The 144179-nt window shown below is 46.7% G+C and overlaps 1 long non-coding RNA gene across 1 annotated transcript; it reads right to left on the reverse strand.

Moving 5' to 3' along the window:
• Window positions 1–16402: 16402 nt before the first annotated feature.
• On the reverse strand, window positions 16403–67170 carry LOC146788986 (uncharacterized). The gene is made up of 3 exons (XR_014969737.1): window positions 67027–67170; window positions 31140–31235; window positions 16403–16536 (listed from the first exon to the last, which is right to left on the reverse strand). It is a non-coding gene; the product is annotated as an uncharacterized LOC146788986 (long non-coding RNA).
• Between the last annotated feature and the right edge of the window lie 77009 nt (window positions 67171–144179).

Genomic DNA, 144179 nt, shown 5'->3' on the forward strand with positions numbered 1-144179 from the left:
CTTTGTTCACAGGTGGGAGTTGCGGACAGAATTTTGATTGGGTTTTCAATCCACTTTCTCCACCCTTCCATGTTGCAATGCCCTCATCCTGGCATAATTGTATGTCATCAGTTGTTTGACGAATCTTCACGAAATTTTCAAAACTAATGACCCGCTCAGGTCCGCTGCTGTCTTGAAAGTTTTGGGTTGATTCGTTAAGGGGGGGGCAAGAAAAAAAGGGGGGTCCAAAAACGTGTTTTCTCCATGTAAATTTCAATAGGAAACTTTAGACACGGCTACAGCCTGAACTGCTGAACGGAATTACACCAAATTTGGTAAAAAGGTAGCCTTTAGCCCAAAAAGCATGCTTTTCTTTTAATGGTTTAAATCCATTCAGTAATTTTTGAGATATTTAAAGATTTACAGATATCGATATTTGTGAATTGTGAGATCTGATTGGCTGTACCATCCTGATCACAAGCATGTTTTTGATTGACTGCCACCACTTCAAACCAGGAAGTGTTGGCAGCTATCTTATAATTCGGTACCTAGTCACAAGCAAAAAGGTAAGTAAAACATTAAAAAACAAGAAAAGGGGGCCGGGTAGAAACACCCTGACTCCCTAGGCCTTGTGAGGGGGCCCAAAAAATCATTTTTTGTGACATTTTCAGCCGGAGTCGCGCCGGGTGCGTGAATCTGGCTGAACTTTAAAAAAAAGAACGTATTGGTCTCCGCACTTCGTTTTTTTAAAGCCCCCAGGTGGGCCAGGTCCCGGCGGTATTGTTCTATTATGGTGCGGGGGCCCCAGCAGCCCCGGGGACCGCTACCTCCCCGGGGCTTCTTTGTAAAATGCGTGGGGGGCTCCTGCCCCCTCACACTGCCCCTTGGACTGCCACCTCTCTGGGGCATTCATGATTATGGGTGGGGGCCTCACGGGGACCCTCAAGCCCCAGGGACCGCCACCGCCAGAGGGCTTAAATTTAAATAAGAAATTGTGGGGGGCTCCTGCCCCTCCCCACACTGCCCTGGGGGCCACCACTGCCCGAGGCATTCAGTAAATTAAATATGGGGTTCCGTGGTGGACCCCCACCCCCGGAGACCACCACCTCCCCGGGGCTTTAAATCTGTTGGAGGGGGAGCCCCCTCCTGGAGCCCTCCTTGGCCCTGGGGACCGCCACCCCCCAGGGCCGGCTCCAGCAATGTCCCGGGGTACCCACACTGCAGTTTGCTATGGCAGGGCGGGAGCACAGCTCCCTCCCTGCCATAGCAAACACTGCTTCGCTTCGTGGAAGCGAGAGCAGGAAAACTCCATGAAGCAAAGCAGAATTGCTTTTGGGCAAAGGGAGCTGCATGTTTTAAAAATGCGGCCCGACCCCGGGGGATGGTGTCCCCGGGGCCGCAAGTTGCCTCCCGGATAAATTATTTAAAAAAACACAAGGCCTTGCCCCGGGGTGATGGGGTCTCCGGGGCCGAAATCAGCCTCGGGAAGGGGGCTGCACGGCCCCCTTCACATTTTTTTACATTTTAAAAAAAGAAAATGGGTCAGGCCCTGGGGGATGGGGTCCCCATCCCCCCTTCTAACAATGAAAAAAAGCAGAGACCGTCATCTCACCGGAGGCCTGCCCCCTCCCTCCCCTCCCTGCACCACAGTACAAACATACCTACTGGTGCGTTCTGGATTGGGGATTAAGTCCCCTAGAATCTTAAGGTTTCCTAGGGACCAACTAGCCAACTAGGTACCTCCAGTAAGCCCCACACTGTGGGATTGCTGAGAGGTGGACCGAGGCTACGCCCCTTTTTACACCACTCTGCAAATGCCCCTCCTTAGAGCATTGCAGGTGGGGCGATGAGGTCCTCTTGTGTCCTGAGGACCAAAGTGGACATCATCCCCCGAGCAGCAGTCACTCGTGTAGCGTGAAAGTGAACACGGATGGACGCTAGATATATTCCCAGGAGATGATAGAAAAGTAAGCCAGTTACCACGCTCCATTCGAAAATTTTAAACAAGGACAGGGGGCTCCGTTGCCATTTGAATAAGAATTGGCATTAGAGGGGTTGGACCCCCAGTACCCCACTCCTTTCAAGTATAATTGATTTACTGAGCGGATTTTTCGGCTTAAGATTGCTGCTGCTTTCCTTGTCCTGAAGAGGCCAAAAGGAATTGATTGGCTGAAACGCGACCGCGTAGACATTTTAGTTTCACAGAGGGCCCCTAAAAAATTGGAATATGTTGGGACTTAAGAACTTTGCATTGCTTTTGAATTTGTGGAGATAGTGTTTTCCTTATGCAATGTATATGCCCTCTGGGATGTCCACACTATTGAAAGGTGGATACATAATCGAAAATCTGTTTTTGGACAGTAGCGTATTTTCGTTTAATGTACATAGGTTGTGTTTTGTAAATATATGTCTGTTGTATACGCTCAGCAAAAAATGAAAAATGAGATGTGAATTTATATACACACGAAAGGATAATTAAAAGTGTCCTTTTTCAAAAAAATTTGTTTTATTTGTTCCTCCATACCATATTTTTTTCTACATTATGCAGTGCACCAGGAGGCGCGTTTGCAGAGAGGTGTAAAAAGGGGGCATGGCCTCGGACCAGTCTCAGTAATCCAGCTCTGTGGGGCTTACTAGAGATAACAGGAGGGCTAGTTGGCCCCAAGGGACCCTCAGGAGGCAGGGGGACTTCATCCCCCAACCAAGAGCACGCCAGCAGGCGCGCTTGCAGAGTGGTGGAGAAAGGGGGCGTGGCCTGTGCCCACATCTCAGCAATCCTACTATATGGGGCTTACTAGAGGTGTCAGGAAGTCTAGTCAGCCCCTAACGACCCCCAGCAGTGAGAGTGACTTTAATCCCCATCCAAGAGTGTGCCAGGGAGCGTGTTTGCAGACTATTGGGCAAAGGGGGCGTGGTTTGCTTTAAGAACTTAGCAATCCTGCTGTGTGGGACTTACTGGAGGTAATGGGAGGGGTAGTTGGCCCCCATGGATATCCTTGGGGTCAACTACCCCTCCTGTTACCTCCAGTAAGTCCTACACAGTTGGATTGCTAAGAGGTCTTCGGAGGCCTTGCTCACCTTTCTCCACCACTCTGAAAATGCTCCTCCTGGAACAGTACTGGTTGGAGGATGAAGTTCCCTTTACTCCTGAGGGACCTTGGGGGGCCAAGTAGCCCTCTTGGTGCCTCCTGTAAGTCCAATGCAGCGAATAACCGAGCGCTGGTCGGAGGCCCAGTCCCCTTTCTGCACCACCCTGCAAACACGACTACTATGTTATAGTTAGAGATTAGCATTTTTAAAACCTTAGAAATTCACTGAAAAAAACATAGGTTTCAGGGGGGTTATAGTTAGAAATTAGCATTAAAAAACCTTAGAAATTCACTGAAAAAAACATAGGTTTCAGAGACATTATAGTTAGAAATTAGCATTTAAAAAAAGCTTAGAAATTCACTGAAAAAAAACACAGGTTTTAGGGACGTTATATTTAGTTAGACATTTAGCTCAACTAACTATAACGGTCAAATTTCTCTGGTTTTGTACAAGTGAAATGTCCAACTAACTATAACATCTATGAAATCTGTGGGTTTTTCACTGAATTTCTAAGTAACCTTGACAAAAGAACATTGTGCCTAGACCTTTCCTTCTGCCCCACCGAACCACTGAACTATGTGAATACCCTCATAGACCTGTTTAAATTCTATTGAAAACTCAAGTTAAAGAAATGGCATAACCCTGTTCCAGCCAAAAGGATATCACTAATCATGAACTGAATATCAGTGACATTGACACGCTTATGACAGTACACGAACTGGAAAGTGGAGGGGTGAATGAATACAATAGCATGACCAGATACTTAGCGATCTTGACATTACCCACGATAGAGCAGCATCTAATAAATTCAAACCCGTCTACTTTTTTGCCAAATATGCCCGTGAATCCAACCAACTGTTGAAATTTAAACAAAAAGCTTGGTTCAAGAAGGCATGCCCTTTATCATACAATCTCACAGTTGCACAAAAAAATGCCATTACCAACTTAGCCACTGACAACTCCATTGTTATAAGGCCCTCAGACAAGGAGGGCAACGTGGTGATCATGAGCAGTGACATGTATATAGCAGAGGCTACACGCCAACAGAGTGACCCCATGTTTTATGCCTTAAGCAACAAGAGTGAATATACTGAGAGCATATTAGGGATTTGGAACAACTTAGCTGATTAGAGAGACAAGGGACTGCTAGAATGGGAAGAATACTGCTTTCTTAAAAAAGATTTCCCCAAACTCCCTATATCTTCTCCCAAAAATCGATAAAGATCTAGCCAATCCCCCTGGCCACCCCATAGTGTCCTCCAGAGGCAGTGTCTTAGAGAATGTGTCCAGATATGTGGATCATTTTCTGAAATATCAGGTAGCCACACTACCTTTATTTGTGAAGGACACCAAAGACTTTCTCACCAAAATTCAAGGGGTGGAGTGGTAAAGTGACTTCCTATTAATCACCATGGAAGTGAGCGCACTATATACGATCATTGAGCACAAATTGGGAATTTCTGCTAGCAAGAAATACCTGTCTAGAAGACCTGTGAAATACCTAGAACATACCAACATGATCACCGAAATGATCAGGTATTGCCTCAGCAATAACTTTTTTCTATTTGATGGCAAAATATACAAACAGAACCGTGGAACAGCCATGGGGACTTGCTTCGCCCCAAGCTTTGCGAACTTGTTCCTAGGGCCCTGGGAAGAGGAGATAAGGAAAGAAACTAAGTTCAGCCAAGAAGGTTGAAATCAAGATTAACTCCATTCACACTGGTCTGTTTAGGAAAACCACAGCAGGCAACAGTTTACTCCACGCCATGAGCAGTCATCCCGACAAGCTCAAGTGGAGCATCCCCTACGGGGAACTCCTGAGGGCTAATCGTAATTGCAGCTCTGAGGAGTCATTTTTGTCTGAACAGAACTCCATGCTCACTAGATTTGCGGAAAGAGGGTAACCCAAGTGGGTCCTTTGCAGGGCAGTTGAAAAAGCCAAAACTGTGAGCAGGACAACCATCCTGGAGACCAAAGAAGATGCAACATTTTCAGATGACACTGATGAAATCAAGGCCGCTTGACAGATGAAACGCATCACATTGTGATTTATGATGAAATAAATCAGTTGTTTTGACATCCATGTGTGGTCTCTGAGAGCGCGTACTATCTTCTCTTGCCTGGGTATACACATATATATATATATATATATATATATTCCAAAGATCGGTTGGCTGATCCCAAGCCACTTGTACGGCGGGCATACGGCAGGGGTAGCCACCCCCAAATATTCCACTCAATACCACTGCGTCTCACTTTCCCCTCACGGGACGAAAGAACACTGGAGCCGGGGCCACAATCAAAATGCGTGTTTATTCACACCAGGTCCGACGCGTTTCGGAGTTAAAAGTCACTTCTTTCTCACGGGCAACAGACTGTGTTATTTTTTACAATTAAAGCGCAAGTGCCGGTCACGTGCAATAGACATAAACAACATACTCGAATTCATCATCATTTTTCGTTTTTTTTTAATTCATTCAAAATCATGTGGCAATTGATGCAAACGATATTTCATCATAGGCAAAATGATTAAATACATGGAACTTAGAGCAGCTATAAACATTTGCATAAAGTAATTCAAAATTCGAAAAACTTTATCAAGGCGCAAGTGCGCACAGAGACATGTTAGGAGGCACGTACCCTCATTGGGCGTTATCATAGCACCAATATAAACAAAGTAAAGCCCCAATGGGCAAAAATTCAGTACAAAATCAAAAAACCAGATTGGGCACTGGCACGCCCCGGAATGTGTTCACTGTTTAACAAGGCTTCCTATTCACAATAGTAATATGTGGGTCACGCCGACAAATAAAACATGAAACTATCACAATTACTTCAGTAATGCCCGTTCGCAATATCCTGCCCAAGTGGGCTTACTTATCGCTCCCAGTGTTAGTCAAAATCGTGACCATCAGTACAACTCATTCATGAAAACCCCTTTCAGTGAGCAGTTTTCTCCAGTACAGTCGAAAGTTTTATGCAGTAATCCCAGTAACAATCACAGTTCCATAGGCCACCTGAAAGATGAATAAAACAATGTTGACACAACTAAAACAAGTGCACTGACCAAATAAACTTAACACAAAAAGTTAAAAACACATGGAGAACAATACCCGAACCCGCTGTTATTGACAGTTACAAGTGTACCGATAGCTCTTCGTCAAGATTAAGACCTTCTGGGGCCATGGTATTGTATTTTATGATGGTTTTGGACTCGAGTCTTCTAAGCTCTCTTGTCCTGTTACCACCTCTGCACCTCACCGGGATGTGGTCCAGGACAACAAACTTAAGAAGATTCGGATTTTGTCCATGAAATTCATGAAAGTGTCTTGCGATGGGATAAGTTTTATCATTTTTTGTGATGGCTCTACGATGTTCTAGTATTCTGACCTTGCATTTATGAATGGTACTGCCCACATAGAATTTGTTACAGGGGCATCTGAGTGCATACACTGCGTACTCTGTGTTACCGCTCAAATGTTTCTGTATTGTCATCGGTGCTTGATCTTTAGAGAGTTTGATAGATTTACAATTATTGCTGAATTTGCAAGCTTTGCATTTGTTGCAGGTAAAGAATCCTTTTATGTCACTCTTTTTGGTGTCAGTCAACATACTTTTACATAGTGTATCACCCAGTGATCTCGGTTTATTGAATGTGAGAGCTGGATATTCACCTACATGTTCACATAAATCTTCATCGTTACGCAGAATTTCCCAAAACTTTTTAATGCTTTTTCTCACTTCCCAGGCCTGATTGTTAAAAGTTGTAATAAACCTTATGGGTTCATTCAAATCATGATCATTAACATTATTAGCCGGGAATAATAGTTCTTGCCTGTTCAACTTGTCAACTTTCTCGGCTGCTTCATTGACTAGGGTAGCATCATAACCTCTAGCTAAAAACCTTTCGGTCATAATGGTTTTCTCAATGAGGTAATTGTCTTCCTCGCTACAATTCCTGCGAGCTCTTAAAAGTTCTCCATAGGGAATACTGCGTATGAGTTTTTTAGGGTGACAACTACCTGCGTGCAGTAAGCTATTACCTGATGTTGCCTTCCTAAAAAGCTTAGTGCATAGTTTGTTGTTTTTTATGGTGAGTTGTAAATCAAGGAATTCGAGTTCTCTGGCATCGATGGTACATGTAAAAGAAAGATTAAACTCATTCACATTCAAGGCCTTGACGAACTCCTTGGCCGCATCCTCAGTACCCTTCCAGATACAGAAGATGTCGTCAATGTATCTTAGCCAAAGGACGACGTGGTTTTTGAATAATCCGATTTTATTGATTACCTGCTCCTCCCACCAGCCGAGGTACAAGCCTGCAAAGCTGGGGGCGAAGCAGGTACCCATCGCCGTCCCTTGTATTTGTTTGTACATGTGATTGTCAAAAAGGAAGAAATTTTTACTCAGACAAAGCTGGATCATGTTCAGTAACATTTCAGTGTGGAAGAGGAAGGACAGTGATCTTTGTTTGAGAAAGGATCTGCACGCCTGAATCCCTAAAGCTTGAGGGATACAGGTGTACAGACTACTTACATCCAAACTCATCAAAAGGTAATCAGACTCCCAGACGATATCATTGATCAATCTTAGAAAGTCGCTGGTATCCTTAACATATGAAGGAAGTGATTGGACCAGGGGTTGTAGAAAGTAGTCTACATACTTGGACGTGTTTTCTAGAAGACTGTCACGTGAGGACACAATAGGTCTCCCTGGTGGACGTGTGGCATTTTTGTGTATTTTCGGGAGGAGATAAAGCACCGGAATTTTAGGGTTTTTGCAATGTAAAAATTTGTATTCTTCGTCACTGATCAATCTTTTCTCTCTCCATAATAACAATTTCTTTCCAACTTCCCTCACTGCTTCATCGTATTCAATTTTACTGGATTGGTTGTATCTCGTGCCATCTGATAATTGTAATCTGCCTTCCTCAAGGTACATGGTACGTGGCCAGATTACCACGTTACCTCCTTTATCGGATTTTTTTATGACAATATCAGCGTTTGCTTCAAGCTCCTGTATTGCCAATTTTTGTCTAGTAGTCAGATTGGTCTTATTGACTGATTTGCGTTTAGCTAGTTTTTTCAATTCGCAAATCATTCCTTTCTCAAAACAAGATATAGCTTCGCTCATGACTTGAGGTATAAATGTGGATTTTGCTTTAAAATTGGTTTGACCACCCCTATCAACATTGATATCAGTATTAGCCAGATTAATACACGGATCTTCTGAATAACCGGCAACCTCAGCTAGCTCATGCACTGTCTGTAAAGTTTCAATATCATCTATATTGAGGTTTAAAACCAACTCGGGTGGTGTACCTTTCTTTGTACTTTTGTTAACAGCAAACCATTTTTTCAGTTTCAATTTCCTGATGAAGAAAAACAAATCAATGCGTGCCTCAGTATAATTAAAAAAGGCCGTGGGACAGAAAGATAACCCCAGGGATAACACATCAACTTGATCTTGGGTCAAAATAAAATCAGAGAGATTTACCACTGTCATGTTATTCATTGTTTTTTGGCGAATCGTCCCCTTGTCCTTGTTCCCACTGGGCTGTCTGTTGGATTCATGAACTTTGGTCTGTTTCCTCCTCTGCCGCCTCGCCCACGATTTCCTCTTGGGCTGCCGCTGTGTGCCTGAACATTTGTTCTTTCCTTGGCCATCAGCGTGTACTCCTTTAAAAAGCGTGCTTTTGCTGACTCCGGTTCATGTCCTGCTGTGGTTTCTCTTACTTCTGTCTCAGTTTCGTCTGTGGTAGCTGTAGTCGGTATTTCAATATTCTCAGAGGTTGGTGTGACAACTGGCTTAGGGTATCTTGTTGCTGGAGCGGTATTCTCATTAGTATCATTCCATAGTTGTTCAAATTTTTTACCGAATGTTAATATCTGTCCTTTATTATAATCAATTTCATCTCTTTCGAATTTGCTTAATTTTTTCAATTTGATTTCTTCCTCTATTTTTTCCAATTTGGTCTCCATTTTTGCCATCTCAGAGTCGAACTCCTCAATTGTATACAACTCTTTAAGTTTAAGAATGATAGTTTCACTTTCAGTGGTGAGATCACGACTCTCCTTTTCTGCATATTTAATCAATATTCTTAGCATGTTCATTGAGCAGTTATGATTGTTTGCAGTCCATTCATCAATCATATCAGGATCAGGTTGTTGAAGAGTGGGAGTTATGAATATTCTTAACCCTCTCGGGATTCTATCGCAGTCAACATACTGCTGTAACGCTGTTGCTTCCCACCACTTCGATTGTTCTTTTTTTAGAACCTTCCATAACTTATCCCACAATTTTCTCTTTACGATCACAGTACTCGGGGTGGGCTGTTGTGCACTTGTATTGTCATGGGTTACAGGTACTTTGGTGAACAGCTTGGTAGCTGCGTCACGTCTCCTTGTGTCTCTGGTGTTGGACATATCTGCGTCGACAACTCAATTAAAGAAGCGACAGACAGCTGCCCCTCAGCTGTACTAAAACACGATATTCGCACTGTCACTGAACTTACTGAACACATGTAAATCCAGATATCCGTTTAGCTCCCCTTTACCACACGAAGTGTATGCACCCTCCACATAAACACCGGCTTACCTTGGTTAGAAGCTTGTCACGGATCAGAAGGCTCCGTCCTCCGACCGTCCCTTCTTCGGCCACTCTCGCTTACCGAAGGCAGTTCCAGGTTACAGGGGCAATAGTAAACAATCAAAGACTTCCTCGTGGTGCGGAGCGGGCAAGGGATTTTAGCGTTAATTCCAAAGATCGGTTGGCTGATCCCAAGCCACTTGTACGGCGGGCACATGGCAGGGGTAGCCACCCCCAAATATTCCACTCAATACCACTGCGTCTCACTTTCCCCTCACGGGACGAAAGAACACTGGAGCCGGGGCCACAATCAAAATGCGTGTTTATTCACACCAGGTCCGACGCGTTTCGGAGTTAAAAGTCACTCCTTTCTCACGGGCAACAGACTGTGTTATTTTTTACAATTAAAGCGCAAGTGCCGGTCACGTGCAATAGACATAAACAACATACTCGAATTCATCATCATTTTTCGTTTTTTTTTAATTCATTCAAAATCATGTGGCAATTGATGCAAGCGATATTTCATCACAGGCAAAATGATTAAATACATGGAACTTAGAGCAGCTATAAACATTTGCATAAAGTAATTCAAAATTCGAAAAACTTTATCAAGGCGCAAGTGTGCACAGAGACATGTTAGGATGCACGTACCCTCATTGGGCGTTATCATAGCACCAATATAAACAAAGTAAAGCCCCAGTGGGCAAAAATTCAGTACAAAATCACAAAACCAGATTGGGCACTGGCACGCCCCGGAATGTGTTCACTGTTTAACAATGCTTCCTATTCACAATAGTAATATGTGGGTCACGCCGACAAATAAAACATGAAACTATCACAATTACTTCAGTAATGCCCGTTCGCAAGATCCTGCCCAAGTGGGCTTACTTATCGCTCACAGTGTTTTTTTTTTTTTTTTTTTTTTTTTTTTTTTTAAAAAACCTTTATTCGGATATTTCAGAGACACAGCTATTCAGCCGACAACCCGGAGGTTCGGCAGCTCGTCAATCAACATATGTAGTCTTCTATAGCTGTCATGCAGGAGAGAAAAAAGGTTTCAATTTTTAAAGAAAAACATAACGAGCAAGGCAATATACATCATGTGTTCGCGTCAGATCCCACCGATGAGGCGGCCCCATATCCACCATCAGATCAGCCCTCAAGTGTGGAGGGGAGGGAGAGGCAGAGGCACTAACTTTCTATCAGATTTCATCCGCAAAACTCAAGTCGGAAGTGGGGCTAGGGGGAAAGGTGCTCCTCTGGTGGGTCAGTGGCAGGAGGCAGGCAGATGTACCCCCTATACTGGTTCCACCCCCCCCACACCTTGTGCCATTTCTTGGGCCTCCCCGTGCACAATACACTGTTTTCTCCTGAAACATGCACCAGTCCATGTTGTTCTTCCATGCATCCAGGGTGGGCGGGCTAGGGGATCCCCACAATCGTGCAATATCCCGCTTGGCCACCATATTACCAAGGGTCACCCATTGAGTCTGCGCAGCATCGTAGTCTGTAGGGCCCCACACGTTCAAGAGACAGCGCCGCGCCTCTGAGTGCAACACAATACCCGTGACCTCCTGCATCACAACATGAATCTGCTTCCACAATTCCGCAATCACACCACACTCCCATATAATGTGCAGAAAGGTGCCCACCATCCCGCAGCCCCTCTTACACAGCCCGTCCTCGGAGAAACCCATGTGGACCAACCGGGGGCCAGTGACATAGACTCTGTGGAGTATCTTAAGCTGGACCAGCCGCAGCCTGGCGGGGATGGCAACCTCTTTCGGGGAGGAGACAGCGCACTGCCAGTCCTCATCGTCCAGCTCAAGACCGTCTCTAGTCCACTGGTCCCGCACCCCCAGGAGGAGATCGGTACGGACGTTCACCAGCTTCTTGTAAATGAGAGAGATTGTGCTCTCCGGCACATGGCCGTCCAAGATCCGGTCCTCCAACGGAGAGGATTCGGGCACCTTCTCCCCCTCAACGAGGACCGACCGCAGCGCATGACGTACCTGCGCGTACCGGAAGTATTCCGTGCCCTCTAGCGCATATTCCGTCTGCAGCTCTGTAAACGACTTAATCCGCCCCTTGGCCAGCATGTCCCCCACCCTGGAAATACCAATCAGGTCCCATTTGTCGAAACCCTTAGAGTTCCAGAGTTTCCCCAGCATGTCCGAGTCAAACAGCGGAGTGGCCAGTGTGAGTCTATCCTTCCACCCCAGGGAGTTCGTGACTGCCTTCCACACGTGCACCGCCACCCCGGTCGGCCCCGTGAGGGATCCAGCCGGGGCCCTTGAATAAAGTGCTCTATAGTAGCCACCACCCCGCAACAACCACCGGTCCATAGCGAAGCCGGGGCTAAGCGCAGGACCGTAGACTCCGTGGTTGACTGCGCTCAGTTGGGAGGCCCAATAGTATCTCCGGATGTCGGGAAGCGCGATACCCCCGTCATACCAAGGGAGAGTTAGTTTTGCTATCGCTATACGCGGGCGGCCGTCCCACAGCAGCGAACGCTGTAGACTCTCTACCTCCCGAAAGTAACTGGCCGGGACCAGCTCCTGGGTGTTCTGCAGGGCATAGAGAAAGCGGGGAAGCGACATCATTTTAAAGAGCGCCGCACGACCGAGGAGGGAAAGCGGCAGCCGCCTCCAGCCTGCCACGTCCCGCCGCAGGCGCGCCAACGGAGGGAGCAGGTTTCGCTCATACCGTACCGTGGGGTCGGCTGAAATATAGATCCCAAGATACTGAAAGCCCTCCCGGGCGATCTGGATCGGGCAATTCCGCGGGGGAACCGGAGCGTCTCCACACAGGGCGTACAGATATGACTTACCCCAGTTGATGGTGAGCCCCGAGTTCCTCCCGAAGGAAGTCAAGATGTCGCAGACAACTATAAGGGACTTCCGGGGTGAGGTAAGATAGAGCAGAATGTCGTCGGCATAGAGGGAAATGCGGTCCTCGTGATCGGGGGACCAGCGAATCCCCCTCACGTCTGGGTGCCACCGTATCCATGCCGCTAGCGGCTCAAGGGCGAGAGCGAACAACAGCGGCGAGAGGGGACAACCCTGCCTGGTACCCCTTCCCAAGTCGAAGGGATTGGAGGCCCTCCCGTTAACCGCAACTTTGGCGAGAGGTCCTTCGTATAAGAGCCTCACCCAGCCCACAAATCCGGGCCCGAAGCCGAACTTCGCGAGCGCGGCCCACAAATATGCCCACTCAACCGTGTCGAACGCCATCGTTGCGTCGAGCGCCGCCACCACGGCCGGTTCCCGCATCGTCCCGACCCTTGCGATCACACCATGAATGCGCCTAAGATTCAACGCAGTATTCCGATGTGGGATGAATCCAGATTGGTCGGGGTGGATCAGGTCACCGATCACCCTGACTAGCCGGTTTGCGAGGATTTTAGCAAGGATCTTCGGCTCAGCGTTAAGGAGCGAGATCGGCCGGTATGAACTGCACCTGTCTCTAGGCTTGCCATCTTTATGGATGACCACGATCATTGCCAGGCGCTGGTCGAGCGGGAGGGAACCCGTCGCCCGCGCCTCCACAAACATGGCTCGTAGATGCGGAGCGATCTTGTCCGGCTGGAGTTTGTAGAGCTCAATGGGCAGACCATTCGGACCCGAGGCCTTGCCCGGACGCAAAGAACGGATCGCCCCCGCAATCTCATCGACCGTGATGTCGCCATCAAGGTCGTCCCTGTCCACGTCGGAGAGGCAAGGCAGGGCGAGATCGCGCAGGAGTGCACATGAGTCCTCCACAGGCCTGTCCGACACGGATGTATAGACCGTGCGGAAGTAATCCGCAAAGCACTGGACTATGTCCTCCGGCTCCGTGACCAGGACGCCAGCCTCCGTCACTAGGTCCGGCACCACTCGATTGACCCTCTCCTTCTTGTCCAGCCACGCGATCAATTTCCCGGCCTTGTCCCCGACGTCGTACAGACGGCCCCGCTGTTCCCTACTCAGAGCCTTGGCTGCGTCCGTCACGAGGGCCCTGTACTCCGATTGCTTAAGGCTCAATTCGTGCAGCGCCTCCTCCGTGACCTCACCCTCCAGGGCCAGCCCTAGGTCTGCGATCCCCGCCTCAAGCTGGGCGACCTCCGCGTCCCTCCGACGCTTGGCCGCTGTAATCAAGGAGAGGGCCTCACCCCGAATCACGGTTTTGAATGCTTCCCACAAGGACACCGCCGACGTGACCGAACCGAGGTTTTCTTGAAAATAACGGTCGATCGCCTTAAGTACCTCACTACGAGTCACAGGGTCTCTAAGATGCCACGGGTTAATTGGGGCCACCCTACCACCCACTCCTCTGGCAACATCCATACAGATCCACACCGGAGAATGGTCAGAAATACCTCGTGCCATGTGCCTGGCCTCAGAGACACTGGAAGCGTGTGCAGCCAGAGTAAGGACATAATCAATTCTGGAGAGACTGCCATGCGCACCTGAGTGGAAAGTGTACTGCCGTTGTGTGGGATGCAACATTCTCCAACAATCAACCAGCCCTAGGGTATCTATGAAATCAGGAAGCCACTTCTGAGCCCCCCCCGAAATCCTCTGCGGGTGCCTGTCAAGCAGGCCTGAGCCGACCGCATTAAAGTCACCACCCACCACCAACACGCCCTCTGGGAGATCCAGTAATGTCCTCTCTAAGTCCGCTAGGGTAGTGGGCTGCAATGCAGGGGGGACATAAACCGACACCAGGACCAGCGTCCTGCCCTCCCACCGTCCCGCTACTGCCGCGAAGCGCCCCCTATCGTCTACAGTAGTAGAGTCAACCTCAAATGGGAGAGAGGACCTGACTAGTATTCCCGCCCCTCTGGAACCCGAGGTGAACCCGGAATGCGCAACAAACTTATAGCCTTTACGATTGAGTGCATGGCACGTGTTGCCAATCAAGTGCGTCTCTTGCAAGAGGACAATATCAGGGGCACATCTCTTCAGAAATTGCAGTACAATCCCACGCTTAATACGATCCCCCAGGCCATTCACATTCCAACTGAGTATTTTGAGGCCCCTACCCCCCATCCCAGCATGTAAGGAGACCACCACCACCCACGTGGAACCCGACCCGAACCACAGGAGCTTGCATCATGACGCCTTGCAGAACCAAAAACAACAACAACCCCAACAACAAACCCCACCCACCCCCCACCCTGCACCCCTGCGTAAGCTCTAAAGTGCCCCCCAACTTGCAGTGTGCCTGTCGCCCCTTATAAAACTAGTCTACGGAAAGAACCCCAGAGGAGGAAAAGCTCCCCTACTGCCCCCGCCACCCCCCGGACTATCAACCTCCCGGAGGGATCGGAGTCGTGGTACTTAAGTCCCGGTTCAATGTTCGTCACCGGCACCATCTGCGCCACCAGAGCGTTCCATGCCAGGCCGCCCTTGGGGCAGAGTGTCCAACCAGTCTCCGACCATGTCGGGTGCCTCAAAAAAGAAAGTTCGCTCTTCGAACACCACCCGCAACCTTGCAGGAAAGAGCATGGCATATTTTAGTCCCATCTCACGCAGTCTTCTCTTGACCGCCATGAAGCCTTGCCGCTGCTTTTGCACCATCTGAGTGAAGTCCGGATAAAAGCTTAAAGTAGTGTTCTGGAATGGCAGCGGGCCGGCCATCCGCGATGCTTGTAGTATGGCATCTCGATCCCTGAAATTAAAGATCCGGGCGACAATCGGCCTTGGTGGGGCCCCCACCTTGGGCCTCCCGCCAGGAACTCTATGGGCCCGTTCGACGGTAAAGAACTTGCTAAGGCCTTTGGGCGCCAGATGGCTCACCACCAGGTCCTCCACGAACAGGTCCACCGACTGCTCCTCCGAATTTTCCGGGACCCCAATGATGCGGACGTTGTTGCGCCTAGCACGGCCTTCGAAGTCCTCCAACCGGCGGGCGAAGTGATCATTTGCTGCCCGGAGAGTACGGACTTCCTGCTGGAGGCCGGAGACATCGCCCAGGAGGCCGGCAGTCTTGAGGTCCAAGGACTGAACCCGCTCATTAGTTTTGCCGAGGTCGGCCCGAACCAGGTTGACATCTATCGATATGGCATCTACTTTTTGTGCCAGGGTCTCAAATTGCTGCCCAATCGAGGACTTCATCCCTTCGATGGCCCCCATGATGTCCTGCAGGGTTAATTCTGTGGAGGGGGACGCCGCGTCCTTCGAGGCTTCCGACGTCGGGCCCGATTCGCCCGGGGACCCCCTCTGATGGGCATAGCGGTCCATGGTATTAGTCTGGGTGGAGGTGCCCCGCCTGGTGTTCTTGGGCTTCTGCTTTTCGGCGTCCGACCTGGTCGACATCTCAATCTGCCGTGTAGACAATCTCCTGGCCAGTACAGGGTAAATGGGCATGCAACCAGTGGCTGGCGCCGCGCACGCCCCGTCACGGGCGCCCTGGAGACTGGAAGGCGAAATCGAAAGTGAAAGTGAAATCCCCTCCACCTCCGACGACTCCTCCCCGACCAGGCCGCTGTTGTTCAATTAGGGCACGGGCACTGTGCCAACGCAAGTCCCGGGCACTGTGCGGGGATTAGGCCCCAAACTTCCAGGCAGTATAACTTCGGTCTCCGGTGGGCGATTTCGACCCGGACAACGGTTCCCGCCTCAGCAGCAGATCCTCTCCAATAGCCCGGGCATCAAGTACAGGATAATAGACAGGATAGATGCCGGAGGGAGCGAGGGTCTCGGGAGCTCTAGGCTCACGCGGCCATCTTGATCACGCGCTAAGCTCCTCCTCCTCATCGCTCCCAGTGTTAGTCAAAATCGTGACCATCAGTACAACTCATTCATGAAAACCCCTTTCAGTGAGCAGTTTTCTCCAGTACAGTCGAAAGTTTTATGCAGTAATCCCAGTAACAATCACAGTTCCATAGGCCACCTGAAAGATGAATAAAACAATGTTGACACAACTAAAACAAGTGCACTGACCAAATAAACTTAACACAAAAAGTTAAAAACACATGGAGAACAATACCCGAACCCGCTGTTATTGACAGTTACAAGTGTACCGATAGCTCTTCGTCAAGATTAAGACCTTCCTTTTTGACAATCACATGTACAAACAAATACAAGGGACGGCGATGGGTACCTGCTTCGCCCCCAGCTTTTCAGGCTTGTACCTCGGCTGGTGGGAGGAGCAGGTAATCAATAAAATCGGATTATTCAAAAACCACGTCGTTCTTTGGCTAAGATACATTGACGACATCTTCTGTATCTGGAAGGGTACTGAGGATGCGGCCAAGGAGTTCGTCAAGGCCTTGAATGTGTATGAGTTTAATCTTTCTTTTACAAGTACCATCGATGCCAGAGAACTCGAATTCCTTGATTTACAACTCACCATCAAAAACAACAAACTATGCACTAAGCTTTTTAGGAAGGCAACATCAGGTAATAGCTTACTGCACGCAGGTAGTTGTCACCCTAAAAAACTCATACGAGTATTCCCTATGGAGAACTTTTAAGAGCTCGCAGGAATTGTAGCGAGGAAGACAATTACCTCATTGAGAAAACCATTATGACCGAAAGGTTTTTAGCTAGAGGTTATGATGCTACCCTAGTCAATGAAGCAGCCGAGAAAGTTGACAAGTTGAACAGGCAAGAACTATTATTCCCGGCTAATAATGTTAATGATCATGATTTGAATGAACCCATAAGGTTTATTACAACTTTTAACAATCAGGCCTGGGAAGTGAGAAAAAGCCTTAAAAAGTTTTGGGAAATTCTGCGTAACGATGAAGATTTATGTGAACATGTAGGTGAATATCCAGCTCTCACATTCAATAAACCGAGATCACTGGGTGATACACTATGTAAAAATATGTTGACTGACACCAAAAAGAGTGACATAAAAGGATTCTTTACCTGCAACAAATGCAAAGCTTGCAAATTCAGCAATAATTGTAAATCTATCAAACTCTCTAAAGATCAAGCACCGATGACAATACAGAAACATTTGAGCTGTAACACAGAGTACGCAGTGTATGCACTCAGATGCCCCTGTAACAAATTCTATGTGGGCAGTACCATTCATAAATGCAAGGTCAGAATACTAGAACATCGTAGAGCCATCACAAAAAATGATAAAACTTATCCCATCGCAAGACACTTCCATGAATTTCATGGACAAAATCCGAATCTTCTTAAGTTTGTTGTCCTGGACCACATCCCGGTGAGGTGCAGAGGTGGTAACAGGACAAGAGAGCTTAGAAGACTCGAGTCCAAAACCATCATAAAATACAATACCATGGCCCCAGAAGGTCTTAATCTTGACGAAGAGCTATCGGTACACTTGTAACTGTCAATAACAGCGGGTTCGGGTATTGTTCTCCATGTGTTTTTAACTTTTTGTGTTAAGTTTATTTGGTCAGTGCACTTGTTTTAGTTGTGTCAACATTGTTTTATTCATCTTTCAGGTGGCCTATGGAACTGTGATTGTTACTGGGATTACTGCATAAAACTTTCGACTGTACTGGAGAAAACTGCTCACTGAAAGGGGTTTTCATGAATGAGTTGTACTGATGGTCACGATTTTGACTAACACTGGGAGCGATAAGTAAGCCCACTTGGGCAGGATCTAGCGAACGGGCATTACTGAAGTAATTGTGATAGTTTCATGTTTTATTTGTCGGCGTGACCCACATATTACTATTGTGAATAGGAAGCCTTGTTAAACAGTGAACACATTCCGGGGCGTGCCAGTGCCCAATCTGTTTTTTTGATTTTGTACTGAATTTTTGCCCACTGGGGCTTTACTTTGTTTATATTGGTGCTATGATAACGCCCAATGAGGGTACGTGCATCCTAACATGTCTCTGTGCGCACTTGCGCCTTGATAAAGTTTTTTGAATTTTGAATTACTTTATGCAAATGTTTATAGCTGCTCTAAGTTCCATGTATTTAATCATTTTGCCTGTGATGAAATATCGCTTGCATCAATTGCCACATGATTTTGAATGAATTAAAAAAAAACGAAAAATGATGATGAATTCGAGTATGTTGTTTATGTCTATTGCAGGTGACCGGCACTTGCGCTTTAATTGTAAAAAATAACACAGTCTGTTGCCCGTGAGAAAGGAGAGACTTTTAACTCCGAAACGCGTCGGACCTGGTGTGAATAAACACGCATTTTGATTGTGGCCCCGGCTCCAGTGTTCTTTCGTCCCGTGAGGGGAAAGTGAGACGCAGTGGTATTGAGTGGAATATATATATATATATAGAGAGAGAGAGAGAGATAGAGTTATTTTCGGTCTGATTCACAAGCACTATTGTATTGTATGGTTGATTATATTTATAAAGTGCTTTCGTCTTCTGATGAGGCACCAAACCACTTTAACGATAAGTAGCACACTTTTGCATTGAGTGTTATTGGTTTGCAGCGTGGCCTATATGAGAGGTGTGGCAGTGTTATGTGTAATTACCAGAGTTGTGCTCTTACCACACTATATGTTATGACGCTATTCTAGGGTAGCTTTGGAAGCTTGTACCAGCTCTGCAGAGATCAATCAAGTAATACGTCCAAACCTTTTGAGGGTTCTGAAAACCTTCACCCTGGACTTTAAGCAGATGAGGTAGGCTTCTAAGGTCAGGCCATAATTCTAAGGCCAGACCATAAATCAAGGCTTATATCTGAGGCAACAGTAGGAATGCTGGTGTGGCGGCTAAGAACACTTTCAAAGCTTGAGTACAAGGGAAGCAGCATCTTCAGTCCTTTCCATGGCAAACATCTGACTTCAAGCAGGGATCCTCTCCTTGTTTTTCTTTTCTCTGTCAAGTGCAGGTATTTTATAAGTTGCTGGTGGTAGAAAGCTTTTCTTAGCGACATAACTAGCTTGTGATTAATGACTGCCCCTATGCCGGTGCTAAAAAAAACCTTCATAACGATCAGCATACTTTTGCAGCACTTCCTGGTACTTAGTTTTAGAACAACATTAAGAAGCCTTGCTCTGTGGTCTCTCAAAATGGCACAATCAGTGTGTGCACCCTCAATTCCCACTCTTCATTGGAGCAGGGTTAAGACTGATTTGCATATGGCTGAGTCCAAACTGAGGTTGCATGGTGTGCAAAATAACGTTGGATATGGAAGTGGCTTGAGTAATTACGAGTGACTGAGATTTAATGCAAGCATTCCATCCATTACTTTTTTGTATACTTTAGTCTGTCATGCTAAGTCGGTATGCCCAGATTTGAGTCCCATGCACACTGTGCCATTGGAACCAATCTCTACCTGTCTGATGAGCCCTAACTTCAGTGAAACCCGCCCTTGGTTGCATGTGTTCCAGCTTAGGGTTGACTCCGCTGGGCAGTTCAGCCTGGATTGTTCCTACTGGAGCAGGGTCAAGACTTATTTGTATATGGCTGGGTCCAAACTCAGGTGGCATGGTATGCAAAATAACAATTGACTAGAATGTGTTGCAAGTAGTTACCATTGACTAAGATTAATTCAAACATTCCATCCATCGCTTTTTTGTATACTTTAGTATGTCACCCTAAGTGGGATGGCTATGCCATGTCTTGTGCACACTGTGCCATTTGAGCCAAGCTATGCCTGGCTAATTAGCCCTAACCTGGGCAAAAACCGGTCCTGGATTGCTTGTGCTTTGGTGCAGGGAGGACATGGACTGTTCCCATTGGAGAAGGGTCAAGACTGATTTGCATACGGCTAGGTCCGAAGTAAAGTGGCATTGTGTGCAAAATACCATTGGACTGGGATGCGCCCCCTGAGTATTTACCAGTTTCTGAGATGAATTCAGGCATTCCATCCATCAAATTTTAGTATACTTTTGTCTGTAATTAAATCTTCCATGCCTTCTTGCCAACAGGCTGAGCCTTTGGTTCTTTCTCACACCTCATTAAAATAGCTAATTACTGCCACTAGTGTGAAGTGATGTAGTTATTGTCCTACAGTATGAGTGTTTTCTACGTAATGGGGATTTGAAAGGTGTTACCATCAGTGAACAGATTTTTGGATGTTGTTGATTTAATTGTTTTTGGTTACTTTCGCACACACTTTCTGCACTCTTCCTGGAGACTCCCTGGTTCTATTAAAATGAGATTCAATTTGAGGACTACCTACTGAATGTGATTGTAATTCTAGGAACAGTACAGTTAATTGTTCTTTATATTATTACATTGCAACCATTAAAAAGCTTAAAGGATGAAATGAACATTGTGTAATTTCCAATAGGAACATTAAATGGTGAAATAAGACTGGAGAACATTTATTACTTCTACATAGGGATTTTTGTAATGGTGTGCATTGAAGTATACTACTGTTTATCACTCTAGTTTTTCTTCTGTACGGTATGACATGCCATAATAATATATTTCTATTAATGGTAGACCTCTTGCATACAATAAGACAGTGAAAGTATTACTCGATATTCACATAAATTAATATTATGCGCCTACACATAGTAAGAGGTGACAAAATAATATATTCTTAATATTGGTAGATATTTTACATACAAAAACCAGTGACACCACACACACGCCTATGATATTGTCAAGGTCTGGACACTGAGAAGGTCTGTTGAGTCTCCTTTTTGATTGCCCAAAGCCAACTCCTTCCATTTTCCAGGGTGTCACCCGGAACAGAATAGTAGACGTGAAAGGTTTCGAGTGTGCCCATAAGAGGGTTCTAGTTAGGAGGAAAACCATAAGCGGTGAAAAAAAACTCTTGGAAGATCTTGTAGATCTTGACTTAAAATGAAGAAGAATACTAAAGTGACTAGCAAGGCATCTGTCATGCCCCGCGGTCCAAGCTCGTCGACGCTGCAGTATTTAAGGAACCCCGAGGCAAGTAGACGCGCTTAGTGTTCTTGCTTCGAGCTTCATTTCGGTCCCACGCTTAGTTGCCTGACTTCCGGTAGAGCATTTCCTGTTTCCGTCTTCGTTCTTGTGTGCGAAGGCGGCTTGCTGTATCGTTGCCGCTTTCTCCTCCATATGTGACGTTTCGTCCTGCGACCATCCCCACCATTGCTAGCAGGTCGGACATCGCCTCTCTCCCCTTAGTGCAGAGAGAGAGGTTCCTGCAGTATTCCTGGCTTTCTGTAGCACTCAGCATCTGTTATCTTTTCCAGTGTTCGTGGCTCACAGCAGTGCTGAATCCCAAGCGCTTTCTTTCCTTACAAGCCGGGCGGTTTCCATTGCACTCCACGTTTGCTAGTGAGTGTCTAAATCCGCATTTTCCGGCCCATACTGTATCAGTTGTCCCCCTCCTTATTTTCCCCCGTTATTTCCTGTTTGTGGCACTCAAACCAGTGGCGGACTCTGCTCTTTCTATCGGCCAGGCGTTATTCAGTATACGTTTAGCCTGGTAGTGTTCTTTTGGGTTGCACACACTAGTGTGGGTGTTTCCGCACCATTTCCTATTAACGAAGGTATCCAGTCGTTCCCTTGGGATATTTGCGTGGATCACTGTGCTGACTCTCCTTCCAACAGAATCACGGTAACAGCGCAATGCGCTGCTTTATTCTTCAATAAGTGTATGCTATATATGAGAAGGGGAACTCAGGGGGACTCTCTATTGTTTTGACAGGTTGTGATATATGTCTCAGTAGAACAACTACCCTACACAGTGGTCTCAAGGCAAAGTAGAATCCGGGGAGTCGGTAGTCCTTCAACAGAACTGCTGGGGGTAAGCTGCATGAAGGAATAGAGTAGGCTCTAGTGCTGGTTCCTACTCCCTTCTAACGTTGTGCTCTCATTTACGTAGGATGTTACATTTGACTCCTTGACGCCTTCACTCTACAAGATTAGAAGTCACCACACAGTGGTAGGTGAGGTCAAGTGTCGAGTTATACAAGAGGGTTGTTCTTATGTAATAGTACTTACACAGTCTTTATTTTTACAGGGTGTGTGCGAGGTGTGTGTCCCCTTTCTTCAGAACCAGACGCCAGTTACGCCATTGAAGTGCAAACCCGCCTTCCCTTGTTTCGTTTCCCTGTTTTCCCCTGGCAAGTCTTCCGAATCTCTAGAGCCTGATAGAGTCGGAAGACCGCTGGGGAAGACTGAGGTATTCTCATCAGGTTCCGGACGCTCCTGCAGAACTTTCTGGCAGCCCTTACAGCATCAAATTCCACCTGACATCAGGCAGGAGAAAAGTTAGCAAGCTATCCAAAGGTGAAGTCAAAAAGAGGTTCCAGGTATTAGAAGCAATAATCATAGACAAAAATAGTAACAGGGGAGTGAAGAACGTGACAAAACAATGAGCTGTGATGCATCCTTGAGATGGAAATGTCTCCTTTTATATAATTCAAATAGGATCTGGGATTGGGTACCTTGGAGAGCACCCTCTTGAGAGACTGCTGTTTTGTAAGGGGCACTTTATAAGGCTTGTTCATACTCCACTTTTGGAACTTATTGCATTAGATTGGCTCACAAGAAAAAAGGCCAAGAATTACATTCTTCACCAAGAGCAACATTCTGCAGTGTCTCCACCACCCTTCAATCAATCAATCAGGATTTATAAAGTATGACAAATCATCCGTGAGGGTCTCAAGGCCCTTCATGCCTGACACTTGAGGTAGCTTGGAGAACACTCCTCTGGGTGACCGTGACAGGGAAATCTAGGCAACAGGGACGCTCAGTCATAGTGTTGCCCAGCAGCATGAGACCGCTCCTTCCTCTTTTGAACACATGTAGACTCTGGTAAGCTCTTGGCACAGATCTTGATGCACATATAACAGATTTTTTTTTTTTTTTTTTTAAAGAGTTTTACATAAAGCTAGCCAGACTCGAAGGTATCGGAGCGCTTTACAGCATTATCAATCATAAGATACATTAATATCGTAATATGCACAACGGGCCCTTACGCATCGTGTAATATCTTTGCAACAAGCACAGGGTCACTTGTGAGATATGTTAACACCGTTGTATGTGCAATGTCTCAAGATGTTTCGAGTGGGTCGTTGTAGCAGGCACCATGTCTCTTGACAGGATTTGGTCAGGGAAGTGTGGTATGATATCCTCGTAAGCACTGAGTCGCTTGTAAGAGATGTTAACACAGTTGTGTGTACAGTGTCTCAGGTCGCTCCGAATGATCAAGTCGTAGATAGCACCCTGTCTCCTGCCGGGGTTTGATCTGAGATGTGGGGGATCACTGAGGTAGGTTTCTCTTCAAATAAAAACAAACCTAAAATAGGGAGGAACTAAATCGAACAAGCGGATAAGTGAGAGAGCAGTAACCATCACAATATTAGATGTATAATATTTAACATCTTGAAAGTTTTCCTAATACAGGTGAACATCGCTAAAGATCTGACTTGTCAGCTCCCACCCTATTGAACAAAATGTTGTGAGTTTATCTCTGCTGCAATCTGTTTTCAAATACTGGCTTAAAAATGGCAATGTCTCATTCCTGGCGAGGAAACCTTTTGCTAATGCTGGCGATCTTAAGACCTTCGGCCTGTGTCAGGCTTTCCTTTCCTCACAAATATCATTGAAAGTTGTTTAGTTTAATATATGAAAATGCTAAAAATTGTCATTTCCAAGTGTACTATTGCACAGGAGCAGACTGTCTCAGAAAAAGACGCGTGACTATAGTTCACTCCCTCATTCTGTCTAGACTTGATTACTGCTGCTTCCTATTAACAGGCCTTTCAAAGTGCACTGGGCAGGTTTGCACCTGGTCACTCACTTGGTCACTGGAAGCAAATCATTTGAACACATCACCACTTCTTAAATACCATCTAATGGTTTCCCATTGTGGCTATAAGATGGCATGTATCACTGGTAAAGTCTTACATAAAAGCACTCTCCTCTACTTGAACTGAATATTTGAAAACGTCTGGAGGACAATAGATGCTAAGCAGAACTGTTGGAATCAACAGCATCTATAGGTTTTATACTTTCTTCTTGATGAGTGGACCTTGACTCTATCAGTTCAGTTCAGTTCAGTTCATGAAGCTTTATTCGGTTCATACATGTAATGACCATAAAAGCACACGGCAAAAAGCAGAAATACAAACAAAATAAAAACACATTTAAAAAGTCATACTTCTCCTGTAATAAATAGATTTACAGATAAAACTTGCAGTATAAAAACATATATCTGGAGAATTCATATTAAAAAGCAACCTCATTGCATCTTCCATATTAGAAATACCATATTTTAAAAACAAGGGTTTTAAAAATGTAATCCTTACGTTCAAAAAGAGAGTGCAAATAAGCATAAAGTGCATGCTGCTTTGTTTTGAATGACCATCGCACGGGCAAGGGCCGACAGGGTACCTTTTTTGTTGGGGGAAGGCCACCAAGACATGTACCATTCCTAACCTTAATCCGGTTAAGACAAATCTGTGGGCTGGTCGGGTTACCATGTTCAAATACTGCTGGAAACCCTTGCTTACAATATATTTGTTATAAAGTTGAACAGTAGTGAGGGGACCAGTCCCAGCTAAACGTTTTTGGGTTCTAAACAACATAAAAGATTTTTTTATGTCTTGTTTGACAAGAACTCGGGGGGGACATAAATCTAGCAACAAGTTCAACCCAAAAATAGCCTGGTAGCTCTCAACAACATACTTGAGCCATGGGATTTTCATACAATTATCTAATTTGAGGCAATCTTTAATAACAAGTTGGTTGAACTCGGTCTCTTCCTTGTGCCAAATTGCTTGATAAAGCGGCAAAGGCCTAAATGAAGCAAGATCACTCAAATAGGCGACCCCAACCTCTTTATGAATAAACTCTGTTGGAGCAGAAGCAGGTAGACACATTAATTTCTTGAGGAAGATGTTTTCTTCCCTCTGTAAACAACCAACATTAGAGTAACCCCACAAACCTGCCCCATATAGGGCAATGGAGACACTTTTAGCCTTGAATATCTCCATCATGTCTCTGATTCGCCTATCCCCTATCTTTGCGGCGAATTTAAATATGCCATAAGAACTTTTGAAGATTTTGGTCCTAACACTTATTAAGTCCTGGGCCCAACTGCCATCACTCGAAAAAGTGACACCCAAATAGCAAAAATTATTTACTTGCTGCACTTTCACACCTTCTATAAAAAAAAGCATGATTCTTGTTAGTCTTGGCCCCGCAAATCATGGTGTGGGTTTTGCTTTTGTTTATCAGCAACTTGCTCTCCCCTATGAATTCAGAAAACCGGTCCATCAGGCGCTGCAAACCAATAGGTGTCTGGGATAGGAGCACAGCATCATCCGCGTAAAGCAGAACTGGCACACTAATCCCGGCGACCTGGGGGGCGTCGGCCTTAACTGTTTTCAGGACGGTTTTCACCCCATTAATAAATAAAGTAAACAACAAGGGGGCGAGGACACAGCCCTGTCTTATTCCGCGTTTCACACTGAAATTCGGGGTACACTCCCCATTGACCCCATATCGAACACACGCTTGCATCTTATTGTATAATCTAGCGAGGAAGAAAATGATTTCCTTGGGGGTGCCTAATTCTAACAAAACTGACCAAAGGAGCAAATGGTTAACTAGGTCAAAAGCGCTACTTAGATCGGCAAAGCAAAGATACAGATTACCATGCATAGCCTTAGTAAACTTGCCGATTAATAGTTCTAAATTCAAGCACTGATCTAGGGTCCCACGGCCCTTTCTAAAGCCATATTGGGAGTTGGCAAGAATCCCATTCTCCTCAGCCCACGTTTCCAATCTAGACAACAGCACCCTGCTCATAATTTTCACCGATGAGTCCAACAGACTAATCGGCCGATAGTTACAGGCTGATGCCTTGTCCCCCTTTTTGTAAATAGGGACAATAATTGAGTCTCCCCATGTGGGTGGAATCAAAGTGGTTACCGCTGCATTGAGGACCAAAGTAAGTATCGGTCCCCAAATCAGTGGTTGGGCCTTATAAACATCGATGGGGACTCCGTCGGGCCCCTGTGCCTTTCCCCCCTTGCTAGCTTTAATACTACATTCCACCTCACCTAAGGAGATGTCTAATGAAACAATGGGCCATTGCCTTTGCTCATTGTCAGTTGGGACACTATCTTGGAAAATGGCTGAGAAATGGGACACCCAGGCCTCACTCCCCACATTAGAAGAAAGTTGGGGGATTTTATCATTTTGTAGGAAGGGGGAATTAATGGTAGACCAGAATAAGCGGCTGCCCAAGGTTTCTGCCGCCTGTGTTAAATTATCCCAAGCTTCCTGCTGTAGTTCCTTCTTCCTTCTAATAAGTGCCGTTTTATAATCGTATCGCAAAAGTGCGACTTGATTCTTATCCCTGGGTATAAGGGCTAAAGCTTGTTTAAGTTGGGTAAGAAGGGCTGTGCAAGCATGGTCAAACCAACCCTTGCCCTTGCCTCTCGTACCCGGCTTGTTTCCAGTAAATATATTATTAATAGTCATATTGATATTAATAAAATTAGTCACAACAAAGGTAGGCAAACACCCTGGTGTTAAAATAGCGTTAATGTCTTCCAAGTTTTTAGATATGATTATGGGCACTACTACTGCAGATTTTTCCCCTTTCCACCTTAGCCTAGTCCCGTTTACTCTATGCGGCTCGATGTTAGCTAAAATTCTTGACGCGGCTGGTCTCTACACTTCCATGATTCGATTTGCATAGTAATACAGTTATGATCGCTCAAATTAGAGGCATCCCTTATCTTGATCAGACAAAGGGGCACTAAACTAGATGAGACCAGAATGTGGTCGATGCTAGAGCTAGCGTTCCTCCCAGTGAATGTGGGAATAGAAAAACCACTGGCCTCTACATTAGGCCTAGCCAGCTCTAAATCATAAGTTGCCATTACACTATTAATGGCCTCCCCATAGGTGTTATGTGGGAAATGGGGCGTGTTCACACCACTGTTATTTTGTACCCCACAAGCCCTAGAGGAGGACAAACCACAGATTGTAGAATTAAAATCACCTAACCAAATAAAAGTAAAAATACATTTTGCTTCTGCTACAAGCATCATGAGGGCACTATCAAGCTCATCTATTACTTTGTGCCGAGAATTATTAAAAAATATTGTTATAAAAGTTTATTAAAAGCACTTCTATGCCTTCTGGTAGTCGCACCCAAAGAATTTGGGAACGGGTTCCGACTGACAGATGTTTTACAACCGTCAGCTTTAGGTCTACTGATATAAGAAAAAGCAGTCCCCCCTTAGCTCTTCCATGTCTGGACTCTGAAGCTTCTAGGCTATAACATACATAGCCATTGAGACTTGGTTTGACAGTACACCAAGTTTCTTGGAGACATAGAATGTCATATGATCTAATCAAAGCCTCCCATCCCAGTTTGTTTCCCTTAGAGGCCCAACCAGCTATATTCCAGCTGGCGACGGAGATACCCCCAAAGGAACGACTATTAGGCTCATCTTGGGCAGTATTGGAGTTATCTCCGTCACCACGTACTTCAATCACAGTCACACCCGGACTCCCGTCTACATCATTAATCAATTCCTGGTTACTCTCAATGACATTTACTACCGTTGACCCACTATTAGTAGTTTCCAGATTGTCATTCACCTGAAGACCCACAATGGCTAACCTTGTCACACTGGATTGATTAGACAGGGCACTCAGGGTAGTGGCCAACTGGGGTCCAGAAGCCTTCTGATGTCAATCATTCTGATCTAGGGAACTCAGGGATTGATATCTGTTCTGGACAGGGATTTCGAAAACTGATCCATGATTGGGTAGAAATGATCTATCTCTAGTGGTAGCATGATTAGGAGGAAGGGCTCTATCTCTGTTAATAGCATGAGGCGTCTTGCTAAGATGATTGTAAAAGTATCCCAAAGGTCGTACAATTACATCAGTCTCGTTCTGTGTTAAGGAGGCTGCTCTTAACAAGATCGTCGCAACATGCTGGGGGTGTTGGAAGTTAACAATGACACAGTCACCCCTACAGGACTTTCTTGTATTACCGATCCAACTAACCCTTCTGGTTGATATAATTTGGTCAGAGAACTTAACCGGGAACCCACAGTGCCTGTTTAGCCAGAAAATCGTTTTATTTTTTAATGAGTCCTGCGACTCTAAAATGGTTCTGCTCTGGTTAAGATCTAGGGAGGGGACATTGGTTAGAACAACAACATAGGGTACACACTCAGGTGGAAGGTCTACGGATCGATTGTTGTTGGGTGCAGCTTCCCTTACTGGTCTTGCAGTCACTACAGGCACCTGCACGGTTCTACTTATCTTACATGTCGACGCTCCACTCAAAGTTGCTGGTACTACTTGGGCCTGCATCGCTCGTCTGCCTGCTTGTGAGCCTAATGTAGCTGCTTTCACAGAGCAGGCGCTTCCATTAACTAGCTTAGGGGCAGGTTCAACTCCTGGACCATCCCTCACTGGGGGCCTAGGATTAGCCATCTTAATCGTATGCCCGTCTAGAACACTCCCTAGTCTAGATACTTCAGCTGTTAATTGATCTATTTTAGTAATTAATGGTTTGACAATCAGCTCAAGTTTACTCTCTATAATACCAACTAGCATGTCAAATTGCTCGGTGTTAATAGTAACTGTATTGTCCTTAGTCAGGGTCCCCTTGTCACAGACGGAATTCTTAGGTGCAGGTTCTGCTTTTCTTCGGGTAATATTTCCTCCCCATTTAGTAGTCACTTTTCTGCATGCCCTCACTGAGCGTGGGACCGGCGGGCATTGCTGTGGAATATCCTCCGGGGCTACTAGTAGATCTTCAATCGGGGCACAGACATCTAAGACTACTGTGGATAAAACTTCAGAATTACAACCGGTAACCACAGACTCAGCAGTGTCAATAGTATCCTCTTTGGAAAGTCCCAGGGGCAGATCAGATAGATTATCTCGTCCTAAGGATTTTCTCCTGTCGCTGTTAATCTTGCTTACGACTTTAACTAGATAATTGTCCATGATTGACTTTTGTTTAGTCATCATGGGATTAACAGTTGCCACAGCTACTTATGGATGTACGGGCTGTAGGTCTCAGGGGGTACAGATCCAAGGTACTCAAAGTCCCAAATGCATGGGAAACCCACTAGCTCCCAAAGTCTTACAACACAATCACAGAACACTTACTGGAATCTGGGTGCGGCAACCAAGGGGTGTGGCCCAGCCTGGCCTCGATCGGCCCTCGGAGGGCCACAGAGGGCCCGCCCTTTGCCCGGGCTTAGCCCGGTGTCGCCCGCGCGCGTCCGCGACGCGGAGGTGGCAGCTGGTCTTTATGCGCCTCCGGGCGCGCTCAGGCGGGAAGTGGGCGGAGCAGGATGCCGCAATGCAGCTGGGAGCTGTAGTCTCCCCCCACGGCGGCCGTGCGAAGCAACAGGCAATGGCAGCGGGGGAGAACAAACAGCGTTAGGGCCCCAGCGGTGACGGTGTCAGCCCCAAAAGGTAAGTGCATCAATCCCCCGCTCCACCGAGGGGGCAGCTGGTATTTATGCACCTCCGGGCGCGCTCAGGCGGGAAGTGGGCGGAGCAGGATGCTGCAATGCAGCTGGGAGCTGTAGTCTCCCCCCACGGCGGCCGTGCGAAGCAACAGGCAACGGCAGCGGGGGAGAACAAACAGCGTTAGGGCCCCAGCGGTGACGGTGTCAGCCCCAAAAGGTAAGTGCATCAATCCCCCAACTGTCAAAGCGAGCTCTCCAAACCCAGATGGATTAAAAACACTCTATCATTTCTACTCTTGTGGACTTCAGGCTCACTTTTGGATGTTAATGGAATTTTGTACGGTCATAATACCATGGGCACTGTTGTCTCATTTGCTCTCAGATGTATCCTCTCTTTAAAATGACCCAACTTTTTGTCCTTTACCTCTTAGGCTGAAAGTGGTTTCCACCTGGTCATTTTATCTTCATTGGAAGCGAATAGTATTGTGTGGCTCTGTTACTTCTAAGATCTTTTTCCCAGAAGCAAAGGAGATCGCACTCCATCATAATTCGAGCTGGAGACTAACTAACTTCTCATCTCAACATCTTCGCCTACTCCCCACCCCACACAAGCCTTTCTCATTCGCCTCCCATCCCCCGTCGCTATTCTGAGTTCCATTTTCACGCACAGCCATGGATCCCACCTCACAGAGATTATTTGACACCAAGCTGAAGACATTGGACCACAATGCGGTTACTTGCTCAGTGCTTTCCTCAGTCCCATGCTGTAGCTTCCTACTCGCCTCCAATAGTTACTATCTTAGTGCCTTCCCTAGTTACTCCCCACCTCCCACAGTTGCTACCTTACTGCTTTCCTTAGTCCCATGCTGCATCTTTCTCCCCGCCTCCCATATTTAATGTCTTAGTGCCTTCCTTAGTCCCATGCTGCAGCTTCTCCCCGCCTCCCATAGTTACTTCCGTAGTGTTTTCCTTCATGACTTGCTGTAACTTCTTCCCTCTATATGGGCACCCTTGCTGTCTCATTTAGATTCATGCTGCCGCCTTGTTAAAGCATTCCTGTAGCTTTGACTTTCACTTGTAAGGCCCTTTAATCCACTCGCGTCATATATGTGCTGTTCAAAACCACAACATTAAATAAATAAACTGTTATTTGGGAACATTTCCTTCAGATGTGAGAGGGTACCTGGTGCAGCAGTCCTTCACCTTTCGGTTTCTGTGGACCCCACTGAGTCACTGCTGGAAGTGGAGGACCCACCCGAGCGATGTCTACGTTTTGAACCTTAAAACAATGCATAAAGATACTGAAACAAATGTACATCAAACACATGCACATATAATGACACATTTTATTTAATTCAAAAGTTAAAAAAAAAGAAAAATTTTAATAAGAAGGGTTGAGCTTTCCTAAATGTGGTTTTATTTCTAAAAGGCAAAATGATCTGCTGCGGGCTGGCATATCACTTTCTCTTTTTTGCTGCTAGTGCATGCTCTCTTTTTGGGGGCGATGCCAGTGTTTCAAGTGAGACCACTAGTCCACTATGCCAGATTCTGTTTGCTATGTCTGTGCTGCTCTGACAAATCAAGCTAATGATACAAACCGGGCCGGCTTTAGGGCAGTGTGACTGGTGCGGCCGCACTGGGCGCTGATCTGTGGAGGGGGCGCCAACCTCAGGGGAGGCTCTGTGTTTAGCAGTAGGTTATGATAGGAGAGATGAGTTGCTATTTTGCCTGGTGGTAGTGAGAGAATCCGAGGAGGCGGCCATGGGGCATGGGGGCGCCATAAATGACTGTCGCAGCGGGCGTCACTCGTGCTAAAGCCGGCCCTGAATTCAAACTTAATTTCTAGACGGTCCCTAGATAGATGCGGACAGTGCTACTGGGCAGGGCCGGACTGGGAACCAAAACCGGCCCTGGCAAAGTGCTCGGCCGGTCCCCCAGGGCTTGGGGGTGCCTCCGAGCTCTGTGCCAGGGCCGGTTTTCGGCCGATTTTGTTACAGGGCCGAAACCCCCAGGGGCCCAAAACCGGCCCCCACCCGTGCGGCGCACCGGGAGATTGTCCGGTGCCCGCTACTGCCAGTCCGGGCCTGCTACTGGGTCTTCTCCCAACACCTAAAAACAAGAAGTTGTGCTTCTGGGCTTAATATTAGCAAAGAGACGCATTGCCATTGAATGGCAAAAACCGACGCCCCTGAAGTGTGAAAGATGGTTGAAAGACATGTGTGACTGGGCAACTGCCGAGAGAGTAAGAAAGAAACAAGTTAGGAGAGACGACAAATAAAAAGACGACCTCCATGCATGGACGGTAATGATAACCGACCTGACTGGGACAGCCAACCCATAAAATCCATAAGGCACACAAACACAGGCTAGCTGAACAGACCATACATTATTCAGACAGCAAAAGGAATACAGATGCCTGTCAGGGGGGATGGGGGAGTTAAAGGGATGAGTTGGCATTAAAGCAAATAAGCAGGAAACACCGACATTAAAGGTATTTATCATAGAGTGGGAGAGAGAGACAGTCTAAAGGCCACAACATCAGTAAATCATGTCTTAACATGAAAGATGCATAAGTATGTATAATGACCAGCGGAGCACGAACCCGTTGGAAGAGTTACTGTACGATCTATGCCAGACAATGCTGTTGTATGTATTTTTGAAATGCCAATAAAGTTGTTAAAAAAAAAAAACCTTAATTTCAAGACTCAAATTTCAAATTCTTCATATTTACAGAGTGTTTTAAAAAGATTAATTTTACATTTTGTTTTCCTAGTGTGTATACTTTATTAATCTGCTAATATTATTTAATTTTCTAAACAGTTGCGACCTGCCAGTGGCACACGGATTTCAGGTTAAGAACTGCTAATCTAGTGGACACCCTAAGGCACATGAAATTCACCATATAAAACAAGTAAGATTCTGAGGACAAACAATGCAATTAAACAGGGAAGGAGCACTAGAGCTGTTCTGTAAGGTGAATATTTCATAATATTTAATGATGCACACTCTCACGGCTGAGTTAACACCCTCTGAGAAACCCAATTATGCAGCAGCCAATTGCAAAACAGGAGGTAATGGAACAGCAGCCAGAAGCTTTGCTAGCTAGAGTGGGCCAGGATGTTGAATGTATGCATTTTGATCTAGTGTTATTGCAAATGACAAGCTAGGGAACTTAATTAAACGGCATATGCTGATATGAAATAAGCGCATTAGATGGTACACGTAGGATTCAAACTTTACTTAGACATGGCGATATAGTGATAACATGTATACCTGGTGCATAGTCCAGATGCGTTTGCTCTGTTGGTGCAAAAAAACCTGAGGGACAGACATGTCACAAGCTGATGGGACAAAGATAAATAGAAAGGGATCAATAATAAAGCAAGGATGTTCAATATATACAGGTTTCAGCTGAAGGATACTGAAATCCTGGAGTTTTAGACGCGACAAAGGAGTTTAAAGTGTTTAGGAGCACAGAAAACAATAGCGGTGTCTGTATTTGGGAGCAATCACTGGAATATTAGGAAACGAAAGAAAACAGATGTGAGCAATTGCTTTTTATATTGCCTGACATAACCCACTGCAACAACAGGAACACAATCATGGAAATATTAGATATGGGGTAAGAGTAGTAATAACCAAATGGAATGCCCAGGACAAGATTGACTCGTGGTAAAGGTAGAACTTTACAAGTAGTGAGAGTCAGGGATAAGACGCGTATAATTGTGTTAGTGGGAATCTGTGAGTATCCTGAGTCCTTATGCAGTGTGGCCAATAGAAACACTCACAAGTTCTTGGCAGTCCAGAAGTTCTTGGCAGTCCAGTTCCAGTACCCCACATAGGTTAGGTATTCAAAGGTCCTTCAGAATGCCAGCCACCAAGTAATTGGGCTACACTAGAATAATTCATCAGGCTGAGTTGGTGCCCCTGGTTGAAGGAGTCTGGCCTGCTGGGTGCACCTCATCTGCAATGTTTGGGATATTTGAGTCGCAAAACTGAGCCCGGCCCCAGCATCCTCCATTAAAATGGCAAAGGTCTTACTGCCTCGGTGAGGGTCTGCAAGTCAGTTCTGGGATCCAGCCATCCTCCGCGCGCTGGCAGCGTACAGACATTCAGTGCATCTTTAAGAGGCAGCCCTTGGCCCCTGGCATTCAAGGCAGACTCAGCATCTCCTGTACACCATGGCTCACCAGCTCCTGAGTTCTAAAGCTGCTCTTCAGCGATCACCGTAGGCGGAATTAGAATGACGCAGGCGCATCTTATTTAAAGTCCTTAGCCTAGCGATTTGAAGTTAGGGACAGCACCTCGGGCCATGCTTCTCCAGTCGATTTCACCAGCTGGAGATCCCTAACAGTATGCGGTCACCATCCGTGTTCATCACTGGGTAAACGGGTATCTTGAATGGCTCAGGGTGGGATTACCTGGCTTGTGTACACGGCACACTGGAATATGCCCTGCTTCACTGTTGGAACGCCAGGCCTAGGGATTAAGGTGGCTTCACCATAAGGCCTGCCGATACAATCGACAAGATAATACTTTGCAAGGCGAGTAAAGTGCCAGATGATAAAGTAACCGCAAGGGTTCTTGATCATGGCATGATGTCCTTTGCGCTCAGCATTTTTCCAGTGGTATTTTAGGTCTTTTGCTTTTTGAAGAGTGCCCATTCTTGGGATCCACTTGACGACCCATTTTCACTGCTACTATTCGAGATAAACTGAGACATGTTGTCACACAAACATTTTTGGACTATGAATTGTACATCCAAGAACTGAGTCAAAACCCTCCTACTTTTCTCTATTTGTCAACCATCCCTTGAGAACATAACTCCCAAAAAATCGAAATTTGGGACACCTTTTAGAGGAGCATAGATGGTAAGCTTCCAACACCATGGATCTGCTATCAGGACTTTATTTTACTGGTACAATTCATTATGTTTATTAAACATATAGGGCCAGATGTGCGACCGTCCTTTCTGAAGCACACTGTATCTGAAGCCTATGGCCTGCAGCTGGCGAATCTCTGAACCCTGTGCCTGAAACCACCCACTTCTTCCCAAACCCTCCCAGAAGCCAGGCTGCACTCACAAAAATTACCTTTGACGTGAGTCACCCAGATTGATTGATTTTTATTTTAAAACATCTGTGCGCTTCCAAGGCCCAATCAGCAAGTCATCATGATGCATCGAAATCATTCCACGCAAACCAGTGGAAATGCAAAGAAGTAGAATTCCAAAGAGCTCGCCAAGCACTGGATCCGCTACAGGTACAAGGCATTTTATTTCTGTATCTTCATCACAAAAAAACACATTGATAGACGAAATGACCAGGGGGCTGGGCACCCTTCACATTTACTGCTCACAATAAAAGTATCCATGAGGGCCAAATCTAGGCTAAAGTTTAAGGGTAATAACTGACCATGTAATTTAGTTTAATTTAGATGCATCATATGTTAATTTTCCTTATGAGGCTATCCGGTAAAAACTGGCCCGGATCCAGCCGCCCTACACCTATGCTTTTTTACAAAATGGCTTTTGGGCGGCAGGGGAGGTGGAAGCTTGTCATATGTTCAAGAACCCACAGAAGAGGGGTGTTCACCTCTTTCCCTTGCTTTATGAAAAAATACTACATTGCTATATGTGTATCCAGGAAAGACTCCCCTCTTCTGGACAGTGTTTAACCGTGTTTAATTTTAAAAGAGGACTTTTAGTTCATTTGAAGTGGGTGGTCCCACCAAGCTCCAGTCAAATATGGGGTTTACAGTAAACACCTGCTATGTAGAGGCCCATTGCCTGTCAAAAGAGGCACCGCTCATGCCAAGGGTTTTGTATTATGTGTTAAGAGACCATCTTAGTGATATGTTAAGGAGCCATCGACAAAAGTTGCAGGCAGAGTCTGTCATTGAGCTTGACACCTCTGGTCCCAGTCTCCATTGCGCGTGTTCTGTGAGTTTAAGATACAGCACTGCCTGCAAGAATCTGGTCCCCTCACCTTCTGTAATACACCATGTGTGAGACTGAACTTTTTGCTTTGGATAATCTCCAATCCTTATAAAAAAAAGTGCATGTTGCTGGACACAGCCCTGGGCTGAACCAAAGGGTGTTATTTGATTTTGATTGTGAAATTTATATAGCGCTCGAATGGCCGAGGGCTTCTAGGTGCTGTGCGGAGGTGTCTGTCAAAATTTCAGTGGAAACGGTGAGCATTAGTTTGAAAATAGCCACGTTTTTAGTAGTTTTCTAAAGGAAAGTAACGTTAGGCAATTTTCAATATCTATCGGAAATGTGTTCCACAGTTTCACTGTGCTTAGGACAAAGCTACTTCCTCCCCAGCGAACGCTCTTAAATGTGGGTGTCTGGAGGAGTTTGCTCTGAGCTGAACGTAGGTTTCTGACAGGATGATACCAGGTGAAATGTTGTTCCAGGAACGCTGGTCCTGTTCCATGCATAGCTTTGTACGCTAGACATAAAGATTTAAATTCTATCCTCTTTTTCACAGGAAGCCAGTGGAGTTTTTTTAAGCCTTGGGAAATGGACTGGAATTTAGGGATATCCAACTGCATTCTGGCGGCTGCATTCTGCACCCGCTGGAGTCTGATCTTGTGCTGTTTTTGAAGGTCCAGATATAAGGCATTTCCGTAATCCAGTCTAGCCATGGCTAGAACCGTCACCAGTGTTTTTACTTCTTCAGGGGAATGAAGGCACTTTCCGGATTGACTTCTGTGTTAGAAAGACCAGAGAAGCAACCTTGTTGATCTAATGTTGGAAAGGCATTCTGTCATCAAATATGATGCCCAGATTCCTCACCTTATGGACTGGGGCTGGAAGATATTAACGTGTACCAGTTTACAAGACTCCTTTGGGATTATCACAAATGTGCATGTTGTTGGGCATGGTCCAGGGCTGACCCAGGAGGTGTTATTAAAGTGTCAATAGTTTCAGGACCCTTAGGGATTGTCACAAATGTGCATGTTGCTGGGCAGTATCTGGGGCTAGCCAAGAGGTGTTAACGTTTCTCAGTTTACAAGACCCCTTCGGGATTATCACAAATTAGCATATTCTGGGCAAGGTCCTATGCCGGGCCAGGGGATGATATACGATGGTCTCAGTTTAGAGAACCTCTCAGGAATGATCACAAATGTGCATTTTGTTGGGCATGGTCTTAGGCTGGCCTAGGAGGTTAATTAAGTGTTACCCTTTTCAGGACTTTTTAGGGATTGCCACAAATATGGATGATGCTGAGCAAGATATTGGGTTCACCCAGAGGGTATTATCTAAGTGTCACCATTTACAGAACCCCCTCTGGATTGTCATAAATGTGTATGTTGCTGGGCAGGATCGTGGGCTGACTAGGAGGTTTTATTAAAGTGTCACAGGTTACAGAACCCCTTTGGGATTATCACAAAAATGTATGATATTCACTGGGTTTGCCCAGGGGCTGCTGTTAAAGATTAACAATTTACAGCAAACCTTTTTTTTTTTTTTTTTTAAACTTTATTTATTGGATTTTGCATCAAGACAATACAATCACACAGTTATCATAATCAAACTTCGGTGGCATTTCAAGGTCTGAATCATTACATCAGTATATCCAATGCATGTCCGGGGGGGGCGGGAACAGCAAAATAGACATTATCATGAGTCTTAGCACAGGGACCCTGGGCAGGAAAAACCGGCAACAGAGCCACACACAAGAAAAGCGAACAGTGTAGTCCTGAGGGGTTCTTCAGCGGACCTTCCCCATACAGTATACCTCTCCCAGGGCATGACCGCAATCCTTAAGACACGTGTAACAGATATGCAACCCGATCATCCCAGCCTGGCAATCGTGGAAGAACTCCCGCCCCCACAGCACCGCAACAGCTCAACCGATCCCTTGCGTAGTTTGTGAATCATGAGCAGCAGAAGCAGCGCCATCAAGGGCCGGGGGAGGGGCATCCCCGGTCAGGGCCTCTGGGTATTGCAGTAGGTAACATTGTAGTGGGCCCCATATATCGGCGGGGCGGGATCGAGCCGGGAGCAGGTCGGAGTATGCCAGGATCTGTTCTTGGCAGTAGACAAGGTCTTTAAGCCATTCCTTAAATTTCGGAGCCCTCCCCCGCCCCCAACGGCACGCTACCCTCCGCTTCGCCAACAACAGCGCCGCCGTGACAAACCTGCGGCTTGCCCGCGGAATGTGTTTGGTATACCCCAATAGGGCCTGCACCGGGTCGGGCTCAAGGAGTAAGTCCACCATCTGTGAGACAGCGGAGAACACTTGGGTCCAGTAGGTCTGAATTGCGGGGCAACCCCAGGACAAGTGCAGGAAGTCCGCATGTGGGGCATGACATCTCTCGCAATTATCCGAGTTTTGCAGTTTGAATTTGTGTTTGGTGACCGGTGTGCAGTACAGACGATTTAGGAACTTAAAGTGTATGATCCGATGTCTGCTGCTTGCAGAGATTTGCTCTGTCTGTATGCAACAGTATGACCACCTGTCATCTCCCAGCTCTAGCCCCAACTCCCGCTCCCACTCCCCACGAGCCCGCGAGGCGTCAAGTGCAGTGTCAGATCGGATTGTGTGGTATAGTATGGAGACCAGGTGGGAGGGCGAGGACGCCTGTAAGACTCTGTGCAATGGGTCAGTGATTTCGGGTTCCTCCGGGAATTTCTGTAATATGGACCGCATGCCGTGCCTCAGTCTCATGTAGGTGAATAGCTCCAAGGGGGTAGGCGCGTACCCATCAAAGAAGTGCTCCCGATCTCGAAAGCGCCCAGCCGAGAATAGATCACCCCACCTTTGAATCCCCAGTTTGTGGATCAAGTCTTGAAACAGTCTTTCCTGTAGAAGAGGCAGCTGCGGGTGGTAGGCAATGGGGAGAAGGGGCGAGTACAAGAACGAGCTCGCAACTCGCTTAGATATCTCCAGCCATGCCCGTACCGTTCCCTGCAACGCATTATAGTCCGAGGTATTATAAGGGAGAGTACTATGCAGCAGACCGTGCAGAGGCAGGGGAGCCGCCAGCCAGTCCTCCGCAGCGAGTTGGGGCATAAATGCAATGGGGTGGAACCAGTAATATGCATAGTGTGCTTGAGCGCAATAGTAGTACAACTCCAGGTCCGGTATGTCCAAACCCCCCCGGGAGTAGGGGGAGGTCATCACCTCCCACTTCAGCCGAGGTCTCTTCCCGCCCCAAACTAGCCGAATCAGTTCCGAGCGCAGTCGATTGAAAAAGTGCCGACCCGGTGGGAAGGGAATGTTCATGAACAGATACAAAAGTCGGGGGAGCACCACCATCTTAATCAAGGCAGCACGTCCTGCCATCGAGAGGGGGAGCGCTATCCAGCGGTCTACGCAGGAGGAGACCTGTGTCAGTGCCGTACCATAGTTAGAGCGCATCAGTTCGTCCCTGTCGCGAGATATCCTGACGCCTAGATATTTTACGTCAGACTCACACCATTCTATGGGATAGTCAAGTGAGAACCTCCGACATCCATCCGTCAAATGGAGGATCTGAGACTTGGCCCAATTGATTCGCACGCCTGACATTTCCCCATACGTGATGAATTCCCTGAGTAGCGGGTTCAGGTTGTTTTGGGGGTCTCGCACATACAAAGTTATGTCATCTGCATAGAGCGACAGCAGGAGCTGCCTCTGCTCGCAGATCAGCGCCCTATGTCGATGACGCTGTCGCAACCACGAAGCAAGGGGCTCCACCGCCAGTGCGAACAAGAGAGGGGATAAGGGGCACCCCTGCCTGGTCCCTCGGGCGATTCCAAAGGGCTCCGACGTCCTACCGTTGATCAATACCCTGGCACGGGGGCCACCGTAAAGGATAGCTATCCAGCCCAGGAAAACTAGGGGGAAACCCATACTAGTCAGCACCGCCACAAGGTAATCCCACTCCAGGGAGTCGAACGCTTTCGTCGCGTCCAAAAAGACGGCCACCATCTGGAGGCTGGGGTCAACGTTCTGCAGAGTGGCGAATAGCGTGCGCAGGTTGTGCGACGTCGCCCTGCCCGGTATGAAACCCGACTGATCCGGGAGTACTAGCCCCTGCATAAGGAGCGACAGCCGGTTAGCCAGAGTTTTAGAGAGGATCTTTACGTCACAGTTAAGGAGGGACAGAGGCCGGTAGGAGTCAGGGGAGGCCGCCGGCTTACCCGGCTTCAAAAGGGAAGTAATCAATGCCTCTCTCATGGTAGGGGGGAGCTTTCCCAGCGTGTGGGCCTCCTCAAACACCTCTTTCAAGATCGGGGCAAGGATATCTATGTATGACTTATAAAACTCGATCGGGAGCCCGTCGAGGCCAGGGGCTTTCCCCGAGGCCATTTGCATGATGGCCTCACGAATTTCGTCAATCCCGAGCGGTGCCATGAGGAACATCCTCTGCTTATCAGATAGCCATCCCAATGTGGTCTCCCCTAAATAGGGAGCCAGCTCCGGCGGTGCCGTGTGAGCGGAGGAGTACAGGTCAGTATAATGAGTGACGAATGTTTGCATAATAGACCGGGTGTCTCTGTGGAGCTCCCCCGACCCATCCTGAATCTCGAGGATTTGGTTGTTAAAGCGGGGCGGTCGGATTGCCCAAGCGAGGTATTTACCCGGGCGCTCCCCCTCCCCGTATCTACGAGCTTGAAAGTGTTTCCCCCTGAATCGGACCTCTCTGTCCGCTGTGTCTTTATATTCTGTCAGCAGTTCCCGAAAGCGGGCTTGAGCCCCAGCATCAGTATGAAACGTGGGGGCACTCTCCAAGTCTTTCAAGTCAGTTTCAAGTTTACAAAGGGTGCTACGTAAAACCTTGAGGACCCCCACCCCCTTAGAGATGCATAGTCCTCTAATCGTGACTTTAAAGGCCTCCCACACCACGGCAACACTATCCACCGTGCCACCGTTGCGTTGGAAGAAGCTCTCAATTTCCTGCGCTATTTCTGATCTGAAGACGTCATCCAGCAGGGCAGTGGGCTGCAATCTCCACGCCATTGGAGACCCGGCGAGGTCAGTCATGACAAAGTTCAGCAGGACCGGGGCGTGATCGGAGTACGTGCGAGCGAGGTGTTTTACCCAGCCTATCGCAGGGGCAAGCCCCGGTGAAACCAGGATATAGTCCAGTCTCGCCCATGTGGAGTGCGCGGCAGTCCAGTGCGTGCCCTCCCTTGTCACCGGGTGCCTAGAGCGCCACGTGTCTAATAGATGACGCTCAGTAAGAAGGTCATGCACATATGCTTGCGAGCGGGAGTAGTGGTGTGGGTTCGGTTTCGACCTATCACTCCCGGGGTCAACAGCTATGTTAAAATCACCCCCCCACACTAGGTGGGTGGAACCGATACGCAGAATCTCTCCCCACAGCGCCTGAAGACAAGACGGATCATCAGTGTTAGGACCATAATAGCACGCTAAAGTGAGCGTATCCGTGCCCATGCGCCCCCAAACAATACAATACCTGCCCTCCCGGTCTATACGCTCGCCCATGTGCACAAACGGGGTATGTTTCCTAATGAGGATGGCCACCCCACGTGAGTAGGTGGAGTAGGAGGAGAAGGTACGGTGCACCGCCCAGCGCGAGGCAAATAGCACCGGCCTGGAGGGATCTAAGTGCGTCTCCTGAAGAAAGGCCACACCCACGTGATGCCTGTCCAGGTATGCTAGGACGTGCCTGCGTTTCCTGTGGTCCCCCAAGCCCCTCACATTCCAGGATAAAAAGTTAAGCTGCCCAGTAGAGACCCTATGTGTTTGCGGATCACTCATGGAAGATCAAAAGACTCACACCCAGCAATATAGTACAAACGCCACCCCCGACCCGTATGTAGAAGACCATGCCAACAGCGCCAAATCCCATACAAACTTAACAAACAGTACAAATCCCCAACACCCCCCCTCCCCCCTCCCACAGCAGCATCCCAAACATGCTATCTGGACGGCCCCCCTCCCCCCCCCCCCCTAACGAACTCCGTCCATAGCAAAGGCCACAGTGGAGCAACATGAAAACTTAAAGTCAATTGGGTAATACCCTTGGGAGGACAGTCTAGGTGAATACACAATAAACCCCTCGATCCAGGAGAGAGTTTCCCGCCCTTGGGCCGGGCTCACCCCATGATCAAAGAGGGTGCCCAGCGAGGCGATAATTTCCTGAGAGTCTAGTGCAAGAAAAAGAGTGTCTACACCCCGCTATCAGCCCCTCACAGTGAATAAAGCCGGGCCCATGGGTCACTATATCAAGTCCCTTGATAGCAGATATTCGCACCGCCTTACCAGCCGACAGGCCGCAGTCTCAAAATCGACAGGTCAACACTCCAGGCCCATCAGTCTGATGCCAGCGGTGAGGAGCAGTCCTGGTCACGTTTCTTGAGTCGTTTCAAAAACTCCTCCGCCTGTTGGGGTTTAGTGCAAAAGATTTGTTTCCCTTGATGCGTGATGCGCAGGCGGGCAGGGTAAAGAAGCGCATAGTCAACTTGTGCAGCGCGTAGTTTATGCTTGACCTGGACAAATTTCTTTCGCTCCTCCTGAACCACCGGGGTGAAGTCCGGAAAAATGGTGAAGGCGTTGCCGCCATAGGATAGGCTCTTCTTCTCCCTCGCCGTCCGAAGCGCGACATCTCGGTCACGGAAGTTCAACAGGCGTGCTATAATAGGGCGAGGGGGAGCCCCCGGCGGTGGCCTCAGGGCCAGAGATCTGTGCGCCCTTTCCACTATGAACTGGGGGGATAGGGAGTCCGTGCCCACCACCTCGCGCAGGAGACCCTCCACATAGTCCTCCATCTTGCCCGTGTGGGTCGATTCTGGTATGCCAATTATACGGATATTGTTCCTCCGACTACGCGCTTCCAAGTCTTCGTTTTTGGCTGCTATTACATGGAGGATTTTGTCCATGCGCGCCATAGCGGCGGACAGTTCCGTTGTGCGATCCTCGGTGCCTGAGATACGTCTCTCCGTTTCCGTGATGCGTTCGCCATGGCTGTCAACCTTATGTACGATCGAGTCCATGCGGGATTGCATGGAATCCATTTTGTCGACTATGGTCGCAAGACTTTGCCGCATGTCCAGCAAGATGGACTTGACATCATCCCCCGGCGGGGCCTCCACCGGCTCCGACCCCGCCGCAGTAGCCTCCGTCTGCGGCCTGGTCTGCTTTTTGGACTCAAAAGTAAGGCGAGGCTGTCGGCTGTCCGGCTTCCCCATGGCGGCGCCACCAGGCCACCCGCGGCGGGATCAGGGGGGACGCCCGGGTGGGCCCCGGGGGCAAGCGGCCAAGGAGGGGGGGAGCGGCAGCCCAGGGAAGAGGGAGATCGGCCAGATCGTGTAGCAGGTCACTGGCTCAACCACCAGCACCTCGTGCAACCCCCTCCACCTGCCACGCAGGATCTCGCTGGGGACCAGCCGCCCCCCCCGGGGCCAACCGCGACCCCACAAGCACACCGCTCACCTCCACGGCCAGTAGCGACTCTCCGTGAGTGAACGGGATGAGCTCCGCGCGGAGCGTCAGCAGAAGAGAGTCCGGTATATGGGGGCAAAGAGGATCCAAGTCGGGGCCCCACACGCCGGCCTCGCGATCGTGAGGCACACTCCGCCGTCTAGCCCCCTCTGTTCGATGGCTACCTCCTCTGTGTCGTCTCTCCCCAGCGTAGGCACCACCTCGAAGGCCCCAGCGCAGGAGGGTCAGCGGTCAGCGCAGCAGGTAACAGTCTCTCCGGGCCTCGCACCTCTTCCGATCTGTCCCTCCGGCGGACGTGTAATCGCCCCCAGTGGGCTAGCAGTAGGGCAGCAGCCGGGGGGGGGTCCGCGCAGGCCGGTACGAGCGGGACGGCACCGCGCCGCAGTAAGGATCCGGCGCGGGCAGGGAAGGCGGCGACCCCAGCCGGGGATTCAGCCGGGCGCGCCACTCACCAACGCCCGCGCCTGTTGTGCAGCACGCCGTAGTCCAGTCCGTCCTCCTGCCCCCGGCCGGGGGGATCTAACGCGGGTCCCAGCGAGCCCCCAGCTGACACGTCGCAGGGCCGCCGCCCGCAGCCGTGGATCCGGAGGTGGGGCCTGTCACCCACGTGAGACGCACCGGACTCGCGTCGCAGCAGCCTCCCGGACACAGCTCCAGCAAGACGTCCTCCACAGCCGGCACAACTTGTGGCGGCTTCGCAGTCCGATATCTCCGGGTCGCCAGGGATGAGACAGCGCTCCAACTGCGGTGGGGATGTTGGTCCACCCACACAGGCCCGCGTGGGCTATCAAATGCGACTTTCAGGAAGGATTATTAAGGATTTCTTCGCTGGGCTGCGGGAGCTTCACCCGAAGGCAGCCATTCCGCTGTGCGCCACCTAGCGCTCCCCCACAATTTACAGCAAACCTTAGGGGTTGTTACCAATGTACATGTTGCTGGTCAGGGTCCTGGCCTGGGTTCTCCCAGGGGGTGTTATTAAAGTATCACCATTTACAGGACTCCTTAGGGATTGTCACAAATGTGTTTGTTACTGAGCAGGGTCATATGCTGGCCCGGGAGGTTTTATTAAATTGTCGCCATTTATAGGATCCCTTTAAGGATTATCACAAAAGTGCAGGGTCATGGTCTTGCCCAGGGAATGCTATTACAAAAATCACCATTAACAAGACTCCTTAGAGATTGTCACAAATGCGCATGCTGCTGGCCAGGGTCCTACGCTGGCCCATGGTTTTTTTCAGGGGTGTAGCTCCATTGGTGCAGCTTCGGGGCCCAGAGGCTGGAGAAGAGGCCACTGTACCGCGATTATTGATATGCCTTTTCAAAGCTATTTGACTATGTCAATGAGCTTTGTGCAACACCGGCCCCACATATCTTCAAAAAAAGTTTAAATGGTATAATATTATGCCTGGTCAGAGTTAGCAGACTTGTGCCATGTGGAGCTCCGCAAAGTGACGAAAAAACTCCACTGCGCTATACGGAGTTCGGCGTGCGGTGGAGTCCAGTACATCGCGCTGATTTTTAGCACCTGGAGGTTCCCCAGTGCTATAAAATCAGCACGAACTGCATCACATGGAGCACCATAGGGTGCTGCTTTTTTCTGCTGCTCGAGTAGATTTGCTCTTGCCAATTTAATGTTGGCAAGCCAAGCGATAGAAAAAACTGCGCTCCGCATCACTTCGGGGATTTTTTCGGAACTCCGGGCTCTGTGCAGAGTGGGCAAACTCCAGCAGCGGAGCGAAATTCTTTACCCACTTCTATATAATATTATTAGCTGCAGCCAATATGGTCAACGTTGGTAATCCACAGCAACAGAGATTAGGGTGTTGAACATTCCGTCTCCTCACTGCTAAGGCCTGTACCAAGTTACCACCAGCCTTGCGTGTTCCCATACCCTACCTGAAATTAAGAAAGCTACTAAAACTAAACCTCTTCTATCTATACACATCTAGCTCTGGCGAGGTCTTGTCCTTTATATTCTGTCTGATGACTTTTCAGCTGGTAAACGGGGGGGGGGTGCAGTTCCTCAAGATAAAGAGAAAGAGAAATAGTAGTGTTATAGTTCAGGGAGTGTGCTCCAGTAGGAGCAAGTGCCCTCACACACCCAGAAAGTTGTCATGCTTCATCATTGGGCTAGCTCCGCAATGGGCTAGTGCTGCAATGACCGACAGGCATCCACTAGGGGGCTCTTTGCCGGAGATCTTTTTATAGGCATATGATGAGGTGGGGTTATGTGGGCTTTTGTAGTGTGTGTAGAGTGGTGTCAAAAGCGAGTTAAAATAGGTGTAGTGATGTTCAGTATCAGATTCTTTATTGATTGAGCTCACAAACCTAATTAAACAAGCATTTGCAATGCAATAGGTCTCGCATTAGGAAAGTTTGAGCTTTTTGTATTGTAAATTGACAAAATTTTTATTTATGAGTTGGTATTAAAAATATTGAAATTACTAACTTTCTCATGTACAATGTCAATAGTTTTAACTGTTGCAAATGTGACACCTATAGCATTTGTAATGCAATATGTGTTGTATTTACGTGACTTAGATGTATTGATATTACAAATAACAATGGCTTTTAATTTTTGCAAATAATTAATACTTAAATAAAAGTTAATGTAAATTATAATGGCAATCGTTTACACTTTTGTTAATAACTCTTGTGAAGATTATGTTTAGTGTATTTAATTGCGCCTAAAATCCAAGAACAGAAGTTAAATATTATCATTTTTTTTGTGCCATTTGTAAAAAAGCCTAAATATTGAGAGAACATATTAGAGTCAGTTGTTGTTGAATGGTTGTACAGATTGATACTGTGGGGGCGGTGAGTGATGTTGTGGTGGTGTCGAGTGATGCTGTTGCATTAATTGATGCTGTGGTAGCGCATAGTGATGTAGTGGTACCCTTGAGTGATGCTGTGGTGGTGCTAAGTGATGCTGTGGTGATGCGATAGATAGATAGAATGCAATAGTCCAATAGATAGATAGATAGATAGATAGATAGATAGATAGATAGATAGATAGATAGATAGATAGATAGATAGATAGATAGATAGATAGATAGATAGATAGATAGATAGATAGATAGATAGATAGATAGATAGATAGATAGATAGATAGATAGAGAGTGAGGGCGATAGATAGAGTGTAATTGTGTAGAATATAATTATGTGGCACCGAGTGGTTTTGTGTGGAGTGTATGTTGATTTTAGTGGCGTGTAATTATGTGGCATTGAGTGTTATTTTGAGTGTATCTTGCATTGTTTGCATTGTAATTAATTGGCACTGAGTGTTATTTGGAGTGCATGTGGCATTGAGTGTAGTGTAATTATGTGGTGTGTAATTATGTGGCGCTGAGTGGTATTTGAAGTGTATGTGGCATTGAGCGCTGTGTAATTATGTGGTGTGTAACTATGTGGCACTGATTGGTTTTTGGAGTGTCTGTTGTATTGAGTGCATTGTAGTTATGTGGCATGTAATTATGTGGCGAGACCTAAAAATGTTTTGGCTTATGCAAGACATAGATAGAATCTCAATTTTCACATCTTAGGTTTGTATTTGGTTACAAACAGCAATGTCAAAAGACAGCAATGCATGGCTGGAGAATGCAAACACTCCTCTTTCTGATTTGTTAACATAATAACTTGACCTTCATCAGAGACCTAGTTTTAGTAAGGGAATTCCCCGGTTCAACAGGTCTAATGTTAGAGAGCCATTGACTCCCCACTTAGACCTTAAATATGCATAGCCAGGTTCAACCTCATAATTCAACTATTGCGCTTATCAAATGAAATGTGCACACGGAGGATCAATTCACATTTTGTTATGCACTGAGTTGGAAGGTAGTAAATTTACCATTGACAGGCGCAATAACAATTATAGAGAATGCAATGGACAGGTGGATTTTCCGCAGTAGAAAATGTGAAGTAGGGTCCGAAAAATAGATATTCCAATGGAAGTATGATGGAGTTAGCCTGCACACTACAAAGTCATAACTTTGTGGGTACTAAAAAAAATGTGCTGTCCCTAGTCGACTACTCTAAAATACAACTATTTTCAATAGGTGTATGCAGTACAATATGTTTGGGAAAACACAAATATTTAAAATGTTTCTTTTCCAGGAGGTGTAATAAAGGTGTTAGCTCACATGACAATGTCGCCAGGTGGAGAAGAAATATGTGCAGTCTCACATTACCCCTAACTTGTCTCTTGTGGATTTTCCAATTTAAAATTATCTGTCTGACTGGAGGTTACGGTTGAGAGATGTACATCAAGGAAAACCAAGAAAAGTTAGCAATAAATTAAAAGTAAGCAGTACTGGTGGGTGGAAGAAGCATGCAATATAGCCAGGTAGCGAGCAGATGTATCAATGGAAAGAGCTCAAATATATAACTATATGGGGATCTGAACTGAAGGTCAGGCATCTCTAAAATGCAAGGCAAATTCTTTGGTTTATGCCATGAGAAGGTTGCGCAACAACGTCCATTCCCCTGATAGCAAACACATTTTATCACTCATTTTAGCTAAGCAGAAGCAGTTGCGGCCTATGGTTATGAAGCCTTGCAGTAAACTCTTGCTCTGGATGGACCCTGTAATGTGCAGATCAAACTCCAGTCAAGCTGCAAAGCACCAATTAGACTGGAAGTCAAATTCTTGAGATAATCATATAAACGAATGCCACAATTTTTTTAATGACCTGACTTAACTTTGGGATCGACAAATTAATATAAAATATTTATTGTAGTTGGAACTTCCGAGAACCACCGTGGCTTGTAATCCGTGGGCAAGCTGTAGGAAGGATTATTTAACGACATTAGATCTTGCAGACTACTCGAAGTCAGAAATGTCCCCGAAGCATGTAAGAAAGTTGCAAAACTGCAAGTTAAAAGTGGTTTCTTCTTTAAACGGAATGAATGAATTTAATACAAATAATTGGTGAGAGTACAATACAGAAGGCTCCTTTCAGAATGCTGTGACAGAATACCAGAGACAGGAATGGCGCCACTATTTTAGTACACGAAAAAAAAGATCAAAGTGCTTTATAATTAGTGCCATTGGTGAAGAAATCCTATTGTTGTGAATCAGCTGAACCCTCTTAATTGAATAACTGTGGAAGGGCACAATGCAGCTTTACGGGGTGGTTGGTACAAGAGATACTCCTGCCTTAGTCAGAAGTAATCCAGTTTCGCCAGGCTATCACTGTGAATTGTTTGAGGGAAGAGAGACTGCACCTGCTGTGCGTCTTTATGTGGTAATAACAGGTCGTGCCTTTAGTTTGCCTATCATATCATAGATGGAAATAAATCACTGCACGTGCAAAAAGCGTTTGACGGGGGGCGTGGCTTGCAGCCGAGCAAGATGGCCGCAGCCTAGTTGGGCTCCGAGGGTGAGATCGACTCCCCTGACATCCGTGTAGCATCCGTGCAGTGATCCGGCTCCAAGGTCCTAGTACTGACGGCGGAACAGAAGCGGCACCGAACGATCCGACCCCGAAGTTTCTCAGGCGCCCAGGGCGCGAACAGCGAGGTCCGGAGATCCGAGGCCTACACCAGCACTGAAAGCCGGGGCCTCGAGTGGCGGAGGTGCCCCGATCGGAGCACGGCTGTCTCGGGGGCGGAGGCGGCGTGCTTGCGGCCCCGGGCGGACCGTTGCCTGAGCGAATGTGCGAGGCCTGTGCGACATCGTAGAGGGTGACCCTGCGGAGGCGACACGATCGAGCACAGCGATCCTGATCGGCCCCTGCTGCGGGAGGGGCCGGCGGAGTAGAGCCGAGGCGCTGCCCATCCTGGCTGCCTGCTGCGCTGGTGGGGACTCGTGGCTGCCCTGCTGCCACAGGCGAAGACGACGCGGCGCCGCCTGATCCGATCCGGAGCTGCCCGGACGCCCGGAGCGTGCACAACGAGACCCGGTGAGCGGCGGCCTGCATCGGCGCTGAAAGCCGGGGCCTTGAGTGACGGAGATGCCCGCGACGGAGGGCGGCCGTCTCTGAGGCGGAGGCGGGGTGTCTGCAGCCTCTGACCAACCGTTGCCTGAGTGGAGGGGTGAGGACAGTGCTACACCGCAGCGAGGGGCCCTGCGGAGAAGTACTAATCGGGCCCGGTGATCCTAGTCCGCCCCCGGCTGCGGGGCTCAACGAGTGCAACGGAGAGGAGGTGCTGCTCGCCCTGGCTGGCTGAATAAGGGCTGTGCGACCGCCTGATGCCGGACTTCGCCGAGACCTGGGCGCTTCGCAGTGTTGCCTGAGTTGGACGCTACCCAGTCAAAGAGGTCCATTCCGCCGGCTCGTCAGTGGCGAGCGGGAGGGAGAGGGCCACCGGCTACGACCATGAGCGGGAAGGGGCTCAAAGGGAATTCGCAGGGCAAACTTGATAAATTCGCCTATACTAAGGACTCCTCCGCGACGCCTGACCGTGGCGGGCGCACCGAGAAGATGGCGACGGACAAAGAGACGCCTAAAGTAACGCTGGAAGACATCATGGCTGCCTTGACACAAGTACAGACGACGGTGGGGTCAATCTCCACGGATGTGTCTCTTCTCCGAGCGGACTTCCAAAAAATGTCCGCCAGCTTTGCGGATGTTGAGCAGGTGACGGAGACCCTAGCAAAAGACTCGAGTTATCTCCTACAAAAGGTGTCCCAGTTGGAGACGGACAACAAGCGCATGGCGGCCAGGCTGGACGATCAAGAGGGGCGCTCTCGCCGCAACAACGTGCGCATTACAGGGATCCCCGAAAGCGAAGGGCACCCAGCCATGGACCTCTACATTGAAGACTTGATCAAGTCCAAGTTGCAACCCAGAGGCCTGTCCGCCTTCTTCTCGGTGGAACGCGCCCACAGGGTGCCCGGCGGCCGACCACGAGTGGGTGCGCCCCCGCGGCCCGTCTTGGCCCGCCTGTTCAATTTCCGCGACAGGGATGCCATTCTTCAGGCGGCGCGGGTGGCGCCACCCATCCGTCTCCAGAACTCCACAGTGTCCTTCTTCCCGGACTATACGGCCGCGGTGGCGGCTCAGCGCCGAAGTTTCCTGGAGGTCAAAAAGAAGCTGAGGGCCCGGGAACTTCCCTATGCTATGCTCTTCCCGGCGCGACTCCGTGTAGTGGCGGATGGCAAAACTGTATTTTTCAACACACCGGAGGAGGCCCACGACTGGCTGGAGGGCTGGCGCCCGGCTGCGGGTGGTGGACGCTCGGCCCGAAAGCCGAGACGCATGGGGAGTGAGGAGGACTCTGGGAGCCGCGACCGGCGCGCAGAGGAGACTGAGGGGGAACCCAACGGCTGATGCTGAAGCGGCGGCGTGAAGCCGGAGACTAATATCTGGTGCCCACCGATGCTGGACTGACCTACGTCCTATTGCCAGAGGGTCTGAACGATGGGACCTGGGGACAGGGGATGTCATGGTCTTCCTCGGACCCCACGCTCCTTACAGCGCAAGTACTGGTTGGGGTTTTGGGAATGGAGCACTCTGCTGAGTTGGGGTGGCGGGCAGTTCTGAGTCCGTGTGGCAGGGAGGCAGGGAGGGGGGGGGAATGGGGAATGTTATGTAGTTTTGTTTGTCTGTTGAGGTTCTGTAGGACACGGGCCTTTGACCTAAACTCACCACACTTTCATTGCATGGCACATGCATCACGCCACGCTATCCGCACCATGCTCCGTCACTTTGCCCAACCACCGTAATGTCTGCGATGCAGCGTGACCCACCCCCTGCCAGCGCTCTGACTCCGGCGCCACCCCTCTCTTTACTCACATGGAACGTACGGGGCTTGGGAGATAAAATTAAGAGGGGCCTGGTCCTGCATAGTCTCAAAAGATGCTCCCCGACGGTGGCCTTGCTCCAGGAGACCCACCTAACTGGCTCCATCACTAAAGCGCTTGACAGATGGGGGTATAAGATGGTGGCGCACTCTGAATTCACCTCTGGGTCCCGGGGGGTTGGTATCCTGCTGCGGTGTCGGTCCCCCTTGCTCGTGCTGAGTGTACACACAGACGGGGCTGGGCGCTTCGCCGCAGCGCACGTACAATGGGAGGGCCGGCCCATCAACATAGTGTCTGTCTATATCCCGCCCGGACTGCATGCTTCGGCGCTCCCGGCACTCAGTGAATTCCTGCTCGCACTACCGGAGGGAGAGGTATTATTGGGTGGCGACTTCAATGCGGTAATGGACGACCTCACTGATCGGTCTCCACCTAGGGGAAAGATTGGGGGAGTGTCTCGCCTCGCGGGCTTCGCGACGGCGATCGGATTAACGGACATATGGAGGCTGCATAATCCGACGGCACAGCACTACACGTATCACTCCGGGGTACATGACAGTCTCACCCGCATTGATTACTTTCTAGGTTCCCCTGGTTGTCTCCAGAATGTTGACAGTATTAACATTCAACCCAGAGGCATATCTGATCACTCCCCGATCCTCTTGCAATACGCCAGTTATCACCTACTGCGCCGTCGCGTTTATCCGCTACGCCCTAGCTACATTCGCCTACCAAAGATCAGTAAATCCATAGTGCAAGCGACGAAATTCTACTTCCAGGAAAATGCGACTTCGGTCGCCTCCCCTGCGACTCTCTGGGAGGCGTACAAAACGGTGGTGCGGGGCCGGGCGATGGCCGCCGTATCGGAACACAAGCGCGAACAGGTAGCTGAACTGCAATCGCTTGAGATCGAGCTCAGGGCGGCGGAGGCCCGCCAGGCCGCGGCTCCCTCCCGTGCAACCTCGCATGACCTGTATGTGGCTCAGACGAAATACAAAGAGCACCTCACGGAACGAGTCCGGCAGCGCCTTGAGGCTTCGAGGCATACAGTTTATGATGTGGGGGACAAAACTGGTAGGTTACTGGCGTGGCTTGACAGGCGCGGTGACGGCGCCAGGGGAATTGCGCAGCTGAGCACTGATGAGGGATTGACAGTAACAGACCCGCGCGTAATAGTGCGCACTCTGGCGGAGCACTTCCGTGAAGTCTACTCCTCCAGCTCGACCATGACGGTGGAGATGGCACTGACTTACATCAAGGACCTGCAGATGCCCAAGCTCTCCCCTGAGGCTCGAGAGACGCTTGAGGCTGAGCTCACGGTGGAGGAGCTCCAGGCGGCTATCGGCGCGCTGCAGCCCGGTAAGGCGCTCGGACCGAACGGCATCCCAATCGAGCTTTACCAACGACTCTCCGAGACGTTAGCGCCGCACCTGCTGAATATGTTCACGCATTGCCTTGAGGTGGGGGAACTCCCTGAGGACCAGCGGACGGCCACCATTGTGGTAATTCCGAAGCCGGGTAGGCCGGTGGACCGATGCACCTCATACTGTCCCATTTCACTGATCAACGCGGAGGCAAAGATCCTCGCGAAGGTGTTGGCCGCCCGGCTCACACCTCACTTATCTGACATTGTACACCCGGATCAATCCGGTTTTATGCCTGGCAGGAGAACGTCTCACAATCTGAGGCGGCTGCATGGGGTGCTGGCCCGCGTGGAGCGGTTGCAGGAACCGGCTGTTATTCTTTCCCTTGACGCCCGAATGGCGTTCGACATGGTGGAGTGGCCCTTTCTTTTCGCGGTACTCCAGCATCTGGGGTTCGGACCGAAATTTTGTGCCTGGGTCCAGCTCCTCTATACTAAACCTCTAGCCCATGTCACGGCCAACGGACACATGTCGGAGGACTTCCCATTGACGCGTGGCACGAGACAGGGCTGCCCTCTGTCACCTCTGCTTTTCGCCCTAGTGCTTGAGCCGTTGGCGGCTTGGATCCGCTGGGAGCCCATGATGCGGGGCCTCCGGTGGTCCGCCGACTGGGAGGACCGCGTCTCCCTCTACGCGGATGACATACTGCTATATTTGTCCTCCCCGAGGAGTTCCATCTTGACGCTCTTGAACATCTGCGAGATTTTTGGCCGGGCGTCTGGGTAAACCATTAACTGGTCGAAGTCGGTCCTCCTGGTACTAAGGGGCCCACTCCCGCGGCTACCGTCGAGTTGCCCGCTCCGGGTGGCGGAGGAGTCTTTCAAATACCTGGGAATACATATCGCGCTGGATCAGACGGAATTCTTCAAGCGCAATCTAAGCCCTCAGATAGACCGCCTGAAGCGGGACGTGCAGTACTGGGGAGCGCTGCCCCTGACCCTGGTCGGAAGAGCGGCGCTCTTCAAGATGATGGCTCTGCCGCGGTTTCTCTATGTACTGGAGAATACCCCATTCCAGGTGCCTCCGGCCTACTTCCGTACGATAGCGGCACAGGTGTCCAGCCTGCTCTGGGGCAGCAAGCCGGCGCGCATAGCGCAGTCCAAGCTGGTTTGCGGGTGGTATGACGGGGGAATTGCACTCCCGGATATCCAGCTTTATTACTGGGCGGCGCAACTGAAGGTGATCAACCAGTGGCTCCACGCACCTCAATCTGACCTGGCATTCAAGGCGGATAGGGACGTACTGGGTGAGAGGGGTATGCTGTCCCCGCTGTATGACACCCGACTGATCTCGAGGATGATCGGCCCCCTGCGGCAGACTATATCCATCTGGCATGCTGCTCAGGCCAAGTTGGGATGGCGAGGAGTCTTGACTCAGCTAACACCTCTGTGGGATGCCAGGAAGCTGGGACGTCTGAGAGACAGCAAGGGCTTCGACGCGTGGGATACCATTGGAATATCGACGATCGGCGATGTGTGGCAAAAGGGGGAGGTTGTTCGGTTTGCGAGCCTGCAGCAGCAGTACGAGCTGGCCCCCTCGGAATGGTTCCGCTACCTCCAGATGAGGCATGCCTTAATGACACAGCTGGCTCCTGGAGCGAAGGTTCCGGAGGCGTCCCCGCTGGAGGACAGGTTGCTGACGGAATATATGCCAAAGAAGGCCACTTCCTTCACGTACCGCAAGCTGGTCAACAATCTACCGGACCCTATGGGGACCCTGCGGGAGCGGTGGGCTGACGAGCTGGGCGATCTTGATGACCCAGAGTGGCGTGAGGCACTGGCCTCGCCGCGCGAGGCGGGTATACCCTCAAGGCTGCGACTGGTGCAACTTCGTATATTGCATCGCTCCTACTACACCAGATGCTTACTACACAAGCTGGGCAGGGCGCCGCATCCCTTCTGCTTGCGGGGTTGTGGGGAGGAGGGAACCTTTTACCACACTATCTGGGACTGCCCAATCATTCAAGACTTTTGGAAAAGAGTGCTGCGTACAATGTCACAGGCGTGTGGGATATCGCTGTTGCCGGAACCCAGACGCTGCTTGATAAATGTGTGGGAGCCCAATGACCTTAATCGTCAGACGCAGGGTTGGGTGACGCTGGGCATCATAACGGCCAAAAGAAATATAGCCCAAAAATGGGGTGCAGAGGAGGTGCCGCTGCTCTCCACGTGGCGCAAGGAAATGGACGCAGCCATGTTTGCGGAGCGTTCTGTATTCATTAGACGGGGATGTCCCCGCAAGTGGGCCAAGGTCTGGGGGGCATGGAACAAGTACAGGGGAGAAATATGCGAGCCGCCGCCTCTTTCCGATGAGGAATCCTCTGACTCGGATGGCTAAGGGAACCTGTGGGGCGGTGGGGGGTGGGGAATCGGAGTCTTTCGAAATGCATTAGAACTTGGGTTGGTTGAGGGATTGTGCAATGGGGTGGTGCTCTTTCTGAGGATATGTATACGAGGTTCGTTTCTATGTCCTACTGTTTTCACTGTTTTACAAAACAATAAAATTCTTTTTAAAAAAAAAAAAAAAAAAGCGTTTGACAGGCTTAGTGAAAGTGTGCAACAAAAAGACATTTGTTTGGTGGCGTGAGATTGTGCGTGCAAACATACAGTCAAAAATTAAAACACGAATGCACGCAAACCGACACATGCACACATAAGCATTAGGATTGGGGGGTGGCGTAGACAGCGAGAGCCCCTCTGTGGGACCGACAATGCGATCACAGAGGTCTAAAATAAATATCAAGAGTGAAGAGATACATGCAGCCATGCTTCACACGCAGAAACACACTCATGAGCGAACAGAGGCACGCAATTAGATATAAGCCGACAGACTCTGATTTGCTTTGTAGTTGTGTGTTTGTTTGCACCAAACATACACACGTGGTAAGCGGCGAAAGTGAAAGTAATCGAGCAGAGCATCAAAGGGCTGGGACATCAAAGCTGCGAAAGTGAAAGTAATCGAGCAGAGCATCAAAGGGCTGGGTGAGAAGGGAGGGGGGAATGCAAGGAGAAGAGGAGCAGGTGTGCACGTGCATGCCATCGTGCACTCAAGCCCTAGGCCAGCAAACCATGTGGGTAGCACTTTTGAAAGCCCACTTACAAAATGTCTCAAAGAGACAGCTTTCGCTGTCTCAGCGAGACCTAAAAAGGGGTGCTCATCAAGGGTACAATGGTCCTAGTAAGTAGGGCAAGTGAGTAATTTTAAAATAAGGCCAACATGATTTTCACCTGTGTCTGTCCAGATGGGCCACATGGTGATTCTTCAGGACCTAACATAAATAACTTACATTACGTAATGACTAAATTCAGTAATGGGTGCGTTTTGCTAAAGTAATCAGTCATACATCAGGTCACAAAGTAAAATTGTACTTAGACCTGGGTAACAACACCCTCATTGATCCACACAAACGTGTGTACAGTGACTAGCATTAAAACCATTCAAATTAGGGAAATCTGCCATAAAACATACTGGACCAGGGTACAAACCCGCCAGAAAGGATATACAGTGTATGTCCTATCGAATGACCATACCACAACTGAACAGCAACCCAGGTATCTCAGTACTCATTGCTCCACAAGAAACCCAATGAATATGGCATCCATACACTTACTTCATACAGCAACATCACAAAATGTACACAACTCTCTACACTCATCACTTGGGAGACCATAAGCTCTCAACAGAAAAAGTTTTTACAAAGGAAGTACACAAAAACAATGCAGAAAACAGATTGTGAGTGCATCTTTAACCCCTTGCATGCCCGCCCCTTTCCCCGCCCAGTGCCGCGCCTTCCATTAGCGGGCGGAGTTCATGACGAGCTGGACTCGTCATGGGCACAGCGCCACCGCAGCCCATGACGAGTCCAGCTCGTCATGGGCACTGAAGGGGTTAACACCTTCTGCCGGCATAAATACCACAGTGGGAAGATGATATAACTCAAGATCACATCCTGACAAACGTCACGCCCAGTCAAGCAGAGAATGACATGAGGAAGGAGAAATAGGTAAGGCACTGAACAACATTATTAGGATGTCCATTGTGAGTCTGCAGATAATATTACACATTTTGGAGGGTCAGTAATGATTAAGCCTCAGAGTTTCATAAACAGGAAGCTGAAGATGGCGTATCAGGCAGTCCTTCACACCGCGAGGCTTAGGAGATCTGTGTTGGGGTGCAAACGAGTCACCTAGTGGTGATGATCATGATATGTTTCCTTACACCATGGGCTTCTAGAGATTAGGCAGCCATCATGCATCAGTGTGGCAGCATGTCACAGAAGACAAACATCCTTCATAGAAGTGAGGGCACCACAATATCAAGACCACCTGTGGCACAGTCCTGCATGCAGCCCTCTCTAGTAGCTTATGTCATCACATCATGGAAGAGGTGTGGCGCGGGTGCCTGACTCCGGACCACAGGGTTCACGGTTCGATCCCCGGCTCCGGTGGCAGGTTAGCCCAGCACCATGTGACTCTGGGCAATAACTTGCTTAATCTTCCCGACGGCCCCCAGCGCTGGGACACCTCCCCGGAGGTAGTTGTGCGCTTTACAAATGCTGGCATTTACATTTACATTATAAATGCAGCTACTAGAAACATTGTATCACACGTGAGGACGGGATAGAAATACTCCTGTTGGCAAATCTAGGGTGTGATTGGCAATGCCTCAAGACAATGGCTGGAAATGGGTGATCCAAGTAGGTCAATGGTTGAAGGGACTGACTCAAAGTCTACTCGATGTATAGTGCAAATAACAGGTCTTGCAGACAATTGCACTACCAATACAGATCTAAAAAGGACAACTTGAATTTGCCTGAAACCTAGCCCTTTCCTACACATTAAAAAAGTACAGCAAAATTATTAATTTGCTCTGTTTCTTATTTGCTTTACCAAGAATATGTTTCTTACTTGAATCCGTATTTCACAAATGGGAGCAAAATACATTTATTTATTTTTAGAATAAACTTTTTCAGTGGCCTAGTGAATCTATAGCATTTGACGTACTTTCAGGAATAGAACAAAGAACCCAATTTTAAAGCCCAGATATTGCGAACTAAAAATGTAACCCACACACTAAACCCTAGCCTTAATACTAAATCCTACATCTAACTGTAAAACACTAAAGGCAACTCTACAACTGAACCTAAACCCAAAAAGCATCACTCTTCTGTGCTTGACATTTTCTATGCTTTGCTATATGTGAATGTTGGTTGGATACATTTTCAATACTTTAAGCTTGATTCTTTCTTGCCCAGTATGTCCAATGTAAATCTTGTAAATTTTCCATCAGTATCTTCTTTGCTTGAAGAATGGGAGGTCCCACACAATCCCACAGACCGTTTCTGCTTTGCCTGGTGCTCCCTCACCTTGTTAGAAAGTAGTCTTTTTTTAAACATTAGTTATGTTTCTTGGACACAAAAGCATTAATCCTACAATCCTAAAACCAGGTCTCTCCTCATAAAAGGGTGATTTTTCTTAAAGCAAATGCAAGAAACACAAACAAGTCATCTAAGGATAAAAGCACAAGGTGGCAAGTTGATGGACTGTCTCCAAGACATGGACGTCCTGTTCTAGATGTTTCTTTATAGTGCTGGTTTAGCCCACTTCATTTTAGGAAAGAGCGGACCTGCGAAGCGTGTCCTGTTTACATGGAAGAGTCTTTGACAGCATCCAATGTTACAATAAGGACCTTGTCAAAAAACATAGAAGTGTATCAGTGTAGGGACTATGGGGTTGATTTTTACAATTGTATTTGCCAGTTTGATGGTGTTGGCACCTTGCACACACTGGTATTGCTACCTACGCCTAGGGAGGAGCAACTTCCAGAAACAATCCCATTAAAGAAATTCCAACATCTCTTTTTGACAGGATGGGATTCCCATCATCATATGTGGCTTTGGGAATAACCCTCTCCCATACCCGCAAAATGGGAGTTCATTGCCAGTACCCTCATTTAAATTGTTCCTGTCATGCTTGTATATTTTTTCTTGAACATGTCCCTATTTTCTGAAAGACCACCCGGAGACATTGCGGCAGGGGTGCAAGCAATAAAAATGAACTCTTATGCACACCGGTTAGGTAGTAAAAATCATATTTGTTCAATGGGCTCCTCAGGTCCGCGGACCCCGTTGCCACTGCACTTGTTGCATCATATATAGTGGCACATTTGAGACAACCATGGCTTGTTTGTAGGCTTTCAAGGCAGCACAACAAAAATGGGTGGAATGCTTTAATCTCAGCCACCAAATCAGTCTGAACATTTCGAGGCCTGACACCAGCAAACATGGCAGCAGACCAGCTAACTTACTTGGGCCCGGACGCATTTTTGGTGACATCACCACTGATGTATGAATGGCCCACTGGCAGAGCCACAGAGGCTTTGTTCTTGGGCATCCGCATCCCGCCGCTCTCAAAATCCTGTAGTGGGATGAGTGTCAGTGTAAATATTCATTCATTCATACCATTCCATTCAATGGCTGTAGCCAGGAAATTCCACTCTTTTTTGCTGAAGTCCAATTTCCGCCCTCCTGTATCAAGCCCTTAAAAAGCATGCAGTTTGCAGGTCCCGGTTTCTGCTTCTCTCGCGCGCCCACCCAGCTCCATACCACCCTTCTGTTGGTGGTGGTTGCAGGATCGACCCGCCTCTCCAAGCGCCTTCCACCTTCATTCAGTAGATCCCACGATCTAGTTTTTAGTTCGAGCCTATTTCGGCAGCACACATGCGCTGCTCGCTCTGCGAGGCATGCAGTAATGGAGTATGCAGTTGAAGCCCATGTTTTTAATTGGCTCGTGTCATTGTCTTTCATAAAGACTGCCTTCTGATTGATTATGAGGCTTCCGTATTATGGCCATGTCACCATTTGTACCCTCCCATGGCTACTGGCCCTTTACTTCTATTGTTACACGGTAGGGTACATGTTATTTCGACTGTGAGTATGACTTTGTCTGTGCCTTCTCGACCCTTCTCCCCCCACCCGCACTCCCGTTGTCCATGCTCCCCCCCTTTGTCCGTGATGCAATGCAATAGGTCTCGTGTAAATGCGAGTCCTATTGCATTGCAAATGCTTGTTTTTGGTAGGCAATGAAAGAAGGATATTAAGTGATTTGCCCAGAATCACAGGGTGCGGAGCTGATGCAAGACTCAAACCCGGTTTACCAGTGCCACGTGTTTTAAATGCCCACTTTCCGTTCTTCACATCACTATTGTCAGGGCTCGAGTCGGGGGTACACGCGGGTGGACTGTGTCCACCCACTCTTTTCACAGGGTGGACTCTGTCCACCCTGCCAAGAAGTTGAGCTCCACTCTAAAACATGCTGAATTTGTCCCGTGTAAGTTTGAGACAACGGGATTCATTCAGCAGCGCCAGCTCGTTATCTGCTTTCCTTCCGAGCAGCAACGTGCAGACGGGGAGGGGGGTTTTGTCATTTGAGACTCCAGCTGGGCCATAACAAAGGCCGAACTTAAGCCCATTTGGCCTTCTTTGTCCGAGTATCCAGGCTAGGGGCTGCCTGTAACTAAGCCTGGGCAAAGCACTACGCTACGCTCGCGTAGTTTTTGAAGTTTGCGCTACTTCGCACTACGCGAATTGCACGCAGCACAGTGCAAACATGCGTAGCGTAGCGTTGCGTAGTGCAGCGGTCATTTTTTGCTTGCTCGCGGTCCTCAACATCAAGTTGGCGACCGCGATCAAGCAAAATGACATCCTGGCGAGACTTTTTCCTTGTTCGCGATCAGCAACATCAAGTTGCCGATCGCAAGCGTGGAAAATAATCATCCCGGCGAGATTCTCAACGCGAGGAGGTCAGGTTTCTCATTGTGAGTGGTCGCATATGCTCGCGACCGCTCGCGATGAGAAACTACCAGTCCGCGTTGAGAAAGCTGCCGCTCGAGTAAAAATCTACTCGAGCGGCAGAAAACTACAGCTCGCACTGTGGAAGATGACGTTTTCAATGATTGTACAGTGCCGGATGCTTGTCCGCACTGTGCAATCATTGAAAACGGCATCTTGCACAGTGCGAACAGGGTACTACGCAGTTCGCGAAGTGCTACGCGAAGCTCGCGTAGTGCGAAGTGCAGTTTGCGTAGCTTCGCGTAGTGCTACTTCGCGAACTACGCCCTGGGTTACCTGTAACCTCACACCTAGATGTAAATGCAGAGGAAGGGAAACAAAAGCAGCAGCTTGTTAACTCTTCAAAGGCTCATAAGAGAGGCACGATTTTAACTTTGTCCAGACCCCCATATATATAATAGATATTCATGCACTGTAAGAATGTCAGATGCATTACTCTGTCCCAGTGCAAAATAACAATTTAAATACCAGTATTTTTTATTTGTTTTACAACTCTATTCATCCTAATGTAGGGTGCCAGATCACTTTACAACAAACATACATATTATATTGTCAATAAATAACTTATGTTTGTAAATCATTGTACAGAATGTGTTACAGAAGACAGTGAGGGTTACTGGGTGTAGGAGTCACATATCATCCTTCATAGCTCACTGTGCTATACCAGAAGGATCACAATGCAACGGCATGTAGCAAAAGGATCTCTGTGTTCAAAGCTGTAACCTACTCACCTAGCAACATAAAATCAAATCTGCCATCTGCATGTTACATGATGTGCTTTGCAGGAGGCGCATTAACCCTGTATGCTACTTTAAGTCAAAACAAAGATTAGACAAAAACAGATCTTTCCATCAAATGTGTTAACCACCAGGCAGCTAAAGCAATCACATCTTCATGGAAATCTGCTGCACATGGAATATCATGCCTGGTGCGGTAGACTGGCAGCAGAGTGAGTTTGTCAATCCTTGGGGAAAGGAACCTGTCACGTGCCATGATGTCACTTCCTGTGATGTCACTTCCTGCAATGCCACATGCCGTGATGTCACTTCCTGTGATACTACCTAACTTGGAGAGTCCCCCCACTTCTTTTTTAGGACTTGTGCCCTGACTTACGTCATCACTACTCGTATTAGGCCAGTTAGAGGCCATTACATGGCCAGAAAGCGATGGGCTCCTTTACAAGCATATGGCCCACAAGAAGAGGGCGCACCGCTTCATTCACATGGAGCAAGAGCAGTGTTTTGAAAGGGCAGGTACCGAGTACGTGAATTTCTGTTATGTGAAAGAAATGGCACTTCCACGTCCTTTCGCAAGAGATTTTCGATACTTTACACGGGAGAGTACCGGCACTTCACAGTCTGAAGCAGGCACTCTGATAGCGTGAGTACCCGCAGTGGGAGAGAGCTGCTCGCTTCACAGCGACATGACACAGAGAAAGGGCATGTTTTGATCCACCTGAGGATGCTACACCTGGGGTGGCTGAAGGCGGGGGGCGGGGTGTTCCCGCTTTCGTGGGCCGGTGAGGACTTTTCCTGACTGATGTCATCTTCCTGCAAGGTCGGTAGTGATAAAAACACCTGTCAGCAGGGAAACGACAGTAGCTTCGGAACTCAGGGTGGGTGAGGCGTGCTTTGCATTGTGAGCCTGGCGTCCGTGAGGCTCAAGGGTTCCATGGAGACACAGCACCCCCCCCCCACCCCACGTATGGAGTAAAACAGCCCCCGCCCCCCTCCACTTACAGAGGACAGCAGCCAATGCCTGTGCATGTGACCTGCTGACACACACAGTTTGCTTCACTGCTGTCAAAATGTCAGTTTGGACGCTCCTTGTACACTTTATGTATGTCTCCATAAAACAGTCCATGTCCAGACCTCAAGCTAGAGTGTCAGAAGCGACTGGACTAATTGATAGGAGCGCAGGTCCCCGTGCCACCTGTTGGTTATGTGGGCTTGGGGTTTTATCACTATTAAAATATATCACCGCATATTCCCTTGTTTCACAGTATATTTTCAGCGGCATCTGAAGCGCACCCAGAGCTGCAGCAGTATGGCACAAGTGAGGTGATTTTGGAAAGTTAAAAATAAGAGCACCCAGCCTTATTTACACAAACGCCAAACGCGGAGAGGTGTGTCCGCAGTTTCTGTAAATATGGGCAGCTGGGGGCGTGTGTTTTCACGTGAACAACGGGCGCACAGTTAGCATCTGCATAAATGTTTCCAAGAGTTTCTGACTCGTTATACAAAAGTTCCTTAACCTCTGACCTCGACCACAAACCAAAAATTGTTCCGAAACATACTTTCCCACTTTTTAATTTTAGTAAAAATAACTGTAGCCAATTTCCCATCATATTGGGAAAGCAGTAACATTGCAGATAAGCCCCATCGAACTTTATCACGCAGCGGCACATGTAGTGTCTCTTGTTTTTGAGCTACAGTGTACTATTTATTGCTATAAAAATGTCTACAGCATCAGGTACTGCCTCAATATTTGCCAATAACGAATGCCTATCATTGAATAACTGCCTAGAGTATTGAAACAGGCAAGAAGAAGTTGCCAGCACTGCGAGGACAAAAAACCTAGAAGTTATTTTTATCTTCTTTCTTTAATATTGCCGTTCAGTTGTACACAATGCCATCTTGGTTATATTTAAGGTAACAAAAATGCTTATAACACTTTTTTATTATACCTTTTCAACATACTGCACAGTAGCCACACTGCTCTACAACATAACATTAAAACATTGACAAAGCCAATAGCTCTGCCTAAACACTTATAAGGCCCCAAAGGCGAGACCTATTGGCTATGCCAATGCTTGTTACTGAATTCCTACAGGGAAAGCGTCCCTCCCCACTTACCCAGGACAAATCACAACCTTTAACCTCTCTCTACACTGATTCGCTTATTGAACTGACATCACCACCGTATCATAGCAAGAGGTACTCGGCCCTAATGCGAGCAAAGAAAATAGCCCCAAACCTCTGTTTGAGAGTAAAAATATTCATAAGGGGGTGCCAAGTAATTTTGCAGCTCCGGGCTCCTGTGCCACTGCACCTGCTGCACAGTTGATAGTTTCAACTCTGCCTAGGCAGTCATTTTTTAAACCAGTACCCCAGAGCAATGGTCTATTTACCCACAGCTGGCACAATACATTCACATTTGGTAAAAGAGTAAAGCCTTCCTTAAGGAACCCCTAATGCGAAATATAACCATCCTCCAATATGACGGTTTGTATGAAATAATGTGTTTTACACACTGCTTCAGACCGCACTTCTGTCCATTCTAGCTGCTTCATTAAAAATTCTTGATATTACTCAATGTCTTAGTAGCCAGTTTGGTGACCTGAGAAGAATGCATGGTTTAGTAGCTCAGTGGACTAATGCAAGCACTGCCAGGACCTGTGCTTGGCCGTCTCCTTACAGGTGTGCAGCCCAGCATGTCCAATGAGCCTTTCATCCTTTGCAGGTGGATAAAAAGTGCAACAGCAAACATCCGTTGTCAGTCAATCGTGCCAGTGGACCGCCATGGGAGTACATGTGCGCTCTTCAAATACACCTGTTATACCACCGAAGTTGTTGGCCACGCCAGGATTTAAACTTGTCACCTGCAGATGACACCGGATGTCACAGCCAAGTCTTACGTCACCGAGCCATTTTACCAGTTAGAGACGTTCTTTGTCTCCACTGCTGTGGATAGCCAGTTACTGTCAGGTACCGAGTAGCTGTAGTAGTGTTACAATACCAACGATTATTAGTGCAGACTCAAGGGGAGATTAACTAAGATTTTGCACCATAAAAATGACACAAATCGGGGCAAAATCATTTCTTCCCAACTTACTTTCCAGTGTGAATCTTGTTTAGTGCTGGAAATAACAGAAAAGTAATGCAAAGTAGCTTATGCGCTGCTTTGCGTTACTTAGCACCATGTGGAGTACCAAAGGGTGCTGCATGGGCGTTCCCATGCAACCACCCAAGGTTTCGCACGCTAAACCCAATTTACTAAATAAAGTTGATTCAGTTTAGCATGAAAAAACTGCATCCATTTAAAGTAGGTGCAAGGAAGGAGAAATACTTTAAATTCTCTTTCCTTTTCCGACTTTGGATGTGTGCTGTACTTTACAGCAGCCATGCCATGATGGAAAAGGGTTCAAGTGAGTCTGTGCATAGTAGTTTGTGCTGGAAGGGTTCCTTCCAGTACAAAATCTATTCTAGACTCAAGGAGACTCCCTTGCACCATGGTGCAAAGATGTCTCCGTGGTACACGGTAGCTGATTTCAGCACCAGCGCTGGTGAGAGGGGAGGAGAGTGCCATATTTTAGTAAATAGGGTATCCTCCTTTTCACACAGTGCAGCATTTGCGGCTGCTGCAGTGCGCTACGTGACAAAAGAGTAAATCTGCCTCCAGTGCTTAATTTGTGTGCCGGTGCCCAAAGCTCTGCTCAGAAGCCTGCGTCCGGTGCTATTAAATATCAGTCCGTCGAATACTAAGGCTGGTAGCCTAAATCCACCTCATGCCGCTTTAATCCACTGCCAGACACTCCCCGCCCCTTTATCTCTCAATTCAAGGTTCCTGCTATCTCCAAACCACAACCAGTGACTTTCCTTAACCCCATGGGTGCTCAGGACGGCTCCCGGCCGTCATGAGCCACGGTAGTCGTGTGCTCATGACGGCCGGGAGCCGTCCGACCATTGCCGCTCCGCCCGCGCGCGGCTAATTCCCCACCTGTGCGGGTGAATTAATTAGTGGGCGGAGTTCGGACGGCTCCGGCCATCATGAGCACACGCCCACCGTGATTTATGACGGCCGGGAGCCGTCCTTGGTAGCTGAGTGACACACCCAGCCCCGCCCCCCCCTCGCACCGCGGCAGAATTTGCCGCGCGGCGAAGGGGTTAAGGTGCGGAGACATGGCAGAATTTAGTACGACCCAATACCAAACGGGCTGTTGCTTCCTGGACTATCTGTAACCATGAAATATGAGCTTCAGGCTGACTAAGAACTGAGAGGTGAAGCCTTACAGGAGCCACGTCTGGATCCAATGGAGGCCTGAATGGCCGTTTTCCTGAACTCTTCCGGAACAAGAGAGATGGTTCTTTTTCACTCTTTGCAATAACTTTTGAAGGAACCAAAACTGGTAGAAGCTATTTTTGAGATGTGCTGATGAAAAGACAAAAAAAGTTATCAAGCATAACTCCTACGTTCAGGGCGCAGAAGCTGGTGGCCGAAGCAGATCTGTGGGCACCATCCATGGCTCCAGATTGCTGACTTTCCAAAAACGAATGTTTCTGTTTTTGATGAGTTCAGTCTAAGTGTGTTTGAATTCAATCACTGGGCAATATCTATCAACCAGGCTCTGAATTTAACCTGCAGCTGAAGGAAGTCACAGTCCAACCTGCAGCTGAAGGAAGTCACAGTCCAACTTCACATATGTTGGGTGTCATCGTTGTAAGAACTAAAATAAAAAATCGTGGGAATGTGCAGTCTTTGCCGGAGGTGATGTATTGATTGAATAAGGTAGGGCTGAGCCTTGAGGTACAGTGCAAGAAATGTGTTCAAGTTCAGCCTGAAAAGGCAGCTTTATTTTGGTCTTGAAAAAAGACAGGAGCTTCTCCTGTGCACAGGCTCCCTCTTCTGATGTTGTTAGTCGTCATGCTAGAATATTGCAGGAGACCATATCTAACGCTGTTGACAAGTCAAGTAATGTTGTACTGCTGAATATGGACCCCCAGAATATTGTCAAACACGCATATCAAGGGACAAATTATCAAACCGTAAGTGCAGACGGAGAAAGTATAGATGTACTTTTCCTAACCAGTAGCAGTCGTAGGGCGGCCGCAGGGGTAGGGGAAGGGCTTGGGAGGAAGGAGGTTGAAATATAAAAGGAAAAAAAAACGTATTTGCCGCTTCGCTCCCGCTAACGCCGCCTTGCTGCTCCTCTAGTTGCCGCCGGGCCGGCTCCATACCCAATCCAGACAGCACCAGGATTGGTCTGATCAGCCTCGTTTCCTGCTCAGACGGTGCATTGGAGTCTGTGCCTTTTCTCCAACCCTGCTGTGTAACAGAGGTTGGAGAAACATAAGTGGGCATGTGTGTTTGGCCAGCCTAGGACGGCCGGCCAAGCACACATGTGCACCTATGAGTTCACTTTACTCCTCCTCCCTGACAAACCCGTCCCTGCCCCGCCCTATAGTTATTGTGTTGCGGGGCTCAGACTAAATAAATAAAATGACAATAACTGTGTTATTTTATTTATCATCTTCTGGTGCGGGCTGTGGGGGAACGCTCCTCCGCCATTGCTGAGGAGCCGTCCCTGTTCCTAACTCCACATCCATGTATCTTGAAGGTATATATCATGTAGGTACATATATGTGTAGCTACGTATAGAAAACCTAGACTTTATTTTCGAAGTTCTATCATTGATGTTATAGCTTATTGATATTCTGATGTCGATATTCTGGGTGCGCACTGTCAAGTAATATTAGATTGAGGGAATTTCATGCATCGGGACACATATCAATATCGTCCAGTCAGCACTGATTCATTATTAAAACCCTTCCTGAATCCAGACTGATTTGGATACAGGAGCAGTGGCGCCTGATAGCGAACAGGGGAAGGGGGTTAAGAATTTTCTTTTAAAAAGAAAGAAAACCTACCTGTGGTCATGTCGCAGCCACCGTCTCTCCTCTGTCGCAGGAAGCACCCGGGCCAAGCCAAGCCAATGCAGCGCTGTGATTGGTCTGAGCGCCATGGTTCAGCGCTCAGCTGGGGACAGGGAGCCTGTGCATGTTCATCACCAGGCCGTGCATTACAGCTTAGTGGGGAAGATGCAAAGTGTGCAGGACTGTTTGGGCGGCACAAGAGGGCCGGCCAAACAGTCATCCACACTTAAGGAGTGAAAACCACTCCTCCCCCGGCCCCTGCTCTGGCCAGCCCCGCCCCTCCCCACACCTAGGAATGGAAAAATAAAATGATGATAATGTTCAGTTATTATCATTTCATTTTTCCTCTGCACTGCTCTCAAAGCAGTGGGGCAACGCTCCTCCGCCTTAAAGGAGAAGCCACCACTGTGCAGGAGCTTCAGCTCTACTAAATGAGCAGATAGTGTCAATTAAAATGGATTTCCGGAATTTTTACAGCACCTTGCAAGAGAGAAGTGGGTCTGTAGTTGGTAAAGTCATCCATATCAGCATTAGATTTGCTTTTGTATACAAGAGGGAGAAGCAGGGCTTTTTTGCACTCGGAAGACAACTGTCCTGACAGTAAAGAGAGATTGTAGATTTCAGTGAGGACTGGGGCACTTTTATCTGCCCAGCACCTAGGCATGGTTCTTTCTTTTGTCTTTATTTCTTTCAGTGCCTCTGTGCTTTTCAAAGCTTGCCCAGTGCACAGCTTTGGCTTCTCATTTGCCACGATTACGCATGTTGCTCGGAGGGTCAGGTAAGGAACACCCACAGCCCTGCCCTGGCCACCTTGGATGATCTCTGCCCATCTTGGCAGGTGCTGCTTTATTGCAGTCACCACCGGAAGTACATTCAGGGAGGGGATTGCAATGTTACTTCCTGATTCCTAGTATGTGCATGTTCTTTATGGGTGGGTTGAGTTGGAAACTGTGTCTCTTTTTTGTGTTCCTCGTATTAAGGGGGAGGGAGGAAGCTCCAATGAGAGGTTAGGTGCTGTTTCTCCAGCCTGCCAGGAATCTCTTGTCTGTCAATCAGTACCTATGCTCCACAGTGAACTTTGGCCTTGCTGTGTTACATGCAGGGTGCAATCATTATGCACTTTGGCCTCTCACACATAGTAAACTAGTCAATTAATAATTGTGGCTGCAGAAAAAAAGCGGCACAGAAAGAGGATGTGAAATCAGGGAAGTCTGCAAAATCACCAGATGTTTTAACTGGCTGATGCCTCTCTAAAGCTGGTAGAGCTGGAGTAGGGTCAGTCACATCTGGCGATTCTGTCTACTCTTCTTACAGAAAAACGGACAGATCAGAAAGTCGCCTAAAATCCCCAGAGCCCGACCCACAGCTGAGCGCAGCAGATGCAACAGCCGGGACCTGTTGTGTCACTTGAAGAGGTAGCTGACCGAGTCGCTCATTTTCATTGTGCCAAAAAGCATTAGCAAAGCCAATGGGTCTTCCCTTTAAAATGTGAGTTCTTTATCAGCACTTGTTTGCAAGGCATTTTCGAAATTGAAAGAGCAAAATCCAAATGTGCTGGCGGTAAGTTGCAACGCATACCCACGTATGCGTAGTCTGCGTTAGCTGAAGTAATATTGGACAAGATGCCCTCTGTGATTTCCCAAACCAGGACAAAGAGAAGGGTGCAGTCCAGGATCCAGTGTGGGTGAGATGCGGCAATGTGATGTATGTGGACCAGGGAGATATGACCACCCCATCCTGCCCAAGAGAAGCTGCATCATTAATGAGGAGATGTACACAAGGTGGGCATGAAGCATTGCTAAAGTCTGGCCATCTCTAGTGGGGTTGTGGGGACTCTACAAATACAGTCAAATTTCTATTGGGTCATATGAGCTATCTTACAGCACACTGTTCCAGATATGTAGGTTAAAATGTTGATTTTACAGACAGATCTGAAGAGAACTCCCTGATGTATACATGTTTATTGAAGGGCGCCTTACTCGGAAGCATGTGTTTGTTTAATCAAAAAGACTCCAGTTGCAGTATAAAAACTCATCACAACATAATTCCATAGCGACACTATTGATGTTGATCAGTAACAAAAGATAATAGCAGAAGAAAACTGAAACAGCACACACCAATACAAAAACAAAACACGTTCCTATCACACAGCACAGCACAGCAACTTAGCATATCAGCACAACACAAGAATATGACAGACTGACAAGGCACACAAAGTCAATTCAACAACAAAACATAAAGCAGCAATACAATGCAATACAAATTGCTAACAAGAAAGAGCAAAAGATAACCACACATGAACACACCACAAAACCATGGTAACCCAGCATCAAAATACAAAGCAACACAGCAACATACTAAATAACCACCACAACACACCGACAAAATACAATGACACTAATACAACAACGTGCAACAAGGCAATAATGCAATAGCACAATAGAATTGTATTATTGTTTTAGGTTGCGTTATTGTGTTATGAGGGTGTGTTGTGCTGTGGCGTCTGGCATCTGCGGGGGGGCAGGCAAATGGAAAATAAAAAATAAAAAAGCACTTACCTTACATGTCCTCCTCACTCTGGACCTCGGATCTCTTCTTGTGTCGACTACAGAGCAAGCACCAGCAAACTCCCATGACCGATCCTGGTGCTGCTCACATGCTGTTAACTAGCATGAAAGCAGCGCCCTGATTGGAGGGAGCGGCTTCTCTTGGCGATCCACAGCACAATGGAGGCTTGCACTTGCTCTCAACTGTCTAAGACAGCTGGGTTGAGAGGTTTAAAGTGTGCATATCTGGCTAACCGTTACAAGACGGCCGGCCAAAGAGACATGTGCACTTTAAAGAGTGCACAGCCAGCCCTCTGCCCAATGCTCCTCCCTGCTGCCCCATCAGCAGACCCCTCCCCATCCCGACACTCGGTTCAGGACGGGATGATGAAAAATAAATAGGGGATGAATTACCATTTTATTTTTCACCTCTGGGATTTGGGGGGCATTTAAGCGGGGAGACATTCCTCTGCGGTCATGGAGTAGCCACCCCTAGTGTTGTGGTATATTGTGCTGCACTGTTTTTACGTTTTATTGTTGTGGTCTGGTGTTAATATGGTAATGTTTTTAGCTTCGTTTTTTATTCAGATTTGTGTTGTTTTGTGGCCTCTTGTGCTGGTCGTTGTTGTGCTCTTAGACTGAATTATCTTGACTTATTTAGTTCAATTGTGCTGTAGTATTTTCATTTTATGTTGTTGCATTAAATAACTGACTTCAAGAAAAGATGGTGCCTTGTCAGCCAAAATGAGCCAGCACCAGAAAGCAAAAGGAGGACGGTGTTATCAGGCCCATAGCTAGAAGTATATTTTTAGAGGGACATGGCCCTCATCTATGACCAAACAATAAAGCTGTGCTCTATAGATGCAATCTTTCCGAAATAATGTTTGTACTACTAAATACTGACCCCAAGAATTTAGTGATACAAGAATATTGAGGACAGAATATTGAAAGGTAAGTGCATATAGGAAAGTATAGATCTACTATTTCTAACTCCACATTTACAAACCTTGAATATGCACACACACACACACACACACACACACATATATATATTCAGTGAAATAACCATAGGTTTCACACATGTTATAGTTAGCTGGACATTTTACTGATAAAAAACCAATGAAATTCCCCCGTTATAGTTAGTGCAGGCAACTATAACTCACGCGACCGCAATCCTCTGCTGATGACATATGTGTCTTTATGAAAAAAAATATTTGTAATATATGTATAGCTAAAATTTAATGGAAGAAGACATGGGCAAATAAGTGTCTAAATACAGTATTAGCATCAGCAGAGGATTGCGGTCGCGTGAGTTATAGTTGCCCGCACTAACTATAACGGGGGAATTTCATTGGTTTTTTATCAGTAAAATGTCCAGCTAACTATAACATGTGTGAAACCTATGGTTATTTCACTGAATTTGCAAGGTTTTTTAAATGCTAATTCCTAACTATAACGTGTGTGAAACCTATGGTTTTTTCAGTGAATTTGTACGGTTTTTTAAATGCTAAGTTACTCTACGCCATTTGTGGCGTGCGTGCCCACTTAACGCAGTTCGTTCCGTTTACATGTTTTTGGACTTTGTTTTTTAACCCCCTCTCAGAGTGCGAGAGAGAAAATGGCGGCCGCCACTTCCTGGTTTCCACCGATTCGAATGTTTACTAAGATCTAACAGCCAATCAGATTCGCGCTCGCGCACGGCACCGTACGCGTACGGTAAGCGCACCGTAAGCGCACCGTAAGCTGCCACAGATATATATATTGATTTAAATGCTATTTTCTCAGGAACTACTGAACAGATTTACACCAGACCTACAAAAGGCACTTCCTTGACCTGAGGACTACCTCTCTGCCAAATTTCAAGTAACTCTGTTCAGCCGTTCGGGCTGTAGCTGTGTCTAAAAGTCCTATGGAAAAATGCATGGGAAAAACGCGTTTTGGGACCCCCCTTTTTTCTCAGCACCTGCTTGACGAATCCCCCCGAGACTTTCAGGGTAGGAGCGGAGCGTAGCGCCCCATTAGTTTCGAAAATTTCGCGAGGATTCGTCGACCGGCGCCAAAGTTATTCCAAATAGAATGTTGCGGTTTTCCTATGGAAACAGGGTCCTAACTATAACTACCTACTGGCGACCGCCAGTAGGTAATATATATATATAGAAATATATATATATATATACAAACCAAGAAGTTGCCTGTTGAAGAAGGGCCCGCAGCACCACAATGCTCTGAGAGGGGCTACGCCCACAAGGGTGGTGACTGTAAATTTGAAATGTGGTGTTTGAAAAAAGACTGTTGCCTTTCACCAGTGCAAGCCAGCAGCCCATGATTAAGTGCTCACGCACGAAACGCGTCAGGCTGGTTATTTGTTTGCGAGGCAGGGCTTTGTTCTTCTGTCACGGCAACCTCCAATAAAGATGTTTTAGCTATTACTCACCTGCTGCGAGCCCTTCTTCAACAGGCAACTTCTTGGTTTGGATGTTTAGCGGCTGGCCTGAGTCGCAGAAGGAGTCCCCGCACATTTCCAGTTTTGCTGCAGAGTCAAATTACGTGGCCGCTTAGGGAGCAGGAGCTAAGTTGGAGGCTAAACGGTGCTGTGTGAAGTCTTAGTGTTGCACCGCGACCCACTTGGGATTAATTGGAAAATAATCAACTGTGAGATGGCACGACGACCCACCAGGGTAATACTCATCAACCACAAAGACCACGTGAGCAAGGAAACTAGCTTTCCGAAATGCATAGAGTCGTATCTTTGCCATGAAATAAAATCTGCTCGAAAGCATTGTGGTGCCGTAGACCGTTGTCATTTGTATGGAATTTTGGATGTTTGGGCTTCGCTAACCCGCCACGGCCCCCCGCCACTTTGTGGCTTGAGTTGAAGCAAACGTGTGTTTGGTGGATATATATATATATATATATACATATATATATATATATATCGTCAACTACACTTTCGTTTTACAGTCTTGCAACAAATGGAGCGTGGACCACAGAATAAGCGGTGTGAATAATTTATTGTTCCTCAGCAAAAAGTGAAGCAGTCATTACGCGTTTCAGCCCCGGAGGGCCTTGATCACATGACCATGCCACGGCCCACCGTCACTTTGTGGCTTGAGTTGAAGCAAACGTGTGTTTGGTGGATATATATATATATTCACTGAAAAAACCATAGGTTTCAGGGGCGATATAGTTAGCTGGACTTTTCACTCGTACAAAACCATAGAAATTCCCCCGTTATAGTTAGTTCAGCTAACTATAACTCGCGCGCCCGCAATGCACTGCTGATGACGTCACATATTACATCACTCATGACATCTCAAATGACATCACTGATGACATCATCCAGTGAATGTGTGTTTTTCTGAAAATTATATATGTTTTATATATGTATATCTCAAAGTCGATGGAAGAATAAATGGGTATATAAATGTCTAAATGGATGATTTGTTTTAGAAAAATTGATTGTATCACTGACTGATTAAGTGTATCTTAGTGAGTAATGTTTAAATATGTAAATATCTGTATCAGTCTCTCACTTTGTGTATAAGTGGCTGCATGGGTTGGTGAGTAGCTACATGAGTGTCTATATAGGTTATTAGTTGATTTTTTGAGTATCAGTATGAGTGTCTGATGTCTGTATGGTTCGGTGGGGGGTATTACGTAGTGCATAGGTGCATGAATGAGTGACTCACTGTTTGTATGTGTTGAAGACAGCATTTGTGCAGGACTGTATGCGTGGATGAGTGTGTGCATGGGTGTGTTAGTGAGTGAATGACTGTCTCAATAGTGTCTCTATGAGTAACTACATATGTTTTAAACTAGTATATGTGACTATTGGTGTATATAAGTAAGTATATGTGAGAGTGAGAGATTGAAAGAGTTCCTGTATGAATAAGTATGTGTTTCTATAAGTGATTGTTTAAAAGACTAAGTATGTGTAAGTTTCTGTAGAAGTAAGTGTGGTGGTGTGTGTATAACTGAATATGCAGGTAAACGGATGTTTTATTCCTTATTAGCATGAGTGACTACGTATGTGAGTAACTTTATGGATGAGTGGCGTTGTGTAACAGAATGTATAGGTGTATGAATACATATGATGAGTGAGTGCATGTATGAGTGACTGTATAGGACTGTTGGTGAATGAGTGGATGTGTATGTGGATCTTACAATTACTGAATAGGTTGTTGTAACTGGTATTGGTATGTCCATTGTTTTGAAAATTTTAATTTCTATTTTTGAATGTGTGTATGAAAGGTTATATTAGGGGGAGAGGAGGTCTGCCACTCTATCACAAGGATGATGTCATCAGTGATGTCATGAGTGATGTCACTGACCATGTCATGAGTGATATAATATGTGACGTCATCAGCAGTGCATTGCGGGTGCATGAGTTATAGTTAGCTGAACTAACTATAACGGGGGAATTTCTATGGTTTTGTACGAGTGAAAAGTCCAGCTAACTATATCGCCCCTGAAACCTATGGTTTTTTCAGTGAATTTCTAAGGTTTTTTAAATGCTAATTCCTAGCTATAACGTGCCTGAAACCTAAATGCTAATTTCTAACTATGCCTACAGAGATAGGACATGTGAAGAAAGAAGAAAAAACGCACAGAAAGAAAAAAAAGAAATGCAGAAAGAAGCAACAGAAGTCCTCAAAGACGAAGAAAAGTGCAGGAAGAAATATAACGTGCAGAAAGAACAAACAGAAGAGCAGAAAGAAGCCTTGTTGCAAAATCATCCTGTACCCTCAACTTTTTCAGACGGATACTGGTGGTAAGTGAGTCTACCTAAGCAGTCCTAGAGCCAGTGCTATGTTAAAAGACACTCAGAATACAGTGAAAACACCTACATACACTAGGGCACACTATGCGTTGGGGTCCCCCTGTGATTAGCATGACCTCCTCTGTAAGCCCCTAGTATATAATAGGGCAGGGGATTAAAACTACCTCTTAAAACGCACCACAGGGCGTGTTTGAACACATCACCTCATTCCCCGTCCCCTCCCTTCCCCACTGTGTAAACACACCCTGTAGCCATTTTAACTTGGGAGATTAAGTCCCCTTGAATCCTGAGGGTCCCTAGGGTCCAACTAGACCACTAGGTACCTCCAGTAAGCGCCACAGAGCTGCGTTGCAGAGAGGTGTAAAAAGTGGCACGGCCTGCACCACCTCTCTGCAACGCAGAGCAGTGGTGCTTACTGGAAGCACCTGCTGGGCTAGTTGGACCCCAGGGTCCCTCAGGATTGAAAGGGAATTATTTTCCCAACTTAAAAACGCGCCACAGGGCGTGTTTGCACACGTCACCTCAGGCCCCGTCCCCTCCCTTCACCACTGTGTAAACGCGCCCTGTGGCCGTTCTGAGTTGAGAGATTAAGTCCCCTTGAATCCTAAGGGTCCCTAGGGTCAAACTAGCCCACTAGGTACCTCCAGTAAGCGCCACAGAGATGCGTTGCATGGAGGTGTAAAAAGTGGCGTGGCCTCAGAACACCTGTCTGCAACGCAGCTCCCTGGCGCATACTGGAGATACCTGTTGGGCTAGTTGGCCCTCAGGGACCCTCAGTATTGAAGGGGAATTAATTCCTCAACTTACAACTGGCCAGGGGGCGCGTTTGCAGAGTGCTGCAAGGAGGGGGCATGGCCTCCGGCGCGATGCCGGTCTTTTATTTATTTATTTTTAAGAAGGAGGGCTGTGTGGCCCCCTTTCTTTTTCTAATTTATTAGCCCTGGGGACCCCATCCCCCAGGGCCTGCACCCTAATTTTTTTTGTTGAAAAAAAATAATTTGGCCCTCCCAAGGCCTTAATCGGCCCCGGGTACCCCAACCCCCGGGTCATGGCCTTTTTTTTTTTATTCTTTAGGAGAGGGGCTGTGTTGCTGGACAAACCGTATGTACCTATCACCATGACGATTTGCGTGATATTCATTAAAAGGCGACTATGCATACAATGAATCCACGTAGAATGTATTCACACCGCTAGTGAAGCTCTGACATGTCTGACACCCTACCGTGCCTAATCCCGGCGCCGGTGGGTACTCTCCAAGTAGACACCCTTGTCGTTTATTTATACAAACATGGGTAGCTATTGACGGGCACATTTAATACACATGCACACCAAGCCATTCAAAGGGGATTCAACAAAAAATCGACCAAACTATGCAAGAAACCCCCTCACGGTTAATAAAACACACATCCACCGCCGGATGTGTAATACTTTTTATTTTACTCTCTGGAAAGGAGACAAACCTCACTTGAGAGTCACAGCATGCTCCTGGCTGAGCCCAATTCTGTGTTACACCCACCATTGCCTGCCGAGTGCCACACACCTCTGTGTTGTATTCCACCATCTAGTGCTTATGCTATGACACTCTCTAGCCCATGTGCACTGTAACACCACCCCGTGAATATGTCATGCCACACTTGCCTTCGCACGGGTTATATTGCCCCATCTAACGTGCCTTTCTCGATGCCTATGTTATAAAGCACAGCGCTATGCCATACTTATTACAATCTGGGATCCATATCTTTGTCACAGTGCATATGCAATGTTACACTACCCAGCACATATTTTATATTACAACTTTAGAGACTACTTAGGTTACACAACACTGCCCTGTGCATATTACACTCCAAGGCGCATATCACATAGCAAGCGCTAGTGCCTGTGCTATCTCGCGCTCTCCAATGAATCTGTCATTGCGCACAATGTATTGCATATTATATTTCACGCCCCGGTTCATCTTATATCACACTTTTTGGTGCATAGTTTATACCATATACTAGATCTAGTTTTCATTTTCAATCGTGCTCTCAGGACTATGTTCTATATAACACTGCGTCCACTTACCCTTTTCACGGGCATTACATTTTGCGATGGGGGGTGGAAGGTCAGGGGATGTTTCTGCCAAGTAAGCCCGGAGTCACAGTCCCAAACGTCCTCTTCTTCCTGAATAAAAGTGAGATTATGCTGCATACTTGTTCATATTTTAAGTAGTTCGCACAGATACACATTTTAAAAACAATAAAGTTCCTAATACCCACCTTCTATGAACAGTTAGATTGCTGCCTCATCCACCTCCTCCCTATCCTCAGTTGTCTGAATCCATGGACTAGCCTCCTCCCTCCTGCCATGCATGGTCTGATGTGCTGCCACTGCCCTCCATTTAGCATGATGTACCAGTCCACTCTTCCTGCCCTCCATTGCCCAATTCTATGCCCCATCATTGACCTCCTGCTTAAACTCTGTGCTTAGCTTGCTGCCCCTATTCTCCTTCCCCCTGCTCTCTGATGTCTTTGTGCATGCCCCTGCTCCCTCCTTTTTGCCCACCATGTTCCATGGACCTGCCACTCCTATCTACTCTGAGTGTTCTGTTGAGCTGCCACTCCCCTCCCACCTGCCTAGCATTGTCAGATGACTGTAACCTGTCCCTGCCACCTCCACCCTGCCTGTCCACATGCCATGCCCCTATCCCCTTCCTCCTGTTCTTCATGGTCCATTTTACTGCCACACCCTTCTGCCCTCCCTGGTCTGTTGTGCTGCAACTGCTCCTCCTGCCTGCCCCGCGCGGTCTGTTGTGAGGTCCCTTCCCCTGAACTCTCTTGTCTGTGCCCAGGTCCTGACCCTCCCTTCTATCCTCCATGGTCCTTTGTGCATGCCCCTGCACCCTCCTTCTTGCCCATCATAGCCATTGTGCTGCCACTAACCCTCCCGCTTGCCATGCATGGTCTTCTGTGCTGCCATGGCCCCTCCCACCTTCCCTGTGTGGTCAGCTAGCTGCTCCTGACCCCCTCCCACCTTCCCTCCATGGTCTGTGTGTATGCCATCAGTCTTACTGTTGCTCTCCATGGTGTGTCTTGTTTCTAGTGCCCATCCTGCCTGACCTCCATGGTCATCTTGCTGCTCCTGCCCTGCCCCCTTGCCCCCAGCCCTCTGTTTCCATGTGCAGACCTCTATTCCCTCCTTCCTGGCTTGTCGGTTCCATTGTAATGCCCCTGATCCGTCCCTCCTGCCCTTTATGGTCTGTTATGCTGCAGCTTTCTCTCCTGTCTGTCCATTATGGTCAGCTAGCTACCATTGCCTCTTTCCCCTCTGTTGTCTGTTGTCCATGTGCATGGTCCTGTCCTCTCCCTATTGCTTTCTATGGATTGTTGTGCTACACTCCCGTCCCGCATGCCCTGTGTGGTGTATTGTGCTGCTGCAAACCCTGATGCCTGCCCTGTAGGGTCAGTTTGGAGCACCTCTCAATGTCCCTCCTGTCCTCTGTTATACGAGTCCATGTCCCTACCCCAATTCCTCCTGCCTACCATGATCCAATGTACCATACTTGCGAACATTTTGAACTTGGTAAGAGGGAGATTTTGAAATAAAACTGGGGTATTGATTTACCCCTTTGAGTTACATTTAAAAAGAGAAGATTGTAGACAGGAACCAGATCAAGTAAAGCTCATTTGAGCTTAAAAACATTGGACGTTTCCTGGCTGAAACGGGTTTGTTGGCATGTATGGTTGTATGACCACTGCCTCTTCCTTCTGCCCACAATGGTCTATTACATCACCACAGCCTCTCTTGCCAGTCCTGTATTGTTGGTTTGTAGCCCCTGCCCCCCTTTCCACTGCCCTCCATAGTCTGTTGTGCTGCCACTGCCCTTCCTGCCTGCCTAGTGTGGTCAAATTGTTGCCTCTGCACTCTCCTACCTGCCTTCAATTTTCAGAGTCCGTGCCCCTGGCCTCTGCCTCTCAACAGTATCCCAATGAACAACTAGATTGCTAACATTCTATATTTATTACAAAAGTGTGGAACGCCTGACGTCATCTTGATGTAATCAAAACTGTAATGCCTAGAGCATTTCCTTTAGAAATTACATATATGAGATGGTCTTATTTGCATCAAAATTATGGTTAGTGCTCTAAAAAACTAAAATGAGGACGTATTTTCTGACTTTTCAAATAGCGACAAAGAACTTTTAAATTATTTGTAATCTTAGTTTTTTTATCCAGTTGACCACTTGATTAAATGTTGCATCCAAGGGGAGAGGGTGTGGTGTTACTTCCAGAGCTGCAGACTTTGCAACTGGGGAACCAGGTTGGAGTTTCTGCTTCAGCACAACATTCTGTGATTCTGGTCAAATCACTTAATCTCCCCATGTCGACAACCAAAATGAATTTGATCTTGTGTGATGTAACCAATGCTCATGTAAAGCACTCCAATACCTGACAAGTCTGCACTATATAAAACTGCAAATACACAAAAAATAAGTGTTTTGCACACTTCTGTCATTGGGCTACATTTGGGCTACATTTGTGTGATATTTGGGCTACATTTGGGCTACATTTGGGCTCTTTTGTCTCTGGTGGCCATTTTAGGAGATTTATTTGTTATGAAGTTTCCTAATTGTCTCATTTACTGCAGTCTCCTCAGTAGGAAATGCTTTCAGTTTTTTACTTTGATTCCATCAAGAAGGTATTCAGATATGTCACACATTTGCCATAAATTCTGAATGTTAGCACTCTAGTTGCTCATTAGATCACTGTAGTAAAGCTACTGCTCACCAGGCAAATCTGCTGCTGGTATTGAAAGTGCATGTTTCAGTCTGCATTTCAGAATTTTTTTATGAAATAAAAGACGATTTCAGAAGTCAAAATGTGTTTTTCTTTCTGCAGCACTAATCATAATTTATATGGCAAAATGAACCCCCTCATTTTGTTCCTTTGTAAATTAAATGTTTTAAGTGTTACCACTTTATTCCAATCAAGATGGCTTCAGGTGTGCCATACTTTTGTCATAAGTAAGACTGTTAGCGCTCTAGTTGTTCTCTAGAACACTCTGGGAAGCTGCAGTAGAACACAAAGGAATCAACTGACAGTCTCTGCCCTTGTTGGATGTACATGTTTTACTGAGAATGTCAGACTTCATTCTCACATGACTGAGAAAGATAATGTGAATGTACAGAAAATATGCTCTCAGTTTAGTTTATAGATCACCTTCCAAACCTCTGTGGGAAAAGCATGAGAAAATAGTTTTCTCTAAAACATGGTTCATGATATCACAGCAGAAGGCTTTTTCACATGGTAAAATCACCTTAGAACACACCACAGTTCCTTAAATGAGTATGGTACCATCAACAAATGATTTATAATGTAACTAAAGTCTTAAAACCTTCTATTAACTGCAATGCTTTTTAATGAGGTGCTATCATGTATATTGGTCCCAAGATGGCTGCCAACACTTCTTGGATGAAATGCTGACAGCCAATCAGATCTCAGGATGAGATGTGTGGTTAAGCTCCGCCCAGATATATATATGATTTTACTTTTTATTTTCTCAGGAACTACTGAACAGATTGACTCCATATATGCAAAAGGCACATCCCTGAGCTGAGGACTACCTCTTTGCCAAATTTCAAGTAATTCTGTTCAGCCGTTCGGGCTGTACCTTGGACTAAATGTCCCTATGGAAAATTGCATGGGGAAAACGCGTTTTGGGACCCCCTTTTTTTTCAGCCCCCGCTTGACGAATCCCCCCGAGACTTTCGGGGTAGGAGCGTAGCGGAGCGCCCCACCTATTTTGAAAATATCGCGAGGATTCGTCAACCGGCGCCAAAGTTATTCCAAATAGAATGTTGCGGATTTCATATGGAAACACGGTCCTAACTATAACTATCTACTGGCGACCGCCAGTAGATAATATATATATATATATATATATATATATATATATATACATATATATATATATATATACACTTAAAAAACCATAGGTTTCACACACGTTATAGTTAGGAATTAGCATTTAAAAAGCCTTGCAAATTCACTTAAAAAACCATAGGTTTCACACATGTTATAGTTAGGTGGACATTTCACTCGTAAAAAAACAATGAAATTCCCCCGTTATAGTTACTTCAGATAACTATAACTCGCGCGCCCGCAATCCACTGCTCATGACACCACAGATTACATCACTCATGACATCACTGATGACATCATCCTTGTGATAGAGTGGCGGTCGCGCGAGTTATAGTTATCTGAACTAACTATAATGGGGGAATTTCATTGGTTTTTTACGAGTGAAATGTCCACCTAACTATAACATGTGTGAAACCTATGGTTTTTTAAGTGAATTTGCAAGGTTTTTTAAATGTTAATTCCTAACTATAACGTGTGTGAAAACTATGGTTTTTTAAGTGAATTTGTACGGTTTTTTAAATGCTAAGTTATGTATGTATTATTATTTTATTTTTTTTAAGTTTCTTCACCGTGCGCGCACATTGCGCGCACCTTGCGATTTTCTTAAAAAATTTTTTAAATGTTTTTTCACCCTTCGGGGTCCTTTAGGGACCCCCTGACAAAGGCTAGGGGGTCAAGAACTCTCTACCCTGCCCCCTTTTCACGTTCGCCACCTCTCTTTTTCTCTCTCGCACCCAAAACAAACAAAATGGCGGCCGACACTTTCTGATTTCGACCGATTCGAACGTTGACTGACATGTAACCACCAATCAGAATTACACTCGCGCACGTTAGGTTGCACGCAGGGTGCGCGCGCGGTGCGCGGCTATAGATATTTATATGCTTTTAAATGCAATTTTCTCAGGAAATACTGAACAGATTGACTCCATATATGTAAAAGGCACTTCCCTGACCTGAGGACTACCTCTTTGCCAAATTTCAAGTAATTCTGTTCAGCCGTTCGGGTTGTACCTTCGACTAAAGGTCCTACGGGAAAATGCATGGGGAAAACGCGTTTTGGGACCCCCCTTTTTTCTCGGCCCCCACTTGACGAATCACCCCGAGACTTTCAGGGTAGGAGCTGAGCGGAGCGCCCCATTCGTTTTGAAAATTTCGCGAGGATTCGCCAACCGGCGCCAAAGTTATTCAAAATAGAATTTTGAGATTTCCTATGGAAACTAGGTTGTAACTATAACTATCTACTGGCGACCGCCAGTAGATAATATATATATATATATATATATATATATATATATATATATATATATATATATATATATATATATATATACACACAAAAAGGCCACTTAATTACATCTCACAATGACACTAAGATATGGGATGATAGTGCACATCCCAGAAGTTCACTCCAATTCTCTCTCCCTACAACCATACCAGCCCAGGCCCCTGCTACATTTAACCTTTCTGATTGGACAACCCAGTGCATTAAATATCTAACCTGGCTATAATCATTATAAATACCATAAAGGAACCTGCAGAGCTGTTCAAAGCTGCCAGCATACTGAAAACCAAAAACTTTGTGTCTGTGTCTCTCACACCACATCATCCACCACATTGCTATGTTCTGAGTCCCATAACACAATAACCACACCTTGGAGGTTATTATGCACAACATGGAAATACTTGCCACATAAGCTCACAAAATAAAGACAACACCTTTCCAACCACACACCTTGCTATATGGCATAGCTTGCTGCCCATGTAAGTACGCGCTATACAAATGCTGCAATACAATACAATATTTATCATTTGTGCCTCACCAAGATTTGGTTTGATCATAAAAAAATCTTTGTTTCCATCACACTTCAAAATTACAAAACAAAATATGCTTCATTTGTGCTTTGATAACTGGTGATCTATGTTGACATATTTGTACAGTTAATTTTAAGATATGTATATTTTTGTATGTTAGAAATAAATTTACATCTTACAGTCTTTCTTTTCTCATTCCAAGTCCGCATGGCCCTGGAATTATGCAATTTTGAGGCTGCAGTGTTTTCCACATAATTATCAATTTTCCACACTTGCCACATAATCCATCATCTGTTACATAATCTGCAGATTTTAACAAAGAACATGTTTGTCTGTTGCTCAAACAGGTCAAAAGTTAAGAGAGTGCTAACATGTAATAATGACAAAATAATTAAGTAACAGTATCGCAAAATGTGCCACATTAAGACACATAATTTGTGTTTTCTTGCCATATAATTTAAATTTTGTCAACCTTGCCATATAATCTGGGCCTCCCCTGCCCTATAATTCCACTGTAAACACAATATAACATCAGGTGGTTGTGTGATTCAAACGCATCTTTACTTATGCATGAGGGACACCTTACTAAATAAACATGACCTCAGATTTCTTAAGTTATATTTGGAAAAAGCACATTTAAAACTTTCACAATTGGTGCGATGAAAGAAAAGAAAAACCACATTCAATTCAATGGCTGTACAATTAATAGTTTGTGAAAAACCTTGTGCTCGGTGTTAAAGAACAACAAAAATAAACTAGGTTCAAACTCAAAATTGATACAAACTAAGACATAAACATGTTAAAATTCAGTCTTCACTAATCCTAAACTTGAAAAGCCAGAGCAATAAAGTCACAGAAAACGCTCTTGGCAATATAATTCCAGTGGGCATGCCTGTACCCCCGCAAAATAGTCACATATTTGACTTTATAAAATCCTCTCACATTGCAGTCAGAGAAAGAACAGTAAATAACATCTCCAAGTTTAAAAAAATAAGCCGCAATTTGTCAGAAGACACAGCGTGACATTTAAAGTTTTTCTCTAAACAAGCAGCAAATGTAACAAGATGAAAAAGGCATCTTTATTGCTCATTCACCTTCTGCACTCCAGCATGTATTTTTCTGATTAGACTGTATGCATTCAAATGAGAATGCAGTTTGTGTAGCTAAACTTGATTTAAACTGATGTTTCGATTAATCCTGTGCCAGCTGCCTTGGTCATTTAGGGGTGGGGAGGCAAGGCGTAATATGGGCTGGCAAGGCCCCCAAATGCTCCTCCTACCCAACCCCGTGGCTACAGCCCTGGGTGTTACCGCACTCCTGATTCTCCAATGAAGAACTAATTCTGGACATATGAACACAACAAACTACAGCCACTTCCATAAATGAACCATTGCAAGAGATATCTCCTTCCTGGATGGATTGGGCATAGTGTGTTACTGTAAACAAGGCAGAGATGTGGCCCTGGGCCAGGAATATTCTGGGGCCCCATGTTCGAAACAAATATGAATGTTATTTCCTATAACTCAAGCCTGCATGCTGCCAAACAATATTGAATTATACTTTAACCTTCACCCAAAACCAGCTGAAAGTCTTTGCAGGTACTCCAAAACTCCTGAAAATGACACTGGGCAGAGAAAGTCAGAGGTAGAGGTAAGTGGATAGAGGTTCTGATAGAGAAATCGACAAAGGTGTGATAGAGGAGGAGAAAGATAATTCTTTCAGGCACCCACTGCGGAGTAGGGGCCTTGCCATTGGCCCACTTTACTCATGCCTTAAAATGGGTGCCCGCTGTGGGGGCTCCATGTCTGCTGCGGCATCAATATCAGCAAAAGCACTTCTGCCCCAGCTCGTAGTCCTCAGGAAAAGATCCTGAACTTCAGATTTCTGGGTCGTAAAGACTCATTTCTCAAGCCCGTCAGCCAGTCGGAACTAGCTCGTAATCCCAAAGGGCGGGCCTTTCCGCCCTTGGGATTACAATGCATGGTTTCCGGCATGGCTTCCATGCCGGCCTGTCCGACATGGAAACCATGTTGGAAAGCGTGTTTGGGGGACACCAGCAGACCTCCCTGGGGTGCGCGGCCTCTGTTTGCGGGCCCAGGAGGCACATATGGTGCCCCCCTGTTGATCCCTGCACCCCGTGGCAGGCACATTATGAACAGCACCTCCCATCTCTCTATGGGAGCATGTATTACGGCTGGTTTACGGCCGTAATACATACTCTCATAGGGAAATGTAGGAATGCGACTGAACAGTGTACAGTTGCATTCTAATTAGGCGATGAGACTGCCGACCAGAGGTCGGCCGGTCCCAGGACTGAGACGGTGTCGGGCGGACTTAAGTCCACCCAACATCGTAATCAGCCCCTTAGTGTAGGAAATGAGTATGTGTATGAAACTCACTAAGTTGCTCATGGGTGGGAGAGGAGAGAGTCCCCCATGACTCAAGCAGAGCTTAAATAAAGAGAGGAAGATTACAAAATAAGAGAACAGGGCCAAACACTGAGATCAGCAAACATGATTAGAAAAAATTTGGGGAAAAAGCTGAGCAGGATAAGGGGAAGCAGAAGAGGCAATGGGGGGGCATGAGTGAATGGTGGAAGAACATATATAGCATGGAGGAGAGCAGAGGGCACAGATTACAGTGGGGAGCCAGGGAGGCGTGGGGGAGCAACGAAAGAGCAGGGGGTAGGGAAGAGAATGGAGCAACATAGACCACAGTGGGAGCACTTGGAGATGGGGTGACATCAGCACACACAGGAGAGAGAGCTGAAAAGCACATGCCTTCTTATGGAGCGCTTAACGAAAAAGAAAAAGGTAGCTCCCTAAAACTGAGCAGTGGAGGGATACAAGGTAGCCAATGTTAATGATGAAAAATAGTCTATACTCAAGAGGAGGAGCAAACACAAGAAGAGGAAGGCAAGCAATTGAATAAGAAGAAAGCTAATAAGAGCGACAATCAAGTCAACAAATGATAAACAAAGGGCGACAAATGATAAGCAATGGGTGAGTGGTGAACCCACTGTAAGTTCACAACTTGCCTTTCCCAATGATTCAGGGCTCAGTCTAATAAAAGGCATCCCACTAAATTGAGGTGCCAATATTGAGAAGGCCCTACTGAGGAAGGCCAAGAAGAAAGAAGGTGGTCCTAGTTCCTTTGCACTATCCTTAATAACTTTAATATATTCTCCGGATGAGATACATTCATTATTTTAAATCTATATTGCAGGGGAGTCCTCCTTCCCATTACTAGGAGCACAGGCTTTTGATGTAAAGTTGGAGTGGATGGTAAGAAACAATCACCCAGAAAATCAGGTCATAAAATGTATTGTACATGTGTTCATTATATAGAGCTGGATTAAATCACAAAATTCCATTTGATTTAGGTAGCTTTATTGTTCTTTATTTGACGCTGTTGTTCATAAATTGTTTTTGGTTATTGGCATAAGAATGCATTGTTGTGCAGATTTACTTCCAGAATGCTGTTCATTTTACCAGCCAACACATGTTTCGCCCTAGTGTGGCATGTAAACCTTGGGCTTTTTACTAGGAATTGTGGTGGTGCGTAAGTAGAAGTCTTAAGTCATTCCGTAAGTGGTTGTTCAGTTGTGTATATTAAATCAAAAGGAGGGAGGAGGAAGGAATTGTGATCCATTCAGCTTCCTTGCATTAACACTTAATATCAAAAGGGAATGGATCACTTGACCTGAGTAACCAGGGTTTGCAACATTCATGTATTTTCAATAAAAAACCCTCATTCACGTGCCCAAGTCATAAGGCGGTATATCTTGATTCTCCGCCCTGATTTTTTTTAAACGTGATAGCATCATCATTGGGTTTCTTTTTAAGTCATATGCTACACCCATCCGGAGGAGAACGACTGGTTATTGCAGTAGTGATCAATGAAAAAGGAAATCAACGTGCTCTAGTGAGGTGAATTCTAAATGTGGTACTAAAAACTTGTATACCTAGATAGTATTTTTAATCGGTCTAGGTATGAGATTGTTTAAAAACAGTGTTGTGCGTAGGAAGACCTCCTATTGGTCTACCGCACTGTAAAAATACTATCTAGGTATATGAGTTTTTAGTACCACATTTAGAATTCACACACACAACCACACACACAACCACACGCACAACCACACAACCGCACCCAAAACCACACACACAACCACACACACACACACAACCACACACACACAACCACACACAACCACACCCACACACACACAACCACACACAACCACACACACAACCACACACACAACCACACACACACAACCACACACACAACCACACACACAACCACACACACACCCACAACCACACACACACAACCACACACACAACCACACATACAACCACAACCACACACACAACCACACACCCACACAACCACACACACACACAACCACAACCACACACAACCACACACACACACACAACCACACACAACCACACACACAACCACACACACAACCACACACACACAACCACACACACAACCACAACCACACACACAACCATACACAACCCCACACACACACACAACCACAACCACACACAACCACACACATAACCACACACACAGCCACACACACAACCACACACAACCACACACACACACAACCACACACACAACTACACACACAACCACACATACAACCACAACCAAACATACAACCACAACCACACACAACCACACACGCATACAACCACACACACACACAACCACACACACAACCACACACACAACCAACCACACACAACCACACACACACACATAACCACACCCACACACACACAACCACACACACACAACCACACACATAACCACACACACACAACCACACACACACAACCACACACACAACCACACACGCAACCACACCAAGCATTGGCATAGCCAATAGGTCTCACGTTTGGGACCTTATAAGTGTTTAGCCACGCAACAGTTGATGTGGTTGCACCAAGGATATTGTGCTGCATAACTAAATACTTAGAAGGTCCCAAAAACGAGACCTATTGGCTATGCCAATGCTTGTTAACTGTTTGGCGTGCATTCACTCAAGATGTGCTCCGTCCCAGTGCACATTCATGAAATACCAAAAATTTGTGACGTGCAGTTTGTGAGTCACTGAGTTGCACAGCCTTATGCACAATGTGATCCAATTGAGTCACATACTCAAAAGTGTTTCCAAAGTTCAATCCATTTTTATTTCCAATCATTTAACAGTACTTGTCCGTCATGTCAAAGGTACAAGTCCCAAAAATGTCTGCTTGTTGCTTGTGCAAGAATTGCCCATGGGCCTATTCACAGGCATGTTAAGAAACTCGATTAATCCAAATCATCATATTTAAATTCACCCAATGCATTTCGATAAAAAGTCAGCACTGTCTGAAACTGCCGCAAATGGCCTGGGGCCAGTGGCAGCCAACATGAGTCGCAGGTGTGATGGGGCGGGTGCTGGGGTCGGGGGGGTGAGGGTCGCTCGAGGGGGAAAAAATTAAAATAAACTTACCTTGAGGCCAGGTCCCGCGTCTCTGCTCCTGCTCTCCTGCCTCCGACTCCAGGAACAGGAAATAGGCAGCCAGGCTCCCTCCCCTAAGCCAATCACAATGCTGTAATGCAACGTTGTGATTGATCTGAGTGCCGTGACACGGCGCTCAGCCAGGGGCTGGAAGGGTGGGCATGTTCTCCATGCAGGCTGTAATGCAGCCTGCATGGAGAACAGGGAAAGTGCGCATGAGGGCCGACCAAACAGTAACTGTGCACTTAGAAGTGGGCGTACCACTCCTCTCCTGCTCCGAGAGAAGAGCAGCCCCGCCCACCTGCCTGCCTGCAAAGCAGTAGGACACGAAGCATAAAATGGTAATAACTTAGTTATTTTCATTTTATGTTTCTACTTGTGACTGCTTAAAAGCAGTGGGGCGACGGTCCTCCGCCTTAGCGGAGGACCCAACTTCCAGTGTTGATTAACTCACACAAGATTGGCATGACCTCTTGGCAGCTCCCTCTGTGGCTTGCTCCTGGCACTGGTTGTCATGGTCCTTTGACTGTGCAGCGGGCCACCCTCTGCCCATCCTCTTTGCATGGTGTGCTAGGCCACAGGTCCCTGTTGTTTTTCCATCTCTGGCACAGACATTGACAATCGACAAGGGGCTTGAAAGAGTAAAAACAGACAAGGGGCTAAGGGCCTCATCCACAAAGCAGTAGTGGTTAGAAGGTCTGAAAATCGCAAAATCACAGGATTTGCACCACAAAGACAGTTTTGCGTTATGCAAAACAATTTGTATGAGTTGAAAAGGTCTTTCAGACTCACAAATGTGGTTTGGCAACCAACTTCGAACAGTAAAATACAAGAGGGCGTGTTAAGGGCACCCACCTCCTATTTTCAGGTCTCAATCAGACACCCCAGCTTTGTGGAATATTTAGCAAATCACAAACTGCAGTAGTGCCCATGTAAATAAGTGATTACAACAAACATCAGAGGGAGGAATGATTATTGGTCCTGCTGTGCACCACCCCATTTGGCTCACTGTTCACCCCACCGCCACCACCCACCAGCACAGTAGAGACTATCACTATGCTGTCCATGTGAGACATGGCCAGCCGACCCTCTGCTCCACCTCCAAATGGTGTGAAGTATTTTCCACTGACCCGAGCAGTGTGTGTTCCATGTGTGACCAAAGCACATGTGGGCTGCCTCAGGACTAATCACATTACACCTGGAAGCAAATGTGGTTCTCCTGAGTGCATGATTATCAATATATATTGAGAAATGGTTCTAATTGTTTCGATTGAAACTTTGCTCTACAGGTTAGTGATTTTCTGTAGGCTGCTATATATATCTATATCTGTATATATATCTATCTATATATATTTATCTCTCTCTCTCTCTCTCTCTCTCTCTCTCTATATATATATATATATATATATAAAATTCACTGAAAAAACCATAGGTTTCACACATGTTATAGTTAGCGGAAATTTTACTGATAAAAAACCAATGAAATTCCCCCGTTATAGTTAGTGCAGGCAACTATAACTCACGCGACCGCAATCCTCTGCTGATGCCAATACTGTATTTAGACACTTATTTGCCCATGTCTTCTTCCATACATTTTTAGCTATACATATATTACAAATATTTTTTTTTCATAAAGACACATATTTCATCAGCAGAAGATTGCGGTCGCGTGAGTTATAGTTGCCTGCACTAACTATAACGGGGGAATTTCATTGGTTTTTTATCAGTAAAATTTCCGCTAACTATAACGTGTGTGAAACCTATGGTTTTTTCAGTGAATTTGTACGGTTTTTTAAATGCTAAGTTACTTTACGCCATTCGTGGCGTGCGCGCCCACTTAACGCAGTTCGTTCCGTGCGCGCACCGTGCGCGCACAGTGAGCACGCGGTGCGCTTCGCGCACCGCGCGCCCACTTTACGCAGTTAGTGCCGTGCACGCACGGTGGGCACGCGGTGCGCTATGCGCACCGCGTGCCCACGTTACGCTAGATGGGCCATGTACGCACGATGCGCTTCGCGCACCGTGCGCACATGGAGGACATATGATGCACTTCGTTTTGAAAGGTAATATTTTAATTTTTCGTATATGTTATAAGCCATGCACAAATGGTGCCCTTCGGGCACCATTTGCACACGGGGTGGAGAGAGTGTGGATAATTTTTTTTTTTATTATTTTTTTTTTAAATATTTTAGTTTAACTCATATTGAATAAGCCATGCACAATTGGTGCACTTCGGGCACCAATTGCACACGGGGTGGGGAGAGTGTGGATAATTTTTTTTATAATTTACCGTACGCGTACGGTAAGCGTAATCGGCGAAATTAGCGAAAAAATAAAAATTCAGTTTTTGGCCTTGGGGGATCTTGGGGGACTCCCTCAACATTGCTATTGTGCTTTATATTTTAAACATCACTCTCAGTGCGAGAGAGAAAATGGCGGCCGCCGCTTCCTGGTTTCGGCCGATTCGAATGTTTACTAAGATCTAAGAGCCAATCAGAATCGCGCTCGCGCACGCCACCGTACGCGTACGGTAAGCGTACCGTAAGCGCACCGTAAGCTGGCTCAGATATATATATTGATTTAAAGGCTATTTTCTCAGAATCTACTGAACAGATTTACACCAAACCTACAAAAGGCACTTCCTTGACCTGAGGACTACCTCTCTGCCAAATTTCTAGTAATTCTGTTCAGCCGTTCGGGCTGTAGCCCTGTCTAAAGGTCCTATGGAAAAATGCATGGGAAAAACGCGTTTTGGGACCCCCCTTTTATCTCAGCCCCCGCTTGACGAATCCCCCCGAGACTTTCAGGGAAGGAGCGGAGCGTAGTGCCCCACCTATTTTGAAAAATTCACGAGGATTCGTCGACCGGCGCCAAAGTTATTCAAAATAGAATGTTGCGGATTTCCTATGGAAACGTGGTCCTAACTATAACTACCTACTGGCGACTGCCAGTAGGTAATATATATATATATATATATATATATATATATATATATATATATATATATATACTGGCTGAAAGTATGGAATAAAGCACTTGAATTTGAAAAAAGACTTGGCTGTGTGGTGGTCCGTTCCTGCTCTTTTCGTTCAACGGATTAATGCTGGATCGTGCTACATTGCCTGGTATCTGTAAACACACACTAAACTGTGTCAATCTCTCAGGAAGCAACATATGCAAAAACAGCTTTTGTAAATGTGCCTGTCCCTACCGGCCATGCAAACGAGACCACAATCTATGAATGGAGTGCCTGAGTCACCCTAATGACTGGGGTAGAATGCTGCTGGCTGCACCTGGCATGCAAATGACATTGAAGCCATAAGCATGACAGGACTCTTGGAATTATTCCAACTTCTTAATAGGCAAGTCAATGTCTGAGGGCCTGATTCACAAAGGTAAAAGTAGACCAAAAGTCTAAGTTGAGACCCGAAGTCTAAGTTTAGACCTAAAGTCTCACTTCACTACTACTAAAGTTAGACGTTTGGTTTAAGTTTAGACCAAAACTCTAAATTAGACCAAAAGCCTATCTTTACTACTACTAAAGTTAGACTTATGGTCTAAGTTTAGACCAAAAGTCTAACTTAGACCAAAAGTCTAACTTTAGTAGTAGTAAAGTTAGACTTTTGGTCTAAACTTAGAATAAAAGTCCAACTTTAGTAGTAGCAAAGCTAGACTTTTGGTCTAAGTTAGACTTTTGGTCTAAACTTAGACCAAAAATCTAACTTTAGTAGTAGTAAAGTTAGACTTTTAGACTAAGTTGGACTGTAGATCTAAACTTAGGCTTCCGGTCTAAACATAGACTTTTGGTCTAAGTTTAGCTTTGTGAACCGGGCCCTGAGTTTTTCCAATGCTTGTTGAATGGCATGACCTACCTAGCTAATGGGTCACATACTTGCCACAGTTTGATCTTGCCATTCTGATGGAATGTTACTGAAATGTCTGGCATACAACATAAGCTGAAGCTCCACCTACAGATGACGTGTGTATTGTTTATTAGGGCACATCATGTGATTCTAGGACAAGCTTGTCCGAAAAAGGAAGTAGTGCCTTTGTATCAGCACTAGATTCAAGAAGCTTTTAGATCGTAACATAGCACATGAGGAAATAGTTTGTGTTATTTATCAGTTTACTTAGAAAAAAACATGTAAAAACGAATGAAAATTTAAAAAACACGGAAATGCAATAGTTTTCCACACAATTTTCATTTATTGGTGGTGCAAAATGTCCTAATTTATGCCTCAATATCCTGGGGTTCTGCTCAATGGATAGTATAAATGGTGTGTAACTACAATTGCTGTAATAAGCCATTCATCAGTTACTGACCCCTGGTTAGGGATAATATCTGATTGACAAAGGTTGGGGTTATTTAAGAATGATGTTGGGTGGCCTCTGAAACGCAGGCAGCGGGGCAGGAACCCCTGTATGTCTTCCCCGAATTTCAACTTTTTTTATTTGGAGCAGCGCTTGTCAATTTAGGAACATGGACTGTTTTAAAAACAAAATGTTTTTTTCTGACTTTTATTGAATTGTATCAACATAAGAAATTACAATTTGTCACCAGCGGAACCCTGGAATAAACAGCAAGACAGGACAGCATTAGAAACAGGGTATATGCATCCCCTTTCCATGTTACATCCGCTACACCCAAACTACCGCATCAGCATTGTCAATTTCCATCCATATAATACTTTATATAGTAATGTGCACTCGTCTATAGGCTTGCCAGACCTCCCATAGTTCAGTCCATTTCCTAGGGCATCCTTTGCCTTCATAGACCTTCTTCTCTACCAACATCCACCAACCATGTCCTCCTCACAGGTTTTCAGGCCCGGTGGCTCCTTTGCTCTTCGATGCTTGGAAATATTGCGTTTTGCGACTTTTGACTTGCTGGAAATGCAAATGCAGAGATCTTGTCCCTCTCAGATGTTCATCCCCGCATTCACAGCCATTTATAAAGGATCACAAAAATGCAACTTACCTCATTAATATTCATGAGTCATGATTTTCTGTGAGCAACTAAATAGTATTTGCAGCCTGTCCAAGGACGCACTGAATTTGCGACGACTATTTCCAGTTTTCTAAAATAATGAATTTAATACCATCTGATTTAGGGTGTAACACAGCAGCATCAAATTTTACCTGGTAAAGCAGATTGTGAGCATCTAGTGTGATAAAAGGCACATAATAAATGCTTCCCTCATATAACCTTACCCGTTTTAACCTTTTATGTGGCATAAAATCCATGTGAAAGAAAATGCCAAAGACATATAACCTAAAAGAAAGAAAGAGACCATTCCAGGATCAAGTTTATTACTGCAGTACAAAAGAGAATAGTTACAAAATCAGGATTCTTTCAACTTTATTTTGCTCTCAGACAGGGAAATAATGCACATTTGTGTTTTTGTTTCAGTGAAATGTTGAACTTGGTTTATTATTTCCAAGCTGAGACAAACAGATCTATGGTGTGACTATTAAAACTTTGTCTTGATGTAAAGCAGAGCTCGGTTGCCAAGAGCTGGGCTCACAGCAGGAATTACACACATTTGCTCTGCATGAGTGAGAAAACAGCTAATTCTCCCGCCAGACACCCAGCAGGGAGGGGCTTACACCTGACACTTGTAACTGTATCAGCAGTGGGCAAAAGCAATCCACCACATCAACTACTTTCAGACCCGCAAAGGAAAGACCTGCTCACTTTTTAGGTCTCGCCTACCAAACAGCGCGAGCTACCTGTTTGCAAAATGATCTATTGTGAACTTACAGTGGTCTTAGAACCCGCCTATTGTTTACAATTGGTTGCCTTTATTGTCTTCCTTTTTATTCATTAACTTGCATGGGCTTTTCTTCCTCTTGTGTTTTAACCTCCCCAGGTGCTAAGCCTTATTAATTCTACTGCTCTCTTTTCTGGTACTACTTTTTACGTGTGACATTAGCCAAGACCTTTTGATTTTACTAAATGTATATGCATAATATACTTACTTAAAGGGCCTTGCAGCCACCTCTCTTCATCCATTGGTCTGTTGTTGCGTTGTTCATATTTTACTTCCACCCACAACAGCATGCAGCATTGGGAAATGAGTCAGCCTACTTCAGCCATTGGTTAACTTCACTTTGAGTGACTGTATCTTTCTCTTTCACAATGAACACATCCACACACAAGGTAGTTCCCTTCTGTGCCAGTGCTTTTGTTTTTACTTTATAATTACTTTAGTGTTGCCTTTATGTTTAGAGCGTAAGGTCCTTTCTGCAAGATGTGAGCACAGGCCACATTCCACGCTTTATCAGTTCCTGTGTCCTGCCAATCCTGTTGTAAATTCCTTTTGAAGTATCCTGTGTGCGGCTGCTGGTATTTCACAGCGTACCAGATTCCGTCCATTTAAAATTGTTCAGTATTAAGTTATTCTCTTTTACTAGTACACAAATTGAAAGTTTCAGTATTATACCTATGCACTCATCAGTGGCAATTCTTCAGGCTCCAGAATTCTTCTGGACTAGATTTCACCAATGGTTCTTTAATAAACTTTTCCCAGTAAGAAAATCAGCCTAAACTGTATGTTTAATTTGCAGCACCCACCCTCCCTCCCTCCCTCCCTCCCTTACCTCCCCTCCCCTACCAAAGGCAAGAGCCTGGCACCCAACGACAGAACAATTAGCTCATAGTTACTTATAGGAGATTTCAGCCACACATCATACATTTATTTGACTGTAGTCGTGTCATTGACATTTCTTTCTAACACACTCAAGCACACATCAAGAGTCAATGTTTCAGCTCACTTCAGCCATGACAAAACTAAACAAGAATTGCCAAAAGGCAAACAGACAGTTCCAGCCATATTGGTTTTGCCAGTGCTTGTTTCTTTCTGGTTAAACACTCCATGAGAGTGCATGCATTTTCTTGTTGTCTCCCTCTCCCTTGCGTGCTGATTGCTGAGAAGCAGAGGCACGGAGTCCCTTTGATTGCCCTCTTGCAATGGTGCAGTTTGTGGTGTGCCTCCTCCCTCCCAGTGGTTAGCATTGGCCATTCTCTTGTGTACCTGATGCCTGTCCCTCTCAGCATCAGAGCTATGGGGCACCTGGAGAAACAAGGGACTGAGCTGTTGTAACATAGATGTGAGGTGAACCCCAAGAGCTACAGCATCTTATCTGGTTTTTGTTATCAGCTCCGAGCCTTGCACACTCGCGCCGGTGCTGCTCTCTGGAGCTCTTTGTTCACTGATAAGAGCAGACAATGATAAGATTGTAAATAAAAGACCATTGTGTACATTTGGCAAATACAAAAATGTCTGGCTGTGAAAAAAGACAACTTTGCCTTAACTTGCATTGGGAGGAAGCAGGCCACGGTTTAAGGTCAGTTGGTTGAATGCCGTCTGAGAAAGGTGTGATGGGGTGAGTGTGGAGGGTGTTTATGTATGTGCGTGTGTGTGTGTGTAACCCACGCTGTGAGGACCAGATCGGTCCTCATAGCGTGGGTAATTATTGGCAGAACCAAACATATCTTTCTGAGGACGGATGCGTTAGGACGACCGGTCCCCGTAGTGTATTTAGATACTCTATTTATTTGAACAGTTTTATATAGCGCTGGCTAGACCCTAAGGTATCAGAGCGCTTTACATTAGGAAGGGCGTGTTACAGGTTACATAGATACATCAGTAGAATCAAAGAATCACCTTAGGATCAGCGAGTTACAGGTAACATAATTGCATCATTTGAGTCAAAGAAACACAAGGGGGGGAGGAAACATAGACGGGGAGACTAGGAAAACAATGTCGGATAACCGGCTGGGTAGGTGACGGCAAAGGGGGTAAGCCAGAGCCAGACTCCTCTTTAGCTGCATAGGGCAGCTCCACCGGGCATCGGCCAAGGTTGCTCGGTCTCCTCAATAGTCGCAAACAGTTTCGATATCCGTCCAGGGGGCATCGTCATAGATCAGAGAGCTAGTGACAAAGCAGGGTTCAGTGGTTAGTTCCGTTGTGAGTCGGGAGGGGGGGAGCCTCTGCTAGGTAACAAGGAGAGACTGACTCTCCCTCCGGAAGCATAGATGTTTTTAATGGCTCTCAGATTTGAGAGCAGCCCTGACTCCGGCGCCTTCTTAGGTCAGTCTCTGCCTCGAGTCCTCAGGGTCAGAGACATCTCGAAGTCCCAAAGGCAGACACAATTTGGGGAGGGGGGGGGAGAGTCCTCAGGGAAACCAAGCAAGTGAATTGGTCCACGCCACCATTCACCCTTTGGGCAATTGTTCCATCCTTGCCTGCTCCACCTCTGCGCGCAGTATCTCCAGCTCGACCGCCCCTCACCGGGCTGCCATCTTAGAGTCAGGCGACCGCTTCCACAAGCTCATCGGGATCCTCCCCGGTTCCAAGGGGGTGACGGGGTGGGGGTGGAGCGAGTGCATCAAAAAAAAAAAAGTGCTGTTATAGTTGCCTCAGCCTGCTTCATAACCTACCCCGGAACCCGTTATTCTTAAAAGATGTCATTGAACTGTCTGAGTCCATGACTCGAGCAGGCGGTTCCCACTTTATTAGCATCAATGAGACGCTGCTATTGTGTAACCCTCATTAATGCAGGGAGATTGTAACACGGGGGACATCACAACGGGTGGCAACTGGTCTCTGCTGTCAGACAGACTGCTTTTATTTATTTTTTAAGCTTTGTGACCTTTGTAATTAAGTGGTTCCGCTGGTAAAAGTTCTTAAGAGCTAACGCTTTTCTCATGCGTGCGGCCTGTCACCCGCCTGCACCTCCCTCCCGCTTTCTTATGCAGGAATAAACGGTGGTTCCTTGCTTCATCGGGGGAGGGGGTTTCAACCCCACGGACAGATTGTCTGACCACCGACATTTACACCGCAAACGAAAGAGATGTGGGGTTTGACTCGAACTGGCACTGAGTCTGCAAGGACAAACCCTGTGGGCACAAATGTTGGCAGTGGTCTGGCGACACTTATCGCTCATGTTAACGCCTTCACAGGCACAGCTGCAGTCTCGTGTTTTTTTCTTCACGGCGTTTCCTTCCTTGCACGTGTATTTTGACCACAATTGTTTTAAAGAGGGTTTGTAGAAAAGTCCTTCAAAATGTTGTTATCTTTGTTTGAGTGCCCGGCTGGCCTGTCCTTTTCCTGGCATGCTTTAAAAGTAGACATTGACGTTGCTGTTCATTTGTAAAGCGCGTAGGTCTGTTTCTTGCTTTTCTGCTTGGACCCCCACCTATTGCTGAAGTCAGAATGACGCGCTTTGTTCAGCAGCTCTTATGTTATACAAGAGATGTGTCCCCATATAAAAACATACGAGTGTTCCGAAAGCAAAAACAATTAGCGATTCTCTGACTTCTGAAGTCGCCATAATATTTTATTTTGCACCTTAGTGATCAACTGTCCCGTGATATCGGTGTTTGTCATGGCAGGCCGTTGTTGGCAGTATTTTCTTATCCATTATTAATGTTAACATGCTGTTTGCTGCACATTTCCTTTGCTACAAATAATTACTTTCCATTTTAAATCAATACACGTGCTGGGAACAGCAATACGTGATTGGTGTTTTATATATAAATGACAGAAACTGTCTAAAAATATGTTCATTAAAATCAACTTCAAGAGGAGGAGCCTAGCGCGCATCCAAGATGGTCGCGTGAGCACAGGGCTCCCCGGACCCTTTCTGCTCCTCGGAATATATCCTGAGACTATCCTGATTTGGTTTATGGAATCTGGGAGATGAAGACCAGCTGATCTTATATCTCTTTTTAAAACTCTAATCGGACCTGGGAATCCTGAGTTGTCGTCGTCGGAACTTTTGGGACCCACCCGACGGAGGTGGCCGGGGTGAAGGTGACCCGTGGGGCCGGGCTGCAATTGAACAACAGCGGCCTCAGCGCGGTGCCAGTTGCCGATTCAGCACTTTCGGTTTCGGTTTTGGCCCTCAGGAGATCGGCTGGCGTGCGTGCTCAGGGTGGCGAGGTGCCTCCTGGGCCTCTGCCCGAGGCTTGCTTCCCTCTGCTACTGGTGGGCCTGACGCCTCCGACCCCTACACCGACAGTTTGTGGTCCTTTTGCTGGCGCCCGCACACCTCTTGATCGGAGGTCCCATTGAGAGATTGCGCTCACATGGCGGGCAAAGGGGGTCCGGAGGGGCGCAAGACCAAGGCTTCTCTGCGCGGGGGGCCGGTCCAGAGCAACAACATGGACCGCTACACCCAGGGCAGGGGGTCCCCTGGCGCTGCTGGCCTCTCCCCGGATGCTGCAGGGGGAGGCACGACCGTCTCTGCGGAACCTTCCCTGCAGGACATTATGGGCGCCATCGAGGGCATCAGGGAAACCATCGCGACGCAATATGAGGCCCTGGCCCGTAAGATCGACACTGTCGCGATCGATGTCACCCTGATTCGGGCCGACCTCTCCAAAACTAACGAGAGGGTCCAGGCCCTTGATGCACGGACCTCCACCCTGGGTGCGGAGGTGTCGGATCTGCGGGCCGCGCTTGGGGACATTAGAGTGGTCAACGACCATATGGCCCGGCGGCTTGAGGACTTCGAGGGACGGGCCCGACGCAACAACATCCGCATCATTGGTGTACCGGAGTCCTCCGACAGCCGCCCGGTGGACCTCGTGGTCGAGGAACTTATCATGCAACAGCTGTCCCCGGCTGGCCTAAGCAAATTCTTCGCCGTGGAGCGGGCCCATCGAGTGCCGGGCGGCCGGCCGCGGCCGGGGGCCCCCCCGAGGCCTATCGTGGCTAAACTGTTCCACTACAGGGACCGCGACGCTATTCTGCAGGCTTCACGGACCCGTGGCCCGGTCCGCTACGAGAACTCGACCATCAATTTTTATCCGGACTTCACACAACTGGTCCAGAAACAGCGGATGGGATTCCAAGGGGTGAAGCGCCGTCTCCGCGAGCTGGGCCTGAAGTATTCGATGATCTACCCGGCGAAACTACGAGTGGAGCATGGAGAGCGGACAGCCTTTTTTGACTCTCCTGTGGCCGCAAGTGACTGGCTGGACTCGCTGCCGGACGGGGGTGGCCGGCCCGGGCCCTCTGGGGGCACCGCAGGTGACGGGTCCCCTTAGACTGACATTTGGTCCTTGCTTTTGCGGTTTTGCACTGTACAGTTGGGTCTTACTCTCTTGCATACTGTGTCTTACCAGGACCCGTGAGGGGTGCGGGCGGGTTCGGGTCCCTTTCCTCCTCCGGGGTCTTTTTGTAGAATGGGGTTAGTGGGGCGACAGGCACACTGCAAGTTGGGGGGGGTCTTTGGCCCGCAGGGGTGCAGGGTGGGGGGAGTTGGACTTGGGGTGGGGTTGGGGGGGAAGAGGGGTTGTTTTGTTGTGTGTTTTTTGTTTACAGGGCGAGGTATTGATTTTTGTCCATATTTGGGAACTGTGCGGCGGGCTGGGGGCCTCTTGATCTATTGGAGGGGATGGGGGGAGACGGGTTGAGGCTTATGTCATGGAACGTCAATGGGTTGGGGGACCGTATTAAGCGGGGTGTTGTACTGCAATATTTGCGTCGTTTGACTCCTGATGTGGTGTTTCTCCAGGAGACGCATTTGGTCGGCAATGTCTGCCATGCGATGAACAGGGGGGGATACCGCCTCGTAGCCCATTCTGGTTTCACAACTGGCTCCAGGGGGGTGGGCATTCTCCTGCGAACCTCCCTTCCGGTGGAGATCACGAGGATAGTCTCGGATGACAGAGGGCGCTATGTGTGTTTGATTGGGAGGTGGGAGGGGCAGCCCCTTACCCTGGTTTCAGTCTACGTCCCCCCGGGCCTCCAGAACTCCACCTTTATTGACTTGGGTCGAATGCTGCTTGACCTTCCGGACGGCCTCCTGCTCATGGGCGGGGACTTTAATTCTGTGGTTTCGGGTGAACTGGATCGTCACCCACCAAGGACCCTCCCCGCTGCCCAGTCATGGCTGGGTGGGATGTTGGAGACCTTCGGCTTGGTGGATAGTTGGAGACTAATGCATCCGACCCAGTGTCAGTTCACCTTTCATTCGGGGGCGCATGGGAGTCTCTCCAGGTTAGACTACTTCCTTATGCCCGCGGCGCAGACTGGTAGGATTCGAGAGGTCAGACACCTGGCGCGTGGTATCTCCGACCACTCTCCGCTGTGGCTTCTCTTTGACACCGGGTCGCGGTCCGCAGGGCGGATAGCGCCCATTAACCCCTGGTACTTGCGGGACCCTGTGACTCGTGACAGCCTGGTTAAGGCCACGGACCAATATTTCAGTGAAAACGAGGGGTCGGTGTCGTCTGCGTTGTCCCTTTGGGAAGCCTTTAAAACTGTGATACGCGGACACGCCCTCGCCCAAATAGTGGTGGCCAAGAAGGTTAGGAGCGAGGCGGTGGTGAAGCTTGAGACTGACATCTCGGGGCTGGAGTCGGCCTTGGAGGCGAATGTTACTCCGGACGGGCTACATGCCCTTAGCCTGAAACAGTTCGAATATAGGTCCCTGGTCACTGACGCGGCCAAAACTATGTATAGGGAGCAGCAGGGCCGATTGTATGACGCGGGGGACAAGGCGGGAAAGTTGATTGCGTGGCTGGACAAAAAGGAGAGAGTGAATCGTGTGGTCCCCGAGTTGCGTGCTGCGGATGGTGTGTGTGTGACTGAGCCGGATGAGATTGTGGAATGTTTCGCCGACCACCTCCGGGCGGTGTACTCCCCGGTGACTGACAGGGATGAGGATGACTCTCGCCTCTTACTGAGAGATATTGCTCTGCCCGGCCTGTCCGTTGAGGACCGAGAGCGGCTGGACGCCCCCTTGTCGTCGGATGAAATAGCGACCGCGATTCGTTCCCTTCGCTCGGGCAAGGCGATGGGTCCTAACGGTCTGCCCATTGAACTATACAAATTGCGTCCTGATAAGCTTGCGCCCTTCCTCAGCCGCATGTTTCGCGACTCTCTTGCGGCGGGTTCCCTTCCGGCCGACCAGCGCTTGGCCACCATAGTCGTTATCCCCAAGGAGGGCAAGCCGCGAGACCGCTGTACTTCTTACCGGCCTATTTCACTGCTCAATGCGGAGCCTAAAATCCTGGCGAAAGTCCTGGCCAATCGATTGTTGAGTGTCGTGTGCGACCTTATACATCCGGACCAATGCGGCTTTATCCCGCACCGCAACACCGCTCTTAACTTGCGGCGTCTTCACGGTGCTCTTGCCAGGGCGGAGTTCCTCTCCGAACCGGCCGTGCTGGTTTCTTTGGATGCCACGATGGCCTTTGACACTATTGAGTGGCCATTCCTCTGGGCCGTCTTGGATAAATTCGGCTTTGGAGAGGGATTTATTGGCTGGGTGAGGCTCCTTTACACGGGACCCATGGCTCAAGTGGTGGTGAATGGGCGGGTCTCTCGGCCCTTTGCCCTTGGCAGGGGCACGAGGCAGGGGTGCCCGTTGTCCCCGTTGCTTTTTGCTCTCGCCCTGGAGCCACTCGCTGCCTGGCTCCGTTGGGAGCCCTCGCTTAGAGGGATCCGGTGGGGCCCGGGCTTCGAAGATCGGGTCTCGCTGTATGCGGACGACATTCTCCTGTATCTCACCTCACCGCGGCAGTCACTCAACGTCCTTTTTGACGTTCTGACCTCCTTTGGGAACAATTCGGGTCTCACGATCAATTGGTCTAAATCCTGCGTTTATCCCATCTCTGGTGGTCCTCCTCTCCTGCCGCCTCGGCTCCCGATTCAGATATCTCTGAGCGGCTTTAAGTACCTGGGGATATACGTTTCGCTGGACCCGGTGGCTCGCTATGAGCAGAATCTCCTGCGTCCACTTCGGCGGCTGCGGGAGGACACGGCCCGGTGGTGCAGGCTCCCCCTGTCCCCGCTGGGTCGGGCCGCGCTGTTTAAAATGATGTCCCTTCCCAGGTTCCTCTATGCACTCCAGAACTCCTTCGATGTTATCCCAGTGGCCTATTTTCGGGAGGTGGAGAGCCTGCAGAGGAGACTGGTGTGGGACGGGCGGGCGCGTATTGCTCTTGCCAAGCTCACTCTCCCCTGGTATGACGGGGGCATCGCGCTTCCTGACATTCGCAGGTACTATTGGGCCTCGCAGCTATCTGCCATTAACCACGCCACGTATGCGCCCGGCTTGAATCCGGCGTATGAGATGGACAAGTTCCTGCTTCCCGGCGGGAACTACAACAGGGCACTTTATTCCCGCCTGGCTGGCCGGACCCTTACGGGTCCTACTAAGATTGCGGTGCGGACCTGGAGGGCTGCCACTGCGGCCATGGGCTGGAGTGAGCGATTAACATGTGCTACTCCCTTGTTTGCTTCCGACCGCCTGGGAAGCTTGTGGACCACGAAGGGGTTTGACCAGTGGGACACGATTGGTATCAGCAAAGTGGGAGACCTGTGGCACAAGGGCGCGGTAAAGACTTTCGCGGTGCTCCAGGCCGAATACGAGCTGACCGACAGGGAGTTCTTCCGCTACGCCCAGGTTCGGCACGCCCTGCTCTCGGTCTTCGGGGAGGGGACCAAGATCCCTGTTTCATCGCCCCTCGAGGACCGCATACTTGATGGACATGTCCCTGATAGTACTATTTCTTTAATTTATAAAAAATTAATCAATCACCGGGCGGACCTTCTTGTTCGCCTTCGGGAGGCTTGGACTGGGGACGGGGTGGAATTGGACGACGAAGATTGGCAGTCTGCACTGTCGTCCCCCAAGGAGGTTGCCATTCCGGCTCGTCTTCGGTTGGTACAGCTCAAGATTCTCCACCGGGTGTATGTGACGGGTCCGCGCTTGGTCTCGATGGGATTTTCCGGCGACGGGCTCTGTAAGCGAGGCTGTGGGCTCAGCGCCACCTTTCTTCATATCCTTTGGGAGTGCCGTGAGGTGGCGGACTACTGGCGCCGGGTCCACACGGTTATGGGACAGGTCACCGGGGTTGTGCTGCTGCCGGAGGTGCGTCGCTGTGTCCTGAATGTGTGGGAGCCCAATGACTACAGCGCGGCTCAGACTCGGTGGGCGGCCCTAGGGAACATGATTGCCAAGAGGGATATAGCGCAACTTTGGGGCGCTCAACGGCCGCCCACCGTGTCAGTATGGAAGGAGAATATGGACTGGTGTATGTTTAGGGAGAAGACTGTGTATGTGGCCCGTGGCAAGCCGGGGGCATGGGGTAGCATTTGGGGGCAATGGAACGCGTATCGCGGAGGCATCTGTACGCCCCCCCTGGTAGACACTGATATCGCCATGTCCCCCTGACCCTTGATGGCTCCTGGCGCCTTTTGGAACAACTACATATGGACGTCCATCTCCCTTGACCCCCTCCCCCCCCCTCCGTCCCCGGCCTCCCGGTACTCCTCTCTTTAGCGGATTGCTCAATTGTTCTGACGGGAGTTTCCCGGGGGGAGCCTGATCCGCACTGGTTTCCCTCATAACTCGCCTTTTGTTTTTTATTGTTTTTCCTTTTGTTTTTGTGATTGTTGGACTTACGCTTCCTGTTCCTCGAGAACTATCTGGAGCCACTGCGGGGCAGCGCCCTGGGAACTGATTGCAGCCTTGATATGTGTAGATTTCCTTCTGTACCTAGCGGCCGGCCCGGGTGGTTGTAGGCCCGTACTTGTAACCGAATTATTGTTCAATAAAAACTTTTTCAAAAAAAAAAAAAAAAAAAAAAAAAATCAACTTCAAATCTGTTTTTTTTAAAGCCTGCGAGAAGAGAGACAGGCAACCCTTCCTGTGAAAAAAGAATAAACATGTATTTGAGGACCATTCATACACTGCTAAAAACAAAAGTGCTGAACGCACGCAGAAAGGAAGGAAGCCATGTTTACAGATCACTTAGGAACAAAAGCTAGGCCTTTGAAGGTGTTGGTGTGTCAAACCTGTTTATTCACACTTCCACCAGCAGAAACATGTGCTTCCTCGACTGCTCCTCTGTGACTCTTCGAGAAGAAGGCATCGCAATTTACAAGCCATCACTAACAGGTGTAAAAAAAATCGAACTTCCTGTTGCTAAAAGGTTCACTTCAGAGGAATGTAGGCTTTACTTTGAAAGACACATAGGGGCATATCAACAAGGGCTTTATCTCTGCTTTTTTGGCTTTAAAAGCCAAAAAAGGAGAGATAAAACTAGCGCCCTATCATTAACAGGGTGCTAACACGCAAATGTGCATGTTAGCACCCTTTTACTCTACGCTTCCCCTTGCATCTCTAATGAGATGCAAAGGGGGCGTTCCAGAGTAAAACAATAGGAGAAATGTCGCTAAGCGACATTTCTCCTATTATCAAGAATGACGCTAACCCTGTTAGAGACAAAAAAAGCAGTGCTAACCGCGGTTAACGCTGCTTTTTTACGTCTGGTATTTTTCTGACTTAGCCATGATATCCTATGGAAGGAGGATATCATGGCTAAGTTTGCCTGTCCCTATCAACAAGGTAACGTGAGATTATCGCTGGGTTTCCAGCGATAATCTCACGTTAGCCTGTTAGCGTGAGGATTTTTATCGCGATTGAGATAAGCGTTGCTAATAGCACGCTATGTCAGCGATAAAAATTCACGCTAGCCGGCGATAATTATCCTAGCACTAAGTGCGCTTAGAGATAATTATCACCGGTTGTTGTTGATATGCCCCATAGTACCTGCATCTCTACTCTTTACACTGCATGTGAATGTTGCCGTCCATTGTACATTTCCTGCCTTTAAACATCTGCTACAAAAACTCCTGATGGATTCCGACTTCTGTACTGACAGCTACAATGTAGCCCAATGTACAAACTGCACAAAAACAGAGGTGGCACGCACGATTAACTTTGCTTTTACTTATAAAACCTCAATTTGTTTTCAATTGTGTATAGTATGCCAATCCGAGATATAAAATTCTTGTTTTCTGCTTTTTACAGCAGATATGAAAAGGTTAAACTAATAATTTTTCGCCATGCTGAAAAATGCCTTAAGCAACCCTATACTATTTTCAAAACATTTACTTTTCCTTTAGTTTACTGCAAACTGTTTTTCTCCTTCATGTCAACGGAGAATTAAGTTGGTTTGTAACTAAAAACTGGAAACTTTAAGTACAAATGAAAGCAGCAATAAATCCATCGTCTTCCTTTTTTGAGGATTCACAGCGCCAGAGTTCGAGGATTGCCTATAGAATTGACATTACAAGAGTGCCCGAGCTGTTCTTGTATGTGAGATGCACATGGCTTCAAGTTTTGATGGAAACATCATGTCTTTTTGTTGCATAAATTCTTTCCAATGTTGAACATTGTCTTTGTTTGTCATCCTCGTCTATTTAAAACACAATTTTTGCTTTATGATTTCAATACTTTCAGCTTGTTTGAAGTGGATGTCTTTAATGTGGGTTTTAGACCTTCATGCCAGCAGATTGATTTGATTTTGGGTTTTGCAAAGCGCGAATACCCAAGGGAGTCCCTGGCGCTGCCGACTGTAAGAGGAGAAGCTGACATAAAGCGACAGACAGGAGAATTATGGAAACAAATGAGTTTTCAGAACTTTGCGGAACATAAGTGTTGTTCCAAAGGGATGGCGGGAAGAAGAGCATTTCAGGCTTTTGCAGTAATTACAGAGAAGGAGCGGATCCAAGACAGGCTCGCCAAAACCTTGGGACCAGTGGCGGGTCCTACACTAGGGTGGTGGAGCATTGCCCCACTGTTTTTTTCAGCACTATAAGAATTTTTTTTATAATAACTCAGTAAGTATAATTTTATATTTTCCTTTCATGTGCACGGCATCTAAGCTTTGCAAGGTGAGGTGGGGCGGGGCTGACAGAGCAGCCGAGGAGTGGTTTGCCCCCACTCCAAAGTGCGCAATGACTGTTTGGCCAGCCCTCTCATGCCAACCATAACTGTCATGCGCACTTTCCCTCTTCTCCACGCAGGCTGCATTAAAGCCTGGGTGGAAAACATGCCCAGGCACCCATGCCCCATCAGAGCGCTGAGCCACAGCGCTTAGACCAATCACAACGCTGCATTGCAGCATTGTGATTGGCTCATGGGAGCCTGGGTGCTTCCAGGCTGCTTCCTGTTCCTGCCGGCAGGAGTAAGAGAGATGCGACCACGAGGAGTGGCAAGGAAGACGCGGCAAGCAGGTACGTTTAGTTAATTATTTTTAGTTAACAACCCCGCGCCCCCTGCCGCTGCCTCTCCACCCCGATAGGTGCCGGCCGCCGCTGCTTGGGACACAAACCAAAAAGGAGGTAGCGCAGCGTAAAGGTCTGGAAGGAGTATGCTTTGTGAACCGTGAAGATGTGCAGTTCCTGTGTGCGGTTGAGTGGACTGACTCATGGCAGAAACAGAGTGATTTAAATTGGCATCTTGTTTGAATGGGGAGCCAGTGCAGTGTCTTAAGATGCATTGAAATGCTAGCAAATTTAGGAATATTCAAGAATAAAATGGCTGCCTGATTTTGAAAGAGTTGCCTCCTATGAGGTAAGAGGAGGGGGAGTTCCACATATAAGGTGTTGCGATAATCCAGTGTGTTTATGACCACAGTTTAGATCAGTTGTTGCCTGAAAAACGGGGATGAGGGGTAAGACTTGTTTTTAGTATTTTTTCAATAAAGAAACAGGAGGAAGTAAGTTTCTGAATATGAGCCTCAAAAGACAGATTGACATCATAGGTGACTCCTAAGTTACATACATTAGTAGTGGAACCAGGGCTAGCCCCCAAAGAATGAGACCACCGGGAGAAAGACCAGGAGAGATGGAGCTTCCAAACATCGGTGTTGTCTGAATTAAGTTGGAGAAAGTTGGAATTCCTCCTCTCGGAAACCATCCAAGATTTTAAATCGTCTTTGAAATCCGATCCATCTGCCAAGTGAAGAATCAGCTGAGTATCACCAGCACCAGGGTAGAATTGGAAGCTGAAGGATGAACTTAGATCTGCTAGGGGCGCACATAGAGGTTGGATAGGCTTGGGCTGAGAACGGACCCTTGGGGAACGCTGCCCCTTTGCACTGTATAGGATGAGCAATGTGGGCCCTGTAAAACCGCCTTTGAGTGAGATCTCAAAAAAGTGGCTAAACCCATCAAGGACTGTTCCTAGCAGAACAACCAGGCAAAGTCTATGTGGTACGATGTTACGAAAGGTAGTGTCAAAGGCCTCCAAGTTATATAGTAGAATGAGCCCACTGAGCCCCCAGAATCCAGACTCGTTCGGATCTCATTGCTGGTGGCGACAAAGCCTGAGTGGAAAGTATTGAGAAGATTGTTATTCTGACTGTTTTTATTTAACAAAAAAACAAAAAATACATCTGTATAAAAGATAAGGAAGAGTCCCATATAGATCCCATTTAATTTCTATGCCTGGCATTAATGTGCATAAGCCGGCATTGGCAAAGCTTGTATCTGTTTGTTCCAGCTGTTCAGCATCGGCAACAAGCATTGACAAAGCAAAAAGGTTGGCTAATACATTTCAAAGGTAAGACCAGTTGGCTCTGCCTCTGCTTGTTGAATCTCCAAACGAGTCCATGGCGGTTCCCAGCACTTCCGATCGGACTCTACTTTCTGCCAGGTCCCCACCTCCCTTCTTGAGTAACCTGTTGGTTTCATAACAAATAAGCCTGGTGGGAGCATCAATCAGTTGACGAGTCTTTCCTTACCCCCAGGCTGGACAATCCATCCCAGCAGTGAGTAGAATTGGCAACACCAGTGCTTAATTTGTAAAATCTTAAGTGCCAGGGCTCTCGTCAGTGGGCCATTGCACCGCTGCCAATGACAGTACCAACACACCTACTAGCCATCACACTCCTAAAAGTGTGACAATTCAGGCTTTTCCATAAACCAATTACTATGAAAATAGCTTGGGCTGCATTTATTAGTCATTTTTGATGTACCTTTAATTCTGCTGCTGTAAAATCTTTATTTCGGCATAATAGCCATAAAAGAAGAACATATATAAAATAAACCCCAAAACTAGTTAGAATATTAAAAACAGTTAAAAATGTGGAAAAGAAACTGTACATCCAGTTTAACGATTTATGCAGTTTTCAGTAGTACTCGTCGCTTAAACCACATAGCAGCCAGGAATTTTGAAACAGCGAATACAGTAGATCTCGTCACATCTGATTTGAGTATTCGGAATGCATACATGCAATGAGCGAACCCCAGATTTTTACACAAAGGTACGAGCCAATACCTTCTAGGCTTACTATAAGCCGGGCAAAAAAAGAAAACATGTAGTTCATTTTCATTATCACAATTGCAACCGGGACAATTCATTGGAGGAGAGGTAGACCACCTAGTCGTAAAGGCTCTAAGCGGTAGGGTTCCATATCTCCATTGCAGATACAGTTTCCTGGCTAAAATGGGGTAGATATCATCTAAAAAAAGTTCAAAATTATATACATGTTTAATCTTTAAAAAAGATTCTGTGAGAGTGCCCACCTCTTGATTATGGAGGAGAGAATCCAACTTACTATCATAAAACAATCTAGAGAGGTGTTTGTGAGAGATCGCGTTGCAACTATTCAAAGGGTCATCCCATAAAGCAGGTATGCCCAACCTACCACATTCGCTCTTGAAATACATAAGCCAGGGTATTTTCCTTATCTTGGGCATCTATAGTATTTCTACCAATTCCAGCCTGTAATTTAATAACTCAGGAGTTGCCCAGAGCCTACGCCAAAACCTTAAGGGTTTGACGCCAAGCTCATGGGCGATCGGTCTTATACCCAGATCTAACCTCAATGGGAGGAGTGGAGTGCTGGATGGTAGGGCCAATAGTTTTCTTAGGAATCTATTTTCAGACTTACAAACATGACACCATAGTTCACCCCCATACATCACCGCGCCCCTGGCTTGTGTTTTATAAATCTCTAATGGTGGTCCTAATGGCTTTATGGTCGACTTGTTAGCAAGCTTTAGAATGCCCCCTGCCAGCTGTGCCAATTTCAGTTGGGACTTGGTTTGCTGGGGGGGCCACGTCATACTCTCATTGATAGTTACCCCTAAGTAATCAAATATCTGGACCCTCTCCAGTCTTGTAGTGCCTATTTTTGGACTGGGGCGAGTAGTCGCTGGTGGATTGAAAATCATAAATTTAGTTTTTAGTGCATTGATCTCCAATCCCCGCTCAAGGCAAAAGGACTCAAATCCATCCAGTATGCGTTGAATCCGCATTGGGGATTTTGAGAGCAGGAGGGTGTCGTCTGCAAACATAATTGCAGGCACCCGATTTCCCGCCAGCTTTGGGGCATCAGTGTTTCGAACCGTATTCAAATGAGTGATCACTCCGTTGACATAGAGGCAGAACAGGGTCGGTGCCAGAACGCACCCCTGCCTTACCCCCCTTTCAACGGGGAATCGTTTTGTCAAGGCTCCATCCTTCCCGCACCTTACACGGGCAAAATTTGCTTCATGGAGCCTCATCAAAATGTGCAAAAGATGATGCGGTATACCCAACTCATAGAGCACAGACCACAATTTCTGGCGTGGGACCAGATCGAAGGCGGCGCGTAGGTCCACAAACACCATGTAGAGGCTGCCGCCCTCCAGCGTAACCGTCTGGAAACACGTCCACCATGGATGGAAGATCTGATCCATGGTGGACGTGTTTTTCCTAAATCCTGCCTGGAATGGGCTCATTACCGAATGCTCAGCAATCCAATACTGCAGATGAATTAAAATTAACCTCGCAAAGATCTTTTGCGGGACATCTATAAGGCTGATGGGCCTGTAGTTGGCTGGGAGCAGAGGAGAGCCCCTCTTAAATATAGGGACTATCTCTGCGCCCAGCCAGGTACAGGGCACCTCCATGCCTCTCAGGATGGCATTGTACAACATGCACAAATATGGGGCCCATATCCTTGGTTCGTGTCTAAAGAGGTCACCCGGGAGTTTGTCCAATCCCGGAGCTTTACCAGGTATAACTTTACCATGTTCCTATCAATCCCCCCAGATTCAAAGGCCTCAACTGAGCTGTACAGGCTCCAGAAACGCTCCTCCCAAACCTCCACTGCTATATTAGGTTCGATTGCCGACACCGGCTCCCCAGAGCCAGTGTTGACAATGGACCAAAATTCCCGGTGGTTTCTAGTTGCGAGGGCAACTGTCAAATTTGTCCATTTATCATGGTCCCACTCAGTCTTTGCAAACTCAAGCAGTCATCTATATTCAACTCTCCTTTCTTTTATTAAGAGTTTGTTATTGTTCTGCTTGAGTGCCTGTATAAGCTTTGATTTAGACTTTCTGCAGGAGGCATTGTACCAGGAGAACGGATAAGCCCTCTTGGTCCGTCTAGGTACCGGAGGGTTCAACACTTCAGCCAGGGTACTTACTAGGGCAACATGGAGTGCCTAGAGTTTAAGGTGGTAATCAGTGGGGCAAGGTTGAGCAATTAAGGCGCTTACCTCATCAAATACGGGAACTATCCCTAAATATAGATTGCATAGTTCTTCCGGGTGGGCTACCAAATTATCCCACCTGACTCTGCGCCTGTTGTTAGAAATGGTCAGCCTAGTGCCTAAGTCCACAGGGCTCGTGCGAGTTTCGTTCTGAAAACCAGCCAAGCTTAACTCCAGAATCAGGGCGTTGTGGTCGCTCTCAATTCTGGGGGAAACAGCAAAATCGATAACCCTGGGCCACAGCCTTGTTTCAACCAGGATGTAGTCCAGGCGAGACTCGTGGCCCACTTTGTTAAATGTACACTTTGCTGGCATGTCCGAAGACGTGCGGCCATTGCAAGCCCTGATTGAGTGATTCAGGGTTAGAGAAGTAATTTGAATGGCTAAGAGAGACCATGACCCTGATACTGGGGCCTGGGGTAACGGAATTGCCCAATGGTCATCCTCTGCCATTGAGACACCATCCCTTAAACCGGCCAGTGGCTCATAATGGCAGTTCAAGTCACCCCCCACCACAAGGTGTACATCGCTAGGAATAGTGTGTAAAAAAGACGACAATTCCTCAATGGTTGGAGATTCCTTAGCTCCACTAACCGGCCGTGCATATAAATTAACAAGAGAAAGTTTAGATAAGTTAGACCATTCAAGCACAACACATTGTATATCTTGAGAATGAGTGGTCATTGGTGTAGCCCTGCAACCCAAATGTGGACCCACCCAGATGGTGAGGCCCCCTGACGGGCGCCCCAGCCCTCCCCAACTTGCCGGCACACTAAAAGAAGCAAATCCCCTACATAGCTGGTTATCTCGGGCCCATGTCTCCTGGAAGAGGCATACGTCGCTCTTATCAATAAAGGACCCCCATTCCGGGCACATCACTTTATTAGGCAGCCCCGTTACATTCCAAGACAGTATTCTGAGTAAAGAACATGATGTGTCCCGGGGGGGGGCTAAGAATCCCTGCCCCTTCCCCAATGCTCCCTTGGGTCATAGCTTCTCCTGCCGGAACAACGCTTGGGTCGGGTGTTTTATCGACTGGGAATAGATCACTAGAGTCCAGATTAACATATAATGGTGGAGTTTCCAGAGATGTAGAGTTTGTGATCTCTCTACTAAGGCCCATATAGCTGCCTGCTCGATTGTATCCTAATGGTCTTTAATTCATAAACACCTGCTGTTTTGCCCATCTCTAAATTTCCAAAAACAGCACCACCACGTGGCAGACTGCCATAAGTACCAGAGTTGACAATTAAGTCCCGGTGCCAAGCACCAGAAACTACCTGCTCAAATTAAGCAGTGGGCCACACTATGCAGCGCCAAAACCCAGGGGCCTGTTTTCTAGAATGGGGTTTATGGAGTGTTTCTCCCCTCTAAATGTCGGTTTTTCAGGCTGGCAGTCGGATTTGCCTGTGTTTGTGTCGGGTTCACTGGGAATCAGCAGCACTGAAACACACAGGCACGTGCCTCTGCTTCGATTAAGTACCCCCATCCTCCCTCCCACAGACAGAGCAGGGATTGAAATCTTAGGGCCCTGCAGGGTCTGTAGTCCAGAGAAGCTTTGCACACTGTAAAACCAGGTTTCCTACTTTTTCACCTATTTATATTGTCACATGCACACAATTTAAACATGCATTGGCTCTGATGGCGAGTGATAAACAGGATTTCTGTGGATTTCTCTGTTCAGTAACTTGCAATTTTTCGAGAGGGCAGGAAGGAAAACAAGACAAGAGTACACAGCCTTCAATAATACTCTACTACTTACATTTACTCATTTTGATCTTAAACCTGAAGATATTGGTTAAAATGTTGTCTCTTCCTGTATCTCATTTTGTGAATATCATGAAAATTGTGATGTTAAACTTAACTGTCCCTCAGTGGGCAGCCTAGAAGTATCCCACTAACATGCTGCGGCCCCTCAACACATTCTTTGTTTCGGAATCTGGTTCCAACAACACCACATGCACATAGCGCGATTATTTCCATCGCATCTCATATGCCTGCTGATATACAAATGCTGTCTGTCCTGCCCTTTATGGCTCCAAGGAGTTAGGATCAGATTATAACAAACACTGAATACAAAATAAAAATAACCAGAGGGCTGCTCATTCCCTCATACTGACGCGCACTCGCGACATGCTCTCACACATGCACTAGCTCTGCCTTTCTGGCCAGTAAGTGCACCAACCACTCACAGCACCTTACTGGCTCTGAAGCCTGTGACTGGCACCTTACAAACAGATCACAATGGCCGACACCCAGCCTACTGACCTAACTCATTGGAATCAGAGCCTGGGGCCTGCAGGGGTCAGTTTATATTTCTTGTGCTGCAGGTGCAATGACCCACCATGCTCTCTCACAGGCCTTGTCATCTATGACATGTAGGTTACAAACAGAGCACCGCAGGAAACTCTTCGCTTTATCTCGTATCCTTAGTGACCTTATTGTGGCTGGAGCCTGTAATCAGGAAGTGTAACACGTTTTCTGTTATGTGCTCAAGTCACCTAAACACTGCCATCATTTCTCAAGCTCTTTTTAAACAAAGAGCCCTGAATTCTTCGTATCAATTGAAGGACAATAAAGACGTTTAGAATATATTCCCCCCTGCCACTGGCACTGCTGACCCTCATGAGCCTTTCAATAGCCATCTTGATTCCTGCAGTCCACCCTGCGCCTGTACCGTGTACCATTGTTGACAACAGACAGCCAAAAGTTGCCTGTATGCTAGACCTAACACAGATACCTGATGTCAAGCCAGAGTTCTATGATCCTATAAGAAAACTCAACTCAAAGCCCTGTGCCTCCATTGTGTCACTGGGCTCCTCTGTAGCTTGGAATAGCCCTTTGACATATAGGAGAGGCAATAGTTTTAATTTGCACCATTTCTAAGCTCAGTTATTCTTTTGATCATGAAACAGATACATGTGATTTACAGTAAACAACATCTGAATATTTTTTTCTGAATTGATAATATGTGTGTGTGTTTATCTAAGTGTGTTTTATGTGTGTGCCTTTTCATACCTATCATTTGCAGGACCGCCTGTTGACCGTGATAAATTGTGTATTTACTATTCTGACTCCACATGCGCGCTGATGCTCAAATAGGATATAAAGCGGACCGAGACAAATATAACTGCGCTTTTAGTTCTTTGCTACACTCGCTACAAAGTACCTAAGCGCTAAGAGACCTGTTGGTGATTACGTGCTATAGAAATAACAGTTAACATAACATAAACACACTACAGGGACCGGTCCTCATAACATACCGGTCCTTACAAAAATAGTGTTTGTCTGGTTCTGGGTGGGTTTACCCACACTACGAGGACACACGCACATGTGCTTGTGTTAATTATTTTATGGCATATAAATAATTGCTCATAAAGCATGTATTGTTCTTTAAATCTTCTTTAGATATAGGCGTGACTTGACAATCAAATACATATATATGAATGTTTGGCTTATACATGAATAAATAGATCAAATGCTTTGTAGTTTTCCCTATGTAAGTCTACACACACACATATACATATATTGAGTATATACCTACATGCTTAAGTAATATAAATAGCAACATGTGCACCTCTACTATGACTAAAACCACAAGATTAAGGCTAGGATAATGACCTGGTTGTGACAAAACATCTTGGCCCATCATTATACATTCAGTACGGTAACCTACCTCCCATTTATATCTTTTAGGACCTGGCACGAAAAGTACTTCTCTTGGAATTGATGATAACACGCTTGGCATAAACAGCACTGTTCTGGATGTTTTGCTCAATTTCCAAATTTAGAGGCCAAAAATAGATTATATAAAAAAGTGCTTGGAAACAAATGTGCCAGTCTTCATGTGTACTTGAAGACTATTTTTAACATCTCTCACATTCTCTATCCCAACATAACTCTGAGATGTATCCTGGCAGGCTAGGTGATGTCTTGAAGACTTCTCAACTTCCTTCATACCACAAGGCAGAGCTGGCCCTTGAACCGGGCACACCCAGACATTTACCCAATTACCTAAGGCAGTGATTCCCAAACTTTTGACTCCTGAGGACCCCCAGTTAATCTCTACTGGAAGCCGGGGACCCCCAAGCAATTTGTCCTATTTAAATTTCAAACATTAATTCGTGAAAAACACACAATCCAGTGCACACCAAACAAATACTCTAATAGCTAGAGATTTTATTTTTTTATATTGAAAAAAATTGCAAAAATCTAAAGATTTTAATGGGAAGGTTGGTGCTGCACCCGGTGACTAACTTTTTAATGTTTGCTTTTATTTCGCAGTAAGAGGCACCTGCTCCTGCCAGGGCCGTACTGGAAACCCAAAGCAGCCCTGGCAAATGTTGTCAGACCAGTTCCTTTACGGTGCATACCCAGTTCAGCGAGTGAGCCTGACCACTACAAAGGGAGCTTTGGGGGACTTCCCCCTTTCCCCCAAGATAATTAGGGAAAAATGGTGCATTCCACATACACTTAATATTATATAATGAATTGTATTAGCTTTTAAAGCATAGTAAATTGTGAATTTACCGTGTACCAGGATTCAACAATCTTTGATGGGGCTCTTCAATGATTCCTTCACTATCACCCTCCAACAGTGCCTCTTATCTCTCCATAGCCCCTCTGTCACATGTATTGCATTTGTTTAATAGCATCTCTCATACCAGTGTAGGGCTGAGCCTGAGACAATGAATCATACATGTGTAAATCAGTGTACAGAAAATGTCACAGAAGGCAAAGGGGACTTCAAGGTGTAGAAGTCACATGTCATCTATGCTGGTAGGCATTTTTTAAGAGTGCTTGGTCTGGAGAAGCACAAACTCTGGATTAAGAACATGGCACAGTGGTTAGCATTGATGTTAATAAGAAGAATTTATTTCTTCCCAAATAAACCTTTATTAGCAGCATCAGGATAATGAAAGACTGAGAGAAAACATTTTGCAGTGCTTTCAAAACTGCTGCCTGCGGACCCCCTGGGAATGTGTCACGGACCCCAGTTTGGGAACCACTGACCTAAGGCAACAGGAAATAAGTGGCGGCAAAACTCTGCCTCTCAAGTCTGCCAGAGTGCTTTGAACAAATGGAATGCCCCCTAAATGCTCATGAAAGAGCTGGACAAGTTGTGGGTGCCGTTGATAGGCACGATGGCCAGGTTTACTACTGCTTTGCATCGGGTTTACTTTACTTCTGTAACACAAACCCAACGCAAAGTGTTAAGGAGGGATTTACTATCCAATGCACATTTGTGTAATGCGCTGCCCTGCGTTACTTTGAGCCATGGGTGGTGGATGGGCGTTTCCCTGCAACCAACCATGAGTTTTGACACAAATCTCTAGCCTCAAAGAACCATGGACAGGGATTTGCACCAAAGTCCGAAGCCTTCTCGAAGCATTTCTCCTTGTTTTTCCTACTGTGCATGTTTGATGCATTGCACAGCACACAGATAAAGTGGGAAATGCATTAAAAGATAGTTTTTGTAGTGGAAGGGGCCCTTTCCAGTACAGAACCTATGCCTTCAAGAACGGAGACACGCTTGCAGTATGGCACAAGGGTTTCTGCATTGGTGCAAGGCTGACAAAAGTGTGCGGGCGCACAGGGGGAGGAGGCCACACCGCAGCTTAATAGATAGAGAATGGATGTGCTCGCCCTTTCACGCAATGCAACGCATGAACTTTAGATGCAGCACGGAATTGCATGATGTCTTTGAATTTGAATAAGGCCCACTTGAGGAGCTACAAGAATTAAACCTCCTGCCCTTACCATGAGGGCGAGCAGATGTTATCAGCTTTCTATCCTCCAACTCTTTCAACTGAGGACTAAAGAATTTCCCTCCAGTAAACAGGAGATGAAGCAAAATAGCTTTTTCTGAGCTTTTTGAGAGTGCTCAACCCCTCATCCATAAATGACATGGGCTGGATTCGAGGAACTTGGTGATGAAGCGCAAAGGAGGTTTCAGACACAAAACAGACTTGTTATTCCGCATTAAAAAAGATAAGTCAAACAGTCCCCTACTGACGGCATCTCGTCATGTAGACTGGAAATCTCTGAGCAGAGATAGCACAGTATATGTAGCAACAGCAGTGGCTGCTTTTGAGATATTAGAGGCAGAGTACACTCCCTTCACTGCAGACTCCCCTCCCTTATCTTTCTGATGGAGAGGTGTCTTCTGATGTAATGGTACCTAGAGAAGGGAGATCTGCCGTGAGGGAGTCCATTTTGGCATTAGAGGAAAAATCATCAGCAAAGTTAGCTATAGGATTACATCTTGTTAGGAAACTGGGAAAGATTCCTTCCATTCCCTTCGCTAGACTTCAAAATTCCCCCTTGGAAATGTAAATATTCAGGGTCCTTCCTTCAACGCTGTTGAAAGAAATCCTCTCGACGATGTACGAGACAGCCTCCTATGAGCGGGTCATCCATACCCTACAGGATACGACAGAGACTTTCCTCCTCACATGGGCACCTTTTCTCTGGGACGAAGCCCGCAAGCTCTTAGTTGAATGCGCCCCTGACCCCTAATGGGATGACTAGATATTATATCACGCGGACACTCCCTAGGCAGCCTGTCAGGCCATGATCCTCGAGGGTGTGTTCCTACTCTCTCCACCTCCCACTTCCCTCTTCCACTCCCGTCTTCCACATTTCTCTTTTTCTTTGCCTCTCTTCTCTTTTTTCTCGCTTTCCAGCTCTCCCCTGCTCTCCCACCCTTTCCCCGTCTCTCTTCCCTCTCTGCTGGTGTATGTGCGAATGTGGGCTCCCTATTTGTTTTTCCTTTTTTTTTGCTTCTTTTTTCTCATGTCTTATCTTTCTGGCCCCCCTTTTCCCGCTGTTAATCCTTGCACAGATACGGATCCACTTGCCCTCCTTGATATTGCCCCTTCTTGACCTCCAATGGCCCCAGCCTCGTGGGACCTCCACATGCTATGTATCTAGTGCTATATTCCCTTTTGCATTGTGTTTTTCGTACATTATTATTGTTTTACATATCATGCCTTCTGTTCCCCCCTTTCCCTTATACATTGCTTTGTTCTGCTCTCCCAACAAAGAATTGTGAAACAAAAAGAAAGAGATCCTCATCCTCTGAAGTAGGTTTGATGTCTTAAAAGGCCAAGTTTGTCTTTCCATGGTTCACAACTTAATCCAAATCAGAACTTTGAATGTATCTTCCATTCTGATTCTGAAATTCCTCTGCTACAGGATCATGGTCAGAACCTGACTGTTCATCACTTATTTGCTTAGGAGGGGAAGCTTTGGCTTTCAGAGCGAGCTGCAGAGATTGCCTGATCAATTACTTGTTTCAGCAATAAACAGGAAGGAAGATCTGGAGGTGGATCTGAAGGAGGAAGTCGCTTCATGTTCCAACGTGAACCATCCTCCCTTTTCACAATGCTTACACTTTCTAAAAGGGGTCTCCAACTTTTTCTGTACTGAGAGCTACTTATATTCAATGAAACGCATTGAGAGCTGCTAATATTATTAGTGTTGTGTAATTTCAATTTACTTATATGTAAAGAGCCTTTCCCCTCCATTGTATTATATCCTGAAGGTATGCAGAAAGAAGGACGACCTGCCCCTTGTTGGCCACCATTTCTATAGAGGCCTAAACGATGCACATCCCTGTACTCTCCCAAGACGGTCACTCTGAAAAACACAAGGAATGATGGAGGCCACGCAAAAGAACAAAAACCTTAAAGAAAGAGGCCCCTCACACCAAAGGGACAAGGCCCTGAATGGACTATAATGTCTATAAATATGACTTTTTAAGTACAGCTAGTTGTATGGTACTGTGAATATAAGCAGGGCTGAGGCCAATGAGCAATATTGATTTATGAATGGATGTGGCGATACATATTTTGGATGTGACGTACCCAAAGGGAACCATTTATAGACATTATAGGCCACGGAAAGGAAGCCAGAGAAAAGGAGTCACAGCACTATCACTCCTTTCCTCCACTCAGCATAAGAGGGGACACAAGAACTTCACAAAGATGCTCCAGTGGAGTGTACCGGCATCAATCCCGGAATCTGCTCCAGCAAAAAACCCATGCTGCCAAAGGAAACAGGAGGATGAACCCAGCAGCAGGCGCGCAACACCCATTGGACTCAAAGGGCTTCAGCCCCACCCCGTCGTGTGTGGCAGCCCGGGATGAGACAGCTTCCCGGGCAAAAAAGCAGCCGCACCCGTGCACTTCACAGGTTTTTAAAAGACCATTTGCATGTTAATGAGGCCTTGCTGTTGTTTCACCCCTTCTAAGAGCCCCTGCAGTTCCACTCTGACTATTGCTTAAAGATTCAGCCCCCCCATCCCCCCGAAATCAGCTCCACTCTGCCTATTGCTTAAAGATTCAGCCCCCCCCGAAATTTTTTCTTAGCCCCCCCCCAAAATTTGGCTCTAGTTGCGCCTCTGCCCAGCAGAGACCATAAAGCAGGCAGGTAGCTCTGCAGTAATAGACCGCTAAACAAGGCTGGACTGGGACCGCAAACCGGCCTTCACAATTGAGTCTGACTGGCCATGGCAGGGGCGTGGAAGGGGGTGCTGGTGGGAAACACTGCTGCCGCTTTTGGTACAAGGGGCCGGTGCTGCAGCACTGCTGCAAAACCAGCCCTCAGTACCAAAAATGCCCCCGACCGGTCCAAAACCAGCCCCCACCCTTCCGGCCCACCGGGAAAACAGCTGGTGCCCGCTATGGCCAGTCCGGCCCTGTCGCTAAAGCAAGTATACTGCCAGTAGCGTCTGTCTCAAAAAGAAATAAAAAACACTACGCTGGCTGTAGCACAACCATAGGCACACTTGACAGGCAGAAATTGCACACCATGAATGCAATAATAAAAAGAAACTCTTCCCTGATCCCTAGGCATGGAAAGACATTCTAGCAGAAACGAGACAGAAAAAAACAGGATGTTCTATGGGGCGTGTTGTCACTGTATCACTGCCTGTGAGGGAGGAGCTAGTAGAAAGATCTTAGAGGGTTACAAAATATGTTTTTTTCTGACGGTGTGACGCAGTAGCTCATATTGCATATGAAATGGGACAATGAAGGTGAACAAGGAGGTAATGGGGAGTTGGGCATGCCCAGGACTTTTCTCCCTTGCGCACCAAAAATTCTAGGGTTTGCCCTGATGTTGTAGGGGGAGATAAGTCAAGTCTGGTATCTACAAGGCCATTCCTTCTCACAGTGAGAATCCACAGGGATCCACGTTGCTGGTTCTTTTTCTCTGTGCAGTTCCATGACAGATTTGGATGCTGGATCTCATCGTTATGCAACCTATTCGTGCCATTAGGAACGATACGTTGGCGCTAGGCATGTGATGTGCATTTTAACGATGGCGGGATCACAAGTCTGCAGCGGATTAATGGCTCTGTGTTCTGCTGCAAAGTGTTCGCTGAGCCAAGGTAATGTAGGGCCAAAGTGACAGTATCCGTGCCACATCTCATTAGCCAGCACTGCGGCAACTCATTTTCTACTTCATTAGGGTCGCTTTTCATGGCTTTCTGTGCTCATCTGACTCCCATGCAAATGATGGTGAGTGCCCTAATGGTAAATGCTTCCCAAGGGCCTGCCCAATAACACACACAAAATACAGAACAATAAGTTAGAAGTAGAGCCATTTAAATGGAAGTACATTTCACCCCTAGTTGAAGCCCAAAGCACCTTCCGCCTTACTAATGCAATTGAAACACAATTTCCCAGCCTGTTAATTTGCATAAATTAAGGGCATTCGCAGGATTAGCCACAACAAAATTAAATATATGCACTCAAGTCAAGTAGTCTGCCACCCATCTTTCATTTTTTTTATTTGTTAAATTAGCTTCATTCTTCATGAAATTGACACCTGGTGATTGGTGTCGCTAAAGCCGCCTTCTGAGGTCAAACGCCTTTGTGCTCATAAAGTGAGTCATTTTTAAACAGTTGTTAGGGTAATAGTGACGTGACTCACCCTTTGACCTACATTAAATAATGTCACAAGAAGTGACATCACACACCTTTTGTTCCTTGTTATAACAGGTGTCTCTAGTTGGCAGAGGCAGGTATCTTGTCCAAGTAGGGACCCACAATTCTAGTCAGGGTGAGTGTAGTACACACTACGTTTACCTGTGCTCACCCTCATGTAGCTTGGCTCAGAGCAGTCAGGCTAAACTAAAGAGGCAATGTGTAAAGCATTTGGGCACACACACAGTAACACATTGAAAACCCTGCAAAGGTACTCCACTCCAGTTTAGAAAAATAGTCAATATTTATCTGATCTGACTAAAACAAGATCAAAACGACAAATATCCAAACTACACAAGTCAAAATATGAATTTTTCAAGATTAAATGCAATTACAGCACTTAGAAACACAATAGCACCGGTCGGGGTTATCTTGGCATGCTTGACAGGGACGAATCCACAAGTTCAAGCCAACCGCGATGGAGCACAGGCCAGCTACGGAGTCGCGCAGGCCCCAGTACAATACATTGGAGACATTGAGAATCCAAAGCGATGCAAGACGCCTCCCAGGTGAGGTGTTGCTGAGGCAGTTGTGGCGTCTGTTCCTTACTGTGATGCAGGTCCTTTGCACATCGGCGCTCGGGGATGGTGTGTTGCACAAGAGAGGTGAGACATCACTGAAGCATGTGAGGCATTGGTTCCTCGAGGCGGAGCAGAGTCATTGAACCGCTGATGTCCGGGGACAATATGAGGCTCAGGGAAGGTCATGCGGCGGTTGCAGCGAGGTGTCGGTTCCGATGGCGGTGCGGTGTCGATGAAGCATCAAGTGTCAAGCTGCGAGGCATCGACTTTTCGACATTGATGTCACACCACGGGGCCACAGGTGTCACGGCGAAGTTGGAGTCAGGCATCATGGGCTTTGGTAACGCTGTACTCAAGACTCACACAGTGGCGGTTCTCCAGAGGTGCTGAGACATCGTCAGGGCTTGCGTTGTAAGTAGTGGTCATTGCGTTGAGTGGAGACCACTGCTTTGATGAAGGCAACAGCACCAGTTCTGAAGTGTCGCTCGAAGTCGATGTGCTGATTTTCTTCTTTTTAGTACAGAAACTCATTTTCAAGGGCCCACGTACTGGATTTGGCAACACTTGGCAGAGTAGGGCTCTCAGCAAAAGAGCCCAGGGGCTGCAGTTGAAGTCTTTGATGACCCTGAGACTTCCACAGGAGGCAAGCTCAACTTAAGCCCTTGGAGCAACTTTAGAAAGCAGAATGCAGAGAGAAAAGTCCAGTCCTCTCACTCCCAGGACAGAAGCAGCAGGCAGCAAGTCAACACTGCAAGCAGCAAAGTGGCAGTCCCTCCTGGCAGCAAAACAGCTCATCTTCCTGGCAGAATGCCCTCATCCCAGAAGTCTTTTGAGTATATGGTTTCAGAGGTCCAGTACTTAACCCATTTCAGCCTTTGAAGTAGGAAGACTTCAAAGAAAGGTATTTGCAGTGCACAAGACCCTGCCCTTCCTGGCCCTGGCTCCAGACACTCTAAAGTTATTTATGTGGGGACAGGCATATTTCTATTCAGGTGCAATTATCAACTCCTCCCACCACTCTAGCTCTGGAAGACCCATCAGCCTTGTGATGGGCCATCAGGATATGCAGGACACGCCTCAGCTCCCCTTGTGTCTGACTGTCTAGAGTGAATTCACAAAGCCCAACTGTCATCCAACCCAGATGTGTATTCTAAGGCCGGCAATAAGAAAATGCCAACTTTCTAAAACTGCAATTTTCCGACATGCAAGTTAAAAAATAACTTCACTAAAAGATGTGTCTTTAAATTGTGAGTCCAAAGACAACTAACTCCAATGTTCTATCTGCTTCCAATTGAATATACACTTGTAAAATCTTACAAGGCCACGCCAATGCTAACCTATAGGAGAGATAGGCCTTGCTGTAGTTAAATATGGAATTAGCAGTTCTTCACTACCAGGACATGTAAAATGCAAAAGTACATGTCCTGCCTTCCAAATATACTGCAGCCTGCCCATGGGGCTACCTAGGCCCTACCTTACAGGTGCATTACATGTAAATAAAGGGAAGGTTTGGGCCTGCCAAGTAGGTGAACTTGCCAGGTCGACATGGCACTTTAAAACTGCACACACAGGCTCTGCAGTCTCAGACCTGAGACAGGTTTGAAGGGCTACTCATGTGGGTGGCACACCCAGTGCTCCAGGCCCACTACTAATATTTGATTTGCAGTCCCTGGGCACACATAGTGCACTGTACTAGGGACATGTGGGTAAATAGAATATGCCAATTATGGAGAAACCAAACATACCATGTTTTAGAGGAGAGAGCATTTACCCTTTAGCACTGATTAGCAGTGGTAAATTACCGAGGGTCGTAAAGCTAACAAAAAGAATGTCAGAAAAATAGGCAGACGAAGGCAAAACGTTTGGTCATAACCCTACAAAAAGGGCCATTTCCAGCAATCCCGATAAAATGCAACGTACTTTTTCTTGAAAACAATCTTTATTGAAAACTAGAGTTTCCAGCAAGTGAACGCAGTGCGACAGATAACTGAGAGAGAGAGTGAGGGAGAACCTTTACCTCATTATTCTCCTCAGCCAAAAGGAGGTTCAGCCTACTGCTCAGGGACTTTGCAACTAGATGCATGTTTACTGTTACTTGAGAAAGACAATCAAATAATGATCAGGCGACGACAAAACATGATCCCAGATCAATATAACAGATTGAGCTGCTCTAAGCAGTCCCTGCATTGATTTACCTTCCAGATCAGGCTGCTGTATTCACAGTGAACGTTTGTTGCCTAGAGCCGCGTGCCTAAAATAATGAATCTACTTTTAAGGCACTCAGGTCAAAGGTGCTTAGTTCTTTTTCCTACGATAACGCACCTAATTGCTGCATGTGGCTACCACAAATTCATAACCTTATTCACTGCTCTTATATCAGAGATGGGGGAGGTTGCTTGCCTGGTACTACCCCCCCCCCCTCCCTTTTCTGGATCTCCAAAGATCAGAGGGAAGTGGAGCAGGGCCACAAACTGATCCGCCACCGCCCACCGTTCCAGAGACCTGAAGAAGGTAGCAGGCCAACAGAGGAACCACCAATGATCCTGTATCTTTTACGCCTCCCAGCTGGTCTCAGTTGACCCAAAAGAGGTAGGGGAATGGCAGATGAGGCAATGATCTTCTTTTGGAGTCTTCTCATCCCCGCTGACCTGAAGGAAGTGGGGGACTGGCAGATGAAGCAATGGTGATTCCCCATCTTATTTTGGTGCATTCTGGTCTCCATTGACCCAAGGAGGTGGAGGAATGATAGCTGAAGCAGAGATAATTCCCCTCTTCTCTTGGCGCCTTCCAGGCTCCAATGACCCATAGGAGGTGGGAGTTCGTGGGTAATGGCCGATGAAGCAATGATGATTCCCTGTCTTCTTTTAGTGACTTCTTATCTCTTGCTAATTCAAAGGAGGTGGGCAAATGGCAGATGAAGCAATGATTATTTCCCTCTTTTCTTGGTGCCTTCCGGTCTCCGCTGGCCCGAGGGAGGTGGGGCCATGGCAGATGAAGCAATGATGATTCCCCATCTTCTTTTGATGCCTTTTGGTCTGCACTGACCAGAGAGAGATGGAGGAATGGCGGGTGATGCTGTGCAATTGCAACTTGTCCTCACTACTGCCTATCAAGGGTCTGTGCATGGCACGGAGACCTCTTCTCTGCTGGGTACCGGCTTTCAGAGAGCTGCTGCCAGCACCACACTTTTTCTTCTCTCTCTCTGTCTCTCTCAGTCATAAACTAACAATCACGTGAAGAATATAACAACAGGCATCTCCAGTATGCGCCAGGGAGCTGCGCTGCAGCCAGGTGTTCTGAGGCCAAGCCCCTTTTTACACCTCTCTGCAACGCAGCTCTGTGGCGCTTACTGGAGGTACCTAGTGCTCTAGTTTGACCCTAGGGACCCTTAGGATTCAGGGGGACTCTCAACTTAGAACAGCCACAGGGCGCGTTTACACAGTGGTGAAGGGAGGGGACGGGGCCTGAGGTGACGTGTGCAAACACGCACTATGGCATGTTTTAAATTGGGGATATAATTTCCCTTCAATACTGAGGGCCCCTGGGGGCTAACTAGCCCACCAAGTGCTTCCAGTAAGCGCCACTGAGCTGCATTGCAGAGAGGTGGTCCAGGCCGTGCCACTTTTTACACCTCTCTGCAACGCAGCTCTGTGGCACTTACTGGAGGTACCTAGTGGGCTAGTTGGACCCTAGGGACCCTCAGGATTCAAATGAACTTAATCTCCCAACTAAAAATGGACACAGGGCGTGTTTACACAGTGGTGAAGGGAGGGGACGGGGCCTGAGTTAATGTGTGCAAAAACGCCCTGTGGCCTGTTTTAAGAGGTAGTTTTAATCCCCATGCCCTAATATACACTAGGGGCTTACAGAGGAGGTCATGCTAATCACAGGGGGACCCCAACGCATAATGTTCCCTAGTGTATGTAGGTGTTTTCACTGTATTCTAAGTGTCTTTTAACATAGCACTGGCTCTAGGACTGGTTAGTCAGACTCAGTTACCACCAGTATCCGTCTGAAAAAGTTGAGGGTACAGGATGATTTTGCAACAAGGCTTCTTTCTGCTCTTCTTTTTGTTCTTTCTGCACGTTATCCTTCTTCCTGCACTTATCTTCGTATTTGAGGACTTCTGTTGCTTCTTTCTGCACTTCTTTTGTTTCTTTCTGTGCATTTTTTCTTCTTTCTTCACATGTCCTATCTCTGTAGGCATAGTTAGAAATTAGCATTTAAAAAACCTTTGAAATTCACTGAAAAAACCATGGGTTTCACACACGTTATAGTTAGGAATTAGCATTTAAAAAACCTTAGAAATTCAATGAAAAAACCAAAGGTTTCACACATGTTATAGTTAGCTGGACATTTCACTCGTAAAAAACCATTGAAATTCCCCCGTTATAGTTAGTTCAGCTAACTATAACTCGCGCGCCCGCAATGCACTACTGATGACGTCACATATTACATCACTCATGACATGGTCACTGACATCACTCATGACATCACTGATGACATCTCAAATGACATCACTGATGACATCACTGATGACATCATCCAGTGATTGTGTGTTTTTATGAAAATTATATATTTTTTATATTTATGTATATCTCAAGGTCAAAGGAAGAATAAATGGGTATATAAGTGTCTAAATGGATACTTTTTTTTGGATTTTTTTTTGTGTAACTGACTGTTTAAGTGTATCATAGTGAATACATGGCTTACTGAGTAATCTTTAAATATTTAAATATCTGTATCAGTTTCTTACTTTGTGTATAAGTGGCTGCATGGGTTGGTGAGTAGCTACATGAGTGTCTATATAGGTTATTAGTTGGTTTTTTATCACTATGAGTGTCTGAGTTTCTGTATGGTTCGGTGGGGGGTATTACTTAGTGCCTAGGTGCATGAATGAGTGACTCACTGTTTGTATGTGTTGAATACAGCATGTGTGCAGGACTGTATGGGTGGATGAGTGTGTGCATGGGTGTGTTAGTGAGTGAATGACTGTCTCAATAGTGTCTTTATGAGTAACTACATATGTTTTAAACTAGTATATGTGACTATTGGTGTATATAAGTGAGTATATGTGAGAGTGAGAGATTAGTCATAAACTAACAATCACGTGAAGAAGGTTACAGCAAATCATTCTCTCAGATCGGTCTAACACAAGTTGCTCGAAGTGAAGGGCACAGCCAGCAAGAACAAAAGCAGAGAGAAAGTCAGGAGGAGTTAGAAAGGGTGAATAGGCCCTCAGTAGCCCACATGAGTGTGCTACTTTTAAGAGGTGAGTGAGTACAGAGGAGTCGGGCATGGACTATATATACTAATATATATACATATATATATATATATATATATATATATATATATATATATATATATATATATTCACTGAAAAAACCATGGGTTTCACACACGTTATAGTTAGGAATTAGCATTTAAAAAACCTTAGAAACTGGGGAACCAGGTTGAAGTTTCTGCTTCAGCTCGACATTCTGTGATTCTGGTCAAATCACTTAGTCTCCCCATGTCTACAACCAAAATGAATTTGTTCTTGTGTGATGTAACCAATGCTCATGTAAAGCACTCCAATACCTGACAAGTCTGCACTATATAACACTGCAAAAACACAAAATAATAAGTGTTTTGCACACTTCTGTCATTGGGCTATATTTGGGCTACATCTGGTTGATTTTGGGCTACATTTGGGCTCTTTTGTCTCCGGTGGCCATCTTGGGAGATTTATTTGTTATGAAGTTTCCTAATTTCCTCATGTACTGCAGTCTCCTCAGTAGGAAATGCTTTCAGTTTTTTACTTTGATTCCATCATGAAGGTATTCAGATATGTCACACATTTGCCATAAATTCTGAATGTTAGCACTCTAGTTGCTCATTAGATCACTGTAGTAAAACTACTCCACCATGGAAGTCTGCTCCTGGTATTAAAAGTGCATGTTTCAGTCTGCATGTCAGAATTTTTTAATGAAATAGAAGAGGATTTGAGAAGTCACTCAAAATGTGCCCTCATTTTCTTTCTTCAGTATTAATCATAATTTCTATGGCAAAATGAACCTCCTCATTGTGTTCCTTTTTAAATTAAATGTTTTAAGTGTTACCAGTTTATTCCAATCAAGATGGCTTCAGGTGTGCCATACTTTTGTCATAATGAAGACAGTAAGCGCCCTAGTTGTTTTTAAGAACATTCTGGGACATTCTGTCATTGGGCTATACTTGGGCTACATCTGGGTGATATTTGGGCTACATTTGGGCTCTTTTGTCTCTGGTGGCCATCTTGGGAGACTTATTTGTTATGAAGTTTCCTAATTTCCTCATTTATTGCAGTCTCCTCAGTAGGAAATACTTTCAGTTTTTTACTTTGATTCCATCAAGAAGGCATTCAGATGTGTCACACATTTGCCATAAATTCAGAATGTTAGCACTCTTTTTGCTCATTAGATCACTGTAGTAAAGCTACTGCTCACCAGGGAAAACTGCTGCTGGTATTGAAAGTGCATGTTTCAGTCTGCATGTCAGAATTTTTTAATGAAATAGAAGAGGATTTGAGAAGTCACTCAAAATGTGCCCTAATTTTTCTTTCTGCAGCACTAATCATACTTTTTATGGAAAAATGAACCCCCTCATTTTGTTCCTTTTTAAATTAAATGTTTTAAGAGTTACCACTTTAATCCAAGCAAGATGGCTTCAGGTGTGCCATACGTTTATCATAAGTAGGACTGTTAGCGCTCTAGTAGTTCTTTGGAACACTCTGGGAAGCTGCAGTAGAACACAAAGGAATCAACTGACAGTCTCTGCCCTTGTTGGATGTACATGTTTTACTGAGAATATCAGACTTCATTCTCACATGACTGAGAAAGATAATGTGAATTTACAGAAAATAAGCTCTCAGTTTAGCCTATAGATCACCTTCCAAACCTCTGTGGTAAAATATTTTTCTCTCAATCATGATATCCCAGAAGAAGGCTTTTTCACATGGTGAAATCACCTTAGAACATACCACAATTCCTAAAATGAGTATGGTACCATCAACAAATGATTTATAATGTAACTAAAGTCTTAAAACCTTCTATTAACTGCAATGCTTTTTAATGAGGTGCTATCATGTATATTTGTCCCAAGATGGCTGCCAACACTTCTTGGATGAAGTGCTGACAGCCAATCAGATCTCAGGATGAGATGTGTGGTTAGGCTCCGCCCACATATATATATGCTTTTAAATGCTATTTACTCAGGAAATACTGAACAGATTTACACCAGACCTGCAAAAGGCACTTCCTTGACCTTATGGCTACCTCTCTGCCAAATTTCTAGTAATTCTGTTCAGCCGTTCGGGCTGTAGCTCGTTCTAAAGGTCCTATGGAAAAATGCATGGGAAAAACGCGTTTTGGGACCCCCCTTTTATCTCAGCCCCCGCTTGACGAATCCCCCCGAGACTTTCAGGGTAGGAGCGTAGCGTAGCGCCCCACCTATTTTGAGAAATTCGCGAGGATTCATCGACCGGCGCCAAAGTTATTCAAAATAGAATGTTGCGGATTTCCTATGGAAAAGGGGTCCTAACTATAACTACCTACTGGCGACCGCCAGTAGGTAATATATGGAAGCAGTTTGTGGAGTTTTCTGTGAATATATATATATATATATATATATATATATATATATATATAGATATGTATATAGATATATATTATCTACTGGCGGTCGCCAGTAGATAGTTATAGTTAGGACCGTGTTTCCATAGGAAATTTGAAAATTCTATTTTGAATAACTTTGGCGCCGGTTGACGAATCTTCGCGAATTTTTCAAAATAGGTGGGGCGCTCCGCTCCGCTCCTACCCTGAAAGTCTCAGGGTGATTAGTCAAGCGGGGGCCGAGTAAAAAGGGGGGTCCCAAAACACATTTTCCCCATGCATTTTTCCATAGGGACCTTTAGTCCAAGGTACAGCCCGAACGGCTGAACAGAATTACTTGAAATTTGGCAGAGAGGTAGTCCTCAGGTCAGGGATGTGCCTTTTGAATATCTGGAGTCAATCTGTTCGGTAGTTCCTGAGAAAATTTCAGTTAAAAGTACATATATATCTTAAGCGCGCACCGTGCGCGCACCGTGCGCGCATGGTGACGTGCGCGAGCGCAATTCTGATTGGTTGTTAGATGTCAGTAAACATTCGAATCGGTCGAAATCAGGAAGTGTCGGCCGCCATTTTGTCTCTCGCAGTCTGAGGCAGTGAAAAACAAAGGTGGAGAACGTGAAAAGGAGGCAGGGTGGACAGTTCCTGACCCCCTAGCCTTTGTCAGGGGTCACTGAAGGACCCCCAAGGGTGAAAAAAACCTATTTTTTTTACGAAAAAGCGCGGGGTGCGCGCACGGTGCGCGCACGGCACGCACAACGCATCGTGGGCGCTCGGTGCGCGAAGCGCACCGAGCGCCCACAGCGCGCGCACGGTGCGCGCACGGTGAAAAACCTGAAAAAAAATAATATTAAGAAATACATAACTTAGCATTTTAAAAAACGTACAAATTCACTTAAAAAACCATAGGTTTCACACACGTTATAGTTAGGAATTAGCATTTAAAAAACCTTGCAAATTCACTTAAAAAAACCATAGGTTTCACACATGTTATAATTAGCTGGACATTTCCCTCGTAAAAAACCAATGAAATTCCCCCGTTATAGTTAGTGCAGGCAACTATAACTCACGCGACCGAAATCCTCTGCTGATGACGTCAGATATTACATCACTGATTACATATGTGTCTTTCTGAAAAATAAATATTTGTAATATATGTTTAGCTCAATATTAATGGAAGAAGACATGGGTAAATAGGTGTCTAAATACAGTGATGTAATATCTGACGTCATCAGCAGAGGATTGCGGTCGCGTGAGTTATAGTTGCCTGAAGCACGTACCTTCCGTTAGAAGCCCTTGAAGAAGAAATCATTCGAAACGCGTCGGCGAAGACGGCAGGCTGTTCCATGTACCAGCGGATTGAATTTTGTCCATACTTCTAAATAAAGGCTGGTTACCTTTCTTACTGGTCCGAGTGCTTCTCAAACGGGACACCAGTGTTTTGCATATATATATATATATATATATATATATATATATATATATATATATATAAATAACGGGGCAACCTCCCCCCCACCCCATTAGGGCGGAGGAGCGCCGCCCCCTGCTGCCAGTGCAGCAAAAGTGAAAAATAAAATGGTAATAAAATGAGTTACCATTGTATTTTTCACTGCTCCCAGCTGAGAGTGTTTGGGAGCAGCGTTGGTGCTGACTGGCAGCAAGGGGATGGTGCTCACTCCTCTAGTTTACACTTTGCATGTCTCTTTGGCCGGTTGTCTTGCAATCAGCAGTGTAAATCTTCTACACCCAGCTGTCTGAGACCGCAGCTGTCTGAGACAGCTTGGTGGAGAGCAGGTACAGGCCCCCTGTGCCTGCTGGAGCATCGAGGTAGCCCACTCCAGCCAATCCTGGCACTGCTCTCATGCTGCTCATCTGCCGCATGAAAGCAGCATCACGATTTGGAGAGGGGAACTGGCTGAGTCTTGAGGAGAATTCACGCTGAATGCAATCAAGACGAAAAAGGTAAGTTTGTTTTTCATGTTATTTTTACCTTTTTCGCCCACTTAAAGGCACTGTGAGAAACTCGCTTTGCCTTTAGCCTTAATTCCAGAGTTCTCAGTCAGGGCCCGTTATAAAATCTGTTAACGAGCCATGATTGAGAGCACTGGAATGTGAGCCTCAAGGCCACTGTGTTTGGCACTGGCTCGACGACCCTCCAGCTTTGAGGGTCACCGCCCGCCACTGTCATCATGTTATATTGTGCTGCATGGATGCCTGTCTTGCCCCACTCCTATGTGTGCATGACAGGTGGGGACGCAGTCACACACCCACTCAGTATTCTATAAATAGCCTGTATTTCTCCAGGGGTGCACTGCTGAAATTCCCATAATATGTTCTTTTTCATTCTCCATGCTCGTTTCTGTGTGTACCATCTTTATTCATGACTTTAATTATTTGTTTTGGGCAGTGTGAGCTAAGAGATTTTTGGGACAAGGGGCATGGCATTTTTGGGTCCCTCTTTAAGAAACTACATTGAATTTTGTTATCCATTCTCTTTTGATACAAGCAAACACAATGCCAAACAATATTGTAATTGTAACTGGATTTTATATCGCGCCAACTCACCGACAGGTCTCAAAGCGCTACTGACCAAGTACAGAAACAAAGATGGAGGAAGGTGTATAGGTCTCAGGACAGCCGTCGCCTATAGAAGCGGGAAAGCGTCTTTGAAGAGTAGAGTCTTCAAAGACTTCCGAAAGCGGAGAAGATTAGGCTCTCTACGAAGCACCTCTGGTAGTTTGTTCCAACCGATAGGGGCCTGCACTGAGAAAGATCTGCCTCCTTTGGTTGTAAGCTTGAAACGGGGTTGAGACAGTAAAAAAGATCCAGATGAACGCAGGATACGTTTTGGTTCGTAAAGTTCAAGCCTTTCTTTTATATAGGCTGGCGCCTGTCCGTGGATTGCTTTGTGACAGATACACATGCTTTTAAACTCCACTCTCTGTACGGCGGGCAGCCAATGTAGACGATGGAGCAGGGGGGAAGCATGGGTCCTCCTCGACACTCCAAAGATCAGGCGTGCTGCATCGTTTAGAATAACCTGAAGACGGTTGATGGAATTCTTCGGAAGGCCGAGATACAACGCGTTACCATAGTCTATTCGAGACACTATTGTGGCTGAGACAATGGTTTGCAGCGTGTTCCTCGAGAGCAGGGGGGCGAGTTTACGTAATTGCCTGAGCAGGTTAGTGCAGCAGCTGACTACAGCGGAGACTTGATTGGCCATTGAAAGTTCTTGATCGATTTTCATCCCCAGACTCTTAACATTGGGGCGTGGCTTTGGGGTAGGGCCTAGTTCTTGTGGCCAGAACAAGTCGCTCCAGGGGGAAACAGAGGTCGAAATGACAAGGACCTCCGTTTTGTCCGGATTAATCTTCAGCAGGTTAGATGACATCCAGTTCACTGTAAAGCGTAGGATGTCTTGGGCCACTGATTGCGCCGAAGGTGTATTTTCGACACTCAGCAATAGCTGAGTGTCGTCGGCGTAGTTAAATACTTTACACTTCATGTTCGCCAATGACTCTATCAATGGTTGCAAATAGAGGTTAAATAAAAGTGGCGAAAGTGCTGACCCCTGTGGAACCCCACAGACTAACATGCCCACCTCTGAGACCTGGTCTGCCAACTGGATCTTCTGTGTTCTTCTTGTTAAGAAGGCTGTGAGCCATTTAAGAGCCTGCCCTCCTATCCCAAACCCAGCCAGCCTGTCCAAGAGCAGTGCATGGCTGATCATACATCATACATCATACATTACATTTTCAGTAAAATAGGTACATAAAACAGCCAAAATATGTCTTGGATGGGCCTCCAAAATCCTTAAGATGACTCTGGGTAACAATGGAGGTAAAGTCTAACGTAGAGGTTAGGCTGAGAGGGGAAAACAGATTGAGCTAGAGAAATGGAGGTGTCAGAGAAAGAATAATCACTTTCCCAAGGGGTCCCTTGGGAGAAAGGGGACCATGGGTAATTGGCCGCCTTGTCCATGCCTTAACACATCTCTGGTTTTGGGAGTTTACCCTGCACGGTTTATGCAGACTTGACAGAGTGCATTTTGTTGTTTCCTTTAGCAACAGCCTAGTTGAGTTTTCATTTCTGCTTATGTAAAATGGGCTGTTTTCAGTTATGCATGACTGGTAGTTTAGGGTTATATTATTTTATTGGACACAAGACTTTTCATTTATGTAGATATGGTGGCCGACAAAATATTCATGCGTGGCTTTATTACCGAACAGACTCATGCCTTTGATGTTTAGGGATATATCTGGTTGGTACTAAGCCTGTTTCTGTGATTTCAGTTTAAAGGCTGGTGTTGCAGATGTCATGCAGGCACTTTAATATAGCCTTAAAGCCCTCTGTAGCAGGTTCTACCAGCCATTAAAGGCCCGCTCCAGTGTTAATGGGCCGAGCCCAGGCCTAGTTCTTATAGGTTTTGTTTTGTTTTTGTTTTTGCGTAGTTTTATATAGCGCGAACTTGACCCGAATCCAGTAGGGTATCAGAGCGCTTTACATAGCACCAGTTACGTTACATGAGGACAGACATTCATTTTTTGTTAGGCACGGGGAGATTAAGTGATTTGCCCAGAATCACAGGATGTTCAGCGTCATTACCGAGACTCAAACTCAGTTCCCCAGGTCCGAGGTCGTGCGTAAATCTGAGGTTTGCAGTTTCCAAAGGTGAGTGGAGAGTGCCACCCAACTTGTACGGATGTTCTTTGTGTGCATCAAGCACCCTTGTGGACTGTCACAGGAATCAAACAAAGGGGCAGCTGACCGTTTGGGGTCACTCCCACTGAGCATTAACAGTGTGTGCAGTGTGGCTTTTTGGACCAGGACATAGGCCTTTTAACTTTGCGACAAGGATGGTGATTACATACATGCCAACATTTTAGAAGAGGAAAGTGGGAGATTTTAGGAAAATAATCTGAAAAAATGTATTTCTCCCATTCAGTTCTATTGAAACAGAGGCAATTTCAAGCAGTGCACAGCCAAAATAAAGCCATTTTGACTTAAAATTCTCCCGTCTGAATCTGTTCTATTGGTATGTAGGTGCCTACCCCCATAACCCTAGCACCTCTGAGAAGCCGGAATGGGGCATCGGTAGCCAAATGTATGACTAAGATGCTGGCAAAATAGGTATGTGACCCGGGCCCTACGTTTGCAGTTTAAACCCAAATTACAAATAACAAAATGGCCATAATAAAGGGACTAACTAAAGTGGGGAGGAATGCAGTGAGCCACCCGGCTCATATATATAATCCCTCTGTGAGCCACATGGCTTGTACTGATAGTTCCTATGTGAGCCACCCAAGTCATACAGATAGTCCTTCTGTAAGCCACCCGGCTCGTTCAGATCGTCCCAGTGTGAGCCACCCGGCTCGTACAGATAGTCCCTGTGTGAGCCACCCAGCTCATACAGATAGTCCTTGTGTGAACCAGCCAGCTCATACAGATAGTCCCAGTGTGAGCCACCCAGCTCGTATGGATAGTCCCTGTGTGAGCCACCCAGCTCGTACAGATAGACCCTGTGTTTGCCACCCGGCTCGGATGGATAGTCCCTGTATGAGCCACCTGGCTTGTATGGATAGTCCCTGTGTGAGCCACCTGGCTCGTATGGATAGCCCCTGTATGTAACTTGCTACATGTGCGACAGCATGGCTTCTTTTTAGGTCTCCCCTAGGCAGCGCGCATACGCTGACTCTCCGAGACATCAAGTAATCTGTATGTTCGGTGAAACTCTGCCTATTGCCGGGTAATTTCTCCTGCCGCATGCCATTCGTTTAACGTTGGCATTTGTCTTGTTAGCTGGCTTTTTACTGGCTGTTTATCCAATAGTATCTTCCGTTTAGTCTGGAAGCAGCAGCGCCTAACTACTGTTTTCATCCGCTTTTGTGTTTTATGTGTTTTGAGTGGAACTTTCTTTGTTGTTTTTTGCAGCCCAGCATGTGACCAGCATCTCCACCCCTCCGCACTTAAGGCATTGTTTTTTTCGCACACACCACTCGCAGGACTCTGCGCTTCAGTATGCCTCTCTTTAACTTAAAACGTGCAGCGTGCAATGTCTCAATACATTACAAGTAAAAATGCCTCTCTTTAAATTAAAGCGTGCAATGTCTCATACATACAGGTAAAAAAAATATTTACATTAAAGGTGGGCGCTGTCATAACATCAATGTCAGCATTACCTTTCAACATGGAGGCAGCCCGTCTACTTATTTTCTTTTCTAGCACTGACCCAAATAGCACAATTAAACTTTAAAGTCCAGTATACTACAAAGGCTACAAAACCCAAAAAACAAAAATGCTCCAAAATTCTCGCTCTTGCTTCTAAAGCTACTGCTACTGGGAAATAGAATTTAAATAAAAGGGCTCAAGAAAAGGGTGCAGTACCACATGCTGTTAATAGGTGTCCCTGGTACTTGCAATGTTCACTCTCCCTCGCTATGTGCAGCACGAGTGCTCTTCTAACAAAATGTTCTGGACTGCTTTCAGGTCCTAGTCCTGCCCTGCTGACAACATAAAAGTATGTTTGGAAAACAAAAAGTTGGTGGAGTTCGGTATTTTGTGTTTTATGTGTTTTTGAGTGGAACTTTCTTTGTCGTTTTTTGCAGCCCAGCATGTGCCCAGCATCTCCAACCCTCCACAGTTAAGGCGTTGTTTTTTTATTTGCACACACCACTCGCAGGACTGGGCGCTTCAGTATGCCTCTCTTTAACCTAAAGCGTGCAGCGTGCAATGTCTCAATACATAACAAGTAAAATAAGTATATACATTAAAGGTAGACGCCGCCATTACATCAATGTCGACATTACCAAAAAACAAAAAGCATTTGCAACGCCAATAGCTCAAACTTTCACTAATGCGAGACCTATTGCATTACAAATGCTTGTTTCCTATTAACAGAAGAACCCTTTAAATATCATAAGGATCAGTCCACTGCATTTCCTTACTGTTCTGTGCACTGTTCTCATTATCAGTAAAAATTAGAGCACAGACTGTCTATTTGGATGTTCACTCAGTGACGCAGTAGCTTTGCCTACGAGTTTAATTTGCATTTCCATCTGTATTTGCCCATTTTCTTTCTTGCTCGTCTCATCAGTATTTGTCTTTGTTTAATTTAAACTTCTTGCTTTAAAAAATTAAGCTCAAGCATTTAACTAATAAACGCACGCTTAACAATGAAGGCATCAACACGAAATTGTATTGCAAAATCGGGGGCTTTATTATGCGGTCTCAAATCTTGATTCATTTTACCAGCAGCGACAGAAAACAAACCACATTTAGCATAATCCACTTCTGAAAACAAGGAGGGGAAATTTAATTGTTTGAGATGGCCCTTTCTGCCGGGTCACCCCCAAACATTTTGCACTTCCTCCTCCCCTTTTTGTTGAATTCGTTTTTGTTGGCTTTAGGACTCTGGGCACTTTCCCAATTCTAACCAATGCTAAAGTGTATGTGCTCTCTACTTAAAAGAGGGTAATATTGGCTTATCCACAATTGGTAAATTTAGTTTACTTATAAGTCCATAGTTAAGTGCACTACATGTGCGCAGGGCCTGTAAATTAAATGCTACTAGTAGGCCTGCAGCACTGATTGTGCCACCCACTTCAGTATCACTTTAAACATGTCTCAAGTCTGCCAAGTGCAGAGCCTCTGGGTGCAGTTTTAAACTGCCATATCGACCTGTGAAGTTAACCTACTTGCCAGGCCAAACTCTTCCATTTTATTACATGTAAGTCAGCCCTAAGGAAGGCCCTAGTCAGCCCTTAGGGGAGTGTGCAGTGTATTTAAAACGTAGGACATGTACTTTTAGGTTTTACATGTCTTGGTAGTGAAATACTCTTAAATTCGTTTTTCACTCCTGCTGGGCTTATCTCGCCCATAGGTTAACATGGGAACTGCCTTATAACGTTTCATAAGTGTAGTTTCCCATTGGGACAAGATGCGAAAATTAAATAAGGTGTCTCTGGACTCACAATTTAAAAACACAACCTATGGTGAAGTTGTTTTTTAAATTGCATTCTGAAAATACCACTTTTAGAAAGTTGGCATTTTCTTACTTAAGCCATTTGGTGCCTTCTGCCTGTTCCTGGAAAACACATCTTGGGTGGGTGATAGCTGGTTTCCTGCATTCCCTCTAGACAGCCACACACAAATGCAGAATAGGTGTGACTAAGCAGCCATCTGCATGTTGATGGGTCATCCTGAGACAGGATGAGAGGAAGGAGCAGACACTTGCACCTGAATAGGGCTTTGCCTGTCCCCACACAAAAGTTTGCATACCCCCTGTAGTGAGTCTGAGGCCAGGGCAAGAAATGCAATGCCTTGTGCACTTCAAAGCATCTTTTTGAAGACCCCCTACTTCAAAGGCCAAAGGACATTCTACCAGGGAAAAGAGCTGCTGTGCTGTAGGAGGGACTGCCGCTTGGGTAACTGCTTTGTTGTGTTGGCCTGCTGCCTGCTGATTGCGGTGCTGCAGGACGGACTGCCACTCTGCCTGAGAGTGAGAAGGACTGGACCTGTTCTCTACATCCTTGAACCCAAGTTCTCTAAGGGCTTGCTAGCTTGCCTCTTGTTTTGAAGTCTCAGGGCCATCAAAGACTTCCTTCAACTCCACTTCAGCTGCTAGACTCTGTCAACTGTATGCCCTGTCATGCAAAGAGGTGCCAATCCAGTCCTGGGCCTTGTAAGTGGGTTAGGCATCTGTTTCAATACAAAAAATCGACGCTGTGACGACTTTGTGCCGATCGAATTGACGCAGTGCCCTTTGACACTGACAGAGAGCCACTTTGTTGACACCCTTGTGTGGCTCGACAATGATGCGGGACCCGACTGCGAAATTCAACACCAACGCAGCGCCTGCATCGTGAGAGGTTCAGCAACAGCGCGGGACCCATCTGCGACTGTGAGGCTCAACGACGACGCAGCAACTGCATGATAAAGGCTTAATGAAGACATGGGAACCAATTGCAAGGTTCAATGATATCAATGAATAGAGACTTCAATGCCAACGTTACAGGTAAGCTTTCTCCATCCAAGATACTTATTTAGCGGGCCCTGACTGGGTCTTGTAACCAGCCTGCCATCCATTACGTAAGTCTGAACTTTGGATTTACCCAGGTCCAGGGCAACGTCTAATAACCCCTAAGCGCTATTGAGTTCCTAGCACTTTATTGCAGTTTACTCTTTAAAAATTCATATCTCAAGTTCTACTTATTAGATTGATGTCGCTTGGTCTTGTTTTAAACATATAATCTATTTTTGTAACCCTGTGTGTAGTATTTTTGTGGTCTTTGTATTGTGTTACTCTGTGTGCGTGTGTGTGTTGCACAAATACTTTACTCATTGCCTCTTTAGATAAACCTGACTGCTATGTGCCAAGCTACCAGAGGGTGAGCACAGGTTATCTTTTAGTGTGTATCTAGCTTACGCTGACTAGAGTGGTGGTTCCTGCTTGTACAGGGTGCCTACTCAGACAACTAGAAATGCCAGTTCTAACAGTAGTCAATCAGCATGAGCGCTAGTCCTTAAAAGGCTGTTTCTAACTTCAATTGACTACCTCTTTTGTTGCTGCTTACTAGCACAAAACTAAGTTCATGACTAGGGAAAGTGTTAATTACTTATTTAGTGATTGTTTCTAGGTTCCTGCATGCATTTTTGGGGGATTATGCAAGATGTGCTGGTTTTTGTGGAGGTTGGGAAGGGTGGGGCATATTGATGCTTAGAAGTGCATTGTGCTACTTTTGTTCTGTTACTTTGGCTCCTGTGCAGGTTCTTTTTTTTACAGGACATTGTGCTCCATTAATCCTTTGTGTCTCGGTGCTTCCCTTCAGCTAGGCTCCAGACAGTCTTGCTCCATTGACTCCTTTTGTTTTATGTTGTTTGTTGTGCCTTGGTGTAGGAGACAGGATATGGCTGTGATTGTAGACGAAGTGTGTTTGTGACATTGTGATCGTTGAAATTGATTTTTCATTTCTTTGGCTCTGTCTCTAAACGTTCCCTTTTTAGGTCACACCTGCGAACGCAGCGCAAAGCGCTGCTGTCCGCAGCGAGATCTATTGTTGCTGACTTGCCTCGGAAGTGGGACAGGAGATGGGCACGCGCAAGGCTTTTGGTGGATTTGAGCCGGTGTACGCGCACATGAACACGCACGTGCACACAAGCGATGTGCACATCTCCTGTCCCGCTTCCGATAACATGCCAGCCCCGTTGGAGGCTTCGTGTGGGCTATTGTTGGCGCAAAGTGTACTTTTGCAATTCTGAGCAACAATAGCCCACACGGAGCCCCCCCAGCCCTTCTTTACTCACCGGGCTGCTCTTCTGGGGGGGGGGCTCCTCCTCGCGGCTGCAGCACTTTTGTTGCAGGGCTTCCCTGCACTCCTGGGAGCCCCGCGCTGCTGTGGTCATCCTCGGCCGCCACATTCTTCACCCGGGCCCCCTCCTGAGACCCGGGGCTTCTCTTCACTCCGGCCACCACTGCGGGGCTCTCCCTTCAACATGGGAGCCCCGCGTTAGCACGGCACGCCGGTTTCTGTTTTTGCGGGAGCAGGCCCCGCCCACGTCCCGGGCAAGGGCGCCTGACTTCCGGCTTGAAGACTAGTAAGGGAGCTCTGAAAAACGAAGCAAACAACTGGCATGTATATGGAGAAAACTGGCGGTAGCACAGGTTAGATTTACCGAAAGCAGCAAATTGTTATCTATCTACTTTTTTTAAGGGTACTTGAATGTCCGGTTTGTCTGTCTGATGGAAGAATTTAATCTCAATTTCAATCCCTCTGCATATGGGACCTTTACTTTTAAGCAGGGCTGATTTCTGTTTGGCACCTTTCACGCTCTACATAATAGCTAGAAAATTATTTGGGAGAGCTTTCTTTGTGATTAGTTTTCTTTTTTTTATTGCTGTTGTTTTCTTATATCCGTACGCACACGTAATAAAACTCACTGTTGACAATATTTTTAATCAAGTACTGATGTCAGGCTGCACTCTCTTTTCATGGCGGCTCTGAACAGGCTCCCGACTGCCATTAGAATCTCCGGAATTCGTCAAGCTCGCGGCCACTCGAACTGTCGATGTGCACCCCTTTAGTAAACTCTCCTGGTCAACAAAAATTACCAAGTTAAAACAATTTAGTGAAATTATGACAACAAGAAAAACCAACGCAGGCATAGCAGACCCCCGACTCGGGGCCTAACTACCAAGCCAAAACTGCATTTATTTGTGGGTGCGACAACCCAAATTTCCCCCCTCCCCCGACTCTACGCCCTTGAATCCCACCGCTTTCACTGTGCACCAAATGCGTGGAGTAAACAACTCCTGCCTGCTGTGGGAGCACAGAGACTGTACTTGGCTGGCTGTGCACCATCTACTCTCTTATGCTATGAGTAGGGTTTCCGTTTAGATCTTGGCTCAAAGAGCTGGATCCCAGCCCTGTGTTGCCATAAAAAAAATCACATTTCAGTGAGCATCAGCCTCTAAATTTAATGAGAAGCATTGAATCCTTTATCCAAAACTTCAGGCTTTTTCTTTAACTTTGGTGGTGTCGTGGAAAAGTACCAGAAACTACAGCTTTGAGCAAAAAATTAGAGCGGTCAGTATTTCAGCGATAGAGTGGAACATCACTATACAAAACTTGTTACAAATGCAGCCAGCTGCCATGCTTGGACACTCCAAATATCTCTCTGCCTGTGCAGAAGGGAACCAGAGTTTGCTTCCTAAAAATAGTGGCGGTGCTCCGTACGCCCCCGACTTGTGCCCTGTTTCTATCCAAGTGAGCCTGCGCACTATTTCTTCAAATGTGTGCTTGTAAGACTCTGAAGTATTTCTGTAAGTGTGCGCGTGAACCTGTACAGTATTTCTCTGTGTGCGTGTGAGCCTATGCAGTATGTGTGTGCACGTGAGCCTGTGCAGTATTTGTGTGTGCGCGTGAGCCTGTGCAGTATTTGTGTGTGCGCGTGAGCCTGTGCAGTATTTGTGTGTGCGCGTGAGCCTGTGCAGTATTTCTCTGTGTGCGCGTGAGCTTGTACAGTATGTGTGCGAGCCTGTGCTGTATTTCTGGTTTGTGCATGAGCTTGTGCAGTATTTGTGTGTGCGCGTGAGCCTGTGCAGTATTTATCTATGTGCGCGTGAGCCTGCGCAGTATGTGTGTGAACCTGTGCTGTATTTCTGTTTTGTGTGTGAGCCTGTGCAGTATTTGTGTGCCTGTGAGCCGGTGCAGTATTTGTGTGTGCGCGTGAGCCGGTGCAGTATTTGTGTGTGCGCGTGAGCCGGTGCAGTATTTGTGTGTGCGCGTGAGCCTTTTGCAGTATTTGTGTGTGAGTGTAAGCCTGTGTAGTATTTCGGCAAGTGTGGGAATGTGAGCCTCTGAAGTATTTCAGTCAGTGTATGCGTGAACCTGTGCAATATTTGTGTTTTGATGTGAGCATTTGCAGTATTTTTATTATTTCTGAAAAGTGCTGGCGATGAGGTGAATTTTTGAGTTCGATGAGGCAGGATTGGGTACGGCAACGGGGAAGATCAGTCCTAAATGTGTACTCCAAAAGAAGAAGAAAAAGTAAGCAGATACACGTTCTCCCCCAAAAACTTAATGTAACACTTGGCCCTGTCATCGGGGCCACAGAGATGATTCAGCAATGGCAGACTGGCACGTGGCAGCACGGATAAAACCTTGCAATAGTCCGACATGTTCTTTGGCAGTATTTTGTTATTATGTCATTTTAAGACGCATTGACACCGTCTGGGCAAAGGTTTCTACTAATTATATTTAGTTTTACTCCTGAATATCAGCGACTGAAAAGTGACAGGTACACCTTTGAATTTTTTTTCCTGTGCAGGACTTAAAGGTGGCACTTTCTTCAGTTGGGAGAGGATGTGATCCGTCGGCTGCGCTGCCGACTTTGGTGCAGGAAACCAGGGTTCGAGCCTCGGGGTCACGTCCACATCCTGTGATTCTGGGCAAATCACTTAATCTCCCCGTGCCTGAATCTGTAATGTAAATACGGTGCTATGTAAAGCGCTCCAATACCTTCGGGTCGAGTTCGCGCTATATAAATATGCAAAAAATAAAATTAACGTGAGCCTGTAGAACTGAAAGACATTTATTTTCCTGTTGAAAACAGAAAATGATGCATTAAGTGTTTGAGAGTGGGTCAAGTCTGTTAAAAGCGCCAGAGTCGCATCATTTCTGTGGTCCAATCTAGAAATAACTTTAGCCAAGGCCCAGTGTGAAGCGCCCAAGTAAGTATCAGCAGCGCAGGCTTCAGTGCTCAATGGATGGGGGTGGCTCGGCTGTGATGTGGAATAATATGCACTCATTTTTGTGGTGTAGGTTGGGATTTATTCACACATTTCACAACTTTTGATGGAAAACTTTGCAATTAAACAGCCATTTTTAGTATGCTATGTGTGTGGAAACTGACTTTTTGTGCAACCTATATTTCATGGATATCTTTATTTAAAATGCTTTACGGTGAAATCAGGCTCCCCCCTCGACCGCGCTCCCCTCTATAGTCTGCGTCAATGGTCTCAAAGTATTCCCCACACTGAGGGACCTCTTGAACTCTTCCCTCTCCAAGGGGCAGGTTCCCCCACAATGGAAGCATGCGTTGGTGAAGCCCCTTTAAATAAAAATCTGGCCTCAACCCTCTTTGCTTAATTAACTTTAGGCCGATTTCTTTGTTACCGGGTCCATCAAAGCTCCTGGAAAAGCATGTTAATAAACATCTCTGCGCCTATCTCGAGTCCATCAAAATTCCGCACCCTACTCAAATGGGGTTCAGACCCCAGCACAGCACTGAAACAGCTTTGCTGTGCCGCCATGTGGCGGAGGATTCCAACCAGCTGATGCCCCTGGACCAGCTGAAGCTCCTCGGCACCTCCAAGGACCTAGTGAGTACCGCAGCGCTACTTCCCTTCTCGACTGCTTGCTTCTTATGCTGTGAACTTGCTGCCCGGGGCTGCCATTTGTTACCCCATACCCGCCTTCCCCATGTCTGTGTCCCTAACTCACTGGCCACCCTTCTCCTCCTGTCTATCACCCTTCCCGCTCTTATCCTCGTGTCTGTGTCCCTGGCTGCTTCGTCTGTGCCCCTATCCACTCCTGTCCCCCTGCCTGTCCCTGTAGCCCTGCCCATAAACACATACCCAGCTGTGCCCTATGTATGTGCCCCTAACCCCATGCCCGCTCCTGTCCTCATGTCTGTGTCCCTTTAACACTACCAATATCTGTACCCCCCACCCCCTAACCACTACTGTACTCCGTGTTTGTGTTCCTGCCCACTCCTGCCCTGGGTGCCTGTAGCCCTGTCAAAAACACTCTACCCACCCCAACCTGCTATTGCTGCGCCCTGCCACAACACACAACCTACTACTACTGCGGGCTCTGTATGCCTGTCCCCACCTCGTGCACACTCATGCCCCGGTGTCTCTGCCCCTTTCCCTTCGTGCCCCAGTATATCTGCCTCAGAATTAGTGTCCGCCCCCTCAGCCTCAGTGCACACTGCCCGTGTCAATGCACCCGTATATGCAGCCACTACACTGCCCCATATGCGTGCCACCAGTGCGCACACCGCCTGCTTCAGCACCTCTGCCCTCACCCTAAACACCAGAACATACAATCCATGCATGTGCAAGTCCCACGTGATGTGTGTACCACCGGCTGCGGGGACGCTTACTCTACTGCCCTCTTGCCCTCAATAAACGGCCCTACTCGCTACTGATGCAACTCTAACCTTATTGCCTAGGTTCTTCTACATTATTGCCCCTAGTCACCGGCCCTAGTAATTGCTCCCTCATACCTCCGGTGGCCCAGCCCTTCTTGCCCCGGTGGTTCTGCCCTATTACCCATAATCACCACCCTTACTGCTCCCTCGTCCCTCCACTAACTCTGCTCTTCGCGCATCTGTGATTCTACCCCCTACCTCCAATAACCACACCTAGTAACTACTCCCTCTTAACTCCAGGGATACTGCCCTTTTTGCCCCGGTGGTCCTATCCTATTACCCCCAAACACCGCCCTAGTAACCACTCCCTCATACCTCCTGTTGCTCTGCTTTTCCTGCCTCGGTGATTCTGCCCCATACCCTCAATAACTGCCCCTAGTAACCACGCCTTCCTGACTCCAATCAAACTACCAGCGTGCAGTTGTGCAATATGCAATGTACTATTTCTCTGGTATGTGTTCCGGAAGCTGCAGTATTAGTGTAGGTGGTATGTGCAGGACTGTTTTTCACTGGCAAGTAGTTATTTAATAGTCTATATAACAAATGTTTAATTGCTACCGTCCAGGGGTATGGGACGTGTTTGTCGAATTAACTGTGAACTGTTGTAACTGTTTGTGAAGGGAGCTCCTATTAGTAACATGATGAAGCCTTTGGCGTATTGACATTCCGATTCTCCTTAATAATTAAGGACACTCCGACCCTCTATTATTATGTTTTTTAATTTTTTTATGTGTTGTCTCTATAGCTGACATTGTCATCACATATCTTTTGTTTACCAAATACATACTCCCATTGTTCTGTCATCTGTGTGTGCATTTTGTGCCTTAGTGGCATACTTAGGTCTCGCATTACTGAAAATTACAGCTATTGGTGTTGCATTATTATTTGCAACGCCAAAAGCTCTAACTTTTACTAATGCGAGACCTATTGCATTGCAAATGCTTGTTAAAAATGGTTGGTATAGTGCCACACTTGTCAGAGAATTGTGGGCTCTATAATATTGAATTGAAAATGGACGCTAATGCTAGTTTAAAAGGCAATAATCTTAGACTGGATATGGAAAAAAATGAGTTCGTTAAAAGAAATCTATATATTTTCATAGGACTGTTTCTTCCTATCTGCTACACCAGATATTTGCTGGGTGGTAAAAGCAATTCCCAATAACATTACCCTGCGTAATAGTGGTGTGGTAAATAAAATAAATATTAGCGGACTGAATTTCATGCGGAATCTTAAATTAAAGTAAAATAGCTCAAAATAACGAGAGGCAGAATCCGTGGTATAAGAGGTTTCTAATGGGCTTTATTCCATTCAAAATGGCCGACTCGAGTCGCGGCCCTCAGGTTCCGTCACCACGAAGGTTCAGGAAGTGAAGTACAATAATTTATTAACAGACATGTATTTTTATAATAAGTACATTACAATG

Source organism: Triturus cristatus, chromosome 10, assembly GCF_964204655.1.
Source record: "Triturus cristatus chromosome 10, aTriCri1.1, whole genome shotgun sequence".
NCBI classification, from domain to species: Eukaryota; Metazoa; Chordata; class Amphibia; order Caudata; family Salamandridae; genus Triturus; species Triturus cristatus.